Source organism: Onychomys torridus, chromosome 7, assembly GCF_903995425.1.
Source record: "Onychomys torridus chromosome 7, mOncTor1.1, whole genome shotgun sequence".
Taxonomy (NCBI): Eukaryota; Metazoa; Chordata; class Mammalia; order Rodentia; family Cricetidae; genus Onychomys; species Onychomys torridus.
The window spans coordinates 103316151-103436590 of NC_050449.1; the positions used below are offsets into that span (position 1 = coordinate 103316151).

At 49.5% G+C, this 120440-nt stretch overlaps 7 protein-coding genes across 12 annotated transcripts; 5 read left to right on the forward strand and 2 right to left on the reverse strand.

The window, feature by feature from the left end:
- The first annotated feature begins 276 nt into the window (after positions 1-276).
- On the forward strand, positions 277-5615 carry LOC118587661 (putative inactive serine protease 43). Its single transcript, XM_036193661.1, has 6 exons — positions 277-355; positions 558-779; positions 965-1124; positions 1690-1952; positions 2635-2795; positions 5346-5615. The coding sequence occupies exons 1-6, from the start codon at positions 277-279 to the stop codon at positions 5613-5615; spliced, it is 1155 nt and encodes a 384-aa protein (XP_036049554.1).
- Positions 5616-9242: 3627 nt separating this feature from the next.
- On the forward strand, positions 9243-17118 carry LOC118586806 (inactive serine protease 45-like). The gene is made up of 6 exons (XM_036192112.1): positions 9243-9348; positions 12790-12816; positions 14694-14841; positions 15280-15551; positions 16421-16584; positions 16861-17118. Exons 1-6 carry the CDS (start codon positions 9243-9245, stop codon positions 17116-17118), a joined length of 975 nt encoding a protein of 324 aa, XP_036048005.1.
- Positions 17119-23089: 5971 nt separating this feature from the next.
- On the forward strand, positions 23090-36867 carry LOC118586746 (serine protease 46). Of its 2 annotated transcripts, none has more exons than XM_036191972.1 (6): positions 23090-23217; positions 27751-27928; positions 28100-28363; positions 28882-28885; positions 29687-29842; positions 36360-36867. In XM_036191972.1, exons 1-6 carry the CDS (start codon positions 23133-23135, stop codon positions 36612-36614), a joined length of 942 nt encoding a protein of 313 aa, XP_036047865.1. In that variant the 5' UTR covers positions 23090-23132; the 3' UTR covers positions 36615-36867. The 2 variants fall into 2 exon arrangements, with proteins under 2 accessions (XP_036047865.1, XP_036047864.1); XM_036191971.1 differs by having other exon boundaries at positions 23133-23217; positions 28100-28359; positions 28878-28885; positions 36360-36614.
- Positions 36868-39439: 2572 nt separating this feature from the next.
- On the forward strand, positions 39440-45731 carry LOC118586774 (probable threonine protease PRSS50). The gene is made up of 6 exons (XM_036192020.1): positions 39440-39587; positions 39669-39878; positions 42504-42666; positions 43586-43869; positions 44868-45034; positions 45414-45731. Exons 1-6 carry the CDS (start codon positions 39443-39445, stop codon positions 45648-45650), a joined length of 1206 nt encoding a protein of 401 aa, XP_036047913.1. The 5' UTR covers positions 39440-39442; the 3' UTR covers positions 45651-45731.
- Positions 41869-56106, reverse strand: Tmie (transmembrane inner ear). 3 transcript variants are annotated; one of them, XM_036192021.1, is made up of 4 exons: positions 55614-56106; positions 52534-52617; positions 49203-49352; positions 47030-48350 (listed from the first exon to the last, which is right to left on the reverse strand). In XM_036192021.1, the coding sequence occupies exons 1-4, from the start codon at positions 55858-55860 to the stop codon at positions 48250-48252; spliced, it is 582 nt and encodes a 193-aa protein (XP_036047914.1). In that variant the 5' UTR covers positions 55861-56106; the 3' UTR covers positions 47030-48249. The 3 variants fall into 3 exon arrangements, with proteins under 3 accessions (XP_036047916.1, XP_036047914.1, XP_036047915.1); XM_036192022.1 differs by having other exon boundaries at positions 52500-52617; positions 55614-55778; XM_036192023.1 differs by lacking the exons at positions 47030-48350; positions 49203-49352 and adding an exon at positions 41869-42203 and having other exon boundaries at positions 52500-52617; positions 55614-55778.
- Als2cl (ALS2 C-terminal like) lies at positions 55329-84046 on the forward strand. Of its 3 annotated transcripts, none has more exons than XM_036192018.1 (26): positions 55329-55921; positions 67270-67395; positions 68024-68222; positions 68544-68609; positions 68923-69088; positions 69735-69866; positions 70546-70665; positions 72036-72094; positions 72213-72279; positions 72641-72837; positions 73227-73292; positions 73655-73753; positions 73850-74011; positions 74333-74444; positions 75290-75367; positions 75999-76129; positions 77142-77315; positions 77403-77499; positions 77682-77839; positions 78399-78464; positions 78862-79035; positions 80330-80372; positions 81088-81149; positions 81231-81380; positions 81640-81736; positions 82099-84046. In XM_036192018.1, the coding sequence occupies exons 2-26, from the start codon at positions 67293-67295 to the stop codon at positions 82177-82179; spliced, it is 2859 nt and encodes a 952-aa protein (XP_036047911.1). In that variant the 5' UTR covers positions 55329-55921; positions 67270-67292; the 3' UTR covers positions 82180-84046. The 3 variants fall into 3 exon arrangements, with proteins under 3 accessions (XP_036047911.1, XP_036047909.1, XP_036047912.1); XM_036192016.1 differs by lacking the exon at positions 55329-55921 and adding an exon at positions 62665-62966; XM_036192019.1 differs by lacking the exon at positions 55329-55921 and adding an exon at positions 63227-63300.
- Positions 84047-96210: 12164 nt separating this feature from the next.
- Fam240a (family with sequence similarity 240 member A) lies at positions 96211-97746 on the reverse strand. The gene is made up of 2 exons (XM_036192113.1): positions 97592-97746; positions 96211-96301 (listed from the first exon to the last, which is right to left on the reverse strand). Exons 1-2 carry the CDS (start codon positions 97732-97734, stop codon positions 96211-96213), a joined length of 234 nt encoding a protein of 77 aa, XP_036048006.1. The 5' UTR covers positions 97735-97746.
- Between the last annotated feature and the right edge of the window lie 22694 nt (positions 97747-120440).

Consider the following 120440-nt stretch of genomic DNA (forward strand, 5'->3'; position numbering starts at 1 on the left):
GAATGAAATCCAGGTCTACTGCAAGAGCAGCAAGTGCTCCGGCCCCCTTTTTATTTAATATTGATAAGATCTAGAATGCCTTCAAAGTCTCTCCCATGACAGTGCTACCCACCTACCTTTTGGTGAATAACTCAGGGATCAGATGTCTTAGGGAGACACTCTGGACCTGCACGCACACAGCCCACACAGCTGTCAGGCCTACACAAAGGCATCTGCGCGAGCCACTGCTGGGGGGCGGGGGCACCAGGAGCGGGATTGCTTGAGCCCAAGGCCTGGATGGGCGGCTTCTGCAGGGGTGACACAGGAGGCTTCCTGGCCCTCCTGGTCTGGCTTCAGCTTCTTCAGCCTCTGTTTAGTGAGACCTTGGCTGGGGCACAGGGGTCCCGGGTGGTACCAGTGGCAGAGGTGTGGCTCCTTGGAGCTTGGCTTGGATAGGGGTGGCCATGGTGACGGTGGAGGCCGTGCTGGTGCTGTTGGGGCTGTCAGGCTAGCAGCAAGCAGCTGCGCAGGCGCAGGCATACCTCTGCCTGAGCTTTTCCAATTGGTCTCTTCCTTAGGTGGTACTTACAGACCCAGGGGGGATTCCAGAGCGATGCCCACCAGTCCAGCGGACCCGGCACAGCGGAACCGCATGAAACCCCTGAGTATTTCAGATCCTTCGGTAGTTCCCGTGTCTCCAGACCCTACTGGGACTCCAGGATCAGGGACTCCTTCACCGACCACACCCAAAGATGTCTTGGAATCCAGTAGTAACTCTCCAGTAGGACCGTTTTTTCCAGGTACTGCCACTGGTACCAGGGCTCTACAGGCCTGTCTGAGGGCAGTACCAGTCTGCCTGGGGAGGCAGGGTCAGCTCCTGCCCTTGGAGGGCTGGAGAGATAGTCCCTTCCTGAGGATGACCTCGACTATGTGTGGAATGGGATGGAGGTGTGGAGTAATGGCTTCACTTTTAATCTCACTTTAGAACCATGTGGCCATAGAATCATGGAGTTAAATCATGGGAGGCCATCTGCAGTAAGGAAGTGGCCTTGGCAGGTGAGCCTGCAGAGCAGAAATGAACATGTATGTGGAGGCTCCCTCATCAGCCGTCAATGGGTGCTGACTGCGGCCCACTGCATATATGGGTGAGTGTTTAGGGACCTGGTTTGGGGCCATGATCCAGCTGTGTCCTGTCCTCATCTCTTAAAATTATTTTAGCTGGCTAGTGGTGGGGCACGCCTTTAATCCCAGCACTCAGGAGGCAGAGGCAGGTGAATCTGCATGAGTTTGAAGCCAGCTTGGTCTACAAAGTGAGTTCCAGGATAGCTAGGGCTACAAAGAGAAACCAGCAGAGAGAGAGAGGAGAGAGAGAGAGAGAGAGAGAGAGAGAGAGAGAGAGAGAGGAGAGTTTTTTTCCTTCTCATCTGTAAAAGGAGTGACAGTCCAGGATTCTTATTCAGTTTCCGGTGACACCTGAACATCTTCATTTTTAATAGGTTTCCAGGTGATACTGGTCTAAGAACCACACTTGGAGCATTGCTGGGCAGGCAAGGGTGGTCAGGGGTCCTGGAGAAGGGGACGTGGTTTGGAGGGAGGAGGAGGGTAGATGCTTGGCACCTATACAAAGATAGGCTGAGAAGCAAGTACCATGTGTAGAGGGGGTGTGCAAGCCTTAAGGATCTCTGCAAGGGTCACATGCTTTCCTTGCAGCCAGGAGGAGTACAAGGTGATGCTGGGAGACAATGTGTTGAATTCTGAGTCTGAAAATGCGACTCTGATCCCAGTCCGAGACATCATCTATCCTTCCAATTTTGACTTTCAAACCATGAAGAACGACATTGCTCTTGGTCTGCTGGACACCCCTGTGAATTACTCCTCACTTATCCAGCCTGTGTGCCTCCCTGAGAAGCCCTTCCAGGTGAAGAATGGGACATTGTGCTGGGTGACCGGCTGGGGCCACCAGAGAGAAAACGGTGAGCCTGGCAGGTGGGATGCAGAAGTGGGACCCCCTGGTGCTCCAGGGTTGGTAAGGGCAGGGGCAAGTTCCTAGCTGGCTGGCAGGGGAGGAGGGAGGAGAATACACTGACGGTGAGGAATTGCAACTGTGTTAGGGTTTTTAGTTTTGTGTCAGGGCCTGGGTGCTTGGGTGACAGGTGTGATGGTTTCTGTCGAAGTTAGATTTGGGCTGGTGTAATGTGATACTGACCAGTCCAAGCTGTTCTTCCCTGAGGGCTGAGCTTCCTCCTTCCTGGGCTGAGCACAGCACAGGACCTTTGACCCTCTTAGCACAAAGACTCTGGCAGACGTTTGGTGTCATTTTTTAGCTGGCAAGACTTTTCTTGTCTGTTTCCTATGGGACAGGTGTCCGGTGCATGGTCTGTCTGTCTTTCTTGTTTTGTTTTTGTTTTTGTTTTTGTTTTTTGTTGTTTGTTTTTTGCTTGTTTGAGACAGGTTTCTCTGTGTAGTTTTGGAGCCTGTCCTAGAACTCACTTTGTAGACCAGGCTGGCCCAAACTCACAGAGATCCACCTGCCTCTGCCTCCCGAGTGCTGACCTGTATGTCTTAAGGGATCAACTGTATGTTCACACACCCTGTGGCACCGAGCAGATGCTGGTAGCTCCTGCCACCTCCTGGTACAGATTTGTCTTTCTGTAGATACAGTGTTCACCTCAGTTCCCCTTCAGGAGGTTCAGCAAAACATTCTTCTCCAGAAGCATTGTAATCGGCTGTTCCAGAGACATTTGAAGATATCTAAAAACCTAGTGATGAAAGGGATGATCTGCGGCCGGCATGACTCAGGACAGAGTCCTTGTTGGGTCAGTTTATGGGCCCCTTAAAGCCTTTACTTTTTGGTAGTCACCTCAAAGGCTTGAGTGCCTGCCATCACCGCCTCCTTTTTTAGACAGGGTTTCACTGTGTAGCCCTGGAACTAGTTATAGAGACCAGGCTGGCCTCAAACTGACAGAGATCCTTCTGCCTCTGCCTCCTGACACTAGGCTAGAAGGTGTGAGCCACAATGTCATGCTGCTTCATCTTGCACAGACATCTTCGTTAAGGTTTATGGGGTGAGTCCTCACATTTCCCATGAGTTGGCCTGGCCTGGTCCTTCTAAAAGGTTTAGTCTTTGCTACCTAGTGACTTTGGTAAAGCACTTAAATCTGAGGGTGATAATGCACTGATTTTTTTAAAAAGATTTATTAATTACATATACAGTGTTCTGCCTGCACATATGCCTATAGACCAGAAGAGGGTACCAGATCTCATTATTGATGGTTGTGAGCCACCATGTAGTTGCTGGGAATTGAACTCAGGACCTCTGGAAGAACAGCCAGTGCTCTTAACCTCTGAGCCATCTCTCCAGCCCCATAATGCAGTGTTTTGCACTGAGTTTTATGTGGCACTCAACCATGCCAACATGAGCATTTGACCTATATTTTCTTAGTTAACCCACATCACAGCCTTGCAACATAGACATTATAAATTGCTGGAAGGCAAAACCCAAGGAGATAAATTGAAGATCTTTCTATGAGTACCTCTAGGGTCCCCAGGTTCATTTCTTCCCTCTGCATAAGGCTACACTCTTGAGAAGGGGCTTTGGGCTGTTAGTGGATGCACATTTGAATTTCTTGGAAAGGGGAGGGTATGTCTGAGGGTTCAGAGGTCTTATGCTGAAGAAAGTTTTGTATATATTTGAAGCAGTGGGATTACAACATGGTCATACAAGTGGTTAGAGTTGGAGCAGGGCTGTGGTGGTGCACTCCTTTAATCCCAGCATTTGTCGGGAGGCAGAGGCAGGCAGATCTCTGAGTTTGGGGCCAGTGTGGCCTGCCAATGGGATCTATATATACCACAGATCAAGTTCCAGGACAACCAGGGCTATACAAAGAAAGCCTGCCTTGAAAACAAAACAACAGTGGTGGTGGTGCACACCTTAAATCCCAGCACTCGGGAGGCAGAGCCAGGCAGATCTCCATGAGTTCGAGGCCAGCCTGGTCTACAGAGTGAGTTCCAGGACAGGCGCAAAGCTACACAGAGAAACCCTGTTTTGAAAAACCAAAAAAACAAAACAAAACAAGAAAGAAAGAAAGAAAGAAAGAAAGAAGGAAGGAAGGAAGGAAGGAAGGAAGGAAAGAAGGAAGGAAGGAAGAAAGGAAGGGAGGGAGGGAGGGAGGGAAAGGAAAGAAGGAAGGAAGAAAGGAAGGAAGAAGAAAACAGTTGGAATATATTCAGCCTGGAGTGCTATGTCAAATTTCTAGACTGGCCCAGCCAGAACTAGGAGGTGAAGCTGGGTGGGCATGGTGAAAGTTACCTTCTAGATAAGTGACTCCCTTGGGCAGACGGTGCCTGGACTGAAGACTTCTGAGCTTGTTACATCATCTATGGGTCCTGAGTGGAACCCGAGGTGGTGAGGGAGGTGTGTTTGAGTGGCTGGTTGTAGGGCCTTGGGTTTAGGGTGGGGCAAGGCCATGAAGAATTGTGCTGAAGCGGAATGTCTCAGGCTCTTAAAGGCAGTGCAGCTGACCAATGGAGCAGGTCACTCAATGGGATTAGGGAAGAGAGAATTTTTGAGGCTGTGATAAGGGTTCCAGCACCTTCCTGCAATGTTGAGGCTCAAAATATCTCATGTTTTTCAAAACCTATGACTGACCAGTCTAGCTAGACACTAGCCTGATGCTGGAGAGGGTTCTGCAGGCTGCATACTCTAGAGGACAGGGCTGTCACAGTTTCAGGGTTATGAGTCATGACAGGCTTAGAAGGGACTCCCAAGGTAAATTTCAATATATGACTGCTCTACTGGGCTGGACTGGTTTTGCATCTTGAGTTTATGTGCCTGATCATCAGAGAAGGTGTATTATTGCTCAGAGGATGCTAAAGTTGTCATGTAAGCTTTTAATCTGTTAAATCTCAGTCATTAAAAGAATCTAGGGCCAGTCATGGTGGTGCACACCTTTAATCCCAGCACTCAGGAAGCAGAGGCAGATGGATCTCTGTGAGTCTGAGGTCAGCCTGGTCTACAGAGCAAGTTCCAGGACAGCCAGGGTTATTACACAGAGAAACTCTGTCTCAAAAAAAGGAAGGAAGGAAAGAAGGAAGGAAGGAAGGAAGGAAGGAAGGAAGGAAGGAAGGAGGGAGAGAAAGAAAGAAGGAGGGAGGGAGGGAAGGAAGGAGGGATGGAGGGAGAGGGGAGGGGAGGGGAAGGGAAGGGAGGGGAAGGGAAGAGAAAGGAAGGGAAGAGAAGGGAAGGGAAGGGGGAAGCTAGGCCTGGAAGAGCCGTTGGGGCCTGAGGAAGTCTTCCCAGCACCTTTCGATGGAACCAGCCTGCTCCCCGTCCTTCCCTGCAGTTAGTTTCTTTCTCTCTTTTTCAGGGAGATTCTGGGAGCCCCCTTGTCTGTGAATCTGACGACACGTGGATCCAGGTGGGGATTATGAGCTGGGGCATCAACTGTGGTCAAGCCTCTGTGCCCTCAGTTTACACAGACATTGCGGAGTACAAGGAGTGGACCAAGTACATTTTAAGTCAGACTTCCTGTGTGGATTCCACGCGAGTCTTGGTCCTATGCCTGTCTCTGGGGCTGCAGCTGGCCACCCTGGTAATGCTGGGACCCCCTAGCCTGCTGTCTTCCTGTTGGTTTTGAGTCTCGGACCAGGTCTCTTCTCCAGTCTCATTCCCCTCTCTGCCCTGCCTTCAGATTCCAGTCAGGATCCACGGCCCCGGGGAGAGCCGTAATGGACCGTGGCAGAGTGTCCCCAGATATTCGGCTCACTTGTCTCAGACACACCTGTACCTGATTGGTGGGAATGGGGATGAACTGACCCCAAGGAGGGGGCCAGCTTGCCTGCCAGCTGGAGCACAATGACTCTTAACGTTATGGAGGACATCTGCCAAGAGAGAGACTGGCTCTGTATTACACAGCTCAGTGACTGCTGAAAGGGGGGAGGGACGGGGAGGGAGGGAGAGGAGGGGACATGGCCAGCTCCCTGCAGAGGTATCAAACTGGGACTTAAGTATCTGAGGCTGGCAGAAATCCCCTGTGGGGGTCTGTCAGTGAATGTACAAGCTCTGCCTCACAGGTTTCAGGAAAGGACAATCCTGCCTGGCACCCCCTTCCGCAGGTAATCACATCCAGGGTCACCCTAAGTTGTATTGAGGCAGTTTTGGAGTGGGGAGATTTCAAATACGAGCTGAATAAATGTTTGGAGCGTGTCCTGTGTGTCCTGAAAGCCCTGCTCACCTGGGATATTTGGATATTTGGCCGCTCAGAGAACTGGATCCCCATTTACCCAGGGAAGTTACTTGCAGTTTGTATTAAGCACGGAAGAGATGAGGCTGGGCTAGCTCAGACCTGAGTCCTATAGGTAGTTTTGGTAGGTGGTCCTGCTTCCTGCTGTCCTGGTTATCAAAGATCAGCATCTGGGCAGGAACTTTAGCTGGGCTGTACCGCTTTCCAAGCTGGGAGCAGGGCCTGGGGGAGGGGGTGGGCAGGAACTGGGAGCAAGAACAAAGCTGGAGCCTGAGAAACCATCTGTCTCTTCTTTTTATTATGTATTTATTATTTGTCCTTCTCTTCTTGCTATTCATCTGACTTTATTTCCAAGGCCTGTGTTCCCAAAGTCGGGAGGATTGTAAGAGAGATTCACTGCATTCCATACAGCTTCTTCCATCTCATGCACAGTCTGACTGTAGAAGTGTTCCCCAGTCTTCTCCACCACCCCCCTTTATCTTTCCAGGGCTCCATGTTTCACTCTCTGTTCTCCATGGCTTCGGTGGGCATTCGGTTCCCACCACTGCCAAAGGACGGATGAATCTGACAAGTTTACATCAACCCCCTCTTTATGTTTTTGTTTCTTGATTTTTGAGACAGGCTATCACTATGTAGCCCTGTCAGACCCACCTCCTAATGAACACATACATCACCAGACACTTGAAGAAACCTCTGGACCCAGAACAGAGGAGGTGGTGTTTGTCCATATCCCCACCGCTTGGAAGGTGGAAGCAAGGACAATCAGTTGGTCCTTTGCTACAAATGGAGTTTGAGGCTAACCTGGGATTGTTGTTAGAGTTTTCCTGCCTGGCCCATAGTCAGGACAAATCTCTCTTACCCGCCAGTCCCACAGTAGCTCAGACCCAACCAAGAAAGCACACAGAAACTTATATTGCTTACAAACTGTATGGCCATGGCAGGCTACTTGTTATCTACTTTTCCTATCTTAAATTAACCCATTTCTGTTAGTCAATACTTTGCCACATGGCTTGTGGCTTACCAGTGTCTTTACATGTTGCTTTTCATGGCGGCGGCTGGCGGTGTCTGTCTCCAGCCTTCTACTTCCCAGAATTCTCTTCTCTCTTGTCCCGCCTATACTTCCTGCCTGGCCATGAGGAGCTGTGGCAAAACAACAGCAAAACCCCAAACCACCTCCACCCTGCAGAAACCACTGGCTCTTCGTAGACTAACAACACAAATTTAACGTTGTTTACTCCAGCAAGATAGTCTATGTCAAGAGATAGCTTTTTCCCCACACTCTGGTCCATTCTTCACCTGTGTGAGCATACTCTGAGGGCTTGTTAAAATCCACATCATGGATCTCTGAGAGTTCGAGGCCAGCCTGGTCTCCAAAGCGAGTTCCAGGACAGGCGAAAAGCTACACAGAGAAACCCTGTCTCGGAAAAAAAAAAAAAAAATCCACATCACTGCCAGGAGTGATGGGACACATCTGTAATCCCAGCACTTGGGAGGCAGAGGCAGGAGGATTACCACAAGTTCAAAGCCAGCCAGGGCTTCACAGAGAGGGACCCTGTCTAAAGAGAAATACAATCTACATTATTGTCTTACCAAGGAAGTTTTCAATCCTGGAAGTCTGGGCCAGGGCTTGAGGATGAAGGAACTTGTTTCTAGCAAGTTTCCAGGTGCTGCTGGTGTAGCTGCTGAGAGCACCTAACTTTGGAAGCCAAATGCTGGCAGAGGGACAAGCATCTCTTGCCTACCTTGCTGTGTAAGTGGCACAGGTTACTCATTCACACTCATTTAAATGCCAAGCTGGGGGGCTGGAGAGACGGTTCTGTGGTTAAGAGTTTCCATGGGACCCAAGTTTGATTCACAGAACCCACATGGTGGCTTCTAACCATCTGTAACTCCAACCCTAGGGGATCTGATGCCTTCTGGCTTCTGTGGGCGTCAGGCACATACTGTGGTGTACAGACATATATGCAGACAAAACACTCATACACATAAAAAATAAAATTAACAATTTTTGGTTTTGTAATTCAAGACAGGGTTTCTCTGTGTAACAGTCCTGGCTGTCCTGGAACTTACTCTATAGACCACGTTGGTCGGGAACTCAAGAGATTCGCCTCTCCAGTGGGATTAGAAGTGAGGGCCACCACTGTGGTTAAATTAAAAAAAAAATGCTGACTGGGTGGTGGTGGCACACATCTTTAATCCCAACATTTGGGCAGAGGCAGGCAGATTTTTGTGAGTTCGAGGTCAGCCTGGTCTACAGAGAGAGTTCCAGGACAGTCAGGGCTGTTACACAGAGGAATCCTGTCTCAAAAACAAACACACAAACAATGTTTAAATGCCAGACTGGGTAGTAGGATCTCAAGAGTTCTGCTGGACACCTGGAACTAAACAGGAAACAGGAATTTGGGTGGTCTCCAAAGAGATCACCCCCCGGGAAAGCCCTGTTTATTCCCAAGGCTGGGCACAAACAGCTGCTCCTTTTCAGTGGTGACAATCCATGTCGTTTGGTCTGAGGGAGAGGACAGCCGCTCTTCTTCACTCAGCGACCTGTCCCCAACCCTGCTGCTCCTTGATTTAGTCTTAGATCCAATTCAGCCATTACTTTCTCAAAACCATCTTCCCTAGCAATGTTGTTATTTTCTGTTCTTGGGCTTTCCTGGTCCTTGTCAATAGTGAAACTCCTTGTGCAGCAGGCCCAGAGAACAAGAGTGTAATAGCCTGAGGCTGGACAAGGGGCTGTTCCTGGCCCAGGGATCTTTTGCCAGTTCGGTTCCAGATGCACCATCACACTCTTAGAGCACTGGGGTTGTTTTCATAGATCTGTAATCTGAGATCCACTCCCAGTGAAAGGATCTGAAATCATCTTAAGGACCAGATTGGGTCCAGGTGCGAGAATTCGAAGGCCCTGAAGGGGCGTGGCCAGGCTCCATGGTGCCATCACGTTACGTGTCTAAGACGTCATCACGTACGGGGTGTGGGCACGTGGCAGCACGCTGGTGCTGTCTCCGCAGCCCATAGATAATCATGGCTACGTCGTTGTGTGGCCTGGGTGCTTGGCCTGGATCCTTGAGGCCCTGGGTCTTAACCTGTCTTGTGACGCTGATGTTGCTGCCTCCGCCTTCAAATTCAGGTGAGGCAGGCACCTTCTCTGTTGTCCTTTCTGGGTCCTCTCCTCTCTTGTCTTGCTCAGGTTGGCTATTCCTTTCAGCCACTTGGAACTTGTCTGCGCCATCTCCACCTCTCTTCTGCTACCCATTCCTAGGTTCCTCAGGTCACAATTGCCCTGTGGCCTCCTGGAACATCCCTGGCCTCTTCCTCCATGCTCAGCCACCTTCCGTATCTCCATCCTCTCAAAAGGATGATATTCTAAATGTTGGCTTCTTCCCATCACCAACCCCTGGATGCTGTCTTTTCAGACTCTCCCCTCAGTGATTCCTCCAAATCCGAGGACTCTGTAACACTAACTAAAGCCACTCACCGGTGGGAGTATGCCTCCGGAGCCGAGCGGAGCTGGAGCGGGGCCGCCCCTATGCTGAGCGGTGCTGCTTACACCGTCATGCTCATCTGTCCAAACGGATTCATTGCTTTATTCGAGCATCCCTCCCGTGTGCTGCAGGCCTTCCCCAAGAGTCATTATCACTTAACGTTTCCCTCTGGCATTCTATTTCCCATGTAATAACCCTCAGCCCATTCCTGACCTGTCCTTGTCCATTGCTGGTTTGGTTCTCTCTCTCTCTCTCTCTCTCTCCCTCCCTCCCTCCCTCCCTCTCTCTCTCTCTCTCTCTCTCTCTCTCTCTCTCTCTCTCCCCAGTGGCTCCTCCCCCAACCCTTTCCAACCCTTTTTTCTTTTTATTTGGGGGGGGCAAGGTCCCATGAACCCTAGGATAACCTTGAACTTTCCATGTAGCTGAGGATAGCCTTGAAGTCCAGAACCTCCTGACTCCACCTCCTAAGGGCTGGGATTACAACCATGTGCCACCTTCCTAGCTGTCTGAGTATTGGGTTTCAGGAGAATCCCTCCCCTCCATTCCCACACTGTGCCCAGTCTGCTTACCTCTGACATAGGATGCTTCTGAAGGGCTGTTTGATCCCTTCCCCTTCTCTGCTCCCTGGCCTGCCACTTGCTCCAGGCATGGAGCTGCAGTGTGTCATGGCACCTCCTAAAACAATGGCCTGCAGGCGCACCCACCTGTTGGACCTCTTCTCCGGAACCATCCTGAAGCATCTCACTTCTTTGGTGTCCATGCCAGACTCTCTTTTTCCTGAAAACTGGCTTGCTTTTTTAGTTGTCTATCTTTTTTCTTTCTTTCTTTCTTTCTTTTTTATTATATTTGTGTTTTAATTTTACATATCAGCCATGGGTTCCCCTGTCCTCCCTCCTCCTGCCCCCACCCCCACCTTCCCCCCATACCCTCCCCTCCATTCCTGTAGATGTAACCGGCTTGTTAAATAAGAAACACAGAACCAATTGCAGAATTAAAAACCACGAGGTCAGAGCAAGAGCGGAAAACCTTACCCTTCACTGCTTCTGCTGTTCTTCCTCTCCGCAAGAGAGCTACCTCTCTGTGTCCTATCTTTTTTATAGATTTTCTGTTCTGTTTTCTCATTGCTTGTAAACCCAGCCACATGACCTCCTCATCACTGCCTGTTTGTACAGACCTCCAGGTCTTCTATGGTTGCTATTGAGATTAAAGACGTGTGTCTGCCATGTTGGCTGTGTCCTTGAACACACAGAGATCTACCTAGCTCTGCCTCCCAAGTGCTGGGAATAAAGGCGTGCACCACTACCACCCAGTTTCTGCTCTGGCTTGCTCTGACCTCAAGGCAACTTTATTAATATATAAATAAAATCACATTTCAATACAAATAAATATCACTATACATTCCCATCTCCTCCAGGGCCAAGACTCCCCTGGGGATTCATTTAAACTTGGTAGATTCAGTACAGGCAGGTCCAGTCCCCTCCTTCCAGGCTGAGCAAAGTGTCCCTGTGTAAGCCCCAGGTTCCAAACAGCCAGCTCATGCACTAAGGACAGCTCCAGGTCCCACAGCCTGGGTGCCTCCCAAACAGTTCAAGCTATTCAATTGTCTCACTTATCCAGAGGGCCTGATCCAGCTGGGGGCTCCACAGCCTTTGGTTCACAATTCATGTGCTTCCATTCATCTGGCCTTTCGTCCCTGTGCTTTTTCCCATCCTGGGCTCAACAATTCACGCTCCCGCAGTCCCTCCTCCTTCTTGACAACTGGACACACGGAGCTCCACCTGGGGCCTGGCTGAGGATCTCTGCATCCACTTCTGTCAGTCACTGATTGAGAGTTCCAGCCCGACCATCAGGGTGTTTGGCCATCTGATCACCAGACTAGGTCAGATCAGGCTTTCTCTCGACCACTGCCAGCAGTCTACAGAGGATGCATCACTGTGGACCTCAGGGGACCTCTCCAGCACTCTGCCCACTCCTGTTCTCATGTGGTCCTCATCCATCATGGTCTACCATTCCTTGTTCTCCCTTTCTGTTCCTGATCCAGCTGGGATCTCCTGCTCCCCCAAGTCTCCTTTCCCTCAAATCTTGCCCTTCATTACTCCCACTGTCATCCAGGTTGTTCAGGCAGATCTCATCCATTTCTCTGTCATTGGGTGATCCCTGGGTCTTTCCTAGGGTCCTGTTCTCTAGGTGGCCTCCTTGGAGTTGTGTAGCAGTCTAGTCATCTTTGTTTTACATCTAGTATCCTCCTATGAGTGTGTACATACCATGTTTGTCCTTCTGAGTCTGGATTACCTCACTCAGGATGATCTTTTCTAGATCCATCCGTTTAGTTGTCTATCTTAGTGAAGTGATTGACAGCCACCCGTCTCTGAATTCGGAAACCAGGGCCTCCAGACTAACCCATGTCCCTCATCATGGCTGTCCCCGAGCCTCATCCAGTTCCCTCACTGCTTGCCCGAGTTCTGCAGAGACCCTGTGAAGATCTCATTACCATCTGTCTTACACTTTCCTGGCTCTGCCCTGCTTCCTTCACAATACAGTCCAAACGGCCCACACCTCCACTGGCCTCCCAGAGCCTCTCAGCCTGGCTCATGTGGCCCTCTCTGGTTGGCCTCGGATGCTCGTCTCCAGACATTATTTACTTATTATGTTTCTTGACCTTATTTTTCGCTTCCGCCACAGACATCATTTTTGTCTTCCAAAGGCTCTGGAATATACTATTGTGTTTCTCCCTGGAGGTTTTTTTTTTTTTTTTATCAATTTTATTTGTTTTTCTCCTCTCCACTGTCTCTTAAACCTGCACCCTCTTCTGGAGGCGCCTGACATCTCTGGCCCTGTCCCAGTCCTGAGCTCACGTGGTAGTAATGTGTTTACTGTCTCAACAGCTGAGCAGCATGTGTCCCCAGACAGGCTCTATCTGATTCAGGTGTTTCCCAGTCTGTGACTTCACACTGGGGAACAGCATCAGATTAGGGGCTGTTTGGTGAACGAGTGAGTGGACTAATTAATAAAAATGCACCACTTTACTGCCATGCCTTTGCAAGTTATAGCGCTTCATGTCTGCTCCCCTTCTCTCCCTCCTCCAGGTGATAAAGAGAACCACAACCAACCAGGTGGGTCAGTGGGTCCCTGTGGCAGGGAAAGTCCCAGTTCCTGGGGAAGTATGTTCTGAACGTCTCTGCCTAAGTAGCATTTCTGGCTTGCTAGGAAGCAAGTATTGGATGCACTTCCTAAACAGCTCTGTCGATCTAGGACATGACCCGATCTGCTTAGAAGAAAGAGCACCTGGGTCTTCATGAGAATGCAGGGCTACTTCGAATTGGCTCAGGCTTGAACCTCTCCTACAGTTTCATAAGGAGCTTTCTGGAGCACTGTCTGCCAAGCCTGGTTCTTGGGGCTTCCTGCCTTTTCCCTTAGATCCAGGGAGTGCATGACTGAGTCCCTAGGTCTTCATGGCCTTGGATTCTGTCAGGACTCCACTAAGGTTCACTATTGACTAAGTGGTTAATTTACTGTGTTCTTGCTTCTGGCCAAGCCTCACTCCTTCCTGGTTTCCCTCTGTAATTCAGTCTCATTTAAGATGGGGTGTGTGTTTGTGTGTGTGTGCACAGGCTTGTGTGTGAGAGTGTGTACAAATGCATGTAGAGAACAGAAGTCAAACTCAGGTGCTGTTCCTCATGCCCACTTTGTTTCTAGAGACAGAGTCTCTCATTGGTTGGGAGGTTACCGTTTAGGATTAGACTGGGCAGCACCAGGGATCTGCCTGTCCTGCCTCCCCAGCACTGGGATTACAAGCCTGTACCACCATGCCTGGCTTTATTCTGTGCTGGGGATTGAACTCAGGTCTTGGTGCCTGCACACCAAGCACTTTACCAACTGAGCTGTCTCCCAGCCCCTAAGGGTGTTTTTATTTGGACATAATATTGTTTTTGTTCATTTTCATTTTCTGAGCTGGCGTGTTTGCCTGTGTGTCTGTGCCTTATGTCAGAAGAGGGGGCCAAGTCGCCTGGAACTACAGTTACAGATGATTGTGAGTCAACATGTCGGCGCTGAGAGCCAAGCCCGGGAGCGCAGCAAGTGCTCTTAATGGCTGAGCCGCCTCTCGAGCGCCTTGCTAATTTTTCCAGTTAGCATGCAGTCAGTTTTGTTACAACACTTTCAAACATGTTTGTGATTTTACTGTGTCATATTCCTCCCTCCCACTCACCCTTTCTTTTCAAAAATGTTTTGAGGTTTTCTTCCTCTTCTTTCTTTATTTTTTTTTTATTTTATTTATTTATTAGAAATAGGATCACTCTACATAGCCCTGGCTATCTTGGAACTCTACCTGTCTCTGTCTCTCTAGTGCTGGGATTAAAGGTGAGTGCCGCCACTCCTGGCAGCACATTGTACTTTATTGAGAATCTCTGCACCTATGTTCGTTCGTTCATTCATTCATTCATTCATTCATTCATTCATTCATTCATTCATTCATTCATGCACCTTGACTGGTAGACCAGTAAGCAAACTAATAATTGTGGGCTCCAGATTGCTGAGGGTAAAGACCTCTCACAGAGAAACTCATAGCTAATTTTTTTTCCCACTCTGACCAGTGTAGAGACTTTTTGCATCAGAGCCAGCAGCCAATAGGAGAGCTTTCCAAGAACATGGTCCAATGCAAGAAAAGCATTTTCCTTCTTGAAATTCCTGCTCTGTGTCTGCATTGTTGTGAGGTTCGGCATGGATGGCTTCTGTGGATCTTATTCTCACTCTCCAGCTGTTGGTTTCTCTGTGTCTTCCTTCCTGCTCTTATCTTTGTAACTGTCATTTTTGTCTAGTTCGGTGCCCTTGGGGTCCACTGTCCTCTGTTCCTCAGTGTCTTCTCTTTGAAATGGGAAGAAGCCCCTGATAGAACAGCCTTGGCAACCTGACCCTGGAGGGTGACTTGCTACTACTCATTTTGATTTTCCTCTCTGTGGACACTGTATTCTCTGCAATGCTTGTTCTGAAGTTTGTGGCAAGCCCTGGTGGCCAGACAATTTGAATGAGACCCGCCATTGGCCCTGGGAAGTGAGCATTCGCCTAGAAAATGAACACGTGTGTGGAGGGGCCCTCATTGATTTCAGTTGGGTGATCTCTGCAGCTCACTGCATCCAGGGGTGAGTGTAACCCATGATTCCAGGATCTAGAGGCCTAGCGCTACCATGGGCCCAGCCCAGCTACCTCAGTACTTCCATGAAATGATGAAGGAGATGGGAACAAGGACGAGTGGGAAGAGTCACCAGCACAGGGAAAGAGTCAGGCTTGGGATCTTGGGACTACGTTGGGGTGGAACCCCAAACAACAGAGACTGTATCCTAAGCTGGGCAACAGGAAAACCCAGACCCCCACCCCAGGAATGACACTCACACACCTTGCCTCAATGGGACTGTGAATGGAAGGGCTGTTATGACTTTGACCTTGAGTGCCCAGACTGGACTAATCTAGACTGAGTGGACAGAGTATGTCTCAGGGAAAGGAAGGGTCCTGGGAGGAGGCAGGGGCATAGATGTGTGGGAAACTGATGTCTGCCAGGTGGGCTTTTGTATCTCCTGCAGCAACAAAGAATACTCAGTGATGCTGGGTAGCAGCAAGCTGCAGCCCGAAGGCTCTTCCTGGGCCCTGAAGATTCATGTGAATGACATAATTTTACATCCCAAGTACTGGGGCCGGAACTTCTTCAGAAACGATGTTGCCCTTCTCCATCTGGATATTCCTGTCATCTACAACAAGTATGTGCAGCCCATCTGTCTCCCAGAGTACGACTTCGACTTGAAGGTTGGGACTCAGTGCTGGGAGACCGGCTGGGGGAGTAAGCAGCGCTTCTCGGGTAAGTTGGATGGGCTGGGGGATGTCCCTTTGGGCCTTGGAGGACGCTATGGCTGTGGTCTCCAGCCTGCGGTTTGGAGTGTGTTAAGTTCTCGTCACATGGTGTTCACAGTTCACACAGGTGCTGCAGTCAGGCTAACACTACTTGGGCTGGATGGGCAAAATCATCTTCCTTGCACAGAAACTCGGAGCTAGGAAGCCATCCAGTCATCCCCCCACCCCCTACAACTGAAACAGCTGCCATGCTCTGAGCCCTTGGTATTGGAATGCATGTCCTGCCAGAAAGGGAGTCACAGAGTGGGTGATGGGGGTGGGTGGTACAGAGGCTGAAAAAGAAAGGGTCAAAGAAGCCAGGAACATTGATGAATGCCACCTGTAACTCCAGCATTAGGGAGGTGGAGCCAGGGAGTGATGAGTTCAAAGCCAGCCTTAGGTATATAAATTTGATACCAGCCTGGGCTATATGAGCCTGTTTAAAAACGAAACAAGCAAGGCAAAGACCTTGTCAGAGGATCTTGAGTTCAAGGGCAGGGCAGGGGATCTGAGCCGAGCTCTGAGTAGATAGATGACCGGAAATGCCTAGAGAGGCAGCTGTCAGGTGAGGCTAAGGGAACAAATGCTGTGGAGAGAAAAAAAATCACAGGGCTGGGGTCCCAAGTTGTAAGTGGCCGTGCTGGGACTTGGTAGCCTTCTGGGTTCAGCTTCCTTGAGAAGGGGCTCCTAACCGAGGTGAAGGGCTCCCTGTGTCAGGCCTACACTGTAAAGAAAGACCACGTGAAAGGCCTAGGTGTGGTGGGGCAGAGCTCAGTGGACTGCAGGGCTGAGTGGAGGGAGTGAGGGGTCACAACTTATCCATTATGTGCCCTACAGACAACCTGACACTGACTTCAGAGCTTTGGGAGGCAGAGGTGTTCATCATGGACAACAGAAGGTGTGACCATATTTTCCACAAGAGGTCCTTCTATCCCCGAGTTATGCACCTTGTCCGGAAGAACATGATCTGTGCCACTAATTATGGAGTGAACTTGTGCTATGTGAGTTTCTGGGGGCTTCTTGCAACTCTCTTTCTGAGGGTGAGTCCTGGGGCTTGGCCCCTTTTCCCGTGACCAGCACCAAGGCTGTTCTCATCATCTTTTCTCTGGGAGTGCTGTTGGCTGAAGTTTATCAGTGTGGTCTCCAACTGAGAAGCAAAAGGGGCCCCAGCTAGTGAGCTCCTGGAGGAGTGGGTCTGTCTAGCTAAACTGAGGGGGTGGGTGTTGAAGGTCCTGTGGTGCCCGCAGAGCCTCCAGCACTCCTTCGTCTTTGCCTAGGAGGATCCTGGGGGGCCATTGGCTTGTGAAATTGATGGAAGATGGATTCTGGTTGGGGTGTTATCGCGGAAGAAGGCCTGCATCAAACCTCAGAATCCAGGTGTATACACTCGCCTCACCAAATATACCAAATGGATCCAGGAGCAAAGGAACCATGGGGCACTGCCAGGGCCCTGCAGGGCCTCCTACCTCCCACTCCTGTTCTGGTTGCTGCATCTCCCAGTGGGCCCGAGACTTCTTCACACCTCCTCTTCCTGATTTGCCTCTGCTGAATGGCACTAGGTAGATGATTGATTGAGGTTGCATGTCCATATTCCACAGAAGTCAGGGCAGGAATGGAGTGGAGAGCTTGGGTCCTCAGGGAGGGGTGTGGTGGATGACTAGGCCTTGAGTGGCCAGAAGAAGGGGACTGTGGCTTGGAAGCAACATTCTGGAATTTAAGACAAGAGCAGAGATTAAATATGTGTGAGCATGAGCTGACCCTTTTCCCTCTCTGTTCTTTGGGGATGATTCTGGGGTTCAGGGCAGGTGGGTAGGTAGGCATCTAGTGTGGGGGCTCATGGTTTCTGCTGTGTTTCTAGTCCTGGGACACAGGACTAAGGGCCTGGGCTTGTGGTCAGTGTCAGGGCAGTTGAAATATGCCATATGAGCCAACAATGGGAATAATCCACAGCCAGAGTCTAGCTAGCTAGTTTCTTTCTTCCCTTCTTCCCTCCCTCCCTCCTTCCCTTCTTTTCTCTTTAAACTGCTTGTGAAAAGTGTGATGCACTCACTGTAGAGAGTTAGAAAACACATCAAGGCCTAATTGCCCAGTCTGAGTGTTCCATGTGCATTTGAATTGAAAACACTTTTTGAACAAAATTTGATGCAGAGGGACCAGCCTTCTGCAGGTCAAAGAAACTAGGAATTGTGGTGGTATTGTGTTCCCCGAAATATTGTGTGTTCCCCAGAATAAACTTATCTGGGGTCAGAGAACAGGACGGCCACAATATTAAACATGAGGATAGTTGGTGGTAGCACACGCCTTTAATCCTAGCATTTCAGAGACGGAAATACCTCTGGATCTCTGAGTTCACGGCCACATTAGAAACAGCCAGGCATGGTGACACACGCCTTTAATCCCAGGGAGTGACTGACGGCAGAAAGAGAAAGATTATATAAGGTGTGAAGACCAGAAACTAGAAGCATTTGGCTGGTTCAGCATTTGGCTGGTTAAGCTTTTAGGCTTTGGAGCAGCACAGTTCAGCTGAGATCCATTCTGGATGAGGACTAAGAGGCATCCAGTCTGAGGAAACAAGACCAGCTGAGGAACTGGCAAGGTGAGGTAGCTGTGGCTTGTTCTGCTTCTCTGATCTTCCAGCATTCACCCCAACAACTGGCCTCAGGTTTGATCTTATGAATAAGAACCTTTAAGATTCCTGCTACAGGGAATGAGATGCAGAGTTGGTGAGAAAAACACACAGACTCCTTTCCTGAGGAATGGAAGCTTTATTTTATTTTATCATTATTTTGTCCTTGTTCTACTCTGTTTTTCTGTTCTTCTGATGTTTCCTTTCCTCTGCTTTCCTGATGTCTTCCTTCTCCATCCTTCCTGATGTCTTCCTTCTCCATCCTTCCTGATGTCTTCCTTCTCCATCCTTCCTGATGTCTTCCTCCTACATCCTTCCTAATGTCTTCCTCCTACATCCTTCCTGATGTCTTCCTCCTACATCCTTCCTGATGTCTTCCTCCTACATCCTTCCTGATGTCTTCCTCCTACATCCTTCTTGATGTCTTCCTTCTCCATCCTTCCTGATGTCTTCCTCCTACATCCTTCCTGATGTCTTCCTTCTCCATCCTTCCTGATGTCTTCCTTCTCCATCCTTCCTGCTGTCTTCCTCCTACATCCTTCCTGATGTCTTCCTTCTCCATCCTTCCTGATGTCTTTCTTCTTTATCTTTCTGGTGATTTCCTTCTTTCTTCTTTTATTTTTTCCCTTACAGCTTACATACAGCAACAGAATCTTTCAAGCAATATAAAAGTTACACTGTGGCTATGTGGTGACATATTATATACCCTAATAAAGCTTGCCAGAGGATCAGAGGACAGAGCCAGCCACTAGATTAGACATAGAGGCCAGAGAGTGATGGCACACATTCTTAATCCTATCACTCGGGAGGCAGAGATCCATCAGGATCCCTGTGAGTTCAAAGCCACACTGGAAATAGAGCCAGATAGTGGTGGCACACACCTTTAATCCCAGTACTGGAAAGCACACAGGCCTTTAATCCCAGGAAGTGATAGCAGGGAAGACAAAGGTATGTAAGGCCTGAGGAAACAGGAACTAAGTTAGTTCAGCTCAGACCCTTTTGGGTGAAGACACAGAGGATTTCAATTAGAGGATTCATGGAGTTGATGAGGTAATAAATAGGTGGTGGCTGTGGCTTGCTCTGCTTCTTTGATCTTTCAGCTTTTACCCCAATATCTGGTACTGGGTTTTTTGTTTTGTTTTGTTTTTTTTTATTAAAAGACCATCTAAGATTTGAACAACAGTGGTTACATTTTGTTTTTTAAGTGAATGATTACAATGACTACAAGTAAAAACAACAACAACATATTTTTCATATCCCTTACATGATTAAACATTTCACATATTACAGGTGAAAAACAAGATTTCTCATAGATCAGGAGCCTTTCAGCCATAACCGTTTATACAGGCAGTGGTTTTTATAATTGCCACAAAACAGGTTACTAGTTTCCCTTTCCATGTTTTAGAGCTCAGTCCAATTATCTTAACTAACCATCCAATTCTTTGTTTCCTAGTTACATGAAGTTAATTGTTTAAAGCTTTATTTTAGCTATGATGCACACTGAAACCCATAAACACATTTCCTAATATCAGAAAGAACTTGAGCTAACTCCTGGGACTTGTTTTTCTTACTCACTAACCTAAACCATAGTCTGTATGGCTCCTCAAGAGAAACTCATAAGCCCTAGCTGTGTGATACTCCCTTGTTCCTGTTTTCTATCCTCTGCAGCCCCTGCTTTATCAGGGGCAGGAGCAATACTTTAAACAGTACAGGTTTGGAGGAAACCATCTTTGTAATAATCTACAGGTAAAAATGCCAGCAGAACAGGATATTTCGATGAGATAATCACACTGCATAAAAGGTGGTGGGAATCCCACTACCCCCTTGTTCCCCCCCACACGTGGTGGGGATCCCACTACCCCCTTGTTCCCCCACACACACACACACCCATTCACACCGTGCCAGATACTAGAGAAAAATGGCAGCAGCAAACATGTAAAGACACATCACTGGCAAGAGACATTCTGGAGCTGAAACCCTTGAGGCCTTGCCTAGCTGAGATTTGCCCATCAGTGCCTTGCATTCTGGTAGGTCGATCTCCTGAAGTCAGTTCCCATCTGCCATGGCCACCGGCAGTTTGAGCTACAGCTGTTTGGTTCATGCTTGTCAAGTGTATTCTTCAATTCTTGTCAACACCTCATGTATTTACACCTGCACAATCTGTGTATTTCTGAGAGCCTTCCCACAAAATAAGGATCTGTCTGTTTCTTCTTAGAGTTCTGTTTTACATAGTTTGGAGGATGATCTATGACAGCCATACTTTAGGTTTAAATGAGTAAATTTATTAAGTATATAATAAGCCAAACTAAAAGAATAAATAGTAAGTAATAGGTAGATGGTTAGATGATAGATAGATGGATGGATGGATGGATAGACAGACAGATAGATAAGCACCAATGAATCTGGTGTTTAAAACACCTATCAGAAATTGACTAGGAAGTGCTGTTGAAATAGTTGGCTGGACTTCCTATAAAGAGTCCCAGGCAGCAGAGTCCCCTCAGGTGAGGCTTCCAAATAAGAGAACAAATAGCAACAGAGACATCATTATCAATTCTGACAGCCATGTGGTAGCTAACAGTCATCTGTAACTCCTGTTCCAGGGGATCTAATGTCCTCTCTGGCCTCCTTCGGTACCAGGAACACAGACATATGTGCAGGCAAAACTACCCATACACACATAATTGCTGTGGATATCGCTCTTGTAAATAAAATTCTGATTGGCCAGTGGCCAGGCAGGAAGTATAGGCAGGACAAGAGAGAAGAGAATTCCAGGAGGTGAAAAGCTGGAGAGAGATGCTGCCAGCCACCGCCATGACAAGAAAGATGTAAGGTACTGGTAAGCCACGAGCCACGTGGCAACTTATAGATTAATAGAAATGGGTCAATTTAAGATAGAAGTAGATAACAAGAAGTCTGCCATGGCCATACAGTTTGTAAACAATGTAAGTTTCTGTGTGTTTACTTGGTTGGGTCTGAGCGTCTATGGGCCTGGTGGGTGAGAGAGATTTGTCCTGACTGTGGGCCAGGCAGGAAAATTCCAGCTACACATAATAATTTTCCATAAAATAGAATTTTATACATCTTCATTAATTTATTACAAATGTACTTGGTCTTTATTTTATTATCTTTGTTTTATTAATCAAATGCCCTCTTCCTTCTCAGAAGAAAGTATTTTGAAAGATGGGGCTAGAGAGATGGTTCAGCAGTTATGAGCACTCATTCCTGCTACAGAGGACCCAGGCTCAGTTCTCTGCACCCACATGGTGGCTCATAACAGTCTGTAACTTAGGTTCTGTCTCCTTCTTCTGGCCTCTGTGGGAACAGAACACAGGCAGTGTGTGTGTGTGTGTGTGTGTGTGTGTGTGTGTGTGTGTGTGTGTGTGTTCAGGCAAACATATTAAAGTCTTTTTTAAAAATAAAGTATTTTTCACAGAGGCAGAAAGTTTCTCTCTTTTGGAATTCTCCCCACTTTCTCTCCACCCTATATCTTCTCCCTGCTGTGTCGCGAGGGAATCCAACTGTAGGAATCACCATTTTCTGCGTTTCTGCCACACACTCCTAAGAAAAAAGTTTGATTTGCTTGTTCTTGACCATCACACAGCAGGTGCACTTCCATTTCTGACCCTTTCTGTCAGTGTGTGGACTGCTCAGTGGAAGGGAGCTGTTGGGTGTCTATTCTCTGAGGCAGCAGGTGGGCAGTTCCACAGAGGCTCCCCACAGCCCCCGTGAAGTCCTGTCCTCCTGACGCCTCTGTGATGTTTCCAGGAGTGGAGGTTCAGTTGTGGCTTCCACACTTCTGCTTTACTAAATAGTTCTCTACCTCGGCAGCAGGTGAAAAATGTCACTCTGAGCCTTCAGCAGCACTGGTGGCAGGGTACAGCAGAAGGGGGTGCAGTCACGGACCCTGGCTACCTCAAGTGGAGAGGTGGGGAGGTGTCCCTAGACACCATTCATTCTGCTGAAGGATGAAGCCTGTAATTGGCTGCTTCTCCAGAAGTCTCTGGCCAGCTCTCCACCTACGCCCTCCCCAGGACTTGCTCTGTTTTGAAAATACAGTTCCTGAGGGCAAAAGGAAGTCTCTAGTTATGCAGCAGTTGTGTATTATGGGAAGAAGTCACGTCTCAGTTTCCACACCTCTAGGGGCTCCTCAGACAGGCAGAAGTGAACACTAGGGGAGCTTGTAAATGGAAGTTTCTTGTCCCAACCACCTGGGCCCAAATACCGACTCAGAGGCTGAATACAAATTATGATTGGTTGATAGCTCAGACTTGTTACCTGCTAACTCTTACATTTAAATTAACCCATATTCTTTATTTATGCTCTGCCACATGGCAGTACCTTTATTAGCATGGCACGTTCATCTCCTGCTCCCTCTGCATCTGGCTGGCGACCCCTGACTCCACCCTTTTCCTTCCCAGCATCCTTCATTTGGTTGCCCCACCTAAATTTCTTGCCTGGCTACTGGACAATCAGCGTTTTATTAAACCAGTTCGAGTGACAAATCTTTACAGTGTACAAGAGGATTATTCTACAGCAGGAGCTTCATAGACTAACCACAAGGCACTGTCACAAACCACACACCTGGTGCTCTCAGAAGCCAGACATGGTACAAGTTCATAGGCTCAGAGCTAGATGTGAGGGCATCATCAAGGCTGAGGGCTAGGCTCTGCGGATGTTGTAATGGATCAGGTGTGGTTGCAGGCTCAGTGGTGAGCCCCCAAAATGCTGTTCCAGAGAGGTTTCTGATGGCCTCCCTTCATGGCTGTGGAAGGCTCTTGAGGCTACTTCAGCAGGGTGAGCCCCAAACCATCGGGCAGAGACCCGCTCTCTACACTTCTGAATAAACAACTGAATTCTAGAATCCTTGCACCATGGAGATGCTCCATCTTGTTCTAAGGAACGCTAAAGACTGGCCTTCTTGCCATGGCGTGTGGATCAGTGGGTCCTCAGGGTCTTCTTCCACAACCACTTTCTTCTGCCAGATTTAATAATCTACCCTATGTGGAAGGTAAGGCATAGACAGAGGCATGGAGGGATCTGATAGCCTGCTGTCTACATCCACTGCCCTTCTGCCTGCAGGGCCTCCACTGGTCAGTACTGGGATGGGTACATCCTCAGTAGACTGATGAAATGGACGTGGGCTGTGACCTTTTGGGACCCACATGATCTGTACAGTGTGGGGCCAGTTCCAGTTTTCAGGATGACCACAAACAGATAAAGGAACAAAAATGAGAAACAAACTAGCATCCGTGGGCTGGATGAGCTCGACTGGGAGTCTCAGGACTTACGACAACGACGGTGCTGTCTGAGTGTCCCCTGGTGAGACAACTTACACCCCAGCACTGTATGCTGGGGTCTCTGTTTCACACAGGAAATCCAGGTCCAGTTTTAGTGGTTTGTGAGTTTTAGAACCAGGACTCAACAACAGTTTCCAATAGATGCTTTGGGATTGAAAATATTTAGGTGGCAGAGGATATCCAGGCTTTTCCTGAGAAAGGTAATTTTTGTGGTAGGAGTCCTAACTCAGGTCACCTGCTGGCTGTACATTTTGTGCCTGACAGTGAGCTAGCTGGGGTGATAACTGTGAATGGGAAATATATTCCCCCACCTTTTCTCCTGGACTAGCACATTGTTGAATGAGTAAGTGGGCAGTCTTCTACCCTGCTGTCAAGTATTAGTGATGCTCTGGGGATGCTCAGGGTATGTGCATCCTTAGGTACAAGCATGGGTGCTAACTGCTTTGCCTCTGGTGAGGGGACAGGAGTCAGCTGGGACCTTACAGAAATGGAGACCTCAAAGCTCATACACATCTTGTGGTGGCCACTTATGAATGCAGAAAAGAGTATCAGGATCCTCTTTGTAAGTGATGGTGCCTAGCTTCCAGAACTCCAAGAAAGGGTACCAAGGTCGGAAGTGGAATCTATTTGAATCCTTGAGTGTCTGCTATGGATGGAAGGGCAACATTGTGCCTGGGGCAAGGTTGATCTGCAGCACACTGCACCTACTAATAAGCCATCACAGCTTGAGAGATGGCTCAGTGGTTAAGAGTGTACTATTCTTACAGAGGGCTCAAGTTTGATTCCCAGCACCCACATCTGAGGCAGCTCACAACTGCCTGTAACTCTAGCTCGAGAGGACTCTACACCTGCAGTCACATGCACGTATTAGTGCACAGACATACATGCAGAGTTAAAAATAATAATGAAAATATTAAAAACAACCCATCAGGCTCCCTCCTTGGTGCTGGTACCTGGTGTTGGCATATCTCTAGGCTGACTCCCATAAGTCCCATGCAAGGTTTCGAGGAAGGATAGGGTCACAAGTTCTGGAAAGAGCTGTCTTTTGAGACCCAAGGATCTTACCGAAGGTAGGGAACACTGGGGAGAGGGCCAGCCTTGCCCTTACAGTGTCATTGTGGGGATGGTGGAGCTCTTTTGTAGAATCTTGGCTTCTCTGGGGTTGCAGCTTTATGGGAAAAGAAAGGGCACACTTCTTAAGCCCTCTCCTGACTACCAAGTTGAACAGTCTTGATTGGGATAGACTCGAATAGAAGCAAAAAGTCTTAGTTACTGTACTGTTGCTGTGATGAAACACCATGACTAAGGCAACTTATACAAGGGAGCCTTTAATTGGGGTTTACTTACAGTTTCAGAGACTCAGTCCATGATCACCATGGTGGGAAGCACGGCCACAGGCAGGCATGGTGCTGGAGCACTAACTGAGAGCTCACATCTGATCCTTGAGTTGCAGGTAGAGAACGGGCCTGGAAGCCCACACCTCCTAATCCGTCTCAAACAGTTACCAACTTTGAAAAAGCATTCAAATGTATGAGCCTTTGGGACCCTTCTCATTAAAAACCACCGCAGTAGCCATAGGAAGAAACAAGGGGCAGCAACAAAAGATGACCATGGACTCACCATGGTGTATGAGACAGTCCAGAAATGTAGCTCTCTGGGGTGGGGCAGAGATCAGGGAAATGGGAAACAGGCATGGAGAAGGGATGTGGATGTGAGCTGAACAATGAGAAAGAGTGCTCTGTGGAGACCCAGGGGGTAGTGCAGCACCTGGGGATCCCTGAGGAGGTCAGCAGTCGAAAGGAAGGACACTCTACCCTAGGAGTCTAAGCAAGGGAACAGGCCATTTATACCAGATAGCAGCAGGAGCCAGAGACACATGGGATGAAGTGAACTCAAGCATCATGCATGGGCTGTGCATTAGCTTTGTGTTACAAGAAAATACCTGAGAGCCAGGTGTAGTGGCACACATCTTTAATCCCAGCACTCAGAAGGCAGAGGCAGGAGGATCTCTGTGAGTTCAAGGCCAGCCTGGGCTACAGAGTGAGTTCCAGGACAGCCAGGGCTACACAGTGAAAACCTGACTCGGACCCCCCCCCCCCCCCGCGCAAAAAAAAAAAAAAAAAAAGCAACAAAAAATATCCAAGACAGGTCTTCAAAGGAAGTAGAAAGATATATTTGGTTGACAGTTTTCAAAATTCCAAGTCTAAAGATTTGTCTCATGGGGTAGAGGTACCCTTTAATGAAGGTAGCAACTGCCTGTCCTGGGAATGAGTACTTGTGTAAAGTCAGGAAGCAGAGAGAGGCTGGGTGGGGTTCTACGATCCTTTGAGGACATGTCCCCAGTGATCTAAAGACCCCCACCAGACTCCATCTCTATGTGTGCATGCTGTTGACATCAGATGTTTTTCTCGATCACTTCCCCACCAGATTTCCTGAGACAAAGTCTCAGAACTTGGTACTTCAGTCAGACTGGCTGTTAGGGGAGCTCCATGGATCTACCTGGCTCTGTCCTTCAGTACTGGGTTACAGGCATACACTGCCACATCTGGCTGGGAATCCAGACTTAGGTCCTCATGTTTGCCCAACAAGACCGTATCTACAGAACCATCTCCTCATCCCTAGACCCCACCTCTTAAAGGTCTATGACACCTCCATATGTCACTTCTGGAGGACCAAGTCTTCACATATGGACCTTTGGAAGGTTACTCAGATTATAGTCACACCATAGTGATTTCAGCAAGGTAGGATGTAGTTGATGTTTCTGCTAATATATACAGTTCATCATAGATATTGCTGTTATCTATCATCCCCAAACCATCCCCACCACAGCCCCCCAGACCTGCCTTGGCTATCACTGTTGAGTCCTGACATCATTCTACAGTGGGAAGTGTACCGCTGAGGGAAAGAGACTCATGGTGTGGCAGCTTGTGATGGTGTAAAGTAGGTCCAGTTCCACCTGTTTGAGGAGATCAGTGGCCACACATGATTGCTTAACAGCCTGGACTGGCAGAAGATTCTCCATTAGAAACTTTTCCTTCCTTCCTGTCTTGACAGGGTCTCACTCTGTAGACCAGGCTGGCCTCGGACTCACAGAGATCCGCCAACCTTTGCCTCCCGAGTGCTGGAACTAGGGTTGCTCATTATCAGACCCACTTCATGTTTCTTTAATCTTGTTCTGTAATCCTTTCTTATAGAAGCATTCTCCTTTTCTTCTCTTTTGTAATATTCAGTTGTTAGTTTTGAAATCCCTGTGAAGAATTATTAGTAAATACCAATTCAGGCTGGTTCCACTTAAAAAAAAAACAAAAAAACAAAAAAACCTCACTCTCACTGGGCACGACGGCACACATGTGTAATTCCAGCACTTGGACGATAGAGATAGGAAGATCAGGATTTCACTATCTATCACCCTTGGTTACTTTGGCTGGCTAGCCTGGGCTGCACAAGACTCTGTCTTTCAAAACAAAACAAAACAAAATAAAACAAAACAAACCAAGAAAAATAAAACCAAACCAAACAAAACACAAAAAACTGGGACTGGAATGGTTCAGCGGCTGAGTGCCCACTGCTCTTCTAGAGGACCAGGGTTTGATTGGCAGCAGCCAGGCCAGGTGGCTCACAACTGCCTGTAACTCCAGTTCCTGGGAATCTGATGCCCTCTTAGGTCCTCTATTGGTACTGCACAATATAATATGCAGACATACATACAAGCAAAACAGTCATGCACATAAAAATAAAATAATAAAGAAGCAAAACAAAAACAACAATAAAATCTCAATCTCAGCTCCAGTTCATGCAAGCTACCATCCTCCTATCCCTGTTCTTGAGGCCAGAGAGGGGCAGGCGAGTCTCTGTTTCCAGGGTGTGAGCCATGGCTGTAGTTGGACAATAAAGCACCACTATCTATGTATTTTCAGAGACGACCAAGAGGAATCATGAACACTAGGTCCCATCACCTGCCCCTGGCTGACTATATTAACCCTATGGGCAGGAATGAGTCCTGGGGTGATGGTTCATAGCAAGGGTCAGACAGTTTGTCTCCATTATTTGGGGGCTTTCTTTATAATGGGCCACCTGCTGCCTCTAGGTTTGTGTTGCCACAAACAGGTTTTGAGGCAGTAGTCTCAGTCCCCAACATGTGCAGATGGCAGTGACTGTGTGGGACATGGCTGAGAGACACTTGGACAATCTGCCATGGCCTGTGGGGCTACCCTTGGCATCCCTCTCTCCACCTCTTTCCTCAGGGCCCTGGTTCTGGTCCTGCGGTCAGACCAACATATCCTGCAAGATGGTAAATGGGAAGATGGTAGAAGTGGGCAAGTGGCCATGGCAAGTAAGCATTCTTTTTCTGGGAATGTACGTCTGTAGCGGTTCCCTCATCCACCACCACTGGATCCTCACAGCTGCACACTGCTTACAGAGGTCAGCCTGGGGGTTCGTCTTGGTCTGGGGTCTTTCTTTCAGGCCTGGGGGTCGTGGTGAACCTGGGATCTGGGAATAGAGAACATTGCCCTAGGTGGCCTAGTGCTCAGAACCCTATCTCTGTAGCCATCCACGGGCTTACTGCCGATCTGCTTCCTCCTGGGCCTGCAGATCCAAGGACCCGGCTAACTACACTGTAAAGGTGGGTGTCCAGAACCTCCCAGATAACAGCTCGGAGCTCATAGTCACTAAGATTGTGATTCACGAGAACTTCAACAATCACATGTCTCACAACATCGCCATCCTGAAGCTCAAGTACCCTGTTGCCTGGTCTCCCCTCATCCAGCCCATCTGTCTCCCCACCGTCAATTTCAGGCCAGCCGTTGGCACCATGTGTTGGGTCATCGGGTGGGGACAAGAAAAGACAAAAGGTGAGTATGGTAGAGCAGAGGTCTCTGCAGAACACTGTCGTGGGGTCACTCATTGCCTTCTGTTCTCTGTCATTTGCAAGCGTTTCCTGAGCGCATTCCTATGCCCATAGACATATGCAGTATTTGAGCCTGTGAGGACCTCGGTTTCCAAAGTTAAAATTGTTTGTTTGTTTATTTACTTATTTATGTGTATGTGTATGTGTGTGGGAGTACATGTGCCACAGTGTATCCCTGAAGGTCGGAGGACAACTTTTAAGGAGTTGGTTCTCTATCATATGGGTCCTGCAGAGTCAAGCCCAGGTCATCAGGCCTGATGTACTTGCTAAGCCATCTCACCAACCCCCAAAGTCAACTTAGATCCCACACCAAGGTTTTAGCCTGCAGCATAGTAGGAACTTAAGTCTTTAGCTATTCCCGAGGGATCTGTGTCTTGCAGGTATGTTGAGGGCTTTCACCCCAATATGTTCTGAAGCATTGAAATGGCCTCTAGTCAATATGCAGGCGTGATTCTCAGAGAGGCAGCCCAGTTGGTGTTATCTGGAGGTCTTCCAACCTTTCAGCAGGCAGCAGCTGCCACATCTAGCCTCTAGGGTCCTACCACCTTTCCTAAGAGCAGTGCACCAAGGCTTATTCTCACAAAACCTGAATGGTTGGGAAATATCCCCCTGTTCTCACTCGGACGTAGCTTTCACTTCATGTCCCTGGGAGACTTCCGCTTAGCTTTTTTCTTTTCTTTTGTTTTATTATTATTATTTTTTGTTTTTTTTTTTGTTTTGTTTTGTTGTTGTTTTATTTTTGTTTGTTTTGGGTTTTTGTTGTTGTTGTTGTTTTGTTTTGAGGCAGAGTTTCTTTACATAGCCCTGGCTGCCCTGGAACTCACTCTGTAGACCAGGCTGGCCTCAAACTCAGAGATCCATCTGTGTCTGCCTTCCAAGTGCTGGGATTAAAGGTGTGTGTCATCCTCAGTTCTTGGCTTAACTTTCTTAATGAGTAGGGACATTTTTGAAAGCTACGCTTCAACCTGCAGCTTTTATGAATGAGCATCTCAGGACATGACCCTGCCTCTCTTGTTTTGTTTTTTGTTTTCCAAGACAGGGTTTTTCTGTGTATCTTTGGAGCCTGTTCTGGAACTCACTCTGTAGACCAGGCTGGCCTTGAACTCACAGAGATCTGTCTGCCTCTGCCTCCCAAGTGCTGGGATTAAAGGTGTGTACCACCACCACTTGGTGACCCTGCCTCTCACATGCACAAATGTGAATGACTCTGAGTTGGAAATAGGTTCCAAAGTTGAGGTCATGACTAGATCTTTCTCTCTGTAGAGGCCCAGAAGACCCCCTACAGTGTCCAGGGCTTGGCTGTCAGGATCGTGAATAATGAAATCTGCAATCATCGGTACCAGTTCCTCCTGATGAAGAACCAGAAGAAGTTTATTGGGAATGACATGCTGTGTACGAGCTCAGAATGGGGCCTGGACACTTGTCAGGTGTGGAATAATGTGCAGACAGGGTGGGGAGCAGGCAGTATGGGGGCCATGCTTTCCTTTACATGTGGTCAGAGACCCAGTACAAAAGCCTGAGTTTCTGTTTTCTGGTATGGAAAGAAAACAGTTGTGTTAGTAGTTATCTATGACTGTGATGAAACACTATGATTGGGACGACTTATAGAAGAAAGAGTTTATTTGGGGTTTATGTCCTAGAGGAATGGCAGTCCATCACTGTCACTGCAGGGAGTGTGGCAGGCCTGTCTCTGAAGTAGCGCCTGGAATCACAAACAGGAAGCAGAGAACACGCTGGGGATGGTGGGAAGCTTTTGAACCTCAGTGCCTGCCCCTGTGACACACTTCCTCCAACAAGGTCACACCTCCTAATCCTTCCAAAGGAAGTATTCAAACATGAGCCTTTCAGGGTCATTCTCAACCAAAACACTACAGGTGTGAAATGGTTTTTGTCCCTGCTACAGACAACTCTTTGTGCTTATTTCTTATTTTTATTTTTTAGAGAGGCACTCACTAAGTAGCCCTAGTTGGCCTGGAACTCACCATTTAGACCAGACTTGCCTTAAACTCATGGAGTTCTACCTGCCTCTGCATGCTGGAGTGGTGGGATTGAAGTCTTGCACCAGCATGCTCATTCCATGAGCCATTTTAGTGCTCCTGAATATTAGCCACATGCCTGCAGATCTGGGCCAGGCACTGGCAGACAGTTTTGCAGAAATGGTATCATTCGTTAAGCGTCAGCCACTTGCTTTTTCTAGTCAACATTGTTTTTGAGATATATACTTCACTTTTTATTTAAAATATTTTATTTATATTATGTATATAGGTGTTTTGCTCACATATATGTCTGTGTAATGTGTGAATGCCTGGTGCTTGTAAAGGCCAGAGAGGGCATTAGATCTCCTGCAAGTGGTGTTACAGATGGTTGTGAACCACCTGGTAGACACTGGGAACTGAACCTGGGTCCTCTGCAAGAGCAACAAATGCTCTTAACAGCTGAGCCATTTCCCCACCCCCAGATTCATATCTTCTCGAGCACATGTCTTAAAGTCCCTACTCTCTTGAATTTAAAAGACAGAACTCCTCTGTGGGAAAACAGAGTTCTTTAAAGAAAACATATTGTGTATAAGAAAAACAATAAATATTCTTGGACCAAAGGTTTATATGCCAAAAAGTATATAAGTTAAAAAGTAGTTTTAATACTTGACAGGATGTCTGTGAAAAGAAATGAATTTGTCATTGCTGCACCAAAGGACAGTGGGAAATTTTCCCATAGGTCTAACTGGAGTGATAATGTAGCCTCTGGCTTACACTTAGCTGCTTTTGTACCTGATAACATTATCTAGATTGCCCAACATTCTAGAAAAACAACTAGTTGGGTTTAATTTATTTACATCCAACAAACATTGCTGGGCTCTAGGGTGCAGTCAGGTCCAGGAAAGGTTTTAGCCTCTGGGAACAAGCAATTGTCATGTAGAATAAACCATAGAGCCTTCTTTATTCCCAGTGAGGCCAGGCTCCAGTTTAAGTTTAGAGATGACTCACTGGTTAAGAACCTTTGTGTTAGCAGAGGACCCCAGTTTGTTCCCAGCACCCACATGATGGCTGATCACCATCCATAACTCCAGTTCTAGGAAATCTGGCTCCCACTTCTGACCTCCGAGGACACTCCGAGGACATACATGCATGCAAACTACTCATACACATAAAGTAAAATAAATAAATCTTTTCTTTAAAGGTGTTTAGACTAAGTCATTCTCTTTGTTAAGTTCTAGCATGAGAACTACATATACTTCACTTGGAAAATAATTTGTTCATGTTTTGGAACATTTGAAGTATCAGAAATTACCTCCCGCTTGAAGGTTGAGTTGAAGTTGTCAGGAGGACGAGACAGACATGTTTTCTGTTGAGGGATTGTTCTTAGACACTATTTTAAGTTGTTTTACTCTTAGTCATTGGGTTAATCGATTTCTCATGACTCTGCAATCTTAAACTTTTTAATTACATGTATTGATTTATCTGTGTGTGGTGGGGTGCATGGATGCTATGGTGCAGAGAGCAACTTGTGGGAACTGGTTCTCTCCTTACCCCATGTGGGTCCCAGGGACTACGCTCAGGCTACCCAGCTTTCACCTCCCTGACCCTCCTCTGTCCCTTTCTGAATTAGTCTAAATCATTTGCATTTTCTTAGCAATAATTCACCTGAACCAGATCTAAATCCACAGAGGTTGTAAACAGTCTTGAGGTTCTGGGAGAGAACATTTTCTAGGCATAGATCCTCTTCTTTGTTCTTTAAAAAACAAAAACAAAAACAAAAACCAAAAACAAAAAACAAAAAAAACCCAAAAACAAAAAAACAAAAACAAAAAACAAAAAACTTTTACTGCATTAAGTTTCCATGCAAGCTTTTTTTTTTTTTTTAAAGATTTATTTATTATGCATACAGAAGAGGGCGCCAGATCTCACTACAGATGGTTGTGAGCCACCATGTGGTTGCTGGGAATTGAACTCAGGACCTCTGGAAGAATAGTTGGTGCTCTTAACCTCTGAGCCATCTCTCCAGCCCCTCTTCTTTGTTCTTATTCAAACCAGAGGGTAATGGTGTGTGTCATTCCGGCTGCCGCCAGCTTCATTTCCCAATTGAATGACTTCTTTGCTTTCTAATACATTAATTATCCTTACTAATTCCTTTTCAAGTGTTTTGAGCCTAATGTTCATGGACAAATGATTGTTGATGTGAATGAATAATTTATTTTCCTTATTTTGTTTGATGCTAAAACTTCTTGCAGTCCTTAACTTTTGAAACATTTAGGCAACATTTTGTGAGCTTTGCAATATGAGGCATTCTATGCTTCTACATCTAATTATAGATTTAAATTCTGTTTCCATTGTAACATTTTTGAAGGTTAGCTTTCGTTTTTCCATTGAAATATATATATATACTTCATAGTATATATGTATGTATGTATGTATGTATGTATGTATGTATGTATATTCACACCAAAAATACTTTGGTGTGAAAACGAAGTGTCCACATGCAACAGATGTCTGTCTGTCTGTCCTCTAGTGTCTCTTTACACCTTTAGACCTCTAACAAGGATTCCCATACTATAACTGCTGGCCTCACTATGGCTTGGTTTTCTCCTTTGTCTTTCTGTTATAGGCGTCTGTCTACTCCCTTCTGTTTAATGCATGTCCTTAAAGATGATTCTGTCTTTGGAGAATACTTAGTGCTCTTACATAGTTTATTTTAGAAAAACAATATTGTCCTACATATCCAGATCATCCCATATTCTTCTCAGGATGTCTCTTTGTTTGAGAAGGGACCCATGTGGCCCAGACTAGCCTCGCACTCTATGTATTTGAGAATGACATTGAACTTATGATCTTCCTACCTCTAACTGAGGGCTGGGATTATAAGGATGCTACCATATTCATGTGATTCTGAAGATCAAGCCCAGGTCCTTGTGCATGTTCGGTAAGTATTCTCCCAACTGAGCTACATCTCTATCCCCAAATGTCCCATCTTAATTCATCATCTATTTTCAACAATATTTGATGTCTTTTACTTCCTGGATAGTCTCTATTTAGATGTAATTAGGCTGAACATATTCCTCTTCAGGACTGTGGATCTTGAAGATTCTTTTTGAAAAAGATTTCATTTTCATTTTAAGTGTGTGTGTGTGTGTGTGTGTGTGTGTGTGTGTGTGTGTTATGTGTGGGTTTGTCCATACAACTATATGGTGTCGATCCCTGGGAACTAGAGTTACAAGTAGTTGCAAGCCACGCAGTGTGGGTGTTCTGGGAAAACCTGGATCCTCTGGAAGAGCAGTACATGTGCATAACCTAGGAACCATCTCTCCAGTCTGTTAAAACCTCTTTTTAAGATGTGTTTCATCTCAAGACATAAATATATGGCTCTGTATGTTTTTAATTAATTTTGTCTTTTCCACTGTTCATGTTTAGAGTTTTGCTCTGGGGTTTGTGCTGGGATCCAGTTCCATTCATCTCTATTCTAAGAGCCAACTTCTTTACCCTCAGTAACCTGTACCAAGTCCCTTCGCAGGCATTCATTAGGCTATGGGCTTTCCACTATCCTGATGGTTGCCTTTCCTGTTTGTATGGCAGCACATATCCTGTTTCTATCATGGTAAACTTTGGAATATATCTGTCTGCTTGGTCAAATCTGCCCCCACAATGAGGCTTCCAATTTTCTCTTCTTTCTCCAAAAAGTCCATGTAGTTCATGGCCTCTCGTTCATCAGTATCATTCTAGAATCAGATTGCCAAGGAATTGAAAAAGCCCTATTCTCCTTTCAACAGATCGATTTCTAACAGTAATTTAATAATTGTCATGGTTCTAATCTTATTTACAGTTAGCTCTATACTGAATAGAGACAAAATGTTTTTTAACTGTGTCTGGAGAATGAAAACTAGAACAACTAACATCTCTTTTCCTCCTAGAAAACCTGACAGACAGTGCTATATAGGTCAGGGAGCTTTAGGGGCAGTTCCCTCTCTCAGGCCGTGAAGCCTGGGACTTTGTCTCTGGATTTCTGCCAGCAGCCACGTGCATGCTGTTCCTCAGACTACTTCAAACAACTCAGCTCATTTCTTGGAATCACACAGTATGAAACCAGCCTGTCCATGCATGTGTGGTGTTTGTTTCTACTCTGCCCTTGCTCTGAGGGGTAGCTTTGGGCAGGGTATTTCCCAAGGCTTCCTCCTTTGGAGTTCTCCTCTGGATGATGGCAAGGAAGGCTCTAAGTTGTGTTTTGGTCTCCTGAATCTGTGAACAAAGCTGTGACCTTGAAGCTTGCTCTCACAGGATTTGTTTGATACAGGCTTTGGACTAAAAGCCAACTCCTGGGCTCTCCTGACTTTCTGGATTCCACTTCCCATTCAAGTTTGGGGCTTCAAGGAGTCTTTACTTTCCTGTACTCTCATGCATGCAATGAAGATGCTATTTTTGGAATAAGGCAGTGGTTCAGAGGTTAAAGTACTTGCTGCACAATGGTGAAGACCAGGGTTCAAATCCCCAGAACCTATAAATGCTGAGTAGGTGTGGCAGCCTGCAATAATTCCAGCCTCAGATGGTGTGGTCATAGGATCCCTAGGGCAAGCTGACTCATAAGACTAGCATTATGGGGTGGGGGAGAACCCTGGATTTGACTGAGAGGTTCTGCTTAAATGAATACGGTGGGAGTGATGGAGGATGATTCCAGACTTAAGCCTTGGGCTTCTACATGAAAGCTTATACACATGTGCACATGTACCCTCCATACACGCAACATACACAGCACACATATGCACATACATGAAAGTGGGAAAAGAAGTAAAAAGATGCTTTTTAAAAAAACATCCACATTCTTGTTTTGTTTTGTGGGTTTCTTTCTTTATTATTTTTATTTTTTTGGTTTTTCAAGACAGTGTTTCTCTGTGTAGTTTTGGTTCCTGTCTTGGATCTCGCTCTGTAGACAGGCTGGCCTCGAACTCACAGAGATCTGCCTGCCTCTGCCTCCCGAGTGCTGGATTAAAGGTGTGCACCACCACCGCCCAGCTCAACCCACATTCTTAGTTACTTCCAGCAAGAAGGGTCTGGCTGGGCATCTTGTTTTTCATGGGAACTGACTTTACTATTATTTAAGGTCATTCCTCTGTGGGCAATAGCATTTTTAAATGGTTTTTTGAGACAGGGTTTTTTCTGGGTAGCCCTGGCTGTTGTGGAACTCACTGTGCAAACCAGGTTGGCCTCGAACTCACAGAGATCTTCCTGCCTCTGCCTCCTGAGTGCAGGGATTAAAGGCGTGCACCACCACAGCTGGCCAGCAACAGCATTTCTGTGCACTAGTGGAGGCCTCTGTTCTTGTCCTTTGGCAGAATTTTATTGTTATTTTCCTTAATTGTCTTCTGTGTCCTTCAGAGCATCATGTCCTGGGAATCTTTTACATTATGTTAAAGAATAAATGTACTAAACTCTTTTCCTGGTTCATAAAGTTTCAAACGTTACAGAGAAATGTAGAAGGGCTTTTTTTTTTTTTTTTTTGGTTTGTTTTTTCTTTTGCTGGAGATAGAGTCCAAGGTCCCGTACATCATAGGCGAATGCTCTGTCACTGGGTGGTAGTGAAATTCCATAAAAAGAATTTTTAAAATCATAAGAAACCTCCTGTTACCATTTGATGTATGACACTGTAAACGGTCTTTTTCTGCATTCACCTGTCTGTACACACAAGCAGGGAAGCTGGTTGGCGCGTCTAAAATGGCCTCCTGTAAGCAAGACCGTGGGAAAGAGCAACAACTGTTCCTTGGAGGGCCCCCAGGGCTTCAGGAGGGCTCAATGGGCAGAGAGCTAGCAGAACAATGGAGAGGCCAGTGTGGTCCCAAGCTCGCACAGATTGATATGTCACGGGACAGGTTCATAGGCAGGTCTCGTTCTTGGGGACAACAAAGGCCTAATCTAGCCACCACTGCTGCTTCTTGAAGCCTCCTTTCCTCTCCCCCTGCAGGACACCTCTGGCAGCTCCCTGGTTTGCCAAATGAACAAGACCTGGATCCAGATGGGGGTGGTGAGCTGGAACTTTGGCTGCGGCCGCCGCCAATTCCCAAGCATTTACACCAGCACCTCCCACTTCACCCAGTGGATCAAGAGACAGATCGGCGACATGCGCTTCGCCAGCATGGCTGTCCCTTCCTTCCTGAGCCCATTCATCCTCACTGGCTACATCTTGCTGGTTTCCCTGGGCTCCCTGTGGCTCTTGTGAGCCCTGTTTCTACAACAGACTGCTTCTCCCTTCTCTCTGCTCCGCCCTCAGAAGTGGACACCGGAGGCCGAGCAGGACTTCAGGACAGAGGGACTCTGGGGAAGGGTCCTAGACCCACTGTGGGGTTTGTCCTCCAGTTGTTCAATGAAGATGCTCTTGAACCTTTTGAGCCATTTCAAGTTATCACATTCTTGACTTTGACCAAAGCCCCTTAGAACACTTCCCTCATAAAACCTGGCTGTTTCTCAAGCTGAACCTTCTTGGATACTCTTGCTCTGTCATAGGTGTGGTGTGTGATCTTAGGATGTTGTTCCCTTGTAGTTTTATCTTAAAAACAAAACAAAACAAAAACAAACAAACAAAAAAGCTTCTGGCCCTGCAGTGGTGGCGCATGCCTTTAATCCCAGCATTCAGGAAGCAGAGGCAGGTGGATCTCTGTGAGTTTGAGGCTAGCCTGGTCCACAGAGCGAGTTCCAGGACAGCCTCCAAAGCTACACAGAGAAACCTTGTCTTGGAAAAACAAAAGCAAACAAAGAACAAAAACAAAAAACTTTTATGTGTAATGTGGAGGTAAGAGTGTCCGATTTCTCCCAGAGCTGGAGAAATTACAAGTGGTTGTGGGCCACACACTGTGACTAGAGGGACTTAAACTCAGGTCCTCTACAAGAGCAGCACACACTCTTCACCACTGCTCCACCTCTCCAACCCGTAGCTCCCTCTTTTGCTAGCACTGAGACTTGAAGTGTCCGCTCTCTGGGAAGCCAGCTGCTCAGGGCTCCCACCTTCCCGAGGCCTCGTCCCTGTGTCTCTGAGACCGTCTTTCTGCAGGCTTTTTGTAAGAGCTGACTTCTTCCTAGGAGACTTCCCAGGGCCGGGTCACAGGCCTGCCCCTCCTAGCTGTGTTCTGGTGCCTCCCGGTCTCTGCCAACCCCTAACTTCCCCTGAGGGGTTCTGGATCCCAGCCAGTCCCTCCTCTGTCTCTGGCTGGGGTGGGTGATGTGAGTTCCTGCTTGAGATGTGTGACGTGACTGTATCGTGGGCTCTCGGGCTGCTTTACCCACCTCCATCAGTGACCTTCTCTGGTCTGCCACCTCAGAGCAGCAGTTCCCCTGTCCCCATGGGGAGATCAGAAACGCGGCAGCCCTGTTTGCATTTTCCACTAAAGGGCCTGCTCGGGTGTTTCTCCTGGGGGCATAGGCCTTGACAAAAGTGAGAATGTTCCAGCTTGATCCCACTTTCACTTGGTCTATTGGGCTGGAAAATTCCCGTATCCTTGCACCAAAGCTTCAGGTAGTATTCCACATTACTTTTTAAATGTTTTAACTGTGCTGCTGAACCAACATGTTCTTCAAATGTCCAGTGACCTTCTGCTCTCGCTGTTGACCAATGGACACCATCACTTCTCCATTATGGTCCCCTGTTCCCAATAAGTAGATCTAGAAAGCACACCACTTCAAGTGGTGTGGGCTTTAAAAACTCCTACTGAAGCCAAGCTTGGTGGTCCACACCTATCTCCCCAGTACTTGGGAGGCCAAGGTCGGATTGAAAGGACCAAGCAGATGCCATAACAGGATGCTCAGTCTTCTCTCAGAGATCAGGCCTTAATTTCAGTTTCCTGAGACTTGAGCAAGCAGTCTCTGGGAGGGCCATGACATAGTCCTTGCAGTAGCTCCCTTTCTGCACGTACCCCGACTGCTTAAAGTTCAGCCAGGTGTTTACTGTCTGGGACCCCTCACTATGTCCATGGCAGCTCAAGGATAGAGCCCGGACCACTGAGCCAGCCCCCACAGTCAGTCCATGCTAGGCCAGCCAACCCCCATGGCAGCTCAAGGACAAAGCCTGGGACTTGTCCTGGACAGCCCCCAAAATAAGTGTAACCCCAACCAATAAATTCAAAGGTTACATACCCTCACCTAATTAAAAGAGAACAGAGATAAAAATAAACCAATCTGATTTGCACCCGTGCAACACCCCCCTACCCCCCCCCCAACCGCCCTGAAGGGCTTGCAGTTTTAGCCTTTAAAAAGCTAGCCACACAAAGAAAGAGCAACTCCTCCCTGCCTCACTGTATTGGGTGTAGGAACGAGTTCCCTGTCTAGACTTGTATCTATAGAATAAACCTTGCTGTTGCATTCTGGACATCCACGGTCTTCGGTGGTCTCTTTGGGGTCATGATTTGGGCATAACAGGATTGCTGTCAGTTTGAGGCCAGCCTGGGCTACATAATGAGACCCTAATGAACACATTAGTTTGCTTCAATGCCCTAAGACTGTGCTTTCAAGATAGGATAGCCATTTTTTACTAATTAATCATACCAATCCATGAGCATGGGAGATCTTTCCATCTTCTGGTATCTTCTTCAGTTTCTTTCTTTGATGCCTTAGAGGGTTTTATTTTTGGTTTTGTTGTTTTGTTTGTTTGTTTTTTGGTGTGTGTGTGTGTGTGTGTGTGTGTGTGTGTGTGTGTGTGTGTGTGTGTGGTTTTTTGTTTGTTTGGTTGGTTTTTTTTTTAAAATCATGTCAGTATTCAAGAGGAAGATAAGGATGCCAGCTGATGGGAGAAAGGGGATCAGCAGGTCAGGGTTGGCCTTCCGCTTGCTGCTGGTGGTGGTGGCGACAAGCATGGAAGCTCAGGAACTAGCTGAGGTGAAGCAAAGGGACCCAGAGAAAGGGCCCACAAGCGTGAGGAAAGACACCAGCCGGGAGCCGGGCACAGCTTGCGCGCCATCCTGCAGGAGCGCCCCAACGAATGGCACCCAGGGGGCGCCACGCAGGCCGGGCCCCGAGCGCCCGATGGAGGGCGCCATTGTGGAGGAACCTAGCGGCGCAATGGAGCGCTGGTGCTGGGCAGGGGTCCGCGGGCAGGGCCCTCAGGGTCCCCGTGGGCCCGGGGCCTCTCGCACCCGCTCCGGTCCCGGCGCTCTGCTCCTGCTGCTGCTCCTGCTGCTGCTGCTCCTGCCCCGGCGGCCGGCAGGTGAGCCCGTCCTGTCCCCAGCGCCCTCCCCGGCACGCCCACACCCCGGGCCGCCTCTGACCCGCTCATGACCTTCCGCAGGCTGCTTGGCCGCAGGCGTGGTCCCCGGGACGCTGTCCACCACAGTCCCGACCGGCCCTGGCGTCCCCTGTGACCCCAGAGCCACCTGTCCCTCAGGCAGGCTTCGCCTTCCCCGGCAGGACCATGCACAGACCACCGCGCCACAGACCACCGCGCCACAGACCACCGCGCCACAGATGGCAGGCACGAAACAACCCAGCGATCTCCACTGTGAGTACTGGGCAGGAGAGGTCCGAGAGCTCTGAGGGATTTGGGATCCCTGAGGTCGAAGGGTCAAGGGATCAAGGGCCCAGAGGAGAGCCCATGGATGGGAAAGCCCTGTACCAGTGTGTCCTGAGCACTGGAGGTTGGGCCGGGCCATGGTCCTGCCTTCAGGGTTCTGTGCTCACAGGCCTTTCATCAGGTGAGGTAAATAGGAGACAGTGGTGAGTTGGGGGTGCTGTTGAGGTGTCCAGAGCTGGCTGCTAGCCAGATGCCTGCTTTTGACCTGCTCTGCCCCTGTCTTGGTTCCCAGCCCACAGCACAGCTCCAAGAGGGCTGTGTGAGACCTCTTGTGGGGTCTGCAAGGCACACCAGGTATTTTAATGTCCTTGCTGTTGGTGTGATAAAGTAACTTAGGGAGCAGTGCTTACACTTCCAGGTCACAGTCCATCACTGAGGGAAGCCAAGGCAAGAGCCTGAAGCAGGAACTGGGGGAGGAAGGCTGCTTGCTGACTTGCTCTCTCACAGGATAATGCTTAGCTAGCTTCTCTACACAGCCCAGGACCACCTGCCTGGGGACGGTGCCTCTCCACACAGGGCCGTGCCATCCAACATCAGTTAATAATAGGCACTGAATTACTCACAGGCCGATCTGACTCAGACAACTGGTCAGTGCAGGCTTTTCTGTCAGAAGACTCTGTAGTGCAAGTTGACATGTAAACCTAACCAGTGCACCAGCATACTTTCTCATTTGCAGGGATCTGTAGCTAAGACCCACGTGAGAAATAGTTACTATCCTGGGATTCAATGAAATCACTTTAACTGCCTCAAAAAAGTCTAGCGGGGGACATCAAGGTACTGTGTGTGTGGTACATGCTGATGGTCTGCTAGCTGAGTATCATTTAAAAATGCAGTGATTGGAGGGGGGGTGGGTGTTGGCTGGAGAGATGGTTTAGCGGTGAAGAGCTCTGGCTGCTCTTCCAGAGTTCCTGAGTTCAATTCCCAGCAACCACATGGTGGCTCACAACCATCTGTAATGAGATCTGGTGCCCTCTTCTGGCCTGCAAGCATAAATGTAGGCAGAACACTGTATGCATAATAAATAAATAAATCTTTTTATAAAAAATGCAGTGATGGGCTGGAGAGATGATTCAGTGGGTAAGAGCTCTTACCACATGAATAAACGTGAGAACCTGAGTTAAAACCTAGAATCTAAGCTAAAAGCTGAGTGGGTAGGGTCTCGTGCTCCAGTAACCCCAGCACTTTGGAGCTTAGGGGTGGGGAGCAGAAACAGGAGATGGCTGGGATCCTAGTCCCTGGCTGAGGAGGCTGCCAAACCAGCTTCAAGTTCAGTGAGGGGCCCTGTGGAGGGTGATGAGGGGACTCAAAATCCTCCTCTGGCCTCCCACGCACACACTCGGGTGTGTATCCACCCATCCACGCAAGAATGATGTAGATAAAGTACAACACATGAATGAAGTTTTCCAGGCCCTGAATTACATTCCCAGCATTACAAGTGAATATATAAATATGTAAACAAATATGTCAATATGCTGGCCATAACCCGTTTACTTGATTCACAATCCACCGATTTGTTTAGAAATACTTGAGTGAAAGCTAAATATGGGCATCTTCAATTTTTTAAATTTTATTTTTATGCATATAGTGTTTTTGCCTGCATGCATGTATGTATGCCTGATGCCTCTGGAGGCTGGAAGAGAACACCAGAGCCCCCAAAACTAGAGATACAGATGGTTGTGAGCCAACATATGCATTCTGGGAACTCTATCCTCTGGAAGAGCAATCAGTGCATTTTTTGTTTGTTTGTTTTTATTTTTAGAAACAGGGTCTCTCCGTGTAGCATTGACTGTCTTGGAACTCATTCTGTAGACCAGGCTGGCCTTGAAGTCACAGAGATCCTCTGCCTCCCGAGTGCTGGGGTTCCAGGCGTGTGCCACCACTGCCCAGCACAGCTCTTCACAGCTGAGTCATCTCTCTAAACCCCATCTTCAATTTCAGAGCTTTTTCTGAAGTGCCCTCAGTCGCTGGCACCCCCGCTCCAGAAGGGTGCATCGGGGCCTAGAATTCTCACCAGCGTTTGGTACTACAGACACTTAGCTTTTTGTGACGGCTGTGTGACGGGGTTCAGGGCTGAGTCCCAAGGGGGCCTGGCAATCTTCCAAGCTTTTGTCGCTTTGCCCTCCTCTTTGGGATGTGCCTGCTCCTTCATAAAGTCTGTTTCACTGTTGGGCCATCCATCTTTATCTCCATGAACCACCAGAGGGGATTCCCAGAGAAAGGGTGGTCTACATTGGCTCAAGTGGGGGGAGCAATCTGCAACCAGAGAGAAATACAGGTGCATTTGTGAACATCTGGCTGAAGTGAAGTCGTCCACTAGGCTGATAATTGGGGTGCTCTAGGGCCTGAGCTGTAGGAACAAGGAAATAGGTATCTGGGTATAGTGCCGAGGCTTTGCTAAAGCTGGAGATGTCCGTGGATGGATGCTATCTTTCCATAGGGTGGGTAGAAACAGGTGAGTGGCTGGGGAGGCTGGAGGGAGGGGAGAGTGGGGACAGAGTCACAAGATGTGGCCGGTGAGCTTATCGCTTCCACATGCTCTTTTTCCCCCTCTAGTCTGCGGCTCCTCCCATGAGACAGACCCTACTCTCCGAGACCCAGAAGCCATGACTCGGCGGTGGCCATGGATGGTCAGTGTGCGGGCTAACGGCGTCCACATCTGTGCTGGCACCCTTATTGCTTCCCAGTGGGTGCTGACCATGGCCCATTGCTTGACCCAGTGAGTTGGGGCCCAGGTGGGTGGGTGGGTGGAAAGGCATCTGGACTGCTGGAGACCCAGTCCTGTGTGGGGCCCACAGCGCCAGTCCCAGCCTCGTCCTCACACTGAGCAAGGGAGGCTTGAGTCTCACAGGTTCCTTCCTGGGGCTCAGCCTTTGGCAACCTGCCGTCAGTCCTGTGCAGTCATCCGTAGGTAAGGAGCCCCAGAGGACCCTAGCTAGGATTTCCGTTCCACCCACTTTGCTTCCAGGGACTCCTCTTCCCTTCATCAATCAATAGTTTCTAGTTTCCTCTGAGGGAGGCCCCGGCTTAGAGCCCCTCAGGGGGATAGAGACAGAAGATAGACATAGGGGTTGGGGATTTAGCTCAGTGGTAGAGAGCTTGCCTAGCAAGCACAAGGCCCTGGGTTCGATCCTCAGCCCCCCCCCCAAAAAAAAAAGACATAGATTGTGTGAGGACAAAGGGTGGTTGTGCCAATGCTCTGGGGCCTGGGAACTCAGGAGAGTAGTGTCTATGTTTCCCTTGAGGACTGGCCAGTGAAGACAGGTTCCAGGTTGACGTAAGGATCAACATAGTGACTTCAAGAGGCGTCCTGTGGAGGGTAGCCTGAGATCTAGGCCACGGCCATTACATAGGAACTCTGAGGAAATGGAGTCTGTATCCCAACTCTACCACTTCCTGAGTGTGCGTCCCTGAGCAGGCCATGGCACGTCTTTGAATCTCCGATTCTCTCCTCCACAAAATAAGAGGACCACGCAATGTGTGCAGGGCTCTGTCATGAGGAATAGGCTCGGGGCCATGAAGCCCAGCGTGGAGGCCTGCCTGGATTTGCTTAGAGGGCCACAGTGATATGGAGGGCAGGATTGGGAGCTGAGGCAGGAGCCTAGAGCTGATGGAGGACCCCCTTCCCGTTCCCATAGGCAACACAATAACTATACAGTGAGGGTGGGGAGTCCATGGATTAACCAGACAACAATAACCAGCGCAGACGTGCCAGTACATCAGATCATCATAAACAATGGCTACCAACCCAGGCGGTTCTGGTCTTGGGTCGGCCGAACCAATGACATCAGCCTCCTCAAACTCCAGTGGGGGCTCAAGTACAGCAAATACGTGTGGCCCATCTGCCTGCCTGGCCTGGAGTTTGTGGTGGAGGACAGTTCTCGCTGCACTGTGACAGGCTGGGGATATCCCCGGGTTAATGGTGAGTCAGAGCCCCACCCCCAGCCCGGGCTCCGTGGTGGGAGAAAGGACTTGGATGTGGCTGGGGTGCCCCATGAGTGGACGTTTCTGGAGTACCTTCTTTAAGGAGCTGGCTGATTCAGGAACTTCCTTTTTTGCTTTCTCATCTCTGAAGTCTACCCCAAGTTGAGGGTCTTGTCAGTGAAGATATCATGGTCATTACCACCTTGCAGTCTCAGGACCAAGCTGGCAAGGAGGTCTCAGAACAATAGCTTGTCACCCATACACAGCCCTAGGGCATCAGCAAGTAGAGTTCAAGAGGATGAGTTCCCATTTCTGCAGAAGTCTTCCCAGAATCGCTGCAGCTTGTGTCTGGAAGCTGAGAGTCACACAAGGTCCACTCACATCCCTTCCCTTCAGTGCCCCTCGATCCCTTGTGATTCCAGTATAGGAGCAAGGCCCTCACGACAGGCGTGTCCTCTCATACCCATTCAAGGGATCATTTTTCTCATGGGTTCTAGGAATACCTACTCCCTTTATGGAGCCACCAGTGCACAAGAGAAATGCCCTTCTCTGTATCCTTGAGGATCCGATTTGCCCTCTAAACAGCCCCTTCTGTGACCTATCTGGGAGTGATCTCAAGTTTCCTGTCTCCCAGGAGCTCAGACATATTTTGGGTGGGATGGAAGATGGTGCTGTGGGATGGGGGTGGGTGGGGTGGGGTATCCATGGAGTGGGTCTGGGCAAGCATAGTGAGGAGGCGGCTCTAGGGACAACTTTGAAAACAAAGGCTTTGACCCTGAGAGTACTGGCAGGCCCTTGGAAGAGGACTAGCAGAGGTGATCAGTGTGGACTGTCTGTTCCAGCACCTCTGAGTGGGGCAACCTTGGGACCTGCTGGCCGGAGGGGAAAATACCCCAGACATGGAGACATCTCTGTGGCTACCATGCAAAAGAGACAGAACTGGTAGCTGTGGGCCATAGTCAGTGGCTAAACCTGAATGGGGGGCCTGTCTCACAGGCATGTGGCCCCAGTTCCAAACCCTTCAGGAGAAGGAAGTCTCCATCATGAACAGCAAGAAATGTGAACATCTCTACCACAAGTTCTCCAGAATCTCCTCTCTGGTTCGGATCATCACCTCTCAGATGATCTGTGTCTCGGACAACAACAGGGAAAAGTTCTGCTACGTGAGGACCTCTGCCCCTGTTCATCTGTCCCGAGGGCTAAGGGGTGGAGAGGTGCAGGAGGCAGAGCTGAGGACTGGGGAGAGGGGAGTGGGAAGAGGATGGAGAGGGCAGGCAAGGGTAGGGTCGTAGAGGCTGGGAAGGGGTGGACTGGATCGGATGAAAATGTGAGGAGAGGAGTGAGTGTGGAGCTAAGGTTAAGGGGTTAGTGTCCTTTGAGGAGGACAGAATGGGTCAGGAACACCTATCAACTTTGTTCACACTGGGAGGCTGTGGAAAGAATCCAGTGGAAACACCCTGGGCTGGCTCCTTGAGTGGGGTCATGTCCCTCTCCGGCATGGCGTCACCTCCCTGATCCTTTTAACTTCCTCCCTCGTTACAGGAGATAACTGGCGAGCCCTTGGTCTGCTCTTCAGGCGGCACATGGTACCTGGTGGGGATGATGAGCTGGGGCCCAGGCTGCAAGAAGAACGAGGCCCCGCCCATCTTTCTACAGGTGTCCTCCTTCCAGCCGTGGATCTGGGACCACCTTAGTGGGGAGGCCCTGGCCCTCCCAGCCCCTTCCAGGACGTCGCTCCTGGCTTTCCTTCTGCTCCTCGGCCTTCTTGGTCCTCTGTGACACTGCCAGGTCCCTTTCCCCTCCTCCTGAGTGCTGCTGTGGGTGGCAATCAGCGGGGACTAGCAGAGATTAAACACTTCGTTTTCCCATGTCTTCTCTTTCTGAGCTGCTCTAGTGGGAAGCAGGTGTACACAGTGGGGTGGGTGAGGGACTCTGGGCACTTAAACTGAAAAGTGCAAGCCTCTAAAGATTTGGGGTGGCTCCTGCAGAAAGCAGAGGGGTGTGTGAAGGGGAAGTGGGAAGATTGGGAAGTACTACCTAGGCTAAAGCTGGGGCTGCGGGGACTGTCCTCCCAGACCTCCTGATGGAAAGTGACATGATCCTTCTGTGAAACTAGAGTGGGAAATAGGCTCTCCTGGTCTTGTTATTTTTTTCTTTTCTTTTCTTTTCTTTCTTTCTTTCTTTCTTTCTTTCTTTCTTTCTTTCTTTCTTTCTTTCTTCCTTCCTTTCTTCCTTCCTTCCTTCCTTCCTTCCTTCCTTCCTTCCTTCCTTTCATTCTTTTTTTTTGAGACAGGGTTTCTCTGTGTAGCCTGGGCTATTCTGGAACTCTCTCTGTAGACCAGGCTGACCTCGAACTCACAGAGATCTGCCTGCCTCTGCCTTCCTTCCGAGTGCTGGGATTACAGGCGTGCGCCGCTCCGCCAGACTCTCCCTAGCCTTGACTGTCTTCTGGACAGTGGCTAGAACTCTCCAGAATATTGTCCCCAAAGATCCATAGAGTACTTTGACCCTCTAGCCCTGCTTCCGGCCTGGGGGCGTAGGTACAAAAGATCTGGTGGAAAAGATACACTTCCCACCGGCTGCACCAGCTACTGCTCTGAGTGACCTTGAGTGACCTCTGCTGCCCCTCTGAACGTCCAGCGCCTTGCCACACAGAAGGGTTATGGTTTGTCTGGGGAGAAAGGACCCCTGCCAGCTCTAGGAATGAGAAGCCCCTACACTGGAGCCTGGAGGTGGAGGTCAGCAGACAGTGCCTGACTGGTCGAGTGCTCCCCTTCCATGATGGGGGCCTTCTGTGACCCCTCTGCCTTCAGTACTCCTTCCTCGTGCCATTCTGGCGTGCTGCTCCTCGTAGGATGTTGATATGGGACCATGTCAGGAATGAGGGATGATTCCTGTGAGTCCCAGTACCCGGCTCCAAACATTAGAGACTTATTGAGAGCTCAGGTGAGCCTCATCAGTTTCCCTCCATGTCCCAAGTCCCCTTGGCGGGGTGGATTGGCTGCAATGTCTCCTAGCTGCTCCTCAGCCTTTGGGATTTTTAAAAAGATTTATTTATTTTTATTTTATGTACACTGGTGTTTTGCCTGCGTGTGTGTCTGTGTGAGGGATTCATCTCCTGGAACTGGAGTTACATACAGTTGTGAGTCGCCATGTGGGTGCTGGGAATTGAACCCAGGTCCTCTGGTAGAGCAGTACTCTTAACCAATGAAACATCTCTCCACTCCCCCCAACTCTCACCCCCCCCCTTTTTGGTCTCAGTCTGGAACAGAGGTCAGGGAGAGAACTTCAGGCTCGCCTGAGGCACCTATTACTACGGATTGTTGTGTTGCCTTCTACAGGAATCCTCCAAGGCTTGGCAAAGCATGGAACAGGGGTGGAGATCATCTCAGGTTGAAGTTCTATTGGTCTGGGGCTGAGCAGGCACCTAGCTTTCTTGACAGATCTCTTCAGAACACCTTTCTAGCAGGCTTCCCTCTTGGAAAACTTTCCCAGAGTCTCTGTCCCCAGCTCTGGTCAAAGCTCCTCATTTTGACATTGGAATGGCGCCTCATTCATCTCTCTCCTCTAGAGCCAGCTCCTCAATGGCGTCTGAATGGTCCTTGGCAGAGACGCTTCTTTCAGTGGGGACACGGCAGAAGAGGAACTGTACACTGCTGTACTCCGCAGGCCATGGGGAGACCCAGGCTTTCTCACTCACCCCCCCCCCCCCCGGCCTCAGCCCTCTTCGTCCTTCAAACCTACCCCTGAGCCAGAAGACCTTAGGCTCTGGGCCTCGTGTCAGCCCCTCAGCAGCCCCAGCTCTACACACTGTCATCTTGTTTTCAGAGCTTAGCATTTGCCAGGTCAGGAACTCTCCTGATAATGGGGCCACTTCGGCAGCCAGGGACAGATTCCTGCCAAGCCTGGGGCAATTTCCTTGCAATCAGGGCTGCTATCTACCTATGTCAGAGAATCTCTCATGTCACAAGCTCCCCATCAGCCCTCCCTCCATGCTTACAGGTTCATACACAACCTGTTCAATCCTGCCATCTGAAACCACCAATCTCTGACTCCTTCACAGCCACCTCTGCCCCTGGCAAAAAGGGTGGGCCAGAGGCCTGTCTGGGTGTGGGGAGGGGTCCAAGGCCACTCTGTATCTGTAGAGGGACAGTGGCCCGAGACAAGTGCCCAGACAGGTGATGTGAAAGGAACAGAGTCCAGGATGGACACTTGTCCCTATGCCTTTTGGACCATGATGTAATGGCCATGGCCTTGGCTTCTCAGACCATAGCCTCTGTGGTCCATGGATGAACATGGAGTCCTGGTGCCTGGATCCTGGCCTGACCTTGGGCTTCAAGGCCTGCCAGCCCCAGCTGCCACCACCAGGATACTTTGCTCATTTCTCTCCTTTCTTCTTCTTTGCCTCGTTCTTCTCTTCCTCCTCTACCTTGATAGCCACTGTGTCCACACTGTCCTTCTTCTTCTTCTTCTTCTCCTCTGTGAGTAGAGGAAGAGACGACAGTGGTGAGAGGGGGGATGTCCAGAGCTCTCCTCTCCTGCCTTCCAGGCTCCCTTCTCAGATCTTTTATGTTTGAGGTGTGTGTGTATGCATGCCTGTGTGTGATGCTGAGTGTGCACATGTGTGGGCATGCACATAAGAGACCAGAGGTTGATGCTGAGCGTACACATGTGTGGGCATGCACATAGAGACCGGAAGTTGATGTTGAGTGTGCACATGTGTAGGCATGCACATAGAAACTGGAGGTTGATGCTGAGTGTGCACATGTGTGGGCATGCACATAGAGACCGGAAGTTGATGCTGAGTGTGCACATGTGTAGGCATGCACATAGAAACTGGAGGTTGATGCTGAGTGTCTTCTTTGGCTCTCTACCTTATTTACTTATTGAGAAGCCTGGAGCCCACCAACTGGGCAAGACTAGCCAGCCAGTGAGCTTCAGGAACCTTCTGTCACTGTCTCCCCAGCACTGAGATTTACAGGTGCATGATCATGCCTGTTTTTTTTGATCATGTCTGTTTTTTTTGTTTTGTTTTTGTTTTTTTTGGGGGGGGGGTGATGGAGATCCAAAGTCAGGTCCTTATGCTTGTATGGCATAGACCTTACTGACTGAGCCGCCTCCTCAGCACCCCCACAACTTTTCTGCTACAAATGGGCTCTTGTTTTAGTTGCCTGGCTCTGACCAGCTTCTGCACTCCGGTCTCCTGGGATAGTGCCCAGTCCCTTCTCTGAACCAGCTGCAGGGAGACAGGGTGAATTAGGACAGCGGGACTGAGGAACTGGCTGGCTGCGGGATCCAGGGCTGGCTGCCATGGGACTGGAATCTACTTACCTCCAGGGATTTCTGTGAGTTCATTAAGGGGAGGCACGGTCTCCAGCTTGTCCGTGTACATCTTGGCCGCCTTTCGCTGCAGATACCGGGCCTCAATCTCCTTCCGTGTCCGTGGTACACGGCAGTTGAAGACACAGCACAGTGTGATGACTGTATGGATGTCAGAGCAAGTTTGGCTAGAGTAGGGTCTCGGCCGGGTGGAGTGGTGCCCACATGTGAGGCCTGACTCCATTTGCCCAGGTATGTCTCATGTAAGAGACTCCTGCCAAAGCCTGAGGTGACCTCCTGGGTGAAGCTGACTTTACGTGTTTGCCCATGACCCATGCTTAGTTTGATGCTTTACTGTCAACTTCCTAGTAATTTGGACACAAAGCCTGGTACTTTCATTTGTACTAGCCCCACGAATTCTATAGCCAATCTTGGTCTGATAGTCTGTGATCACACTGGGGACTGGAGGAAGGCAAAGTGAAGGTCTTAGGTATGGTTCTAGCCATGGCTACTCAGAGTCACCCTGTGCTTCTGACCTAGGCCGCTTTGGGAGCTCCTAAGACACCTTGGGTTTCCTTCTCTAGCCTCCTAATTGCAGAGGCAGAGGTGCCTCAAATACCCAAGGATGTGGCTGCATCCTCCCCAGTATCCTGAGGACAAGCCTGGACCCTGGCTGGGGAGAAACTGGTGAGAATACCCAGACCCTGTCCTGGACATTTACTTCTGAGGAAGTTATTCCAGGAGTGTTTTTCTGGTTTAAGGCAGCTGTGCCCACGTCAGCTGGGGCAGAGCATAAAGCTGGCCCATCTAGTGATGTGCAGGGCAAGGCTGCCAGGACCTGGCTGGCTGGGCCGAGTTTATTTTTTTAAGGCTCCCACAATCTGACCACTGTGGCCCCAGCCCCTGGAGAGGGGGTGGGTCTGGTTCCTATTATAAATAATATGGCCAGACAGAACTTCCTGGCAGGCTGCTGAGGTGCAGAAGGGCCCAGACATGACAAACCAGGTCTATTTTGAGGAAATAGATCATACCTAGGTAGTCTGGGATCATCTTGTTCAAGCAAAGTAATATCCCTTGAGCCAAATATTTTGGTTCCATGTGTCTCACCCAGACTTTCAGGATGGGAGAAGCAATGGATGGATGGATGGATGGATGGATGGATGGATGGATGGACAGATGAATAGGAAGGATGGTCCAAAAGCCTCCAGTGCTGGCAGCCACCAGCATTTAGAGATATGCTGAGGGTGGGCAGGGCTGGCTGCACTAGGTCCCCAGCATAGGGCTCTTGGGATTAGACCTGAGCCAGCAATGGACTTTGCTTACCCAAAGTGCTCTGCTTTGGCCTTTCCCAGACCCCCATGCGGGTGCCTTGGACTCAAGATTCTCCTTATGCTCCAACCCTACTGGCATGGGTCAACTTGCCTACTGACCCCACTGACACCCTGAGCACCCTGCCTGCTCAGGCTGTATGTGGTTGGTGCCAGGTCCTGGGAGCTCAGAACTTCAGAAGCAGAACAGGCAGCTGTTGGCAGCCAGAGTAGGGATCACACACTTACATACTGCCTGGCCCTCCAAGCCTGCCCTACCTACCCTGGCCTGATTATTGCTCTTCAAAGAGAATGAAAAACTATAAAGATTTGGGATCAAGTACGGAAGCCCAGGAAAGAGCTGGGGATTTATTTAACCCTAGTCCCTAGCTCCAAGGGACTGTGTGTGTGTGTGTGTGTGTGTGTGTGTGTGTGTGTGTGTGTGTGGTGGTGGTGGTGGTGGTGGTGGTGGTGGTGGTGGTGGTGGCGGTGTGCAATGTTTCACTAATAGCTGCCTGGGTCCGAGCAGTCTGGGAAGCAGAGAAACTATTTTCCCAACACCACTCCCAGCAGCTATGGGAGGCAGCCACTGCTGACCTGCTGCTCAGGGACCTTCCGTCCCTGCCTGTTCCCATTCTAGGAAATGAAGTTAGGGGTAGGAGATGCTCTGTGTGGCTGATGTCCACGTGCCTCTTCAGTCTGACTCTGTGTGAATATCGGGTGTGGCCCCAGGCACCTCTACCATTCACCAGAGTGGAGCCTGGGGGAGGCCTCAGGTTCCCAGCTGGTACCCTCAGGGATACCCCAAAGATATCCCCTTCACTGCTCTGGGGCTCCTTGGGGCAGTTGCTCCGCAAGCCTGCTTTTGATAACAAGGGTGGTCTCCCTCAGGATGCAGGGGCTCCGGCTGCAGGCACACCTTTCTCTGAGCTTCCTGACTCTAGGCCTCAGCTGGGAATACAATCAGTCCCTCAGATCTGGGAGGAGGAGGCATTGTCTCTGAAGGACACTTTGGGTGCCAGGAGAAGCATGTGCAAATCAGATGTCATGTTTTGAGAGCCCTTGGCAACTGGACGGTTTCTCTGTGGCCACCCAGCACTCTGGAGAATCTCTTGGGAAAGCCACCACTAGAATGCAATTGTCATTTTAGCCTCCATTTCGGGTGCATTTCGGTGAAGTCCCACAGATATCTGAGACCTGGCATAGACACCAGCTTCCTCCTAGTCTCTGCCCATACCATCCCCTCTACAGTCCCTTCCCGGAAGCCTCCCTCTGGTCCACAGCTCAGAAGACCCAGCCTCTGTGGGCCTTTGTAGGCAGACTGGGCTTCCTCTCTTCTCACTCCTCCCATCCTCTGTTTGCACTTGCCTTGTGCCCTGGTATTCTCTCCCACCTGGCCTGCCTTTCACGGAACCTTTTGTCTTCCCTCCTCAACTTCACACTGGGAAAGGGCCAAACAGGTGCTGAGCCCTTTCAGCTACACCTTTGCATCAGTAAGAGTCCAGACTGTAGGAGAGGAATGGACCCCCTGCTTTGAAAGGAAGTAGGTATGAATCATTTCTGGAAAATGGCATCTGAGGAGGTAGGATTCAGGGCCTGGAAGCCACATCTGCTAGGCGTCTGGGGAGTCCTTGCTGGGGCCCCTGGGTGTGGGCTCTCTGAATTGGCCAAACTGCAAGAAAAGCATCAGGAAGCCAGCCATAGGGAAAGATGACATGTCCTGGATTCAGTGGAGTCCCCTATAATTAACGCAATTGCCATGTGCCTGCTTCCCTGAGTCCAGCAGAAATCTTCGGGTCACCACTGGCCCGTCAGCCCTCCACAGGACTTGGTGTGAGTGAGGAGGTGCCAGAGACCATGGTGGGCCTCCTGTGAGTGCCTGACCTGCTTGAACTGCCTGGAACTGCTGCTCTGAACTCAGGGGTACTGAAGGGGCCAAGGGTGCTAGAGGAGCCATGACCCTCCTGTGGTGGGGTGGAGAGAGATGGATGTGGCTACTCACTGATAGACAACACGAAGAGTGAAAAGATGCCCACCACGTGCCACAGGCGCATGTCCCAGAACACCACGGTCTCCTTGGTCAGTGGGGGCGGCTTGGGCTTGGGTGGGGCCGTGCTGGGCTGTGGGTCAACAGAGAAAGGAATGAGCCAGGCACAGGCCAGTAGGCTGGGATGGGGTCAGCAAGGACTCAGCCCACACATTTTAGAATCCCCAAAATGTTTCAGACATTCACAACCAACACCCTAGACCTCAGAAAGTTCCAGATTTAGAATAAAAGCAATGACCAGAATCCCAGACCGTGGCACCAGGCACTTGGACTAGAAGAGTGGTTGATGCTTGGGGAAACAAGGCTCAAAGGAGCCTGTCCCACACCCTGTCCCAGCCAGCTCTGATGGGGTCTCAGGCCAGGGACAAGGCAAGGCCTGTTTCATGGGCCAGGTGTGCTGCTCTGGTAGACTAGTTTTGTCCTCATCTCCCAATAGAGCTCTACTGCTGGGCTACACGGGTAAGGCGCTCCTCATGCAGGTGTCCACACACTGACGCCTGTCCCACTAAAAGCCATAACCACCAGAAGGCCAGCTAGGCTAGCCTTAGAAAACTAGTAATGTAGCGCCACTAGGTGGCTAAAAGATGTAAGTGTAGCTAAGAAGGGCACCACACTGCTTTCAGGATCTGCCAGCTCCTGACATAAGGACACTATCATGCTGTGTTTTCTAGGAGGCATACTGATGCCTCAGGTCTAAGGGGACTTGCCTGAGGGTATTAAAAGGTAGTATCCTGCCTTGGGTTTCTAGAAAATACAATCTTCTCTGGGGCAATGAGGGGACACATCCCTGATCTATGCGTTTTAGAGTTGTGACTTTGTTCTGGGTGTGTTTGTTTTCATAGATGCTGTGTTGGGTGTTGAACCCAGGGTTTTGTGTATGCTAGGCCAACACTCTACCAACTTAGCTTCATTCTTGGCCTGTCCTGGGTGTTTTGGGGTACATGACTTTGTCCTGAGTGTCTATGACACGGCTGTGACTTGTGGAATATGAGAGGCTAGTTTTGATCTGAGATATAATCCTGTCTCTGTCAACCAGTTTGGCTAAGGGACAAAGAAGGGGGTGGGACCAGGCATTTGTGCAATACGCTATCTCCTAAATGATCAGTAAGGACAGGCTTGAGAGTTCCTTGTGGCTAAGAAAGAAAAGCCATCTGTCATGCAATCTCTCTCCAGTTCCCACACCCCCACTGTGGTCCATAAACATGGATAGACATCTACCAGGATCTGGGGACTCCCTCATCTAACAACTGCCACCCATAGGGCAGGGGGCACTCAGAGGAGATCATTGGCCTATGCTAGGCATCTCAGAATCTCTGGGCCATAGACTGGTACATGGTTCCTGGCTCTTTGCTCCTCACTAAGAGGGCCCAGAACAGAGGCTCCTTCCTTTACTCTAGACCTCAGTTTCCCTCCCTGTAATTGGAGTCAGGTAGTGTCATCTGCCTCTGAGAACGCTCCAATCTGATGGTAAAATTGGCAATAACATCCCACAAAATCAGCAATGTCCCTTGGTGGATTGGGGAACCTCTGTGCAGGCAGGCAAGTATGTGGATATGTGCCATGCATGGGATTGGGCACATATAAATGGGCAGAGGGCATATGTATGGTTGCAGCAATGTGTATGTGCTTGGGTTGGTGACTGAAGCATCAGAGTAGGGTGCTTGGTTATGGTGCCCTGTCTCACAGGTCTGGTGTGTTGGTCTGACTGACTGTCTAACTGGAAGACCCTGACCAGGCTGTTGGGTGGAGGGTAATGGGCAACAACCAGGCATCTTATGGTGGGTCCTGATAAAGGCAGAAATTCTGAACTTTGGAGGTCCTGCCTCCCCCAGAGGCACGGCCTGGTGTTAAGGGCTGCTGCAGGGCCGGACTGAGAAGAGACACGGTTCCCAGTCCTGCTGGTGTTTCTCATGCTTCCTTGGAAAGAAGGGCTAGGCCTTGCTTGAGATGTAAGCAGATGGGCTCCAAATGTGATTTCCTCTGCTGAGCTGGGAGATGAGCTCCTAGGAGTGGGGAGACTCCGTGCCTCAGAACGGCCTTGCCTGTTGCCCTAGCCTTTGCTTTGAGGACAGTTCAGATTCTGTACAGGGGCCTCAGGATAGTTGGTGAGAGACCTGAGTGTGCTCCGTAGGGCATCAAGCCAGGCTGGCTTCCCTTACCGGGTACTGAAGCTGACATCTGACTCCAACAGCCTCTTCCACACCTCTGGTCAGTTGCAGAGAGGACATGCTACACAGGAGTACAGGTCTCTGTACCATGAGACGCCACCCTCAGGCCCTTCAGTTTAAAGTTATGTCTCTTCAAAGCCCTCTGAGAACGACTGGCTGTCTTCCCTATCCCACCCGGTCTCTCAGCAACGGCCTCCACTCTGCCTTGTCTACCCAGGCCCCTGGCCCTGGCTTTTGGGCCTTCAGACCTTTGCCTCCAGCTCCTGACTTCTAAGCCTTTTGGGCTACTTCCTGCTGGAGCGGTTGCAGGTGGCCTGAGCCTGGCTCCTGGCCGGCCTGCCCCACCCATCTCCACTTCCCTTCTGGGCAAGTCTCCTCCCAGCTCTCCCCGTCTGCGCCCCTCCTTATTTATCCTCTTCCTTCCAAACAGGAACTGTTCACGCTACGTCTGCTCAGAAACCTTCTACAGCTCCCGTAATTACTAGGACCTATTTGGATCTTCCAGTCCCTGGGTCCTGCCTTCGGTAGGGGCCCTGGAGGACTTGCATAGAAAAAGGGGTAGTTCCCACAGCACACCCCAAATCCAGGGTCTGAACATCCCCCACTAGCACAGAAGTCAAGAAAGCTAAGGGCTGAAAGTTCCTCTCCCCATCCCTTAGGAAAACAAAGACTGGATGGCAAGGCTATTTCCCTTCACACCCGGACACACGGAGACTCCTTGTATCCCTGATGTCAGAGGCCGTGCTCTGCCATCAGACCAGGGACTCTGTCTAAGGGAGAAGGGCAAGGGGCCGTGTCACCCCACCAGGCAAGATGAAGGGAGAGAGCCAGCTCCTCGCACCCTCAACCCCCTGTCTGGACGATGCCAGCTTCGCCTACCCTCCGTGATGTGGTGCCTCACCTCCACCAGCTGCGTGGCGACCCCCGCCAGGCAGGCCCCCAGCGCGGCGCCGCCCAGAGCCCAGAGTCGCCCCGCGCCTCTCTGCCGCCCGGCCATGTTCTCCCGCCGCGCGCTCAGCCGGTGCAGGTCCTGGGAGCGGGGGGCTGATGCACACGGCTGCCAGGTGACTGCCCCTGGCCACCGGCAGGCGGTGACGGTGGTGGCGGCGGCAGAGAATTCTGGCCGCGGGCGGTTGAGCCCGCATCATTTATTCATCGTGGGTGTCAGGTTCCTGGGACGCCACCTGCGCCATCACCGCTGAGATGAGGGTAGGTGTGGGTGGCACCGCCTCCCCTCCCCCGGGCTCTCGGACTTTAGTACCTCCTACTCCACTCCAAGGACACTGAGGAAGGGGAAGCAGGGAGGGAGAAAGGGACAGGTTGGGAGTAGAACCTTGATCAACGGGACCCCACCCCCACCCCCGTCCCTCTTGGGCCTCAGTTTCTCCACTTGGGACAAGGGGAGGGGCTGGAATCGACTGATCTAGAAGGCTTTTCCCATTCTGACGTCCTGAGTTTGGGGAGAAAATGGTACTGGACTTGTTAGGGGGCAGAGCGGGCATGTTGCCATAGTGACAGGCACTGAGGGATGTCCTGGCCTTTCTGCGCTGGCTTCCTGCCCAGAGGCAGCTCTGGTCACCCTGGACACCAGAGCAGGAAGGGGAGGGGGTATGGAGAATCAGGGATAGTATAGTTAGAGCTGGCCAGATGTTGGCGTTGTGGAAAGACCCAGTAGCTTAGGCGCCACAGGACAAGGTCAGCTACCCATGAAGGGCCATTTCCTGACCCTGCTGACCGTCCTGCTATTGCCTGGGCCTTGACTCTAGCAAGGTCTTCAAGTTGGTCCCCTACACTGTGGGGACACTGACTACTGAGCGATGGAGCTTCTGAGCAGCTGTGGAGACCTGGGCGAGGGACTGAAGCCCGAGGGCAGAGTGACGGTGGGGGCTTGAAGGTGCTGTGCCCCACTTTCTCCCTCCTCTCCTCCCTTCTTTCCAACATCATCAGCCTCTTGAGTGCCAGGAGACCAGGACTCAGCATCTTTCTCTCACCGAGAACAGCAGTGAAGACCCGCCCAGGCTATGTATAGGGGGGCACCTCAGCAAGGCCTTACAACCGAGTCTCACAGGGTTCTGTCCTGGATGCACCCTTGACGATAAGGGCTGAGCTAGGCCTCAGAGTGGAGCAGAAGGTCAGCTGCCCTCAGGGACTGCAGAGGACAAGACAGGCAGGAAAACAGCTGCTGTTTGAAAAGGGACTACAGGGGGGGGGGGGGGGCAGGAGGGGCTATTAAAGAGAGCCTCAACAGTAGATGGCAAAATCCAGGGGTCACTTCTTCCAAAGCAAGCAAGAAGCAAAACAAAATTTAAAACGAAATCCAAAACCAACACAGCACGATAGCCCCCTCCCCCAGGAATGCTTCTAAAACCAAAGCTTCAGCAACAGGTCTCTGCCTCCTAGTTCCGCAAGCCTCAGCCACAGGCCAGGCCAAGGAAGGGACACAGAAAGCTACACTGACTGCAGGGGTGGGAGTGGGGGTTTGGGGAGGTGGAGATAAACATCCTCAGGGCATGCGCTTAGAGAGGCAGGGTTGAGCTTTGATCAGGTGAACCACAGTGCGACATCTGTTGCTCCTCTCTGCCTCTATGTTCTGACTTAGGGAAGGAGGAGCCAGTGGCTATTACAGGGTTAATGGCAGAGAAAGGGGAGTGTGTGGCGGCTACCGGCTTTGAAAGCTGGCTCACCTCAGCAGGACACACAGGACTGCGGCTCCCAGGACTGCGGCTTGCTGCTCAGCCCCTGGAGGGGACTGCAGTTCAAAGTTCACTGTCGTGGAGGTGGAGAGACAGCTCAGCAGTTAAGAGCATGTGTTGCTCTTGCAAGAGACCCAAGTTTGATCCCCAACACCCACATGGTGGCTCATAACCACCAGTTCCAGGAGATTTGATATGCTCTCCTGAATTCAACAAGCATGTGGTGTACATCCGAGCAAAACATTCATACACATACAATAAAATAAATCATTTTTTGTTTTGTTTTTTTGTTTTTTTCGAGACAGGGTTTCTCTGTGTAGCTTTGTGCCTTTCCTGGAACTCAGTTTGGAGAACAGGCTGGCCTCAAACTCACAGAGATCCGCCTGCCTCTGCCTCCCAAGTGCTGGGATTAAAGGCGTGTGCCACCACCGCCCGGCAAAATAAATAAATTTTTAAAAATTAAAGTTCATTGTCTAGTTTATCCACCAAGAAGTTAGGGCAAGCCAGAATTGTAGCTCAGTGGCAGAGTGCTTGCCTGGCATACACAAAGCACTGTGTTCAATCATCAGCTCTGCACAAATAAATAAAATAAAGTAAATGGAGGGAAGGCGGGAGAGGGAGAGAGGGAGAAAAGCAGGCTACTCCTTGGCAGGGTCTTTCTCTCTCTCTCTCTCTCTCTCTCTCTCTCTCTCTCTCTCTCTCTCCCCTCTCCTGCTCGCTCACTCATGTTTTGATGTAGGGTCTTGCTGTATAGCTCAGGCTGACCTCAGATAGGGTCTCAAACAGAGCTGATGGCTCCCTGTTAATCTCACATGCCTTTGAATCCAAGTCTTTTAATCCAACGTGTACCCCCTAGATTCCTCCTCCCACCCACCCCCACTTGTAATACTGTCATACAGGCTTCAGAATCTAATTGACTTAGAATAACAGGGTATCCCAAAAGTCTTAGTGTGGTAGTTTTAAGTTTTAATAATCAAAGAATTATAAAATAAAGCTATGGACTTATAAGAAATGTCATCTGATGACTAAAGTGCTACACACCTACAATGCCAGCACTCAGGAACCAGAGGCAGGAGGATCACTGTAAATCTGAAGCCAACCCAGTCTACACGGTGAGTTCTGGGCTAACCAGGGCTACACAGAAAGACAAAAGAAATAGCATTTGAAAGCTTACAGTTTGAACTTTCTTTCTTTCTTTCTTTCTTTCTTTCTTATTCCCTCTGAAGTTGGCAAAAAGGGATGTTAGTCAAAATTCATAAAATGTAGTTAATATAAGAATTTAAATAATTAATCTTTTAAATTATATTCTTATAAATTTGTTGCTTTATTTTTATATAGTATCTGTAGTTATTAAAGCTTAAACTCAGCCCTTCGGAGGTAGAGAGAGGATCAGGAGTTCAAGCCATGAGATCTGTCTCGATAAACAACACCACGAGAAGCTTAAGGATACTGACAGCTGTGAGTCCTTCCGCTGGTTACCTGACCTTCCATCCTTATCTGTAAAATAGGCATGTGACAAGCCATTGCTAAAGGCTAGTCTTTATTTTTATTGTCATTGTTGGAGGCTATATAATATAGTATATTAAATAAGAGCAAAACCATATAGCTCATTCGACCAGTGCTCCATCGTTAGACATTTAGTGTGTTTCCAGTTTTTCAATGAAAATGAAACTTACATTCTGATCAGAATGCTGGCCTTTGCTTTGAGGTCATCTCCTCTGATTTCTCTCCTCCTTCCTCCTTCCTTCCTTCCTTCCTTCCTTCCTTCCTTCCTTCCTTCCTTTCTTCTTCTTCTTCTTCTTCTTCTTCTTCTTCTTCCTCTTCTTTTTTTTTTTTTCCGAGACAGGGTTTCTCTGGTGCCTGTCCTGGATCTTGCTCTGTAGACCAGGCTGGCCTCGAACTTACAGAGATCCATCCGTCTCTGCCTTCCAAGTGCTGGGATTAAAGTGCTGCCTGGCCCTTCCTTCCTTCCTTCTTCCTTCCTTCCTTCCTCCCTCCCTCCCTCCCTCCCTCCTTCCTTCCTCCTTCCTTCCTTCGTTCCTCCCTCCCTCCCTCCCTCCCTCCTTCCTTCCTTCCTTCCTCCCTCCCTCCCTCCCTCCCTCCTTCCTTCCTTCCTTTGTTCCTCCCTCCCTCCCTCCTTCCTTCCTTCCTTCCTTCCTTTCTTCCTTCCTTCCTTTCTTCCTTCCTTCCTTCTTCCTTCCTTCCTTATTCCTTTGAGACACAGACTCACTAGGTGACACTGACTGGCCTGATATTGCTATGTGTCCAGGCTGGCCTCGAACTCAAAGAGATCTACCTGCCTCTGCCTCCTGAGTGTCAGGTTAAAGGAATGTGCCATCGTGCCCTACAGCCCTTAATTTATCGGTGTGTGCACGTGTGAGTGGGTGGTGAGAGTGCCGAGTGCCATGGCATGCCGTGGCGTTCAGAGGCCAATTTTGTGGAGTAGTTTGTCTCTTTGGTTCTAGGTGGGTTCCTGAGACTGAACTCAGGTTGCCAGCCCATGCAGCACTGCCCTTTCTGGCTAAGCCATCTTGCCAGACCTACCCTGTTCTCTTGTGAGGGAGTAACCCCAGGGAGGAGCTGTGTTTAGGCCTCAGAAATTGCAATGCCCAGCTCAGTCCTCTGCCTCTGATCCAGGGCTCTCTCCACCCTCTGGTATTGCTGCAGCTTCGTACAGCCCCACCCCACATGCCCCTGTACCCACCCCTCAGCTTGGCCCATCAAGGCTGGGGGCAGTTCTGGCTCCCTAGAAGACAGCATCCCCTTCCTGTGTGGTGGCCTAAGTGCAGGCAGGCAGACAGCTACTTATCCCTCCAGTGCTATATTTTTGTCATAGGAGTTTCCTGTGGGGACCCAATCCAGCCTCCAGGGCCTCTGGGTTGGAAGCCATGGGCAGAACTGAGCAGTGGCCAGGAGACCCCATGGCCATTTCTCTCCAGGAGTTTGATACAATAGAACTCAAGGCTTAGTTTGGAGAAGCTGGGGAGTGGGGAGTGCGGAAGTGAATGGAGAAGCCTCCACCCACTCAGTCCCAGAGCCAGGCTGGGAGCCAGGCCACCATGGACTTAGCCTGGGGTAGGGATGGGAGTTAGCTAGCCTGGGCCAGTGACACAGCAGCTGGGGTGTGCTGGGAGCTGGCTGTCCCTGAACTTGTTGGCCCTAGGCCCGGCCCAGAATAGCTCAGGGCTGAGCCCAGCCTGGGACAGACCTGCATGTACATGAACATGAGCGTGTGTGCCAAGACACAAGCTCATTGCATTCTGCATGCAGCTCTGTGTGTCTGTGTGTCAGTCTATGTCCTTGTAGATGGCTGTACAAGTGGTCATGAGTGGGGTTGCTACATCGGAGTTGTGTAGCATGAAGGGCCCCCACCTTGCCATCAGAGGAGGACCCGTGTGGCCCAGTTGAGTATACACACTGGCACATTTCTCACCTGTGGAACAGCATGTATGTACATGACGTGTGCATATCTGTGGGGAGCTGAAGCAGAAGCCCTGTGATGTCAGGAGGCATGAGCAATGGATTCAGTAGACAGTCCTCCGTGTGCTACCAGAGGGGCAGAACCTGGTCCCCAGTCAAGGACTAACTGGAAGAGGCTGGTCAGGTCTTGCCTCATTTGACAGATAATAAAACAGGGTGTGATGATGCCTGTGGGGTGGCTCAGTGGATGGGGAAGTCCAGAGCTCAGTAGCCTTCTAAATGCCCCTGACCAGGAAAGTCACATCTGGTGAAGGAGCCTGGGACAGCCCTTCCTTTTGTCCTGCCAGGAGCCCTGCTTCTCTTCAGACCCTTGTGCAGACGAGGAAACCTATGCCCAAAGAAGGAAAGGGCTGGCTCAGCCTGGCACAAAACCAGTTCTTTCCAGCTCATGACCTGCCCTGCCAGCTAAAGAGGCAGGAAGAGGGCAGAGGTAGAGAAGGAGGACTCTGGGGGAACGAGGGTGGCTGGAGAGATGGCTCAGAGGTTAAGAGCACTGGCTGCTCTTCCAGAGGTCCTGAGTTCAATTCCCAGCAACCACATGGTGGCTCACAACCATCTGTAGTGGGATCTGATGCCCTCTTCTGGCATAAAGTCAATAGAGCACTCATATACATAAAATAAATAAATCTTAAAAAGAAAGAAAGAAAGCAAAGCCGGGGTGAGCTGATAGCTCAGTGAGGTAAGTACTTGCTTGCAGGCATGAGAAACTGAATTTGATCCCCAAAATCCATGTGAAAAAGCCAGGTGTGGTGGTGCACCCTTGTAATCCCATCACTGAGGAAGCAGAAGCAGTCAGTCTAGCCTATGTGGTAGGTCAAGGACACCATTGGAGGAAATACAGTCACACATGCACACATGTGTATCTGCATACATACATACACATCGCACACACACAAAGAGTAACCTGTATTTACCTTTTTAAGAGTATTTAAAAGAAAAATAAAGGGAAAGCAAAAGCTGGGAAGAGGGTCTTGGCCAGGTGGTGAGAGAAGAGGCTGGGGGAGGAAGAGGCTGGGGGAGGGTTCTTGTGGAGCAGTGGGGTAGGGGGTGAATGATAGTGTCACCTGTGGTAGGGGCCAGGGCAGCAAACTCAGTCTGGCGCTGTATGGCAGCTTGGCAGAACTGAAGCTCTCACCAAAAAGCAACCTAAGGGAGTCAGGGCTGCTAAAGTTGGATGTCTCTCTTTTCCCTGGCAAGATGGACGGAGGCTGTCCAAGACTTGGGTCGGGGCAGGTGGACCTTTGCTTTCTTTTTTCTTTTTCTTTTTCCTACTCTCTGCCCAGGCTTTTTCCCTCTGTGCTCAGGCTTGGAAGGGTTAGAACCAACTCAGCCAGGCTAGTCAGCTCCTAGAGGCCAGATGCCACTGCAGGTGCAGGGGTGACTAACTTGCCCGCCAAAATGGGAGCCCGGCAGCCAAACAGAAGCCCTCTTTGTTACGGGTTTGAACCATGATCCCTTCTTCCAAGAGTTTGGTCTGGAACGGCGCCACTTTTTCCAAGGTCGAAGGCTTTGGCACAGGAAACTGGCCAGCTTCAGGCTGTACCCGGAATGGATGCAGGGGGCCTCCTTCAAGGTCACACGCAGCAGTAGCTGCTACCGAAGGACGCCTAGCTTAGGGGCTGCGGGTCATCATGGCCGACTGCTCTAAGCAACAAGTTTCCCGAATACACAAAAAACTCCTTCGCGGGGGGTGTGGGGGCGAGGGTGGAGGCTCGGTGACCCAAAAGGGGTCGGCCAGGTCCCAAAGCTGCAGCCTGGGTGGAGTCGATGGGCAAAGCAAATCGGGTGGCCTCAGGCACCGCCCGCCGTCCTCGGATCCGGGAGGGGAAGGTAAAAGGCGACTGATGGCCAGGATGCGAACCTGGAGTGCACGCCTGCCGGAGGGGGAGCCTTTGCAGCCCGGCGGTGACCGGAGAGGCGCCTGAAGAGAGTTGTTGGCGTGGGAACAATCCGAGGCCGCGCTCCGCCTCCTCGGAGGCGCCCCCGCCTAAGCAACACCCCGGGGCGGGGCGCGGAGAGGGAGGGCGGCGGCGGGCCGCGGAGCTGCGCGGCCACTCCGGGCACCGCGGCGCGTGGCGCAGGTAAGGGCGCGCTTCGGTGGGCGGGGTCCGCTGCCCCACGAGCTCGCCAGCGGGTGGGGGCTCTCTCCTCCTCCCGCTGCCATGGTCACGATCCCCCTCCATCTTCGGTCTCAGTGGAGTTCTTAGCTTCCTCCTCCCTGTTCCTTGACCACTGGCTCAGGTTTAAACGCAGCGCGGGGTCCAACCCGCTGCAGCAGTGAGGAGCGCTAGCTCAGCGCAGTACGTACGGCCTGGCCAGGACCCGGGTGCCAGTGTATCACCCAGAGGGAGAGGCTGCCAGGAGGAGGTGCTGCTGGCTGGTCAAGGCGGAAAGGCCGACAGAGAAGCCGAGAAGGTGGTGTTGCCTGTCTGGGAGGAGCGTAGACAAATGCCCAAAGGTTGGAGCAGAGTAGTTAGGGCAGCTCCCAAGACTGCGCCAGGACAAGCAGAGGAAAGGGAGGCTGAGACCAACACTACTACAGAGACTGCGAGGCAGGCGTCTAGGGGCAGAATCTTGGTCCCGGGGAGAGGCAGAGGCTGGGGCTGGAGCCTGGAGGACAGGTGTGACGTGCACTTCCCTGGGGCAGACACTCTTTCCACAGCCCCACTGGGCATGTAGGTTGATTAATGGGTCTCCAGCACGGTTTAGGAAAAGGCCTCCACGGCAGAAATAAGGTCCATGCCAGTCCAGACCAGGAAATACCAGAGTGAGTGCCATACTAGGGTGCGGCTGAGGGGCCTGAGGGGCCAGGGCTGGGTGAGGGCGGGGGAAGGCCCAGTGACCCTGCTCGGGAGAAGTCTGGTGTGGACAGAGGCCAGGAATGCAGAGCAAAGGGATCAGGTCCGACTACTGTTGAGATGGCCACAGGACAATAGTTGACTCACCTGTGCACGACCCAGCTTACTTGTTTGGGCTTCACCCTGTCTGTTTGTGAGTATCAAGTGTACCTGGGGTGAGACAGGAGGCTGGGCCCTCCAGGAATGCACTGTGCACCCAGTGAGTCACCCACCATCTCTGAGCCACTTAGTTCTAGTGAGCTTGTTGGGGCTTCGAGTTTGAGCTCTGCACTTGATCTACAGATGATGTCCTGGACTTTCTGTGCCTCAGTTTCCCCCTTCACAAAGCCTACCACTAAGGACCCCAGAGTTGGCAAGAGGGAGACTATAAGGAGGCCACGTCCTTGACCAGAGGGCTATGGGTCGGGAGGTGGGCCCGGGGTGGGGGGGGGGAGGGCTCTTGCTGGCCTTCTCTGTTATTCCACACTGCCCCGGCCCTGCACACTGCCTCTCAAACACTGGCCTTGCCCCTATGCTGCTCCCCACCTCACCACTTCCTGGATGAACCCAGAGCTCCTAGCCTCGAGGCTTCCATATCGGCCTCCCACGCCCAAGCGCAGTCTTCCCAGGCCCCACTTTCCCATCTTTGCTTAATTTCTACCCTTTCCACTGGGGGTGGAAATCCTTCTGGGGCCACAGACCTGGAAACCACTGCAGAGTTAGTGGCTATTAACCTGGGTCTGTAGGAGCTACCCAGGTCCAGTTCGTGCTTGGGGATGTTTGGGGATGTGGAGCTTAAGGACCAGGCTGGACAGTCTGTTCTATTGAGGGGCAATCACTGTAGGTAGTTTGAAGTGTTCCGATCTAGTGAAATCTGAAATGAGCTCCATTTCAGAGAGGATCAGGAATGGGGATAAGCTGTGATGTAACAGGCTGAGAGGTCTCCCTTGTGGAGAGCAGGGGAGGTGTGGGCTGGGTACCAGGGTAGTTCAAGGTTGCAGTCATCGACTTTCCCTTCTGTCAATTTCTGGAAGCATCGTTGAGGGCCAGGGAGGGACAGGCCAGGTGACACACTGTAATCCCTCAGCTGGGCTTTCCTGGTCAGTGGGGACTGAATGAGAGGCTCCTGAATACGTCCTACCCACCCTCCACTTGTGTGAGGGGACTGATTTAATGACCAACAAAGATGGCTGCCACTGGGTGTCCAGCGGTTTCCTTTTCCCGACTCTCCCTCCCACAACCTCACTCTCCCCACGCAGCAGGACAGCAGCAGGAAAGGTGTGGCAGGAATGCCTTGGCCCAGGATCTGGGCCAGAGTCCCGAGGTTCCCACCCTCCAGGGTCCTGGAGCCAATTCTCTTGGAGTCCTGGCTTCTGCTGGAGACCTGTGGTGCCCCTGTAGCATCTTTGGGGTGGATTCAGGAAGGCTGATCCCCCTTCCCATTTTCTGGGGTCTGCCTGATGTCACCTGCCCATCCTCAGCTGTCCCGATGGCATCTCTTGCCCTACCCAGGTCTGCTAAATCAAGGCTTCAGAGTGTAAGGACTAGGCAGAGTGAAGACACTTTACCTATACCCTGAGGCATCTATCAGGCCAGGCCGTTTGGACAGATGTTTATCCTTGCTAAGTGAGGTCAGCCAGGGCTTCAGGGAGGGGCTTTGCCAGAGCAGACCTGCAGACAGCCCAGCTATGGAGGGATTCAAGCATGTTTCCTCACTACCCTTGCCTCTCGGCAGGATGCTGCATTGCTGCTTGCTTAGAAGGTCCCTCAACTGGGGTGGGGGGGTCGGGGGTGGCACACGCCTTTAATCCCAGCACTCGGGAGGCAGAGCCAGGTGAATCTCTGTGAGTTCGAGGCCAGCCTGGTCTACAGAGCGAGATCCAGGACAGGCATCAAAACTACACAGAGAAACCCTGTCTCAAAAAAACAAAACAAAACAAAACAAAATAAAATAAAACAAACAAAAAAGATCCCTCACTTAGGGCAGAACATTTCAAGGCTCCAGCTGACCTGCCTGCCTGCCCCAGTGACCCTGTTCCTGTGTGGGACCCATCCAGCAGGCTCAGTCTGGTTGGAGGAGGTAGAGATGTAGGGTCTGGGCTCTTGCCTGTGCTGAGCTTTCTCATTGCCTGGCCCCATCTGTTACCTGTCATCAGGTTTTTCTTGCCGAGTCTGATGTTTGATCTGCTATTACCTTGTTCTGAAGCCCTCCATGATCTTCAGGGTTGTCTGCTGGCCAATGAAAGTGGGCCATCCTGCCGGGCGGAGTTGGCGAACGCCTTTAATCCCAGCCCTTGGGAGGCAGAGCCAGGTGGATCTTTGTGAATTTGAGGCCAGCCTGGTCTACAGAATGAGATCCAGGACAGGCACCAAAACTATGCAGAGAAACCCTGTCTTGAAAAACAAAAACAAAAACAAAAAAAAGAAAGAAAGGAAGGAAGGAAGGAAGGAAGGAAGGAAGGAAGAAAGAAAGAAAGAAAGAAAGAAAGAAAGAAAGAAAGAAAGAAAGAAAGAAAGAAAGAGCAAGCAGGTGGGCTGTCCTCTCAGGCTGGCCAACACTCCAACGAGCCTTTGCTTCTATTTCTCCTCATTGCTGTGCTGTCTCCCCCCCCCCACTTCTCCTCCTCTTGCTCTCCCTCCTTCCTTTCTTCCTTCCTGTGTTCCTTGTCTCTCCTTCTTTCTGACAAGGCCTGTCCTCAAATTCACAGCAAAATCCTGCTGCCTCTGTCTCCCCGGTGCTGGATCTACAGACGTCCCCCACCATGCTCTGCGGCTCATCCTTGTTCTCCTTATGGCGTCAGCAGGAGGCCTCCAGAGGCTCTTGTCCAAGTCTCTCCTGGCTTACTCAGCTCCATCTAGTGACCAGGAGCCCGAGCCTGGCCCGGGCAGAGAATGGCTAGATAGTCATCTCCCTGGCTGCATGTGATAGAATTCCCACTGAGCTACCCCAGGTCTGGGCAGCACCTAGCCTTAATCCGTCTTGTGTTTCTCTTGTTGCCCTCTATGTGAATCTTGTCTGAGAGTTTCCCAAGGGTACAAAGCTATGCAAAACTTGAATGGGAAAAATTCCTCCGGCACACTGTGATAGTCCTTAATTGAGAGTTTGTGTTTGGGCATTGTTCCTTTGGAAGCTTCCGTCAGGATGTTTTAGGGACATGGAAATCAACTTGCTAAAGTGTAAATTTGGAGAACAATAAAATTGCCCTTGGCTAAGGGAAGGTGTCCCAGTCCCTCCTGCGTGATCCCACACCCACACAACAACACAGATGGATCTGTGGCAGTGTTTGAGCAAGCCAAAATTGAGTTTGAAGACTTCTCTTGGGTGGAAAGGGATGCTTCCTTTGGTCATTTACAGCTTCCCTATTCCAGGGCCCCATCAGGGAGCAGGGCAGAGGTCAGTGGCCAGAATAGATCTCCTTTTGAGAAAGCTGGGCTCAGTGAGAGTCTGATGTGGATGGTTATGGGAACTTGCTTCTGGGAACTGGGGAGGATATTTGTGACTCTGTCATGTTCTCTGGCTGTGACCTGTGTCCTTCCTATCCCATAGGCCCCGTGTCCCACACCCTGGCTATGTGTAGCTCTGAGGAAGCAGACCTGCTTCGGCTGGAGGAGGTCTTCTCAACCACCCTTGCCCGCACCAACAGTCTCATTCTCCAGCCCCTGCTCTTGGCTGGTGAGTCAGGCCCTTAGTGGGGAAGGGAGGGGACACAGGAGTGGCCCCCGGGGAATAGATTTCTGCCTCGTTCTAAGGCAGCTTTCTCAACCTTGAGGGGCAGTGGTATCACTTGATACTGCCATCTTTTGATGGAGCTGAGGCCTTGGCCACAGGAAAATGGTGGCTCCCTTCCCAAATGGCCTAGGAGGACCACAGGCCTAGATAGACCGCTCGCCTCACTTCTTGTTACCACTCAGGGCTCCTGTGGTGCTTTGGAAAGGCCTGACTAGAAGGCAGAACACACAGACTTTCACCTGAAGGTCGTCCTTGTATTGTGACCCTGGGCAGGTGCCTTCCTCTCACGGTACATCTATACGGCGGCTGGGGACTGACCCTGAAGGTCCACATTCTGCATCTGGGCCTAGAGACTCAGGGGAACTAGGAGACGTGGCTCCCCCAAGATGATTAGGGTTGTCCTGTTGAGTAGGAGGCATACGCACAACCCTGCTTACTCAAGGGTTCAGCCCTCTACCGCAGCACGCCCCTCTAGGCCCTAGAGTCTAGGGGGTACTAGTATTGCCCTGAGCACCCCAGGGCTACAGGACCTTTCCTCAATGCCAGCTCAAGGTGGTTGTTGTTTCCACAGACCCGGAACCCTCAGACTCCTGTGGTAGAGAGTGCCTTCGGCTTCTGCAGCAGCTCCATGAAAGTACCCAGCGGTTATGGAAGGTGACGGACCAGAGCCTGCATTCGCTTCGGCAGAGGCTATACCACCCACCCTCCATGGGCCTGGAAGCCTTGCTGTTACTGAAAAACGCTGACTGTGTCTTGCAGGCCCATGTGGAGTAAGACACCCCCCCCCCCAGCAGTCTGTTGCTCGGCCACAGTGCCAAAGTGCCATCTCTGTTACTTGGTTCTAAGGGTCACCTGGGGGGAGGGGGTTCCTGTGGGCTAGTTTGTTGGCTTGGCAGCAGGGACCGAGGCTCAGACCCAGATCAGGCCTATAAGATGCAGCTGTTGAGTCAGGGCTGCCAAGGTTGAAGGTGTCAAGGAATTGCCTGGGCCATAGGGTTCTGGCTGCTCAGTGGGTGGGATCTGGGATCCCAAAAGGGCAGGGGCCGAATGTTGGGAGCTGGGCTTTCAAGACGATCCTGGGTTGCCCATAGGTACATCAAGTCCTATACTGACTGTGTGGTGGTGCAGGCCTTTCAGAGTGTCTCAAAGAAGAGGAGGTGAGCCTGGGGCTGCCGTGGTAGCTCCCTCTGTGGGTGTGGGTGTCTAGGTGAGGGGGATTTGGGGAAGCCCACCCCAGAGGAGCAGGTGTCTTGTCCACTCACCATTTGAGTATCTGCAGTTAGTGTGCCTATTACCTCTGAGGTGAGGCTGCAACACCTCCAGGAAGAGTGCTCAATGTTTTGCCGGGCTAATGGGGTACAGGGCTGGGGTCCTGGGTCTGGAGCTGGGAGGAGCAGTTAGAACGGGGTGGTACAGGTGGGTGTGGGCTTGGAAGGGGTGAGGGTAGTATGTGGCCCTTCCTAAATGCAGCGAGTACTGGAGGAGCCAGAGGAAGAAGCTGCCACAGTTGCTGTCCTGGGTGAGCTCTGAGGGCTCAATGGGCACCATGCTGTGCCAGGCCCTCAGCCAGCCACTCACCCAGCACGTGCAGAAATATGTGTTCCTCCTACTGAGCCTCAGAGACACCCTTGACAAGGTTGGTACTAAGAGCAGTCCAAGGATGGACGTGTGGAGAAGGAGCTGGAGGAGATGAGAAGCAAGGCTCGGGGGACCAAGTTAAGCAGTGGGGAGGGGCCCCAAGAGAACATAGCCTTGCCCTGGGGAGGGGTTTGGGTGCATGAATATGCCCTATGGAATCTTGGGCACACAGCTCTGCCTTGATGGGGGCAGTTGGCACTCCAAGAACCAACATAGAATTCTGTACGGGGTGTGAGGACTTATGACCCAAGGCCATGCCACTGATGCCATTGAAATGTCCTAATCCATCTGGAGGCATTTTTTTTTTTTTTTTTTAAGATTTTAAAATTTATTTATTATGTATACAACGTTCTGTCTGCACATATCCCCGCAGGCCAGAAGAGGGCACCAGATCTCATTACAGATGGTTGTGAGCCACCATGTGGTTGCTGGGAATTGAACTGAGGACCTCTGAAAGAGCAGTCAGTGCTCTTAACCTCTGAGCCATCTCTCCAGCCCCTGGAAGCATCTTAGTGCATCCTCCCTGTCCCCAGAAGAGTAGTCAGGGAGAAAAAAGTGAGCTGTGGCTTAAATTTAGGTCTGACCGGTGGAGGGGCTGGATCCAAGACCCTCAGAGCCTCCCCACCTGCCCTGTCCTTCCACAGCACCACCCGGCCCAGGAGCTGGTGTTGCATGCAGTCACCCAGTTTGGGAACCTGCAGTCCTTCATGAGGCAGGCCTTGGACCAAGCTGTGGCCACTCAGGCCCTGTGGCACAGCCTCAGCAGCCGGGTGAGGGTGAGTCTGGGGCTTTGGGACAGTCAAGGAAGGGGGTTCCACATTGGATATGAGGCTATGATGGGTGGCTTAAGCAGCTCTCTGCCTCAGTTTCCCTATCTGGAAGGAGGACTGATAACCTGGTGGCTGTCTGTCACCCTTAGCCATCTCCTGGGTCAGCAGAACTGCCACCAATTACATATGCCTGTCACTGTCTAGCACAACATATAATGGCCCTGCAGAAAAGAGAGTCCTTGTGTCCACAGAAGACATGACAGACTTGGACCAGGATAGAGAGGGCCAGAATAACCGTGGGAGACAGAGGGTATAGCATACTGGGTGAAGGTAACAGGAACCCTCTGACTGTGATGGGTGCCCCAAAGAGAGAAGCTGTACTGCCCTTCTGGGCTAGCCCAGGGATGATCCTCCCCCATCTTGGAGCATCAGTGTGTGTGTGTGTGTGTGTGTGTGTGTGTGTGTGTGTGTGAGAGAGAGAGAGAGAGAGAGAGAGAGAGAGAGAGAGAGAGAGAGAGAGAGAGAGAGAGAGAGAGGAGAGAGACAGACAGACCTGGCTGGGGGCTACTCCAGGCCTCCTGGGATGGTCTCTGGGAGGTGTCTGGGTTGCAGGAGGTATGTGCAGGGCTGGCCAGCAGCCTCCAGTATAGGCACCTGAACTTCTTGCCTCTCTCTGTCCCAGCAGGATGTGCTCTGTACCCCTGCCCACCGACTCCTACAGGATAGCCAGGACATCCCTGTGGTGGTCACCCCGCTGCGAGCTGAGCGCGTGCTGCTCTTTGATGATGCCCTGGTCCTGCTACAGGTTAGGAGGGGTAACATGAGGTAGGGTTCTGGGGTCAGGTTAGAAGCTGAACAGGTCACAGGCTTCGGGGGAGGATGACACGGGGTCGGGGACTGAAAGGCCAGGGACTGTGGGTCGAGAGGAAGACCGACTTGGGCTTCAACGGTTGTCCCACAGCTGGCAACCTTGACCAAACTCACTTGTGCTCACCCCTGCCTCAGCATGGCTGCCTGGTTTGGGGTTTGTTCTGATTGTGTCTCTACCCTCTTCTCCTGACGTTACAGTTTGTTCACTAGGAAATGTTCCCAGCCCTTCCCTGCTTGTGTGAGTTCCTTTCCTTGTTGCTGCTCAAAATGCCTGACAAAAACAACTGCAGGGAGGGAGGGAGGGAGGAAGTGATGGAGGAAGAAGGAAGTGATGGAGGAGGAAGGAAATGATGGAGGAGGAAGGAAGTGATGGAGGAGGAAGAAAGTGTTGGAGGAAGGAAATGATGGAGGAGGAAGTGATGGAGGAAGAAGGAAGTGATGGAGGAAGAAGGAAGTGATGGAGGAAAGAAGTGATGAAGGAAGGAAGTGATGGAGGAGGAAGTGATGGAGGAAAAAGGAAGTGATGGAGGAGGAAGTGATGGAGGAAGAAGGAAGTGATGGAGGAAAGAAGTGATGAAGGAAGGAAGTGATGGAGGAGGAAGTGATGGAGGAAAGAGGAAGTGATGGAGGAGGAAGTGATGGAGGAAGAAGGAAGTGATGGAGGAAGAAGAAAGTGATGGAGGAAGGAAGTGATGAAGGGCCTTTGCTCATGCTGCTGTTTCTGTGGGATTCTCTTGTCTCCTGGCTGTCTCATAAACGTCTCCATTCTCTGGCCTTGTGCCCTTCCCACTTCCTGGTCTAGTAAGGGCCTGCTCAGGCCAAATGGGAGATGGCAGCCCTCCAGAGAGGGGACTTTCCATCCGGCTCTGAGCAGGGTAGCTTCTTGGGTAGGAGGAGGAACATGGGGAAGGTGATGTGAGGAGTGCTTGGGGCAAGCTCAGGAGGGCGTGATGGCGGAACTGACAGCTTCAGCATGGAAAGTGTGAAGACAGGTGTGTGAACCCGGATGTGCCAGGCTCTATCGTGAGCCTCGGTCCCCAGGCAAGAGAGCCTTAAACGTTTGCACCAGGGGCTGCCAGGGGCCGACTATGTTTCTAGAAAACTCCGGCAACCACCCGGGCTAAGGGAGGCCTGTCCGGGCGCCTCGCCAGGCCTAGGGTGAGAAAGGAAAGAGAAGCTGCAGCTGAAGGGGACCGAGCTGGTGGAAGAATCCAGCACTGGTGCTCCTGCCAGGCATCAGGGGCCCCAGGGCAGGTGTCTCTGTAGACACGGCTCTGGACCACACCCATTCCCATCTTCTTCCAGGGCCACAATATCCACACTTTTGACCTGAAGTTGGTGTGGGTAGATCCTGGCCAAGATAAGTGAGTGACTTCCCTCCCTGTGCCCCATGGTATCTGCTCACACCTCCAGGCTCCCACATGATCCCCTCTTCCAACCCTAGACGGAACTGGGGCTCACCGGTCACCTCTATCTGCCTAGGTGTGTGCTGGGCATCCTCACTCCTGAAGAAGAGTTCTCCTTTCATGCCAGAGACCCCCAGGGCCAGGTGAATGAGGTGGGGGCGTGAATGGTGGGGATCAAGACAGAAGCCAGGGGAGGGCAGAGTGCCTATCCTACAGGGCTAGAAGGGCATCGGGGTCTGCCTAGGGTTCGGTGTCAGGATGTTAGAGGAAAAGGAACTTCCCACTTAGGCTGAAGTAGAGACCTAAGTCGATGTCTGTTCCCGTCCTCAGGTACAGCCCTCCGGGTTGTCTAGTCCCTGGGCTACTCAGGCCTGACGTCACATCTTAGAAGGGCAGTGTACTTAGGGACAGAGTGGTGGGGAAGGACCTGGGTGCCCCACGAGGTCTCGTTAGAGCATACCTGCAGCAGCAATGACATGTTCCCTGCCTTTCTGTCCCCACCAGGTTGTCTGGCAGTGGAAAGTGACCCAGGCTGTGTGCCAGGCCCTGTGTGGCAAGAAGGACTTCCCTTTGCTGGGGTCAGACCGGGAGTCATCTGTACCCCCTGACTGCCGCTATGTGGCCTATACTTTCCGCCATGAGGGCCGGCTCTACCAGGCTACCTATGAGGGTTATTGGTGTCGGGCCAAGCCCCATGGCAAGTGAGTTGTCACCATTGCTGTGGGGTTAGCACTTCCAGCAGGTCATCAGAAAGAAGTGTGCTAGAAATTGCACTGACTAGGAGTTTTCTCAAGCTTGACATTTAGTTCGGCACCTCCTGTGATTCAAGGGGAAAGGGGACTATAGAGGTTTCCAGGGCTCTTCCCGTGGGAAGTGTCGAGAGTTCCCCAGTGCCCCACAATGGTGCTGGTGCAGGGGCTGGGAGGGCTTTCTGTAAGGGAGCTCAGTGTTCAAGTGAGGACGAGGTGAGCAGAGAGTCTAGTTGGAAGGTCCCAGGGTAGAGGAAGGGACGGAGGCTGAGAATCTGGTGGTGCAGCTCTCTGGGGGTGGGTCTGGTGGCCTGATGCAGTGGACCTCACCTGTGTTCCAGGGGAACCCTGAAGTGGCCAGATGGGCGGAACCATGTGGGGGATTTCTGCCAGGGCCTAGAGCATGGGTAAGCTGACTGGGGTAAATGCTAGCATACGGGAACCAGAGGAGCTGTCGTCTGCCGGGCTGCCCCAAATTCCCAAACCTCACACAGGAGCGGGCAGATGGCCCAGCTCCGCTCAGCACAGGAGGGAAATCTGGCTGGAATAGGAATATGGGGCTCAGGCTGAGACTGGCTTCCCATGGTGGTAGTGGGGGGGTGTCCTGAGGCTTTTTTGCCAGAGAATAGGGGACTCTGAGATCTTCTGTACTTTCTGAGGGACTCCTTGGAGACAAGAACAACTGGGTAGTGTGGAGGGATGTGACAGGCATCTGATCAGGCAAGTGGCCTGGATACTCACTTCTGACCCCACCCAACCACACCGTCAGCTTTGGCATCTGCCTGGTGCCCCAGGCCTCTGACGACAAGTTTGACTGTTACAAGTGTCACTGGCGGGAAGGCAGCATGTGTGACTATGGCATCTGTGAGTAAGTGACCTTTGGCCTGGAGGGGAGGGGAGTGGGGACAGCATCCTCTGGACTGAGCTCCTTGAGGTGGAGCCAACCGTTGGTGAATCTCTCCAGGTACGGCACTGACAGGGTGTACAAGGGCTATTTTCAGGCTGGCCTTCGGCATGGATTTGGTGTCCTTGAGAGTACCCCACAGGCCTCCCAGCCCTTCAGGTACACGGGCCACTGGGAGAGAGGCCAGAGGAGTGGCTATGGCATTGAGGACAACAGTGAGAGGTAAGAGCTGGCAGAGAGAAGCCAGAAGTCTGGCTGGTTCAAGCCGCAGGCTCTCCCTGGTTCGCCTGGACCCCTCAGCCTTTTGCCTTGCTCTGTCCTGGGTGCCTGCCTCCATGGTTCTTCCTCCATCTATGCTTCGTGCCCCCTCTAGGGGGCTCCACCCAGCACGCCGTCTCCTAAGGACGATTCTCTTTGCCAATCCTCTGTTCTTGGGGTCCTTCCTTCATCTTCTCCCTTCACGACCTGTCTCCCCAAAGCCCCTGTCGGCAGAGCATCCAGAAGGCACAAGAGAACTATTCTCTCACATTCCCTCTTCCTTAGAGGTGAGCGCTACATCGGCATGTGGCAGGCTGACCAGCGACAGGGCCCTGGGGTCTTGGTCACCCAGGCAGGCGTCTGCTATCAAGGCACATTCCAAGGGGACAAGATGGCCGTGAGTGGTAGCCCCTCCCCTGGGCACTCTAGCTGAATTAAAGCCAAGCTGGGTGGATGACAAGGGACCCTCGGCTCTGCCACCCCTCTCTTCTGACTTTGGCAAGATTGAGGCTTCTTCTTGGCCCCCCCTTCCCTATCTTCAGGTCAACGGTGCTTACTGTACATGAGCTGTGAAGAACCAAGTGTGTCCCTGGACAGCCAGTGGCAATCATAGGTCCCTCCCTGGCCCTAGCTGATTCTCCGTCCTCCTCCTCCTGGGGTCCTTGTGTGACTCCTGCGATTGATGCCATTGTCCTTGGCATAGAATGGCACGTGTTTATTGATGACAGACATCAGAGAACCCGCCCAATGTCACATCCTGCTGAGACTGAGATCAAACCCAATTCCTCCAAGGCCGGGCCTCCAGCTCTTACCTTCTGCCTCCCCGCAAGCCAGGGCCATGATGTGTGGTGGGGGTCTGGCCAACAGCTGTGCATGGGTTGTTTAGACTCCACCTTGTTCTGGAAAGAACCAAAGCAGACCTCAAAGAAAAGGAGAAGGAAAGGCAAGAATAGACCCACAGAATAGTCAGAAACAAGTTGGACATGAACTTGTCAATGAGTTTCCTGGCAGGTGCAGTAGGGAGGGGACTTGATTGGTCCTGAGGACCCAGGGCCGTGACAGGGAAGTGAAGGCGGCTGAAAGGAAGCCAGCACTTGCTGAGGATGGGGTTATGGGACTCACATACCTGAGGAGGGCGGTGCCAGGGCCGGGGTGCTCTCGCCCTGTGGGTCAGTGTCCACCCACCCTGGTTTTCTGTGCAGTCTCACACCCCCTCCCTCTGTTCTCTCGCCTCTTCTCAAGGGCCCGGGCATCCTGCTGTGGGAGGATGATTCTCTGCACGAGGGTACTTTCACCAAGGACCTGGCACTCCAAGGGAAGGTGAGAGCCATCCACTTCTCATCCCACCCCATAAAGCCAGGGCTCAGAGCTGAGGATGAAGATCAAGTATGGGCAGCCGGAGGATGCTCCTCCCACCGCCATGGTGTCCAAAGGGCAGCATGGCCTTGCCATGCTGCATGCAGCCCTGTCCTAACAGAGCACGGTGACAGGGACTGGAGGATTTGCTTCATGCCCAGAGGGCACAGGCTGGCTGTGCCCATGCTGTGCCCTTACACAGCCGTCACCACCCGAACCTTGGGCAGCTGTCCCTGGGGTCACTGTTCTTTCTTTCTTCCTGCCCAAGTTGACATAGCAAAAGGCAGTTGTGTCCATGCTGGGGCCTTTGGAAACTTGGGGATAGTTTTGGATGCAGAAGAATAGGTGGGTCTGGTGCCTTGTGCATGATCAGGAGTGCTGTGGATGGAGCAACTCCACACAGCAAGACACTGACCCTCTAGCTCCCTGGATCAAGTCTCACAACAGAGGTGGGTGAGACTTGAAGAATATTCCGGCACCTTTAACGGACAGGTAGAACACATCTGACCCACTCATGTAGGCCCAACATTGACACACTTGGCTGGGCAGCTGGCTGGGCACACAGACATATCTGTCTTCCCTTTTCTGCTTCTAGGGTAAGATCACCTTCCCCAATGGCTTCACTTTGGATGGTTCTTTCAGCAGTGGGGCAGATAAAGGACTGTACACACAGGGAGTGCTGGACACAGCTGCCCTCCCGCCCGACCTAGCCAGCACACGCAAGAGGTGAGGGCCCAACCTGTTTGGCGGTATGTGTCTCTTCCCACCCAGGGCCTCAGGGCTCAGTAGAGGCCTTTTACTGTAGAAGACTCCAGAGCCCCAGGTCTTCCAGCCGGACGCTCTTGGAGTCTAGGGCTAGGCGGGTATACTGCCATGCATAAACTGGAAGAAAAATAGGATTTGTCCCACATTGACCTTGGTTTTAGCTTTTCTTTTCCTAGAAGGGATACACGACAGTTTCCAAGTCAAACACACAAGGAAAAAAATAGAAAATAAAATTGTGACTAGATCTTAAAGAGAGAGACACGTGGTTATAGATATAGTTATAGTACCCCTTATTGACTGACTTTCCCAGCAGCCAAAATGAAGGAAAGAAACTTGGTATGTAGACACCCTCCTGCAAGCACTAGTTTGTGAGGCAGGTTATTTTCCCAAGACAGCAGAAGCCCCTTTGGAAAACTCAGGTGAATAACTCTTGCCATATTTGTTGAGAATCTGGGTGTGTTGAGGGAAAATAATGGAAAATGGTCTCTCTGATATCAGGAGCTGGGAGAGAACGGTGGTCCTGGAGAGGTCCACCCCAGCCTGGTGGGGTGCAGATGTGAGATACCTGTGAGGTGACAGCCAGATAGGGTCCCCTCTGTGAGACGCTGCCTGGTAGACTCACAGTTGGGTCTCAGCCTGTTGGCAAGGCAGAATCCACCACAGGGAGGCTATGGGAGAGGACAGAACAGAGTAAACTCCTGGACTTCCAGGCACTGGTCTGTCTGGATTTGGCCTCCAGCTCCCCAGGCCCTGTGCAGAACCATGTACCCTGTCTCTCCTCCATCTCAGAACACATGCTCTGCCTTGGTTTCTCCTCCACTTGCCTTGGAGGTCAACTCTGCCTGCATTCTCCATCCATCCCGAATCCTGGGGCCTGATCACAGGCCAACCTGGTCCCGCCAACCCAGCCTGCACCAGGGGCTTGCTGGCTTCCGCTCCATCTTCCACATCTCTTGCTGTTCCCTAATCACAGACAGCTGGGGCTGGGTGTCTTCCCTGTGGAGAGCCGCTGGCAAGGAGTCTACAGACCCTTCCAGGACTTCGTGCGTTCGGGCTGTCCTGGGGACCTGCACGAAGCCCTACTGGGCTTCCATGTGCAGAGCTCCAGGGAGCTCCGTGAGTCTCAGGAGTACCTGTGCTGTGAGAGGTGAGCCTGGCCCTCTGGGTTAGGGGAGCTTCTGGGGACGGGGGCAGCCTCAGGGGTGGGTGAGGGACGCTGTGCATGGTGCCCCAGGAGCCACCCCAAGGACTGTGCGGGCAGCATGGAAGACATCCTGAAGGAGCTGCTGCAGCACCGTGAGCCCCAGGCCCTGCAGCAGTACCTCAGGAAGGTGAGGGTCCAGGCTGGGGAAGGCCTCCTCTATCTCACAGCATCGTGCTAACTGGAGGGGACGGGCCCATGGCGTTCCTGGTCCTCAGAGGGCCTCAGTGTTCCCGGTCTGGGAGGCTGGTCTGGGCTCACGGTGCTCCACATACTGGCTCTGAGCATCCCTGTTGTCTCCCTCGGGCCCAGGCTCTGAGCAATTCCCGACACCCCCTGGGGAAGTTACTCCGCACCCTGATGCTGACCTTCCAGGCCACGTATTCGGGCATAGGAGCCAACAAACACCTACAGGGGATGGCTCAGGAGGAGGTGAAGCAACATGCCCAGGAGCTTTGGGCTGCCTACAGGTGAGCCTGTGCACAGGGTGAAGAGCACTGCCTAGGGACTGGATTGCCCAGGATTGCCCTTTCCAAGGCTTGCCTCTATCCAGTGCCTCTAACTCAAGTCTTGTTCAGTTCAGGACCAGTGGTTGCTCAGTGTCACTGCTGACCAGAGGTATGAGAGATGTCAGCAGAAATACAACAGCTCCTGGCCAGGGGCCAGTCCCTGTCTAGTCCCTGGGCATACCCCTGCCCCATAAGAACTCTACCCTTGCTGTAGGCTGAGTGTGACCCTTGTGTTCAGATCTATCTATCCTGTCCCAGGTAGAACCTAGATCCTCTGAGCATTACACACAGGAGCTTCAGCTGCCACTAGAGTGCCGGAACCCTCCAGTGCTCACACTAAAGCTCCAGCCTTGGACCCGCAGTGGCAGGAAAGGCTAGATTCTACAGGCATCCCATTCAGATATAGTCAGCCAGTTCTGGGAGATAGGACCACCTACTCTCCGTTTTGGTGGCTTGGAGGGTGGAATTCTGTTTCTGTGAGTGGTGGCAGCCACATCATGTTCCTCTCATGGGCTTGCAGGGGTCTGCTGAAGGTTGCCTTACAGCGCCAGGGCCAGACCCTGGAGGAGGAGGACATGGAGACAAGGTACCTGGCCAGGCCGTTGCATCTGGGGCCTCCCTCTGGGTGGCAGTGCTTCTTGGGAAAGCACTGGACGTGTGTGCTATTCATTAAGCATGGTACATTGACTATACATCACAGTGGCCCATGACCATGGTCCTGGGATCCACCCAGGAGTGGTGCCACCATGCACTAGATACATCTTCTTCTAAATGTGCCCTTCCCGCCTTATATTTGAGTTGTGCAGAAGGGGAAGCAGTTGCTGGAGGCCTCCTCCTTCCTGTGCACCCCCAGACTGAGGTGTAGAGGAGATGAGCCTAAGGTCACAGAGAGCAGGAGTTAGCCATCCCCAGGACAGACTTAATTTCTGCAGATGCAGAGGTGGCCCTGCCAACAGTGTCTCCCGCCCATTCTGGCCTCCCAGGGACCTACAGGTGCACAGGCTGCTGTTGCCCCTCATCTTGCCCAGCTTCTACTCAGAGCTCTTCACACTCTACCTGCTTCTTCACGAGAGAGAGGACGGGTTGTACAGCCAGGGCATCACCAACCTCAGCCTGTTTCCTGACACAAAGCTGCTGGAGTTCCTGGATGTGCAGAAGTAAGTGCCTCGTGCCTCTGTGCGCACTCAGCCATAGCTGGGGGTGGGTGGGAGGGGAGCAGGCGGTTCTACCCAACCTCAGCTGTGAGGGGCACCAGACTTACTTTTGGGCCACCAACCAGCTCCCAAATCATGACACGGAGGCTTATTAGTTATGAATGCTTGGCCTTAGCTTAGGCTTGTTTCTTGCTAGTTCTTATAACTTAACCTGTTTCTCTTCATCTATGTTTTGCCTTGGGGCTTTTTACCTTTCTTTCCTTCTGTGTATCTTACTTGCGTCTGGCTGGGTGGCTGCCTGGCTTCTGGCCCTGGGTGTGTCCCTCTCTCTCTCCCTCATTCTCTTCCCTCAGAGCCTAGAGTTCTCCTATTTATTCTCTCTGCCCACCAGCCCTGCCTATCCCTCTCCTGCCTTGCTATTGGTTGTTCAGCTCTATTAGACCCATCAGGTGCCTTAGGCAGGCAAGATGAAATAAATGCAGCACATCTTACATCATTAAACAAATGCCACATAAACAAATGTAACGCACCTTTCCACAGTTAAAGTAATATTCCACAACAATGAGGCATGCTCATTTATACATACACCACAGAGCTCTGGGGCACACAGTCAGATGTGTCCAGATCTAGGTGCTCAACCATCCCACAAAGGAAAACGCCTTTGCTCTTCCCTCTGACTTTGCACCAGCCCCTTTGGGGGTTATTGCCTTCTGGCTCAGTCCCTCCTCTGTCCCCAGAGAGAGCTGGCATGTTCTGCCCCTTGGCTCCAGTAGCTCTTGGAGGCCCTCCTGGCCTGGGGTCCTACTCAGGGTGCTGGCCAGCACTGACTGCGCCTGCCTCCAGATCCACCATTTAGGCCCATACACTTGGACTGAGAGTTGGGGGGAGAGGTCTTCAAGGGGAAACTAAGGGATGTTCTGGGAGCAGGTCAGACAGGTGCTTACCATAGTCCAGTCACTAAAGCCTAGTACTTCCCTTGCCTTCCCACACCCTCCTGCCCTGACACATCCTTTTCCTTAGTGCCCCTCTGACGGTGCATGTCACAGGTGCTTGATGTCCTCCCACTCCCCTCCAGAGCCCAGGGCCCCTTTGTCACACGGCAGTGGAAGGGCACTTCCCCAGGACTCTGTGGCTTCCCCTGGCCTCAGGCTGTGTGCGTATACCTGAGGACATCACCAGGATGGCCCCACATTCCCTCCCCGTGGCCGGTTTAGCCTTCCTGGGAGGGACACAGAAATAGGGTGTGTCTTCTGAGCTCAGAGCTGCAAAGCCTCTCACCTCCTGTCTCCAATTCCAGGCACCTGTGGCCCTTCAAGGACCTCAGGCTGACAAGCAATCAGGTAAGAGAGCCACGTTCTGCTTGCCTGGGAGGAGGGGCCTGTGGTCCTGGAGCTTCTGAGTCAGCATTGCCTGGGGAGAGAGGCAGGTGAGGGAGGAGACCTCAGGCTTCTGTCCTGTCTCAGTGGCTCCCACATGAGCAGCCTCAACAGCAGGCTCTTCTTGCCTGGCTGTGACTGGGTAGCTTCCCTGAGCTCTGAGCCTCAGTTTCTTCCTGTGTAAATAGAGCTACTCCAGACCCACCTCATAAGACAGCCATGGTGAAGGGCACCAGGCTACCGTCCGGCTGTCTCAGGACTATCTGGGGCCTCCTAGGGAAGCAGATTCTGTGGGTCCATGGTATTTACAATGCTAGGCAACAATTCCACCACTGAGCCACATCCAGGTTCTTGCCATATAGAGTCAGAAAGCAGAGGTCAGCTCAGAAACCTAGGTTCCAACAAGTCCTTGGGTCTGGGGACCGCTGACATGAGCTGTGGAATTGTAACACCAAGCGGCCTTGTCTGTCAAGGTGACTTTTTTTGAACCCGGTTCCCCCATTTTACAGCTGCATAAAGTGAAGCTCACAGTGGGACTGTGGGACTGCCCTGGAACACTTCGCCATCAGGGCAGGGATGTACTTAAGTCAGTGATGGGGCAGGTGGGAGTGCCAAGGGACCCTGAGGACGGAGCATGTTAAGCTGGATCCCCGATTTACCTCTCCACTCACCTTTACAGAGATATTCTCTGGTCCGGGACAAGTGTTTCCTGTCAGCCACTGAGTGTCTGCAGAAGATCATGTGAGTGTCTGCCCTGGTTTGGGGGCGGTGTGCATGTAAGGCACAGGAGTGCTGTCCTCCTTGACCAGGCCCTCCTTACAGCACCACAGTGGACCCTTGGGAGAAGCTGGAGGTGCTGGAGAAGACCTACGGGGAAATTGAGGCCACGGTGTCTCGGGTGCTGGGCCGGGAATACAAATTACCCATGGATGACCTCCTGCCTCTGCTTATCTACGTGGTGTCACGAGCTCGGTGCGTGGGAATGGGGGTAGATGGAAGGAAGACTCGTTCCCACCCTGTCTGCACCAAATACAGGACAGGGGGGGAGCTAAGGCCCAGAAAGGAGCCAGTCTCGTGGGTGCCTGGGACAGAGCTGGGGCCCTTCCAGAGATGCCTAGCCCCCTAGGCCAGGGCTGACTCCCCCCCCCCCCCCCCCCCCACCCCAGCTGTTGGGTATCTGTCTGTGACTGACTTCCCCCTATGTCCTTTGTTGTCATGGTACTTTCTCTAGAATTCAGCATCTGGGAGCTGAGATCCACCTGATCCGGGACATGATGGACCCCATCCACACAGGCGGCCTCTATGACTTCCTGCTCACAGCTTTGGAGGTGAGGGACCAGGGCTGTGTGTGAGCCTAAGGAAATTCCTTCCCTGCCCCAGACACCATGATAGAAAGCCCAAATCCCTCTGCCTTACATGTTTCCATGGAAAGGGTCCCTGGTGCTGTTCACAGGGCAGATGAGCTTCACAGCCCTTCAGGTTGCAGCTCCAAGTAGTGTGCAGAGAAGGTCTCTGCAGAATGTGGCCGACAGCTAGTCCTAACTGGAGCAGTGTGTACACAGGGAGGTGGGTGTGATGGCCTTGGGGGCCTAAGACCACGCATGTAGTTGGGAGCAGGTCTGCCAGCAAGTCCCAGCCTTCCCTCTCTCTCTCTCTCTCTCTCTCTCTCTCTCTCTCTCTCTCCCCCCAGTCCTGTTATCAGCACATCCAGAAGGAAGAAGTGCGGCTGCACCGTCTGCCTGGCCACTGGGACTCTAGAGAACTCTGGTGACGTGGCCACTCCGGACCGATGCAGAGCTAGGGGCCGCATGGCCGCAGTGGGCTTTCCTGGAGCAAGCATTACCCACTCGCTCCCCATCGCCTGGGTCAGGGCGGGCTGTGGAGATGGTTCTCAAAGGAGAGGGTGGTGTTTTCTACAGGCACACAGTCAGCTGCTGTGACCCCACAGCTGATAGCTCTCCTTTGGCCTCTGGTCTGAGCTCTGATAACCTTTTCTCAAAAGTAGCACCATCTTGGGCCAGGAGCCCTAGCCTCATTCCGCCTCAGCCCTTCCTCAGTAGCTGTCCGTCTCCGGGCTGCGTGTCGTGTGATGGTGGAGATGATTTCCAACATTCTTCCAGTCCAGTTTCCCGAGCTCTGCAGCCCTCCCCCCAGATCTGGCTTCATTCATTTCTTTGGACTGAAATGGAAATCCATCTCATTTCTGTCTCTCTGCTCCTGGCTAGAAGGTCCCAAGCTGCAGAAGCTGTTCCTTTGCCCCTGAGTTCTGCCCGGGGACCTGTCTCCTCAGCTGGGCTTCAGGCTTGAGCTGGCCTCTCAGGAGGACCCTGTGGCAGGAGACCTCAGCTCTGTGCCAAGCTGCCTTGTTGCCTCTGGCAGGCCCTGCCCTTTGCAAGGACAGGAGATGTAAACAGCCGACTGCAGGTAGCCCATAAATGACATACCTGAGACATTTTGTGGCCTCTCTGTGGGAGGGACAGCAGGAATATTCAAGGCTTGCTAGTTCCCTGACAGATGAGAATCTCTGGCTCAGGACCATGAGCAAGTCTGGTCAAGTGCTGGGCTCTGGGTCCCTGTTTCTGGCTCCAGGGAGGCCTCCCATCAATTCAGCCTGTGTGGGAAGGGCCAAGGGAGATGTCGAGACAGGTGCACAGGCCAGGGCTGAGGACCACCCTCAGAGTGTCTCAGGAAGTGTGGAGCACTGTATGAAGAGCCCTTATTCTCCTGCACTGCCATGTCCAGAGCAAGCAAAGAGAGGCCTTCCCTGGCTGGATCCGCCAAATGATGTGTGAACATAGGGCCTGGGCTTGAGTTCTGTCAGGAACTTGTGTCCCCAGGAAAGTCCTTTGAAGGGTCAAACTGATGGAGCGCTCTCTCTCTCTCTCTCTCTCTCTCTCTCTCTCTCTCTCTCTCTCTCTCTCTCTCTCTCTCTCTTTCTCTTCCCCCCCACCCCCAACAGCCCTAAGTGCCTGTGACACAGTTCAGCTGTGACAAAACCCTGCCACCCTCTCTCCTGTTTCCAACACTGACTGAACTTGGGCCTCTGGTCCTTGTGGTTCCACAGGGTTTCCTTAATGTCCTGGTAGGTTCTAGGAGCAGCCAAGGCTGTAGCAAACTCTTAAGGCAAAATTAACATCTGAGAGGGACGCAGGACTGACTGAGTACAAGTGAGTGCCAGTCAGCCGCACACATTTGGTGCTTCTGGAGGTGATGGCCTCTCCTGGATGGATTCTGTCATGGATGTTAACTGTCCAGCCTAGAATGTGCCCTGTTTTTTGACACGTGAGCCATGCAAGAGGGCTGTCTTAGGAGTTCGTGGTTGCTGTCATCAATACCCTTATGAAATAAGAGACTCTGCAGGCCAGATGGCACACCCTCTCACTCCACCTCACTTCATGGTTTCCTAGAAGGTAGGCCCAGAGTCTGGACAGAAGACTGAAAGATGAAAAGATGAGACATGATGTGGTTAAAATCTCTTCCATCTAAGCTGGGCCTTCTTCATTTCCCTTCCTGCCTTATAATTTTTTTTTCCTGGCTACTTCTCTGGGGTATGGCCACAGTCTACTTATTTATTCGGGATTTTTAATAAAGCCATTTTATCTTTATGTGTGTATGTATAAAGGCAAGAGCTAATATAAGGTGTCTTCCTTGATCATTCTCTACCTTTTTTTTTTTTGGTTCTTCAAGACAGAGTTTCTCTGTGCCTATGTTTTGGTACCTGTCCTGGATCTCGCTCTGTAAATGAGGCTAGCCTTGAACTCACAGAGATCCGCCTGGCTCTGCCTCCTGAATGCTGGGATTAAAGGCATGAGCCACCATCACCCAGCCTCTCTACCATATATTTTGAGATAGCATCTCTCCTGGAACCTGGGACTCACTGATTCACCTGGACAGGTTCACCAGCAAGCCAAAGGGATTCTCCTTTCTCTGGAGAAGAGGAATCCTCAGGTCTGTGGCTGCAGGCTTGCACCTCTGTGCCCACTGGGTGCCAGGACTAGAAGTCAGGTCCCCATGCTTGGACAGGTACTTTACTGACTTTGTCCCCCTTACCCCATTTCATCTTTCCTCGGCACCTCCTGCCTGCGAGGGACAGAGAACCTGTAATGGTCACAGCTGCCCAGACAGCTGCCCAGTGATGGAACTTTTAGCTACAAGAGGGGCAAGGGTCATGCTCAGAAGAAGTAACACTGGGAATACAGAGCTTCCTTTCTCCTGGAAAGTGGGGATTGTCTTAGTCCTACAAAGGGTATGTACGTGTTATGTGCTATGTCCGGGGTCACTCCCAGGAGGTCACGGGGTCTGCAAAGTCTGTTTGCCAGAGCCGGGTGGGGTTGGACTGTGCATCTAGTGATTACCAGTTGTGGCCGTAAGGTTTCTCCGGTCCCACCCAGCCCCGCAGTCCCGCAGCTGCTTATAAAATAATCATTCAGAGGCTTAATATTAATTACCAATTGTTTGGCCTCTGGCAGGCTTCTTGCTAGCTAGCTCTTATAACTTAACCCATTTCTATTAATCTATATGTTGCCATGTGGCTATGGCATCACCGGTCTGCTGGCATCTTGCTGCTCCTTAGGCAGCGGCAGCTGGCGTCTCCTCTGCCTCTGCCTTTCTTCTTTCCTGTCTCTTCTTGGATTTCCTGCCTGCCTCTAAGCTGCCTTGCCATAGGCCAATGCAGCCTTATTTATTAACCAATCAGAGCAACACATATTCACAGCATAATGACAGATATCCCACAGCACTCAGCTGTGAGTCTGGTGTTTGGGCACCTTTGCTAGGGTCCCTGAACTTCATGTGCTGGGTTTTGGCCCAGTCTTGAACACCAAAATATTGCCATGCCTGTGTGGCATTGTATTTGGGTGGCTATGGTCCTTGCCTGGGCACACATAATCAGGCATCTTGATGCTTCCACTGATACTCAATTGCCGAAGGCTCCTTTTCCATAGGCTCCCTATGTGGTAGATAGGAACAGAGAATGGGCCTGTGCCATCCAGTGCCGTAATGGTTATCTTTGCCTGGTTTGGGCCTGGATCATCTGGCTTCCACTGACAATTCCCAGCCGACACTGGCAGCCCATTGTACTGATTGTCCCTCATGAACATGGTGTGTTGTGTCTGGAAGGATCCTTTCCAAGGCAAGCATTGCAGACTGGACCTCTGCGCAAAAAGCAGCTTTTTCTTGGTATAGTTTTGGCGTGTGACTACAGTCCTGGTAGGGCTTCTAATTAAGCTCATCTGTGAGTCAGGCCCAAGTTTCCTCAGAGACCTTGGGGGTTTGCAGAGAGCCTAAGGTGCTATACAGACCTCACCATGGAATGGCTATACATGTAAGGTGGAAGTGTGTGTGTGTGTGTGTGTGTGTGTGTGTGTGTGTGTGTGTGTGTGACTTTTTCTTACAAGTGGGATGTCCCACTGGTGCCCAATTAGCTCTGTTTTCATTTGAAGACACAGATTTTTGTGTTACAGCCCACCGGATTGGGGTTTTCCCTGCAGACTCCCTCTGAACGAGGATGCTGAGAGTGACAATAAAACCCGTCTCTCAGTGTCCTCCTGTGTCGGGTACCCAAGTTAGGAATACTAAACAATATGGGTCACTCAGTTGCTGCACTCCAAACACAGGCCAGCATTTTCCCTGAGTGCCGCCAGCTGCCTGCAGGGGACTGCAATTTGCAGAATCACCACTGTCCCTCGTGGTTTTGAAGGCTCCAGAAGACATTGACGCCTGACAGGGAGTGTCGTCTGTAGCTTCTTGACCAGTTTCCTTCTGCAGATCTGTCCCTACCTGCCCTTTAGATATAGTGACTCCTAATCCCACCTTGTGTTGTAATCGATTCCCCTGGAGTGAGGAGAGAGCTATCCTATAAAGACCAGCAGGTGATCCCGCTACCATGTGGCTGGGCCAGGGGAGCAGAGTGCCCTCCCAGTCACCAACCTGACCCACAGTCATTATCCTCACATGGTACTGTGCTCCCCACTGGGAGCACTCCATATAGTGAAGAGCTAGTCGATACTTGGAACCACACCAGAGTACCAATGGCAAGAGTGACTCTCTCCTCCAGCCCTGGATGCTGCCTCTGTCTGCTTAGCCTTGGCGGCTTTTAGGGAAGATCCCAGCGGAGCTCTGGCTCTCAGAAAGGGCAGCACTCAGTGGAACTTCGTTGGAAATCAGGTCTGGTTTCTGTGGAACAGAGAATAGGTGAGGGGGTGGGCAGGGCAGTTGAGACTGGAAATTATTTTCAGATTCTTTTCCCTGGTGCCCATGTGAGAGCAAGAAAAGAGGAATCTGAAATGGCATTTCTTTCCTCACATCCATGTCCAAGTTTGCTGAGAGGGAGGGTCCCTCAACTCAGGGCTGGCTGGGGGGAAGCAGGGCAGAAGGGGGCCAGGAGTAGACACAATATGTAGCTTTTCCTAGAGTGGGGGGCGGGGAGTCACAGTCTGGGCAAATGGGAACCCAGCAACAAGGTCGTGTGAGGCTGGCTGCCTCCTTCAGTCCCTAGGTTCAGAACAACCATGTGGTTTGGCTGGGTGGTGTTGTGAGATATTTGTTTACTGTGTGAAGATGTATTGTTGTGATTGGTGTAATAAAGAGCTGGGCGGCCAATAGCTTGGCAGGAGAGAATAGTCGGGACTTCTGGGCAGAGAGATGAAATCAGAGGGATGAGTCTAGGCACACATGAGATGTCAGGGATCACAGAATAAGTCAGATATACAGGACAGAGGAAAGGTAACCAAACCACATGATAGAACATAGATTAATAGAAACAGGTTAATTAAGTCATAAGAACTAGTTTTAAAAAGCCTAAGCTAAGTGTAGGAGTCCAGTTCCAACCTGTCGAAGAGTTCTTAGGGAGAGGAGAGAGGAATGAGGAAGTATGAAGTAGAAATATAGAAGAAGATGGAAAGACAGACACAGGATAGCTTTGGGAGGGCCCAGGGTCAATACCCAGCCACCTCGACTTTTCTTTAAAATTTATTTATTATGTATACAGAAGAGGGCGCCAGATCTCATTACAGATGGTTGTGAGCCACTGTGTGGTTGACTGGGAATTGAACTCAGAACCTCTGGAAGAACAGTCAGTGCTCTTAACTGCTGAGCCATCTCTCCAGCCACCTCGACTTTTATTCTAATGGGCTTTTTATACACTACCAAGGGGAGAAGCAAAAGACCTTTCCCTTTCAAGATCAAAGCACAATGTACAGCCAAGTGTAGACCCTTCAAAACACCTGGTAACCACACTCCTGGCCAAATCATTCCATTATGCAGCCCTACTGGGCAAAGCAAGCTCAGACTTTCTGACCCTGAGTAAGGCCTTACTAGGGAGCCTCTGTGGGCCCCCGCGGCTAAGGACAAGCTTTCATAATTAATAATAAGTCTCTGTGTTGTTATTTATGAGCTGGCAGCCCAAAGAAAAGTCCAACTACCTATGGTGTCCATCCTATGGAGACTCAAATATCCACATAGGGCCTAAGGAAGTAGTCTCTCAGGTAGGCTTAGCATACAGAGGTGTAGCTCTTTTAAAAGGCCCTACTGCCTGCTGTACAGCCGAACACTTAAGCAGCCCATATTGGGTACAAATGCCTCAGGTGGACACAACAAATTCCCAGAGCTGGGGTGGGAATTCAGGTAAATATGGTTCCAGGGCTGGTATTCACCCACATGAGGTTAGGCTCTCATGGAACTGAGAGGGGCAGAACCAGCTGCCAGTGTGCCATATGCTAAGTGGAGCTGTGCAGAGGCAGCCTAGCAGTGTAAGATTTGACTCAGTCAGAGGAGGTTGCTGTGCAGAGGCAGCCTAGCAGTGTAAGATTTGACTCAGTCAGAGGAGGTTGCAAATGTGCGCACGCAGGCGCACACACACACACACACACACACACACACACAGAGCCAGGTCCAACAGGTCCAAGCCAAGAAAACCTCTGAACAGGTTACAGTGTATTTAAAAATTGCTGGGTGGTGGTGGTGGCGGTGGCGGCGGCGGCAGCGGTGGTGCACGGCCTTTAATCCCAGCACTGGGGAGACAGAGCCAGGCGGATCTCTGTGAGTTCGAGGCCAGCCTGGTCTCCAAAGTGAGTTCCAGGAAAGGTGCAAAGCTACATAGAGAAACCCTGTCTTGAAAAACAAACAAACAACAACAATAATAATAAAGTCTTTAAAGAGAGAGTAAAGTTATGTTACCAAATTCAGAAGAAAAAAAAACTTATATAAAAGATGTAAAATTTCTAAGGTTGAGAAAAATAAAAGCTTAAGTTGTTTATCTAGGAAGATGTTGTATGATTTAAAAAGATATTTTTATGGGTTGGGGATTTAGCTCAGTGGTAGAGCGCTTGCCTAGCAAGCGCAAGGCCCTGGGTTCGGTCCTCAGCTCTGGCCAAAAAAAAAAAAAAGATATTTTTAGGATGATAATACAAGTTATGATTAAAAAATGATTTAGGTATAAAACTTTGGACTCATCAAGATAAGATGATAATTTCTCCAAATTTGCCAAATACAAATGGACTGAACATTGTGAATATAATTCTTACTTGATAATTGTTTGGGTTTTTAAAAAAAGATTTATTTATTATGTTTACAGAAGAGTGCGCAGATCTCATTACAGATGGTTGTGAGCCACCATGTGGTTGCTGGGAATTGAACTCAGGACCTCTGGAAGGGCAGCCAGTGCTTTTAACCTCTGAGCCATCTCTCCAGCTCCGATAATTATTTTGTTTTGTTTTGTTTGTTTTTGTTTTTGGAGCTGAGGAGCAAACCCAGGGCCTTGTGCTTGCTAGGCAAGCGCTCTACCACTGAGCTAAATCCCCAACCCCCTGATAATTGTTTTTATTGTATACACTATTACTGTATTAGAATTAAAACCTTTCCTTTTTATTTAGACAGAAAGGGGGAAATGTTATGGGATAAGTATATTCTGTGTGAAGATGTATTCCTGTGATTGGGTATAATAAGAAGCTGAGTGGCCAATAGCTAGGCAGGAGGTATAGGTGCAACTTTTGGGCAGAGAGAACACTGGGAAGAAGAAAGGCAGAGTCACCAGCCAGACTCAGAGGAAGTACGATGATAAGGTAATGCCATGTGTCAGAATGTAGATTAATATAAATGAGTTAATTTGAATTTTAAGAGCTAGTTAAGACAAGCCTAAGTTAAAGCCCAAATTTCATAGTTAATAATAAGTCTCCCTGTCCTTATTTGCAGGCTGGTGGTCCTGACAGAAACACACTACTACAGGTGTTGTGTAGACAGAGTGAGCCGAGGCTATGGTGCCCCAGGAGGAGGTTGCTGGGGGTTGGAATGGATGACATCTTCCCTTGCTCTGCTGTCACAAAAGGATCTCATGGTCCATTTACCAAGGATCAAGAGGCATTTTCTCCATCTCTAGAACATCTGTCAGTCACATATATCAGAGTGACCTCTGGGAAAATCACCAGAGTCCAAGACAGTATAGAAACAAGGGTGGAAACCGTAGGGAGACAGTTTCCTGTTGGCCTCCAGTTCTGTGTCTCTCATGAGAAGAGGCTCTGCTTGCCTTTGTTCCAGGTAATTGTTCAAGGGTGTTTGTGTGACCAATATCCTCAGAAGATGTAGACTGTCTCAGGAAGCACATCTCCTCCATCTCAGCTCCCATTGGACACTGCTTCCCCACCCTAACCCATCTCATTAGAACAATTCCAGTTCTTACCCAGCAACCCACCTTATCCTTCCTGCTAGGGATTATTGCTGAGACTCTGGGTTACTCCACGACACACCTCCCATTTAGCATATTTAGCATCTCAGCTACTCCAACCTCTTGGTAAATAAACTTCTCTCTTTTCTTTTCTTCTTTTCTTTCTTTCTTTTTTTTTCAAGACAGGGTATCTCTGTGTTACAGCCTTAACTGTCCTGAAACTTGCTCTGTAAACCAGGCTGGCCTCAAACTCACAGAGATCCGCCTGCCTTTGCCTCCTGAGTGCTGGGATTAAGGGCGTGCACTACTACTACCCAGCATAAACTTTTTTCCATGCACTGTGCTCAAGCCCTGCTGTGAGCAGTGGAGAGGGGTCTTCTCTTACCCCTTCACCTCCTCCTCATGTCCCCTCTTTCTCCGTTTCCTATTTTTGGATCAGACCGACCCATGAGAGAACCAGCAATGATCAAAAATGAATTTTTCTAAATTGCAAGCTCTCCAGAATACTACACTCTCTCCTCTGCTCCTTACCTTTCCTCATTTGTTCTTGGCTTTCTTTATATTTGTCTCTCTTCTTGCCTCAACTCCCCTGTGGCCTCGGGAGTTGTCATCAAGACAGCCTCTGGGTTCAAGGAGAGTCTGAATGGAACCAGCTGTCAAGGACACAGGGCACAGGCACCTGTCTCTACAGCCTCCTGCCATAGAGCAGGAATCACATTTATTAGGGAAAACTACAAGCAGCAAAGTGGCCGGGCACACGTGGCACTAGGCTAGAGTGGGCACTGCCGTAGTGGACACACTGTGGGAAGGTTCTAGAAGGCCCACACACTATGACCTTCTCCATTCCGTAGGCCAAAAGGAAATGTTTGGACAATTATGAAAGCTTCCTGATCAGGAAGTGGCCTTATAAAAGGACCTTCTAAAGCTTAGCCATGGACTGCAGCTTGCTTCACGTGACTAACTCCGAGTGTTATGCTGGCTCTGCTGAGAGAGGAAAGAGGCCCTCAGTGGTGTCATTCAGACCTCTCAGCCCGATCTGAATGGGGGTATTATGGAGGAGGCTCTTGTAAAACATAGTACCGTACTGTATGCAAACCTTCCATTCATTTGCCCAACAGATCCGTCTGTGTCTTGTCACATGACTGTTGTTCCCATCCCTAGGGACTGTTCCGGATGGCATGGAGGCCTATATTTAGCCTCAAAGCCCCATGTGGTGGTCCTGGGTCTTCTCAACTTGTCTTTTCTTTCCACAAGGTAACTAGGTAGCTGTGACCCTCTCTTCATGTCCCTTCCGCATTGTATCGCTCAAGGTCTCCCAAAGCTGGCCATCGTGTCCACTAGGCATGTTAACCCACTTACATGTGCACACAGTAAACAAAAGGAAGTACTTACAGCTCGTCTCCAGGGCATCAAGGTTTTCGGGTAGCACCAGCTAGGACTGTTGAGATCTCTGTGAGGACACCACATGGATGGGGCAGGATGGACTAAGCTGGACATGCAGACTAATTCATCCACCAGGGCTCAGTTACAGCTTGGATTAACCATTTATGTGTTAGTACACACACATATGGGGGGAGGGAGGAGAGAGACAAAGAGAGAAAGAACATAGTTCATGTACCTATATACAATCTAAACTCCACAAGTGAGAGAAAACAGATGATATTTCTTTTTTTGAGTCTGGATTTTTTCACTAATATAATGGTTTCCAATTTCATTAAATTTTCTAGCAAACAATGTAACTTTTTAAAGATTTATTATCTTATATGTATGAGTGTTTTGCACATATGTATATGTATCATGTGCATGCCTGATGCCCACAGATGTCAGAAGGGGGTCTTGGGTTCCCTGGAACTGGAGTTACAGACTCCATGCCCACATGTGAGCTGCCTTCTGGGTGCTGGGAACTGAACCAGGGTCCTCTGCAAGAGCAATGAGTGCTCTTAACTGCTGAGACATCTTTCCAGCCTCCCAAACCTTTTGTTACAAACAACATAATTTTGCTCTTTGTGGCTAATTGCTCTTTTTTTTTTTTCTTCTAATTCCATTGTGTGTATATAATATGCGTCTTCTATCTGCTGATGGACACCAAGGCTGACTCCATGACTTGGGTATGGTAAATAGTCCTGCAATAAATGCACATGCAGGCACCTCTGTGGCGTGTTGACTCAGAGTCCTTTGGGTCGATACCCAGGAGTAGTATAATCGGGTCCTTTGTATGGTAATTCTATTTTTTAGACTTCCTTTTTTTTTTTTTTTTTTTTTTAAAAAAAAAAAGATTTATTTATTTATTATGTATACAGCATGTATGACTGCAGGCCAGAAGAGGGCACCAGATCTCGTTACAGATGGTTGTGAGCCACCATATGGGTGCTGGGAATTGAACTCAGGACCTCTGGAAGAACAGTCGGTGTTCTTAACCTCTGAGCCATCTCTCCAGCACGTAGACTTTCTTTCTTAGGGAATTTTCATAATGACTGGACCAATTTGCATTCCCATGAGTAGTACATCAGAGTAAGGCTGTAAGAGCATGGGAAACTGAGTTTTCTTATAAGTAGTATTTAGACTAAAGATGATAAATTTTTATCGATTTTGTAAAAAAAAAAAAAAAAAAAAAAAATCAAAACAGAATTTCATGTAGCCCAAGCTGACCTCAAGCTTTCTAGGTAGTCAGTATGGCTTTAAACCACTGATCTTCCTGTCTCTACCTCCGCTCCTGTGTGCTGAGATTACAGGTATGGACCACTAAGCTTGGCCTAAGATGATAAATTTCAAGTGTGCTAGAATTTTGGACACATTTGAATCAAGGCATAGTGTTTAGATTCTAAACCTTTTAATCTTAAGAAAGCAAAGCTGACATTTAAAAATGATTTATATCACTAAGTGTGTGTATCAGTAATATGTGTATAGGATGTATGTTTGAGTATGGACAGGTGTGCTCCACGGCACATTGGTGGTCAGAGGACAAACGTCAGGAGTCAGTTCTTTTCTTCCAGTGTGGGTTCCAGGGTTGAACTCAGGTCAGCAGGATTTCACAGATAGTGCTTTCCCCCACTGAGCCACACCGGTAGCCCAGAGCCGACTCACAGGCCCTGTGAGTGGCTGAGAGAGGACAGACGTGCGGGAGAGAGAAGACTGGGGTGGCTAGATTTTAGCCTGAGTAACTGGGTGAATAAAGCATTCAGTAAAGTTTATTGCGACAATGGAATTGGAGGTCAGGAGAAGTTGGGCCTGGATGTGGAAAAGACTTCTGGAAAAACCCTTTTGGTGAAACAGGTGGACAAGCAGTAACAGCCCACAATTCCATATCGAAATTTAGTGCAGGAGTAAGCTGGCAGTCCTAATTCCAAAAGCTGTCGTTCTCGGAAGCTTGTCAACCTGCTTTGTTTGTGCAGCACCGTTGATGCCACTGATCTGCCTACCTTTTAGATCAATCCAACGTAAATGAGAAAATAGAAAATGAGAGGGAGGGACACCCAGAGACCTCAGGGAGCAGGGGGGCCTTGACTCAGAAAGGCAGTTGAACTTGCTGTCCTCATCCTGTTCTGACATTCTTTGTGCTGTGACATGTGTGCTGCGGCATGTGTGTTGTGGCATGTGTGCTGCGGCATGTGTGTTGTGACAAGCTCCTGGCAGAAGCAGCTTCTGGGAGGGAAGGCTTGTGTCTGCTCACAGTGTAGAAGGCGAGTCCGTCCTGGACAGTGCCAGGAACAGTGTAGCTTGCAGTGGTGGGAACCCATGGCATGGCGTGTTCACATCCTGGTTCTGAGGGAGCTCAAAGCTCAGGCTAGAACCGGGCATGACCTTCCACGATGCCTTCCCCAAGTAGCTCACTTTGACCAGCTATGGCACTACTGTGGAGATTCCAAACCTTCCCAAAAGAGGGCTCGCAGCTAAGGACCAGGTGCTTCAAACATGAGCCCATGGGGGACCATTTCACTTTCAGGCCATGACAAGGACAAATGGCATTTTCCAGGGACCTGGTGCAGACTCCTGCCATGATCAACCGTTCACAGTGCAACTCTTCCCATTAAAGTCCACTGAAGATTTTTTAATTAATGTGATTTTAGCATATAAACACTCATCTCATACATGCATTTTTTTTTCAAGACAGTGTTTCTCTGTGTAGCCCTGGCTGTCTTGGAACTCACTCTGTAGACCAAGCTGGCCTTGAACTCACAGAGATTGCCTGTTTCTGCCTTCCAAGTGCTGGGATTAATGGCACGTGCTGCCACCACCTGGCTTATACATGGATTTTAATAATTGATTAAAATACATTCCCATCAAGCACAAATCACTGAAAATAAGAATGTGTGTGGTTGGGGATTTAGCTCAGTGGTAGAGTGCTTGCCTATCCTCTGCTAAAAAAAAAAAAAAAAAAAAAAAAAAAAAAAAAAAAAGAAAGAAAGAAAGAAAAAAAAGAAAAAAGAACGAGTGGGTGTTGATTAACTAGCACCATGATTTGAGGGTTTGTTTTGAAGTTAAACTGACACTGACTCTTTCATTAATCAGTTCTATACTGTATCGCTTTTCTGAGCCTCAGTTTCCTTGTCTATAACAAGGCATAATAATTGGGGCTGGAGAGATGGCTCAGTGGTTAGGAGTACGCACTGCTCTTGCCAAGGGCCTGAGTTCAGTTTCCAGCATCCATGTAGGGATGCTCACATCCACCTGTAACTTCAGCTCCCAGGGATCTGACAGCCATCAGAGGCACCTGCACTCACACACCCACACCCACAGATGCACATGGCACACACATACACACACCTCCACACAGATACACATACACTCCCACACAGGTACACACCCCCACAGATACACATGCACACACCCATACACAGATACACACGACACACCCATACACACACACACACCTCCACACAGATACATATACACACACCCACAGATACACATGGCACACACATACACACATACACACACATACACACAGATACACATACACTCCCACACAGGTACACACCCTCACAGATACACATTCACCCCCTACAGATACACATGCACACACCCATACACAGATACACACACACACACAGATACACATGACACACCCATACACACACACACACCTCCACACAGATACACATATACCTCCCCACAGATACATATACACACACCCACACAGATACACATGCACCCCCCCACAGATGCACATACATATCCCCCCCATACACATGCACATACCCACACACAGATACACATGACACCTCCCACAGACACACGTAATTTGAAATAAAAATAAATATTTTAAAGTATAATTATAATAATATATGTGTATGTGATCAGAGGAATTACTTTCATGTTGACCAGTTAAATTACCCTTGTGTCTAAAAAGCCTTACAGGCGTCATGGACCCCAATTATGAATCTCTTTACTTTCTTCCTCTGTGAAAAGAAAGTTTCCTAGACTTTCTCATTACATTCTCAATAGCAGAGACCCCTGATGCTTCTAGACCCGAGAGATGAAGTGACTGTCATTTCAAAGTCCAGAATCTGTAGCCTGATATCAGTTTTGTTGTGCTAACAGACTGGAAGCTAACCAGTGCACAGTCATGGAGATTGGACTAAATCCGTGCTAAGAAGGGCATGCTCACGGGATGGCAAAAGACTGGATTTTATTAAAATGACCTCCAAATTTGATTGATAAACACTCTAAAAGGCCATGTAGGTTCACACAGAGACCAGATCTTTACAAACCTTATTGTATGACTTCAAGTGCTGCTTTGGGTGCTGTAGATGGGGCACTGCTCTTCTCTTCAAAGGAAAATACCAGAAAAGATTGCATGCAATTATGTTTTGTAGTGAAATGGTACAGCATTGTTTAAAGCAACACCAGGAAGATCCAAATCCCTTCAGGTGCGCACATACTTTAAAATATGTGGATTTTAAAGCTGGAGGGAAATTATGTGAAAACAAAACACAGTGTCTGAGGCCTTGATATTAAACAAGCTCACATTCAGAGACATTTGGAATAGTAGCCTGACCTCCATGCAGAGAGGGCGACTTTGCAAATAGCCGCCATGGGCGTTGGGAAGGGATGTGCCACAGCAGAGGGACTGGGGGTTTAACTGACTTCCAGCCGAGGGACCCGGTGCTTTGTGTCCTCAGGGGCCAGGGAAGCGGGAAGCTCTCAGCCGACATTTGTCTGCCTTTCCGCCTCATCTGGACTGTTCCGAAGCCTCAGCTTTGTTTCTAGTCTCTGCTTCCATTCTTCCCTGAGTCTGGAAATAGAAACATGCACAGATGGGGCTTCTCTACAGCTGTGGCTCCAGGAAGTGTCTTCCCATTTCCTCCCGAAACCCTTTGTGTTCAGGCTTTGGGAGGGTGTGCAGAGGACTTGCAAATCAAATATATATGCATGTTTATTTACACAGGTGAAAATGAACAGATTCAGTTTCTGATTTGGGGGATTTTTTGTGTGTCCATGTGTCTGCCTGTGTGTGGGAGTACATGCAGAGGCCAGAAGTCAGTGTCAGGTGTCTTATCTGGTTCTCTACCTTATTTTTAAATTAAAAATTTTTATGGGTACAAATGTTTTGTCCACACGCATGTCTGTGCATCATGCACGTGCCTGGTACCCTCAGAGACCAGAAGAGGGAACTGGATCCCCTGGAACTGGAATTACAGGTGGTTGTAAGCCATCATGTGGGTGCTGGGAATTGAACTGGGACCCTCTGGAGGAGCAGCTGGTGCTCTTAACCACTGAGACATTTCTCCAGCACCTACTTTATTTTTTTGATACAAGATCTCTCACTAAACTGGAACTGGCCAATTCAGCTAGACTGGCTAGCCAGCAGACCTTGGTGACCCTCCTGTCTCCATCTTCCCAGCACTGGAATAATTGGTGTGCACTGCTGTAGCTAGAATTTTTATGTTTGGGCCGGGCCTTGAACTCAGGTTCTTAAGCTTGCCTGGCAAATGCTTTACCAACTGAGCCTTCTCCTCAGTCCATTTTCTAGCTGTTTTTTTTCCTTCCTCCCTCCTTCCCTCCCTTCCTCTTTTCTGTTTTTGTTTTGTTTTTTTTGTTTTTTGTTTTTTTGTTTTTTGTTGTTTTTTTGTTTTTGTTTTTGTTTTTTTGGTTTTTTTTTTTTGGAGCTGAGGATCGAACTCAGGGCCTTGCGCTTGCTAGACAAGCGTTCTACCACTGAGCTAAATCCCCAAACCCTTTTTGCTGTTTTTAACAATTTCATGTTGCCCAGACTTGCCTCAGAGCCATCTCCAGTACCTCCATCTTACATGTCAAGACTTAATATTTTTAATAATGTGTGTGTGCGCGCGCGCACACGTGCGCGTGCGTGCTTGCGTGCTGGAGTTACAGGCGGTTATGAACACCCACATGGTAACTAACAACAGTCTGTAATTCCAGCTCCAGAGGATTCAACACCCTCTTCTGGCCTCCAGGGCCACTGCATGCACAAGATGCCAGACATACAGGCAAAACATCCATACACATTAAACAAAAATCCATAAATCTTTTCAAAGTGTGTGGAAACAGACATGCGCCTGCGTACTTTCTCAGCGCGCTCCTTCCCAGGCGATGCTCCTCGGACTCGCGGTAGTAAGTCTGTTTGCCAATCTCCCTCTCCCAGAAGCGTTTGAGCTCATGGCAGGTGTTCCCACAGAAGACCTCTCGGCGGACGTACTGACTGTTCATCCCCTGGAAAAGAAAGAGGCACTGAAGCCCCCACCCGGCATGCTCCCTCGGATCCTGCAGGGTCCAGGGTCCATTAGTCCAGACCCTGCTGTTTTCTTATGACCCAACCACAGAACCAGTCACCTAGCCTTCTGAGAGCGTCCCTTGTCAGGGTGCAGGAAGACTGGAGCCAGAGGGTCTGAGCATGCACAGTGGAGTGCTCCTGGGCAGCAGTGATGTGGGCACTGGCCTGGAGGGGCTTTCTGTCATTCTTCCTTACTGAAAGGAGAGCGCCTTAGCAGTAGGCACAGGCATGTGGGCTGTGGATTTGGGCACACACATGAGGAGTGGCAGAAACCATTCAATTCTACCTCTGTAGTACTGGGACTCCTTTGTTTTAATTTTGTTTTTTTGAGATAGTGTTTCTCTGTGTAGCCCTGGCTGTCCCGAAACTCACTCTGTAGACCAGGCTGGCCTTGAACTCACAGAGATCTGCCTGACTCTGCCTCCTGGAATGCTGGCATTAAGGGCATGTGCCACCACTGCCCAGTGGGATCACATTTTGTTTTTGTTTTTGTTTTTTCAAGACAGGGTTTCTCTTATTTTAAGGGGAGCAGGAAGGCCTGCCCATGTGTGTGAGAAGAGAACCAGGGGTGCCCAGACCATCAGTGTGCAAGGTGTGCTGGGGATTAGACCAGAAGGTCCAGGGAGAAGGAAGAACAAGCTGCTGGAGGCAGCCTGGGCTCAGCTATGGCCAGAGTGGGGTGACAAGAGCTGCCCTGGGAACCGATTCTCTAGGGATCCAGAGGTGGTCCGTCACAGCTGGAGAGTGAAGAGCCAGTATCCATGCAGACTCCCTGGCTGGGCCTTGTGCCCTGGGAAAGCCAGAGGAGTGATGCCTGGGTGCCGATGTCTACGTGGGGAGTGTTGAAGGACCTCCATGACTCAGCCTGAAGATCTGGGCCATCCTTCTCTCACAGACAGTGACCATGACAGTTGGATGGGTTCGAGAGGGGAGCTTGGAACCAGACATTCTCTCCAGACCTCTGTTTCCACTCAGCTGGTGTCCTCAGTGCTTCTTAGAGACATTCTCTGAGGACCGGAGAAACAGCTCAGCTGTCAGGAGCACTTACTTCTCTCCCAGCGGACCCCAGCTCAGTTCCCAGCACCCATGTTGGGCAGCTTACAATTGCCTGTAACTCAAGCTCCAGAGGGTGCTCTTCTGGTCCCCAAAGACATGTACATAGCAGACGCACACATAAAAAGTTCAAAAAATGCTAATATATGCTTTAATTTAAAATACTGTTAATTTAAAATTAAATTATTTAATTTAAAAATTAAAAATATCCTTGCCAGACATAGTGTTATATACTTTTCTTTAATCCTAGCACTCAAGAGGCAGAGGTAGATGGACCTCTGTGAGTTTGAGGCCAGCCTGGTCTACATAGCAAGTTCCAGGCTAGCCAGAGCAATATAGAGAGACCTTGCTTTAAAAAACAAAAACAAAAACAAAAACAAACCCTGTAGGTCCCACTTTTCTTATCTTCAAGTTCAAATTTGGTCATAGATTTAAAGTGCATTACAACTTACAAAATTTTTAATACACTTGCAAGCTGAATATCTTATCCAAAATGCTTAGAACCAGAAGTGGTTAAAGATTTTTGAATATTCACATATGCATAATGGGATGTTTTCCCAATTCTAAACATGAAATTCATTTATGTTTGGTGCATGCCTTATGCACATAGCATGGATGTAATTTTAGACACCATTTTAGAGAATTTCATGCATAAAACAGTTTCATGATGTGGAATTTTCCACTTGTGGCAATGTGTCAGCACTCAAAAAATTTTGAATTTTGGATTTTATTCTATTTATTTATTATTTATTATTGATTGATTGGAGCTGAGGATTGAACCCAGGGCCTTGCACTTGTTAGGCAAGCGCTCTACCACTGAGCTAAATCCCCAACCCCTGGATTTTATTTTTAAACAGGGTCTTTAGCCTGGGCTGGCCTGGAACTCCCTACAGAGCTGAGGCTGACCTTGAACTTGAATCTCTTGTTCTTACCTCCTGAGTACTAGAATTACTAGGATTGTGCAGTACAACCCCCCGAGTTGGGATTTGGGATTTTTGGAGAGAAGCATCTCACTATGTTGCCCCGGCTAGTCTTGAACTTCTGGATGCATCTCATCCATCCCAGGGTTGGAACTGTAGCCTTGGACCTCAGGTTTTTCTGAGAATGTTTTCTGGTGTGGGATCATCAAAGCTGAAGGAATGTAACTGGCATCTCAGCGTAGAGTCCATTTTCCTCATTGTGCACAGCCCTGCGTGGCTTCCTGGGTATGGGACTCGCTCTCCCTGAGCCCAGCCCGCTGCTCACTGGCCAGTACCGCTTTGGTGGCAGGGCAATTCTTCTTTCTAGGGTAAGCGATGTCACGCAGCAGCCTACACTCAGAGTAGTCCATGCATGCATGAAGAAATGGAAGAGTCCCAGGCAGCTAGACGGTTCAGAGTATAAAGCACTTTCCTGAGTCCGATTCCTGGTCCCAACATGGTGGAAGGAGAGAACTGACACAATCGAGCTGTCTGCCGCTTTTGCAGGTGTGCTGTGTGTGTGTGTGTGTGTGTGTGTGTGTGTGTGTGCCACCCCACCGAGAAAGCGTCTTTGAAAATGCTTTTCACTTTCAAACTCCCTCAGCTTCTGAATCTGTCCCTATTGTCATTGTCACTGTGAGAGGCACTGTAGCAGTTGCTGTCAGTAACTTTGCAGCTTCAAGAAAACAAGCTCAGGGCTGGAGAGATGGCTCCACCTTTAAGAGCACTGGCTGCCCTTCCAGAGGACCAGAGTTCGGTTCCCAGCACCCACATGGGGGCTCATAATAATCTGCAACTCCAGTTCCAGAGGGTCTGATGCCCTCTTCTGACCTCTGCAGGCACGAGACACACTTGTGGTGAACAAACATGCCAGCACAACATTCATGTAAGTAAAATAAAATAAATACATTGTTTTTAGAAAAGAAAAAGAATCAATGGCGACTTTATGAACACACTTTTAGGACAATATGAAAGCAAGAGACTAGAGACAATTAAAGATATCTAGCATCCCATCCACCTCATCCCCAATGGACACTGGGATACGACAGGGCTGCCCTGAGGTGACTTCAGCTATAACGGAGAGTGAGTGGGTACTTCTCAGACACAGACACCTCTTGTGACAACCATTGGGATAGGAGCTCAGACAAATGGAGTCCACATTCTGGTCTGAGGGGCTTGTGGGTGCTTCTGGGGATGGGATATGCATATAGGCTGGCAGACAGGAGCAACCTAGGAGGGAAGTTGGTGTTCAGGGACTCCGCTGAGGCATAGCCCCATCTACAAAAGCTGGACCAAGTTTGCTGGTTGGGCTGGGGGCAGACACTTACTGCAGAAGTACCTGGATACTTTGTAAGTTTATGTACTCTTGTTTATTATTATGGCTGGGCAGCTGTATGTAATTGTTAACATTTATCAACCTGTATACTAAAAACAGAGATTTTTATTACACTCAAATTAAGGGTCCATAAGTAGAGAAATGTTTTGTTTTTTTCAGTCTTTGGACTAGAGATTCACTCCTCACCCATGGGGATTTGAGGGATACCTTGGAACCAGCATCTCATTTCTAGGGGCAGCACACCTGTCACTGGGCATGAGTTCCCTGTGTTTGTGTTGGTTTCCTGGTTTTTACAAAAAGACCAGCTGCTCCTGCTTGTAGAAGTATGAGGTAGAGCTATTAATGGTCAGAAGGCTCTTTGGGAACACAGGGGACTGTTCTAGAGAAATAAATGTCCCCTCTGTCTCTTCAGCTGAGGACACCATTGACCAGACTGCCCTGCAGTTAATTCTGTTAATTCTGCTTCAGACAGTCACCATGGCGCCATTCCCCCAGATTAATCAATGCTTCAACCATAACATTCATTCAGTTGCAGAAAACTTGAACCTGTAACATCTGTGAGGCATCTATTCTGCATGAGGAGCCCACTCATGTTCAGTGTGTCAAATAAATTTGTCCCTTTGAGTCCAATGCCATGCCAACAGTTAAATCCCTCAAGTCTCAGGTTACCTAGAGCATTAAGTCTAAATGAAGGAATCTGAGAATTTTTTTTTTTTTTTTAGTTTTGGCTTATCCTGGTCATGACTCTTGGCTAGAGTGCCTCATTGTTTCACATTGGACTGTGCATACGAACAGCAAACATCTTGCTAATAGCAGGATTATTTTTTCACATTTCTAAAAATGTTTAGCCACTTTTCAGATTCTTCTTTTTTTTTGGGGGGGGGGGGCTGTTTCGAGACAGGGTTTCTCTTTGTGCCTTTCCTGGAACTCACTTTGGAGACCAGGCTGGCCTCGAACTCACAGAGATCCACCTGGCTCTGCCTCCCAAGTGCTGGGATTAAAGGCATGCGCCACCACCACCCGGCAGATTCTTCTTATTGTTATTGCTATTATTATTTTTTAAAGATTTATTTTAATTTTATGACTATGTTTGCCTGTGTGCATGTATATACACCATATGCATGGAGTGTCCAAGGAGGCTGTAAGAGGGCATTAGATATCCTGGAACTGGAGTTACAGGTAGTTGTGAGTCACCCAATGTGGGTGCTGGGAATTGAACCCAGGTTCTCTGCAAGAGCAGCAAGTGATCTAACCTCCCCATCTTCCTTCTTGCATGTGTGTATATGTAGTGTGTCTGCATGTGTGTGTGTGTGTGTGTGTGTGTGTGTGTGTGTGTGAGAGAGAGAGAGAGAGAGAGAGAGAGAGAGAGAGAGAGAGAGTCGCATCCACGAGTACACACAAAGGTCACTCTCAGTCTTGTTCCTTTGGAGCAGGGTCTTTCCCTGAGCCTAAAGCTCATGTTTTGGCCACACTGGCAGCCAGCAAGTCCCAGTGATCCTTCTGTCTCTGTTACAGGTACACATGGAAACACGCTGGACTTTAATATGGTGTTGGGATTGGAATTCCAATCCTCATACTTGAGCAGCAAAGCGTCTGAGCCATCTTTCCACTCCTGCCCCTCAAATTTTCTTTGTGATTATGCCTTGTGCTGAATAGAAAGGTTCTAGCTCCTGGCAAAGCGGAAGACGGACACCTCACTGTTCTCCAAAGAATGTGTCATTAAGGGACAGACACAAGCCATGTGCAGCCACGTGAGGAGGCCTTCAGGGGAAGACTACAATTGCAAAACTTTCCCCTTGCTTTCGGCGATCCTACGTTTAGGACAACCTGAAACCCAGAAACAGTCACAAGGACTAATGCTCCCAATGCTTTGAAGCCGAAACACCCGCCCTCCAGTAGAGGGCGTTGCAGCCTGGCAGGGAGGAACTGACCCTTCCGGCCTTTTCTGTCTCAGTGATCCCAGCAAAACTCTGCCACCCCAGTCTTAGGTTTTGGGAATCCCAGCTTAAGGGATTGGAAAGAGGGAATTCAGAGTTTAGAGGCAGTGAATGAGAGGGGATAAAGAGTGAAGCGCAGGAGAATATATTTGAACAATTGAAGGCTAAACTCCCCGAATTTGGAAAAACAAAATAACAAACAAACAAAACTCCACCTAGCGTCAGGAGGTGGTGGTGCACGCCTGTAATCTCAGCACTCAGGAGGCAGAGGCAGGGGGATAGTTCCAGGAAAGGCCCCAAAACCCTGTCTCGAAAACAACAACAACAACAACAAAAACCCCCAAAAAAACAAAAACCCAAACCAAAAAAACCTACATAGCTTCAGGAACTTGATCCAAAGAAACCCATATCCAGACACAGTAATCAATGTGCTGAAAGCGGCTGGGTCTTCAGAACGCACCGACAGAACCTGGCAGAGCTGGGTGAGGAAACAGACACATCTGGGCATAGTTGGAGATGACATCTCTCCTCTCTGGATAATCAAAGGAACCAGTAGAGAGTGCGTAGCTGAATAAATCATAGATATAAAAATATCTGAGCGTCAACTGACTAGAATGAAATATCGTCTACAAAACACTCCACCCATTGAGAGCTGAGCAGGCACTCTTTTCAAGTACACGTGGGATACAGTACTCCTCTACTGGAGGAGCCAGGATGTAGCCCCGTCAGTAGAATGCTTGCCTAGTGTGCTTAAAACTAGGTTCAATCCTCAGTAAGTCATAAAGCTGGGCATATAATCCCAGCACCTGGAAGATAGAGGCAGGAGGACCAGAAGTTCAAGGTCATCTTCAGCTACGTAATAAGCTCAAAGCTAGCCTGAGCTACGGGAGACTTTGTCTTTCACAAAAGGGGTGGGGTTGAGGTCCAGATGGCTTTGAAGCCTCACGACTTGAGTGCACCCATGAAGGGACAGCACCGACTTGTAGAGTTGTCCTCACTCCCACATGTGCACTATGATATTACCCCTCAACAAATAAATGTAATTCATAAATTCCCGGAGCTACTCAATACATTTAATAATGCCCGCAAATCAGCCATGTTAACAATGAACAATCAGAAACAAAAACTAAAATCTCAATAGCTTTCACAACATAAAACAACACTCACATGAAACAACACTTAGATATTAATCTAATAGAACACATACATGCTTGCTAAAGGCAGATGAACGAAATACCATCTTTATAAGCAGAGTTATACAATGTTTGTGATTCAGTATAGCAAAGACATCAGTCTCCCCAAACTTACTTATTCATGTATTATAATGAGATGAATACCCAGGGTGGGTTTTAAAAACAGATATAGATGAGCTGATACTGAAATTTGTCTGCCAAAGGCAAAGGAACTAGAGTAACCAAAGAGCCTCTGAAAGTGAAGGATAAAGTTGGAGAAACAACTGACTTGTAAAGCTGCGTAATGGAGACAGGTGATATTGACAACTTGATGTTCCAAGGCACAAAACGGAGTCCAACAGCTCACCGGGAGGGAAAGGATGATGTTCTGATAAATAGCATTAGAATAATCAGACATCACTATGAGAAGAAAAACAGACTCAATATTAACCCCATTCTGTGCAAAAATCAACTCAAAGCAGATTATAAATCTAAATATAAAAATTTTAAGACAAAATATAGGAAAGAATTCTTTTCTTTCTTTGTTTGTTTCTTTTTCTTTTCTTTCTTTTTGGTTTTTCAAGACAAGGTTTCTCTGTGTAGTTTTGGTGCCTGTCCTAGATCTCACTCTGTAGCCCAGGCTGGCCTTGAACTCCCAGAGATCCGCCTACCTCTGTCTCCCAAGTGCTGGGATTAAAGGCGTGTGCCACTACTACCTAGCAAGAGTTCTTTTCTTTTCTCTCACAGTTTGGGGTTTGACAGGGATCTGAGATATAACATGAGAAGCTCAATTCACAACAGATAAACAAACAAACTGTTCTTCATTTAAGTGAAACAAATGCTAAGAGAATGAAAGATGTGATGTAAATGGAGAAAACATCTGTAAATCACATTCAAGACAAAGGACTTTCATCTGGAATATCTATATCTATATCTATATCTATATCTAGATATAGATATAGAGGGGGGGGAGAGAGACTTGATCTGTGTAGTCCCAGATGCCAGGGTCTCACTATGCAGGCTGACCTTGAACTCACAGAGACCTGCCTGCCTCTGTCTCCCAAGTGCTGGGACTAGAGATACAGAGGAACAGAGTTATCTTGCATTCTCTTGTATTCTGACTGGGAGTGGGGGAGTGGAGATACACATACGTAGAGTGAAATTCATTAGAACTGAGTACACACAACCAAGTGTTTTACTGTGTGTTAATATAAAAACAGAATACTAGGACAATCCCAGCACTGGTGAGGCAGAGGCAGGAGAATTGTTGCAAGTTCCAGGCCAGCCAGGGCTAAACAGAGAGACCTTGTCTCTCTAAAATAAAATAACAAAGTGAAATGAAATAAAATAAACAACAGAACGTGTTTTAAATAAAGTTTTCATTTTTGCTCATTGGATCAGATCCACTTGTCTGTTGACAGTCTCAAAGGTAATTTATCACTATGGAAACACCCAGAGTGCTGCTACCCCTTTGTCTCTTGGGCCAGCAGCATTCTGTCACTCAGGAGTTGGTACAAACACATCAATGGTTCAAGACCAAAGTCTGAATCAAATTCAGCTTTTTAGCCTGATCCCAGATGGTTCGTGTACATTTTTTCAGTGTGAGACACTCACTTCTGAACCATGACCACAACGGCCAATGTTCCTGCATCAGTCTTTTGAGAAGCCATTGAGACAATGTCTCTAAGTGAGGGTGGACGGGGGCATCTGTTGTTTGGAGTTTTGATGTCTCTCAGTCATAATGTAAGTAATCTACCATGCTGCCATGGCTGGACTGGAACTCACTCTGTAGCCCAGGCTAGTCTCAAATTCTTAGGGATTCACCTACCTCTGCCTCCCTAGTGCTGAAATTAAAGGTGTGTGCCACCATGCCTGGCTTAAATAAAAAACAAATAATACACAAATTAATAAATAAAAATAAAGACAATTGGGTCACTGGTGAGCAGATACAAGAAGGAAGTTTTAGAGGAAAAGGTGATTCCCAGCCCTGTGTTAGCTGTCAAAATCATAGGCCATCATTGATCTGAAGCTATACTGGCTATGAAGACCTACATTTTTTCTCAGTAACTGAAAACAACCAGTTTACAAGGAGGCTACCCACTCCCCTTCCTCCTTGAAGCGTAGGACTAACCTCCATCCTAGGCTCTCTCATGTTCGACATCTTTTACCTTTGAGATGAGTCTGCTGCTGTCTGATATGGTGTAGAGCCAGCAAATGCCACAGCCCTGCTCCCTCAGTTCTGCAGCTCACAGAGGCCACTGCCTGGTTCTGAACCCTCAGATCAGAACCCTTTTATACCCCAAGAGGGAGAGTTCCAGGAATGCCTGGGCCTGTCAAGGTTACAGGTAGCCATTAGCAGCAGAGTACTGAGATGACAAGGTGGCCTTATTCCTGATGAAAAATTGTCCCCATCCCCTGATCCCACTGCCCACCAGGCAAGCTTCGGCCCTGGCATGCCCTGCAGGGGCCATGACTTGGCTGGACTGGGGCTGATATTTAGAACATGGTGTGGATTATGTGTGAACAGGGATCCTCAGAGTGGCAAGCAAACCTGCCTCTATTCTAGGGGTAAAGGAGCTCTGGCTGTCGTGCTGAGCTACAGCTTGGGGTCACCTTACAGGATGACTTACAGAGTCATGGTGTTCTTTGAAGCCCTTAATCCGTGGACAGCGCACGGGTAATGACGCTTCAAAATCTGCTCAGTCCTCCTCCAGCATGAGCAGGGGCTGGCTGGCCACCAGTGGCTGTTTCCCAGAAATGTACCAAAGCAAGAAGGACTTCTTGGTTGAAAGTGTCATTCATGTCTCATCATTTTTTTTAAAGATTTCTTCTATTTTTGCTTATGTATATGGGTCTGTATGAGTATATACCACCAGCGCTCAGGTTCCCTCAGAGGCCAGAAGACACTGTATCCTCTGGGACATTGAACTATGTGACATTGGTTCTGGGAAATGAACTCAGGTCCTCTAAACAGGCAGCAAATGCTTGTTACCTCTGAGCTGTCTCTCCCTAGCCCCTCTTTATGCCTTTTCAAGGAGCACATTGGTTGTATTTTTGAGTTGCATATCTTGGGCATCCTTGTCTGAGAATAAACACAGTTTGGGTTATCATCAAACTTTGCTAGTGTTTCTAAACATGCTTATGAGGGTGTAAGAGGGATGGTACCAATCATCATGGAAGGTATAAACAGAACAAAACACTGGAGATGTCAGCTTGTGTGCAGTATATGATACACACTGGGTTCAAATTTCAGCACCTAAGTAAATACTAAATAGATAAATCAACTCACTCATTCACTCTAGATGGTTTTATTGTTTTTCTGATAATAAACATTATATACAAACAAAAATGGGGGGCAGTGCTGGAGATGCCTTTAATCCCAGCATTCGGCAGAGGCAGGTGGATCTCTGAGTTCAAGGCCAGCTTGGTCTACAGAGTGAGTTCTAGGATAGCCAGGGATATACAGAGAAACCCTGTCTCAAAAAAACAAAACAAAACAAGCAAAAGAATAGAATAAGGGGTTTGGGATTTAACTCAGTGGTAGAGTGCTTGCCTAGCAAGTGCAAGACCCTGGGTTTGGTCCTCAGCTCTGAATAAACAAACAAACAAACAAACAAACAAAAGAATAGAATAAAATGGTAGTAAAATGTTTGCAGTATAAGATGCTGAGGTTTTTGTTTGTTTGTTTCCTTTGTTTTGAGACAGGATTTCACCCTGTAACCCTGCTGTCTTAGTTACGTTTCATTGCTGTGAAGAGACACCATGACCAAGGCAGCTTATAAAAGAAAGCATTTAATTGGGAGCATGCTTACAGCTAAGAAGGTTTAGTTCATGATCATCATGGTGGGAAGCAGACAGGTATGGTGCTGGAGCAATAACTAAGACCTTTACATCCTGATCCATAGGCAGAGAGAGAAAGAGACAGACAGACAGACAGACAGAGACTGGCATGGGCTTTTGAAACCTCAAAGCCTACCTCCAATGACACATCTCCTCAGCAAGGCCATACCTACTCCAACAAGGCCACACCTCCTAATCCTTCCCAAACAGTTCCACTTCCTGGTGACTGAGCATTCAAATATATGAGTATATGGTGGCCATTCTCATTCAAATCACCACACCTGGCTAGCCTGAAATTCTCTATGTAGACCAGGCTAGCCTGCCTGACTATGCCTCCTGAATGCTGAATGCTGGTATTAAAGGCATTCAACACCATACCTGGCTCTTGTTTTTGAAAGAGGGCCTCACTCTGCAGCCCAGACTCATCTGGAACTTACTCCATAAGACAGGTTGGCCCCAAGCCAACCAGCCTGCCTCAGCCTCCCCCAAGTACTGGGATTACAGGTATAAACTGCTAGTCTTGGCTTTTCTGTTTGTTTCCTTCCTTGAGACTGAGTTGCTATCTTGCTCAGGTTAGTCTTTGATTCCTAGGTGCAAGTAATCATCCAGCTCAGCCTCCTGCACAAGCCTCTGTGCCCAGCTAGGATTTGAAATACCTATTTCTTCTTTTGAAAATCCACCATGAAACTGAACATTTAAAATGTTGAAAACTTGGGACTAGAGAGATGGCTTGATGGTTAAGAGCATTAGCTGCTCTTACAGGGGACCTGGCTCTCACATGTGGTGGTTCATAACTGTCAATAACTTAAGATCCAGGGGACCAAAGTCTTCTTATGACTTCTACAGGTGCCAAGCATGCACACAATGCACATAATACATGCAGGCAAAACATTCGTATATACAAAATACAGTATAAATAAATCTAAAAAAAAAAAAAACTTTTGTTAGTTGGAAGACTGCTTGGAAAGGTTGGTGTTGGCTGTTGGGTGAACATCAAGTTCTTCCAATCAATCCACTTAACCTTTAGCAAGCTGTCTAAAAACACTCTTGTAAAGCTAAATGTAACTGTTGCTCCTCCCCTGGGCTCATAGACATTGGAAGAAACCCACTTGATCGACCAATGTGGGATTTCATAGTGTCTTAGTTAGGGTTTCTATTGCTGTGAAGAGATACCATGACCACAGCAACTCTGATAAAGGAAAACATTTAATTGGGGTGGTTTGTTTACAGTGTCAGAGGTCGGTCCATTATCATCATGATAGGGAGCATCGTGGCATGCAGACAGACGAGGTGCTGGGGAGTAGCTGAGAGTCCTACAACTTGCAGGCAACAGGTAGTCAACTGAGACACTGGGCGGTATCCTGAGCATAGGAAACCTCAAAACCTGCCCCACAGGGACACACGTCCTCCAACAAGACCACACCCACTCCAACAAAGCCACACCTCCTAATAATGCCACTCCCTATGAGATTATGGGGGCCAATTACATTCAAACTACTACATATATCCTCCATTCTGTGTTTACCTCAAGGAGCACACATTTATGATTGTCCCAGATCCACTGAGTTTTAGATCAATACTTTCTCAATTTCTCAATCTTCATTTTATATTTGAAGTTCCTTTCATAGACAGAAACTTCTACAAAGGTCTTCACAATCAGAATAAAGCACAGTACAGTTTACTTTAAAAATTTTTTAAAAATGTGTGTGTGTTTGTGTGTGTGTGTGTGTGTGTGTGTGTGTGTACCCAGAGTCACTTGCCTGGACCTGTTCATTCTCTGTGTTCCAGGGCTTCCTGTTGCATGAGGAAGAGTAAGATATGTTTAGGGCAAGGCATATTCATACAGTGCTGTTCACATGACTGGCTAGGAAACTTGGAAGCATAGTAAAGAATCTCACAGCTTAGGAGGGACCGGGGTAATGACAGGGCAGACCGTCTTCCCAATTCAGCATGTCTCCACCCATGTTTGTTGGATTTGTTTTGCAAAATTTTGTATTTGTCACTTTTTAAGCTTCATTTCAAATTGCTCCAGTTGGTTCAAGCTCTTTGCTAGTTCTTCCTCAGTGACCAGGGGGCCTACAGAAGAGGGAGGCGTGATGAGAGAGTGGTCAGCCTCTGTGCTGTAGCCTGGTCCCCTCTGTGCTTGGACCCCTGTGGAACAGGAGCCCCTCCTTGGCAAGTGCCTTAGACAGAAAATGTAGTCAACTTTCCTGGTCACGGATTTGTTCTAGCAAAGACCCAGACAGGAGGTGACATAGACTTCCAGCCTGGAGCATTTCAGAGCTGAGTGGATTTTCTATGCTGACTCTCTCACTGCCTTGAGCTCAGAAGTCTCAGGCTGATGTGGAGATTTTAGCATGAGGACTATTTAAGATGTCCCTTTCCAAAACATAGACCAGGGGACTCATGTCTGCAATGCCAGCTCTTCGGTGACTGAGGCAGGAGGATTGCTGAGATGCTGAGGCCACACTGGGCAACAGAGTGAGATACCAATGCAAACAAACAAACAACAACAACAAAACCAGGGATGACAATGCAGCTCAGCAGATAAAGTCCTTGCCTAGCACTCAAGAAGCTGTGGGTTCCATTCCCAGCACCACATAAACCAGGGTCTGGCACATTCCTGTAATCTCAGGATCTGGGAAGTGGAGGCAGGAGAATCACAAGTTCAAGGTCATCTTCAGTAATGCAGCATGTTTGGGACCATCCTGGGCTAGAGACTCTCAAAATAAATACATGAATGCCATAAAAAATCAAAAATTCAAAATAAAAAAACTACAAACACATGTTTGGGGCCGCCTTCCTTCTCCCTGGTGTTTTGCTGCGTTTCCATATGTTTCTGGAATGGAGGAGTCCCAAAGTCCGCAAGGAGAGCTAACATGTTACAAAAGCTGGCAGATTTGAAAGGAAGACAGATCCATATGGTTAAACCCATCAATGAGTAGTCTCAGAATGACAAGCCAGAAGGCCCCAGCCTTAGGAATTCATGTGTAGTGTGAAAATCAGTTTCCTTCACAGTTTAATACAATTAAGGTGTTCTTTCACAAACTGTTTTCTGGGACTACTACTCATTATTCCTGTTCTTTGTTTGGATTTTTTCCTTACATTATCCTTTTTCTGATTTCCACTCTAAAACAGACCCGTTTGGAAAAAGCCTATCTGTATTTTTGTATTTTCCTCTTGTCATTAGGTAAACCACACTAACTAGTCCTACTGACTTGTCAGCTTCGTTGTCAAGTAGGAACGGTGAGGCTAGTGAGACATTCAGTGAGTGAGGTTGCTTGTCCTGGGGACTGACAACCTGAGTTCAATCCCTGGGACCTGCACGATGGAAGGCGACAACCAGCTCCTGAAAGTTGTCTTTCAACCTCTGCATGTGTGCTGTAGTGTGTGCACCCACACAGGTACACATGCACATACAGAAATAAATTTAGGGGCTGGAGAGATGGCTCAGTGGTTAAGAGTACTGTCTGTTCTTCCAAAGGACCTGGGTTCAATTCCCAGCACCCACATGGCAGTTCATAGATGTCTGTAACTCCAGTTCTAGGGGATCTGGCACAGACATACATGCAGGCAAAACCCCAGTGCACATAAATAGATAGATAGATAGATAGATAGATAGATAGATAGATAGATAGATCTGAAAAAAAATAAATCTGAGAGAAAGAAAGAAGGAAGGAAGGAAGGAAAAGGAAGGAAGGAAGGAAGGAAGAGGAAGGAAGGAAGGAAGGAAGGAAGAGGAAGGAAGGAAGGAAGGAAGGAAGGAAGGAAGGAAGAGGAAGGAAGGAAGGAAGGAAGGAAGGAAGAGGAAGGAAGGAAGGAAGGAAGGAAGGAAGGAAGGAAGGAAGGAAGGAATTTAATACAGTTTGGGACTAGAGAGATATCTCAGCAGTAAAGAGCACTGGCTGCTCTTCCAGAAGACATGGGTTCAATTCCCAGCAACCACAACTCTAACTCCAGTTCCAGGGGATCCAGTGACCTCTTCTGAACACACATAGTACACTGACATGCAGACAAAACACACATATGCATAAGAAAATAATGTTCTTGCGTGGCTCACGTCTGTAATCCTAGCACTCGGGAGGCAGAGGCAGGTGGATCTCTGTGAGTTCGAGGCCAGCCTGGTCTATAGAGCTAGTCCAGGACAGCCTCCAAAGCTACAGAGAAACCCCGTCTCAAAAAAACAAAAAAAGAAAAGAAAAAGAAAAGAATGTTCTTAAAAGAATGTTACTTTAAAAAAAGTAATGAAATTTTAAAGTGGGCATGGTAACATCCAGGAGAGATCAGAGAGCTATGATAGTAGGCCATTGATTTTTACTATTATTGTAGATTATAACTAACATCTATTAACTCTAGGGACTAAGCTGTACAGAGATCCTTTGACTATCACTGAACCCATCCTGCAGACGAAAAAACGGAGACACATATGAATCTTCCTGAGACTTAATTAGTGGTAAATGACAGACTGGGTTTTTTAAACCAATGGAGAGTCCAGCACTTAGCATTGACCCCCTTAGAGGCAACTCCAGGATTTCTGTATCTGCTCTTATACCTCTTTATGCCATCTGTTCCCTGCCAATAAAGTATCCAAAGAGCGGGACTGAGACTTCATGGAGAATTTCTGGGGTACCAAACAAAGCAAGGAAAGGTATGCCAGGCTCCAGGCAGTCAGAGCTGGAAGTGCACACAGGTTCTGTCCTGGACTTGTTTTCTGTTTGAAGTTTTTGGAGTAGATTCACAGGACACAGCAAAGAAACACAGAAACATACATGTTCTCCCAGGTTTCCAGCTTCAGCACCATGCATAACTACAGCACTTTATTGAGACCAGGACAATGACAAGGGTGTCACACCCGGTCTGCCTCTTCAGGTCTTACTGGGTCTATGTGCTGTGCATGTGTGTGTGTGTGTGTGTGTGTGTGTGTGTGTGTGTAAGCTATTTTATCACATGTGTAGGTGTGTGCCTCTCCCTCCAGTGGAGATCAGACCTGACCTGTACCAAGGGTCTCTGGTGTCGCCTTTTACAGTCACGGCCACCACTCAACCTCTCTCCTTCCACAGTGACTGGCAATCACTCATTTCTTCCTTGTCTGTAATTTTGCCATTTCCAGAGTGCTGCATAAATGGATCTGCTCAGCACGTGAGGCTGGCTTTTCCCACTCAGCATCGTTTCCTGGGCGCCCATCCTCCTCCACGCTGAGTGTGCTGCATGGGGGCTGTGCCACAGTTTAGTCATCCACTCGAGGAAGGGTGTTCTGGGTGATTCTGGCTTGGCGCCATTACCAATAAATCTGCTAGGGACATTCAAGTTGAGTTCTCTGTGTGAGTGAGTTCATTCCTCCAGGATGCTGGGTCACATGGTCAGCACATGCTGAAGGTTTTAGGAAGCCATAAATTCTTCTCCAGAATGCCGGCACCATTTCACATTCCCATCCTACACAGAATCTATTTCTTGTCTTTTTTTGCTTCTCAGGCTTTTTTTTTTTTTTTTTCCTAAAGAAGATTTTTGGAGCCAGGGTCTCAACCAATTATGAGTCTCTGTATGAACTGCTGCCCACAGCAGAGAGTAGTTTCTTTGGCCAAGGTTGAGACAGAGCTGACCTGTGGGTATAAACAGAAATATTTAGAAGATGGTTTGACAACAAGTCCATTTAGCAAACCAATAGTAGTCACTGCCCCCCACCGACACACCCCCAGGGCCAGTGATCTCTTGAACCCACAGACTTAACCAGGCTTGCCGTAGCAGCCATGAATCCCCCGGGGGAGCAGGCCCCAAATCCAAGCCAAGAGCTATTGGTTGCCCCATAACCCTTGTGCCATGATTACATCAAAGGACCCACCTTGCCTCACAGGCAGATATTAAATAATTTCACACAAGAGAGGTCCTCTCCCTTCCCCTCCCTTCTCCTTACTTTTTTTTCCCCATTCCTGACACTGACATTTTTTAAAGGTCTCAGGCCAGTGTTCTTAGAGTGCTTCTCAAATCGCTTATGCTTGATGTGTCCTCATGGTCAGAAGCAGCCTAGGAGAGACTTGGCTATCAGTGTCATGGAGATGACGTTGTTTCTGTCTTCAACGTCTTAGCATGAGTGTTCTGGTTTGTTTTCTGTTGCTGTGGTAAATACCCTGACCAAAAGCAACTTGGAGAAGAAAGAACGTATAGAAAGAAAGATCTTATTTTATCTTTTTGTTTGTTTGTTGTTTTTTGAGGCAGGGTTTCTCTTTGTAACAGTCCTGGCTGTCCTGGAACTCACTTTGTAGACTAGGCTGGCCTCAAACTCACAGAGATCCTCCTATCTCTGCCTCCTGAGTCCTGGGATCAAAAGCGTGTGTCACCACACTCTGTTTTCTAGCTTATTTTTGAGGCAGGGTCTCTTAATGGACCTGGAGCTCATGGATTTATCAAGACTAGCTAGTCAGCCAGCTCCAAGGATCTTCCTGTTTCTGCAGCACTGGGATTCATTCCGTGTGTGGATCGGCAAGCCCAGTTGTTATACATGGGGACCCATGCTAACGTACTTATGTTTTCATGGGACTTAACCTGCTCCCCAGTTCTTGTTAGTTGGTAGTGTACAGCACAGAAGAGTTACTTCTATCCATACTATGTTGCTACTCAAATAGCAATCTATTTATTATGAGCATGGCATCAAACACTAGTACTTTAATGAGTTACTATCATTATTATCACCTTTAGTGCCAATGTTCAGCTTGTCCCAGATGTGGCCTGTAAGAGCCACCCACACCAGCTTCCCTTAGTCCTGTGTTGTGTCTCCATTGTCCTTTGAGTACTTCCTTCTGTCAATGGGAGATGCTCCGGTTTCATGTTGCATGCCCTAGACCATCCCTGACATCAGCCACTTCTCCAAGGAGAAAAGGTGTTGTTCAGTCCATCCTGGTGCTTGGCCTGTTGCTGCAGTGGGGGTGTGTGCCACAGCTTCCAGCTCCTGTGTCGTCTGTCTCCTGCATTTTTAGATGACAGCCATGGGCAAAGTAGAGTTTTCTGGTGCCCCATTAGTTTCTGCTCACATGTACCGTTGAAGCAGCCCAACTTTGTGGATGTGGGGTGAGTTCAAAGTTCCATGGATTCTCTTCTCAGACTCTGCCTACCCAAGTACAGTGGCTGCAAGAGGCTGGTGGCTGACACAGTTCTTGGAGGCAGGGTGGAAGCAGATGCTACAGTCTCTTGAGATGCCCAGCAGGCAGGCCATTTGGAAATAAAGCCGCTTTGGCTGCCAGCAGAGCTCCCGTCCCAGAGGGGACCCCGGCAGATGGCGACGCGCCTGTTATCACCGGCATTACCGCTGCAGTTGCTTTTCCTTCTTGGAAATAAAGGGTTTATTCAGCTTCAATTTGTTACCATGGGCTGTCACAAAATGATGAAGGAAAATTCAAGAGACTGCCAGGAGACAATTGGATTTGAAAACATTTGCATTCAGCACAGCAGACGCTCTTGACTACAAGAACAGTTTTTAGATGTGATGGCGACAGGGGAAAAGAAATAAATAGTAGGGACAGAGGACTGCTCCCATGGAAGACAACAACCAGGCTCAAAAAATCCCTCTGCCAAATGGGCCAAGCAAAATAGCCAGTGAGACAGGCCTGCACCCAGAATGCTAACCATCAAGAATGGATTCCATTCCAGGAAAGTGACAACCTGGCTCAGCCAGTGATTCACAGACAAGACGGTGAGGTAGCCATTTGTAAGGAAGGGGGCTGCCTCACCAAGTCTGCAGACTGAGTATAAGCTCAGGTCATGTGTCACTGGTCACAGAGGCCCAGCAAGAAACACAATTGCAGCCCGGTCTGTAGATGCAACAGAGCCCAGGAAGGGCTATCTCTGGCTTTTGTGGTGGGGCTGGGAACAGCTCCTCATCTGAGGAAGATGTTTTCGCTTACTGCTAAGATGCAAGAACTGACTCTCAGCCATACTTAGATCTGCCATAGAAAGTTCAAAATCCATAAGGCAGAAATCAGGCAGGGAGGAGGCAACACACCTCTCTGCTGCTTAGTGATGTCATGGATTTTGTTGTTGTTCTCTTGAGACAGAGTCTCCTGGAGTTCAGGCTGGCTTTGAATTTGGTACTGTAGCCAAGAACACCCTTGGACTTCGGATGCTCTTGTTTCTACCTCTTAAATGCTGGGGTTACAGGCGAGTGTCATTATGAGCCTGAGGTTTTACGCATGCTGAGCAAGTTCTCTACCAACTGAGCTACATCCCCAGTCCTGATAATGTTGGTTTTGTGACAACTGAACTATTTACATGGATCACATGGCATCCCCAGCCTTCACTTGGCTGCTTTTTGGGAGAGGCTGACCATAGCAGGATAGGCCTTCCCAGAGCTGGGAGCACAGACCTTCCTATTGATAGACAGCATTCCTTCCTACTGTTCCATGGGGTGGGCTCCATTTCCTCCAGGACCTCACGATGCTTTACACAGGACTTACCAGCCCTTCATTTCCTCATAGTCAGAGAGGATGTGAAATACGTAGGACAGTATGGTGAACTTTGTGAAAGGATAGTAGAAAGATGGTGTGCTTCAGTGTAAACCTGGGGGGGGTAGGGTGTTTTGAATCTGAAATCTTTCTCAGACTCATGTTGTACACACTTGTTGTCCTGGTACTGCGAGATTTGGAGAGGCTGTGGCACTTTCAGGGGGTGGGGTCTAGCTAGCAGAAATCAGTCACCTGGGGCCACTGACATAAACTTTTTTATGCCTTCCCTGCCATGGTGGATCCTTCCAAATCATAAGCAGGGCCAGTGAGATGACTCGGTGGGTAAAGGCACTTACAGCCTAACTTGATGGCCTAGTTCAGTCCCTGGGACACATAGTGGAGGGAGAGAGTCAACTTACAAGAGTTGTCCTCAGACCTGAGGCATGTGTGCTTTTCACACCCTAAAATAAATGAATAATTGAATAAATAAATAAATGTCAAAACTTATAAGCCCCACTTAATCTTTCTTAGTCTGTGTCAGATACTTTGACTGTAGCACTATGGATGTAACTTACCTACTTCAGCTGTGAAGAGTGTGTTGAGAAAGGAGGCCTGTGGAGGGGAACAGGCCCAAGGGAGGCCAGACAGAGCTTGACAGAGAGCTGAGAGAGCAGGACTGACTTACATACTACACTTCCCCTGCCTACTCAAGACCCCACAACACAGCTGTGGAGCCTGGAGATTCTGTAAGAAGGTGACTTGATGAAAGCCTTCCTCTGAGACTGTCAGTGTCTGAGTGGCCTGAGAAGATGAGGGCTGGGGCATGGTGCATGAATCTGTAGGGAATTGGAAGTCCAGGCTCCTGGTGGCTTGTCCTGAAAGACCCCTTGAAAACTGGCAAAGGACAAGACTTGTGATTGATGGGGTTGGATTTATATGACTCGTGGCCTGACCTTTTCCAAGGCTTCTATAAATCTGATCCATATTTGATCACCTCTGGATAAGCAGCCGCTGTCTGGCTCCTGAGGCAGACACAGATAGTAAGCTGCCTGGATTACACTAGCCTGTCTTCTGGAGTCTTCCAGGTCATTCCCTGAGGGAAATGAGCAGCGAGATTCTTTGGCAGAACTTTTGGGAGGATTATTTTGGGTGAGTGACTTTTGAGGTCTTTCCAGACACTCCAAATGAATCCTCTGAAGCCACTCCGGTCAGCCCAAGCCTGTCAATGGGATCCAAGAGACACAGCTTGCCCACGTGGCAGCCCCTGGCCAGCCTGATGCTGACTATACAGAGAAGGGAGGGGGTGGAGCAGAGGGACCATGAGGTTAGAGTCTTTATCTACTGTCCCTGAGAGTGAGTGAGCAATGCTTGTGACTGACAGACACACACTGTATTTGTGTATGACCGTATACTTGACATACTTGACCGCTCCTGTATACTTGACGGGGTGCCAGCCGTTGAACTTGAGGAACTTTCACTGTCCCGTCTCTCTAGGGCCCTCTGGGGTCAGCCTTCTCCCCACTGTCTAATCCCAGAGGCCCAACCCCATCCTGGTCTGTGGTGTTGACTGATAAACCCTCCTCTCAGGCAGGGGCGGTGAATCCAGAGGCTTGGCTAAGGCTGGGATCTGTTGGGGCGTGGCCTTGGAAACCCACTGGTGTGTGAAACAAGGTCAAGTCCAGTTTCTTTCTGAGAGAGTTCTTCACGAGGACCACGGGGGAACATGGATGGATGCCATGTAACTTGCAGATGCTTCTGAACATACACATGTCTTTGTCTGTATAGCCATGTGTGCTATACAGGACTATACACATACAGCATTTCCTTAAGATGGAAGTCCATGGCTTCCTTAAATACTCAAAAGGCTGAGCATCAACAACATGTATAAGCATGTGTTCTAGATGAAGAACATTCTTGTGTGTGTGTGTGTGCAGTGCATGTGTGTACAGGTTGTACACATGTATACACGGAGGCCACATTGTTCTTGTTTTTTAAACAAAACATGGTTTCTCACTTGCCTGGAGCTTGCCCATTAAGGTAGGCTGCCTGGCCATCAAGCTCCAGTGACCCGCCTGTCTCTGTCCCTAGCACTGGGATTTCAAACGTGTGTCACCACACCCAGCTATTTTACATCGAGGCCCCTCATGCTTGCATGGCACCAAATTCCCAACTGAACCATCTCTGTAGCCCACGCTAGTATCTGCGTCCATGCCTGACAACCTGAGTTCAAGCCCTGGGATCCACATGGAGCTCCTGCTGGAAAAGGGAAAGGCAGAAGCCCTGGGAGCATCCATAGAAAGTTCTTGTTTCCTGGAGAAAGAAAGACTTTTCTCATGAGATGACCTTGCAGGGCAGACTTAGAGCTGAGACAAGACAATGGAGGGCAGGGGACCACACTTTGCACGAGCATATGTATGTATGCTTGTGTGTGTGTGTGTGTGTGTGTGTGTCTGTCTGTCTTTCTATATAAATGCCGCCTCCCCAGATGATGGTCCCTACATCTCTTTCTTCTTCTTAGTGTGGCCACACTAAACAAATCTCCCTTTTCTGCCATTCCCTATTAATATAGCTCCTTTAAGTGGATTACTGAGGACAGGTGACCAAACCCAGCTTACTGAGGAATGAGCTGTGACCTCTAAGTCCAATCGGGTTGACGGGAAAGCTATAAAGAGAAGGTCAATGATAAGGGATAGGTCAAAAGGAGAGCCCTCTTGTGTAAGGAACAACGGTGTGGGGGTTGAGAAAGGCCTGGGGAGAGCACGAATTTGGTGTTGTAAGGACACGGCTGAGCTTCGAGAGAGTCAGGCAGTGGCCATTGCTGTGGTCCAGGGAAGAAGGCCCAGACAGTGAGGCCCTGATTGTCTTATGGGAGATGAAGGTTGGGTCAGAGAGTCCTTACATACTACAGGACTGAGGGATCAGTCTCAGTTCAGATGGTGTCACTAAAAGACAGGGAGCGTGAGAAGCGCCAACACCTCCTGAGGCTGTTTGAGCAGACCTCAGTCACTGGAACACCAGATGACTCACAATGGAGTCCCAGGTACCAGAGACCCTCTCATTTGGAGCCAAAGTGTTGCCTGCTTCCCGCCCTCTGTCTGCAGACACACGGCCTGAACATGCTGCACCCCCATAAACCCTCTATTCGGACTGGTTGGACAGTAACTTGATACGACCTTAGCTGATTGGATAATGTATGCATATAGGCCAGTGAACATACACATTAAACCAGATCTGCACCTTGATGTCGGTTTCCAAGTCTGCTTCAGGGGAAACTCATCGTGACTCTGACTCCCTCTCCCCTCCCCCACTGAGCAGCTAGTGAGAGGGAGCAAAAACCCCACACAGTCCCGGAACTTTGACTGGGCAAGGGCACGACAGACGACCAGAAAAGCTGGGTCAGTGAGTGTGCATGCTGTGATGGAGTTGAGCCTACCACTGCGCAACCTGCAACCTCAGTGTGTTTAGAATACACAGCATGGAGGGAGGGGCTGGCTAGCCTGGGTAGGAGGGCTCTGTGGGTGACCTGTAAACATCCAGGAGGAAGCCGTGATTGTTAGTTTTTGCACACAGTAGTCACTAGCTCACACTCAGACTCCTGAGGAAGGCTTTGCCATCCCTCTGAGCTTCCTCTAGGGAGTGCCACTCCCATGGGGCTGAGACATGGCCGTGCTCACGCCAACAATACATTCACTTAGGACCTCACTCACTCAAGCCTTCCTCCCCTGTCTATATGAGTGCCAGCTCTTCTGCTTGGGGCCTTAAAAGGTGCTTTTCCGCTCTAGCTGAGGCTTTCAGGCCTCAGCTCAACCTTGTGGGACGAAGATGCCGGGAACCCATAGAAGCTGCGAGATTACCCTGTATGACTTCAAGTTGGATTGCTGGGTTCTGGTCAGAGTCTTCAGGTGGCGCCAGA

What these genes read in the sequence shown, in the direction of transcription:
- LOC118587661 (XM_036193661.1), top strand. Translation starts at nt 277, where the DNA reads ATGGGCGGCTTCTGCAGGGGTGACACAGGAGGCTTCCTGGCCCTCCTG. An exon ending in GCTTCTTCAGCCTCTGTTTA is followed by an intron (nt 356 to 557) that starts GTGAGACCTTGG and finishes TCTCTTCCTTAG; the next exon opens with GTGGTACTTACAGACCCAGG. An exon ending in AGTAGGACCGTTTTTTCCAG is followed by an intron (nt 780 to 964) that starts GTACTGCCACTG and finishes ATCTCACTTTAG; the next exon opens with AACCATGTGGCCATAGAATC.
- Tmie (XM_036192021.1), bottom strand. Translation starts at nt 55,860, where the DNA reads ATGATGCGGGCTCAACCGCCCGCGGCCAGAATTCTCTGCCGCCGCCAC. An exon ending in ACATGCGCCTGTGGCACGTG is followed by an intron (nt 49,353 to 52,533) that starts GTGGGCATCTTT and finishes ACATCCATACAG; the next exon opens with TCATCACACTGTGCTGTGTC. An exon ending in ACTCACAGAAATCCCTGGAG is followed by an intron (nt 48,351 to 49,202) that starts GTAAGTAGATTC and finishes CTCTACTCACAG; the next exon opens with AGGAGAAGAAGAAGAAGAAG.
- LOC118586746 (XM_036191972.1), top strand. Translation starts at nt 23,133, where the DNA reads ATGGCGTGTGGATCAGTGGGTCCTCAGGGTCTTCTTCCACAACCACTT. An exon ending in TAATCTACCCTATGTGGAAG is followed by an intron (nt 23,218 to 27,750) that starts GTAAGGCATAGA and finishes CTCTTTCCTCAG; the next exon opens with GGCCCTGGTTCTGGTCCTGC. An exon ending in GGGGCCTGGACACTTGTCAG is followed by an intron (nt 29,843 to 36,359) that starts GTGTGGAATAAT and finishes CTCCCCCTGCAG; the next exon opens with GACACCTCTGGCAGCTCCCT.
- Als2cl (XM_036192018.1), top strand. Translation starts at nt 67,293, where the DNA reads ATGTGTAGCTCTGAGGAAGCAGACCTGCTTCGGCTGGAGGAGGTCTTC. An exon ending in CCAGAGACCCCCAGGGCCAG is followed by an intron (nt 72,280 to 72,640) that starts GTGAATGAGGTG and finishes TGTCCCCACCAG; the next exon opens with GTTGTCTGGCAGTGGAAAGT. An exon ending in TCCAAGGGGACAAGATGGCC is followed by an intron (nt 74,445 to 75,289) that starts GTGAGTGGTAGC and finishes CCTCTTCTCAAG; the next exon opens with GGCCCGGGCATCCTGCTGTG.
- LOC118586774 (XM_036192020.1), top strand. Translation starts at nt 39,443, where the DNA reads ATGGAGCGCTGGTGCTGGGCAGGGGTCCGCGGGCAGGGCCCTCAGGGT. An exon ending in CCTGCCCCGGCGGCCGGCAG is followed by an intron (nt 39,588 to 39,668) that starts GTGAGCCCGTCC and finishes GACCTTCCGCAG; the next exon opens with GCTGCTTGGCCGCAGGCGTG. An exon ending in ATGGCCCATTGCTTGACCCA is followed by an intron (nt 42,667 to 43,585) that starts GTGAGTTGGGGC and finishes CCGTTCCCATAG; the next exon opens with GCAACACAATAACTATACAG.
- Fam240a (XM_036192113.1), bottom strand. Translation starts at nt 97,734, where the DNA reads ATGAACAGTCAGTACGTCCGCCGAGAGGTCTTCTGTGGGAACACCTGC. An exon ending in GGAAGGAGCGCGCTGAGAAA is followed by an intron (nt 96,302 to 97,591) that starts GTACGCAGGCGC and finishes TTCTATTTCCAG; the next exon opens with ACTCAGGGAAGAATGGAAGC.
- LOC118586806 (XM_036192112.1), top strand. Translation starts at nt 9,243, where the DNA reads ATGGCTACGTCGTTGTGTGGCCTGGGTGCTTGGCCTGGATCCTTGAGG. An exon ending in GCAGCTCACTGCATCCAGGG is followed by an intron (nt 14,842 to 15,279) that starts GTGAGTGTAACC and finishes TATCTCCTGCAG; the next exon opens with CAACAAAGAATACTCAGTGA. An exon ending in GAGTAAGCAGCGCTTCTCGG is followed by an intron (nt 15,552 to 16,420) that starts GTAAGTTGGATG and finishes TGTGCCCTACAG; the next exon opens with ACAACCTGACACTGACTTCA.